The 144,179-nt window shown below is 45.3% G+C and overlaps 3 protein-coding genes across 4 annotated transcripts; all 3 read right to left on the minus strand.

The window, feature by feature from the left end:
- Nucleotides 1–21,159: 21,159 nt before the first annotated feature.
- On the minus strand, nt 21,160–46,050 carry LOC115100312 (protein gar2-like). The gene is made up of 4 exons (XM_029618725.1): nt 45,939–46,050; nt 23,037–23,214; nt 22,628–22,718; nt 21,160–22,422 (listed from the first exon to the last, which is right to left on the minus strand). The coding sequence occupies exons 1-4, from the start codon at nt 45,944–45,946 to the stop codon at nt 21,506–21,508; spliced, it is 1,194 nt and encodes a 397-aa protein (XP_029474585.1). The 5' UTR covers nt 45,947–46,050; the 3' UTR covers nt 21,160–21,505.
- Nucleotides 46,051–57,932: 11,882 nt separating this feature from the next.
- Nucleotides 57,933–117,065, minus strand: RNASEL (ribonuclease L). 2 transcript variants are annotated; one of them, XM_029618587.1, is made up of 7 exons: nt 116,930–117,065; nt 96,961–98,529; nt 95,075–95,172; nt 85,041–85,246; nt 74,450–74,582; nt 71,023–71,168; nt 57,933–58,581 (listed from the first exon to the last, which is right to left on the minus strand). In XM_029618587.1, the coding sequence occupies exons 2-7, from the start codon at nt 98,321–98,323 to the stop codon at nt 58,440–58,442; spliced, it is 2,088 nt and encodes a 695-aa protein (XP_029474447.1). In that variant the 5' UTR covers nt 98,324–98,529; nt 116,930–117,065; the 3' UTR covers nt 57,933–58,439. The 2 variants fall into 2 exon arrangements, with proteins under 2 accessions (XP_029474447.1, XP_029474448.1); XM_029618588.1 differs by lacking the exon at nt 116,930–117,065 and adding an exon at nt 114,296–114,874.
- Nucleotides 117,066–133,307: 16,242 nt separating this feature from the next.
- RGS16 (regulator of G protein signaling 16) lies at nt 133,308–136,916 on the minus strand. The gene is made up of 5 exons (XM_029618693.1): nt 136,778–136,916; nt 135,692–135,793; nt 135,092–135,153; nt 134,080–134,246; nt 133,308–133,666 (listed from the first exon to the last, which is right to left on the minus strand). Exons 1-5 carry the CDS (start codon nt 136,819–136,821, stop codon nt 133,466–133,468), a joined length of 576 nt encoding a protein of 191 aa, XP_029474553.1. The 5' UTR covers nt 136,822–136,916; the 3' UTR covers nt 133,308–133,465.
- Between the last annotated feature and the right edge of the window lie 7,263 nt (nt 136,917–144,179).

A 144,179-nucleotide genomic window follows, 5' to 3' on the forward strand; every position in this document is an offset into this window, starting at 1 on the left:
CACACATTTAAGTTCCCAATCTAAACCCACCCACACACATTTTCAAGGTCAAAATCTAAACCCTCCCACACACACCCACACTCAAGCTCCCAATCTAAACCCACCCACACACAAACATTCAAGCTACCATTCTAAAAGCACATACACACATTCAAGCTCCCATTCTAAACGCACATACACACATTCAAGCTCCCATTCTAAACCTTCCCACACACATTCAAGCTCCCATTCTAAACCCAACCACATATACACTCAAGCTCCCATTCTAAATCCACACACACACACACACACACATTCAAGCTCCCATTCTAAACCCACACACACACACATTCAAGCTCCCATTCTAAACCCACCCACATACACACATTCGAGCTCCCATTCTAAACCCCACACACACACACATTCAAGCTCCCATTCTAAATCCACACACACACACACACATTCAAGCTCCCATTCTAAATCCACACACACACACACACACACACACACACACACATTCAAGTTCCCATTCTAAACACACACTCACATTCAAGCTCCCATTCTAAACCCCTCCACCCACACACACACACATTCAAGCCCCCATTCTAAACACACCCACACACACACACATTCAAGCTCCCGATTCTAAACCCACCCATCCACACACATTCAAGCTCCCATTCTAAACCCACCCACGCACACACACACATTCAAGCTCCCATTCTTAATCCACCCACAAACACACACGCATATTCAAGCTCCCATTCTAAACCCACACACCCACACACACATTCAAGCTCCCAATCTAAACCCACCCACACATTCAAGCTCCCATTCTAAACTCACATACACACTTTCAAGCTCCCATTCTATACCCACACACACATTCAAACTCCCATTCTATACCCACACACACATTCAAGCTCCCATTCTAAACCCACACACCCACACACACATTCAAGCTCCCAATCTGCACCCACCCACACATTCAAGCTCCCATTCTAAACTCACATACACACTTTCAAGCTCCCACTCTATACCCACACACACATTCAAGCTCCCATTCTAAAACCCCCCCCGCACACCCATTCAAGCTCCCATTCCAAACCCCCCCCCGCACACACATTCAAGCTCCCATTCTAAACCCACCCGCACACACCCACATTCAAGCTCCCAATCTAAACCCACCCACACACACAAATTCAAGCTCCCAATCTAAACCCACCCACTCACACCCATATTCAAGCTCCCAATCTAAACCCACCCACACACATTCAAGTTCCCATTCTAAACCCACCCACACAAACACATTCAAGCTCCCATTCTAAACCCACCCACACACACACATTCAAGCTCCCATTCTAAACCCACCCACACACACACATTCAAGCTCCCAATCTAAACACACACACACACACACATTCAAGCTCCCAATCTAAACACACACACACACACACATTCAAGCTCCCAATCTAAACACACACACACACACACACATTCAAGCTCCCAATCTAAACACACACACACCCACACATTCAAGCTCCCATTCTAAACCCACACACATACAAACACACATTCAAGCTCCCATTCTAAACCCACACACACACACACACACATTCAAGCTGCCTTTCTAAACCCACACACACACACACACACATTCAAGCTGCCTTTCTAAACCCACACACACACATTCAAGCTGCCATTGTAAACCCACCCACACATTCAAGCTCCCAATCTAAACCCGCCCACCCACACACATTCAAGCTCCCAATCAAAACCCACCCCCACACACATTCAAGCTCCCATTCTAAACCCACCCACACACACATTCAAGCTCCCATTCTAAACCCACCCACACACACACATTCAAGCTCCCATTCTACACCCACCCACACATTGAAGCTCCCATTCTACACCCACCCACACATTCAAGCTCCTATTCTAAACCCCCCCACACACACATTCAAGCTCCCATTCTAAACCCACACACACACACATTCAAGCTCCCATTCTAAACCCACACACCCACACACACATTCAAGCTCCCATTCTTAATCCACCCACAAACACACACACACATTCAAGCTCCCATTCTAAACCCACCCACACACACACATTCAAGCTCCCATTCTAAACCCACATACAAACTTTCAAGCTCCCATTCTATACCACACACACACACACACATTCAAGCTCCCATTCTAAACCCACCCACACACAAACATTCAAGTTGCCTTTCTAAACCCCCACACACACATTCAAGCTCCCATTGTAAACCCACATACAAACTTTCAAGCTCCCATTCTAAACCCACCCACACACACACATTCAAGCTCCCATTCTAAACACACACACACACGTTCAAGCTGCCATTCTAAACCCACACACACACACATTCAAGCTGCCTTTCTAAACCCACACACACACACGTTCAAGCTCCTATTCTAAACCCACCCACACAAACACACATTCAAGCTCATATTCTAAACCCACCCACACATTCAAGCTCCTATTCTAAACCCACCCACACATTCAAGTTCCTATTCTCAACCCACACACACACTCAAGCTCCTATTCTAAACCCACACACACACACATTCAAGCTCCCATTCTAAACACACACACACACACACACACACACATTCAAGCTCCCAATCAAAACCCACCCACACACACATTCAAGCTCCCATTCTAAACCCACCCACACACACACATTCAAGCTCCCATTGTAAACCCACACACACACATTCAAGCTCCCATTCTACACCCACACACATACATACACACATTTAAGCTCCCATTCTAAACCCACCCACCTACACACATTCAAGCTCCTATTCTAAACCCACCCACACATTCAAGCTCCTATTCTAAACCCACACACATTCAAGCTCCCATTCTAAACCCACCCACCCACACATTCAAGTTCCCATTCTAAACCCACCCAGCCACACACACACACATTCAAGCTCCTATTCTAAACCCACCCACCCACACAGATTCAAGCTCCCATTCTAAACCCACACACACACATTCAAGCTCCCATTCTAAACCCACCCACACACATTCAAGCTCCCATTCTAAACCCACCCACACACATTCAAGCTCCCATTCTAAACCCACACACACACATTCAAGCTCCCATTCTAAACCCACCCACACACATTCAAGCTCCCAATCTAAACCCACCCACAGATTCAAGCTCCCAATCTAAACCCACTCAAACATTCAAGCTCCTATTCTAAACCCACTCACACATTCAAGCTCCTATTCTAAACCCACACACACATTCAAGCTCCTAATCTAAACCCACCCACACACACACATACAAGCTCCCAATCTAAACCCACCCACACATTCAAGCTCCGATTCTAAACCCACATACACACTTTCAAGCTCCCATTCTATACCCACACACACATTCAAACTCCCATTCTAAACCCACACACATTCAAGCTCCCATTCTAAACCCACCCACACACGCACATTCAAGCTCCCATTCTAAACCCACACACATTCAAGCTCCCATTCTAAACCCACACACATTCAAGCTCCCACTCTAAATCCACCCACACACACACACATTCAAGCTGCCTTGATAAACCCACACACATTCAAGCTGCCATTCTAAACCCACCCACATAAACACACACACATTCAAGCTCCCAATCTAAACCCACTCACACATTCAAGCTCCCATTCTAAACCCACACACACACATTCAAGCTCCCATTCTAAGCCCACCTACACACACACATTCAAGCTGCCTTTCTAAACCCACACACACACACACACACACATTCAAGCTCCCATTCTAAACCCACACACACACATTCAAGCTCCCATTCTAAACCCACACACATAGACACACACATTCAAGCTCCCATTCTAAACCCCCCCCACACACACACATTCAAACTCCCATTCTAAACCCACACACATACACATTCAAGCTCTCATTCTAAACCCACACACACACACACACATTCAAGCTCCCATTCTAAACCCACCCACACACACACATTCAAGCTGCCTTTCGAAACCCACACACACACATTCAAGCTGCCATTCTAAACCCACACACACACACACACACATTCAAGCTGCCATTCTAAACCCACACACACACATTCAAGCTCCCATTCTAAACCCACACACACATTCAAGCTCCCATTCTAAACCCGCCCACACACGCACATTCAAGCTCCCATTCTAAACCCACCCACACACACACATTCAAGCTGCCTTTCTAAACCCACAAACACACACACACATTCAAGCTGTCTTTCTAAACCCACACACACATTCAAGCTCCCATTCTAAACCCACACACATATACACATTCAAGCTCCCATTCTAACCCCCGCCCACACACACACACATTCAAGCTCCCATTCTAAACCCACCCACACACATTCCAGCTGCCTTTCGAAACCCACACAGACACACACACACACACATTCAAGCTGCCATTCTAAACCCACACACACATTCAAGCTCCCATTCTAAACCCACACACACACATTCAGGCTCCCATTCTAAACCCACCCACACACACACATTCAAGCTCCCATTCTAAACCCCCCCGCACACACACACACATTCAAGCTCCCAATCTAAACCCACACACACACACACATTCAAGCTCCCATTCTAAACCCACACACACATTCAAGCTCCCATTCTAAACAGACACACATTCAAGCTCCCATTCTAAACCCACACACACACATTCAAGCTCCCATTCTAAACCCACCCACACACATTCAAGCTCCCAATCTAAACCCACCCACAGATTCAAGCTCCCAATCTAAACCCACTCAAACATTCAAGCTCCTATTCTAAACCCACTCACACATTCAAGCTCCTATTCTAAACCCACACACACATTCAAGCTCCTAATCTAAACCCACCCACACACACACATACAAGCTCCCAATCTAAACCCACCCACACATTCAAGCTCCGATTCTAAACCCACATACACACTTTCAAGCTCCCATTCTATACCCACACACACATTCAAACTCCCATTCTAAACCCACACACATTCAAGCTCCCATTCTAAACCCACCCACACACGCACATTCAAGCTCCCATTCTAAACCCACACACATTCAAGCTCCCATTCTAAACCCACACACATTCAAGCTCCCACTCTAAATCCACCCACACACACACATTCAAGCTGCCTTGATAAACCCACACACATTCAAGCTGCCATTCTAAACCCACCCACATAAACACACACACATTCAAGCTCCCAATCTAAACCCACTCACACATTCAAGCTCCCATTCTAAACCCACACACACACATTCAAGCTCCCATTCTAAACCCACACACATAGACACACACATTCAAGCTCCCATTCTAAGCCCACCTACACACACACATTCAAGCTGCCTTTCTAAACCCCCCACACACACACACACACACATTCAAGCTCCCATTCTAAACCCACACACACACATTCAAGCTCCCATTCTAAACCCACACACATAGACACACACATTCAAGCTCCCATTCTAAACCCCCCCACACACACACATTCAAACTCCCATTCTAAACCCACACACATACACATTCAAGCTCTCATTCTAAACCCACACACACACACACATTCAAGCTCCCATTCTAAACCCACCCACACACACACATTCAAGCTGCCTTTCGAAACCCACACACACACATTCAAGCTGCCATTCTAAACCCACACACACACACACATTCAAGCTGCCATTCTAAACCCACACACACACACACATTCAAGCTGCCATTCTAAACCCACACACACACACACATTCAAGCTGCCATTCTAAACCCACACACACACATTCAAGCTCCCATTCTCAACCCACACACACATTCAAGCTCCCATTCTAAAACCCGCCCACACACGCACATTCAAGCTCCCATTCTAAACCCACCCACACACACACATTCAAGCTGCCTTTCTAAACCCACAAACACACACACACACACATTCAAGCTGTCTTTCTAAACCCACACACACATTCAAGCTCCCATTCTAAACCCACACACATATACACATTCAAGCTCCCATTCTAAACCCCCGCCCACACACACACACACACACATTCAAGCTCCCATTCTAAACCCACCCACACACATTCCAGCTGCCTTTCGAAACCCACACAGACACACACACACACATTCAAGCTGCCATTCTAAACCCACACACACACATTCAGGCTCGCATTCTAAACCCACCCACACACACACATTCAAGCTCCCATTCTAAACCCCCCCCGCACACACACACACATTCAAGCTCCCAATCTAAACCCACACACATTCAAGCTCCCATTCTAAACCCACACACACACACACATTCAAGCTCCCATTCTAAACCCACACACACACACACATTCAAGCTCCCATTCTAAACCCACACACACACACACATTCAAGCTGCCTTTCGAAACCCACACACACACATTCAAGCTGCCATTCGAAACCCACACACACACACACACACATTCAAGCTGCCATTCTAAACCCACACACACACACACATTCAAGCTGCCTTTCTAAACCAACACACACACACACACACAAGCTGCCTTTCTAACCCCCCCACACACATTCAAGCTCCCATTCTAAACCCACACACACATTCAAGCTCCCATTCTAAACCCCCGCCCACACACACACACATTCAAGCTCCCATTCTAAACCCACACACACACACACATTCAAGCTCCCATTCTAAACCCACACACACACACACATTCAAGCTCCCATTCTAAACCCACACACACACACACATTCAAGCTGCCTTTCGAAACCCACACACACACATTCAAGCTGCTATTCGAAACCCACACACACACACACACACATTCAAGCTGCCATTCTAAACCCACACACACACACACATTCAAGCTGCCTTTCTAAACCAACAAACACACACACACACACAAGCTGCCTTTCTAACCCCCCCACACACATTCAAGCTCCCATTCTAAACCCACACACACATTCAAGCTCCCATTCTAAACCCCCGCCCACACACACACACATTCAAGCTCCCATTCTAAACCCACACACACACACACATTCAAGCTCCCATTCTAAACCCACACACACACACACATTCAAGCTCCCATTCTAAACCCACACACACACACATTCAAGCTCCCATTCTAAACCCACACACACACACATTCAAGCTCCCATTCTAAACCCACACACACACATTCAAGCTCCCATTCTAAACCCACACACACATTCAAGCTGCCTTTCTAAACCCCCCCCCACACATTCAAGCTCCCATTCTAACCCCCCCCACACACAGACAAACACACACACATTCAAGCTCCCATTCTAAACCCCCCCTCGCACACACATTCAAGCTCCCATTCTAAACCCACCCACACCCACACATTCAAGCTCCAAATCTAAACCCACCCACACACATTCAAGCTCCCATTGTAAACACACACACACACATTCAAGCTCCCATTGTAAACCCACACACACACACATTCAAGCTCCCAATCTAAACCCACCCACACCCACACATTCAAGCTCCAAATCTAAACCCACCCACACACATTCAAGCTCCCATTGTAAACACACACACACACACATTCAAGCTCCCATTGTAAACCCACACACACACACACACTCAAGCTCCCATTCTAAACACACCCACCCACACACACACTCAAGCTCCCATTCTAAACACACACACACACACTTCAAGCTCCCATTCTAAACACACCCACCCACACACACACTCAAGCTCCCATTCTAAACACACACACACACATTCAAGCTCCCGTTCTAAACCCACACACACACATTCAAGCTCCCATTCTAAACCCAATCATGCACGCTCCCATTCTAAACCCACACGCACACGCTCCCATTCTAAACCCACACACACACTTTCAAGCTCCCATTCCAAACCCACCCACACACAGGCATTCAAGCTTCCATTCTAAACCCCCCCGCACCCGCACACACATTTAAGCTCCCAATCTAAACCCCCCCGCACACACACACACATTCAAGCTCCCAATCTAAAACCCCCCGCACACATACATTCAAGCTCCCATTCTAAACCCACCCGCACACACACCCACATTCAAGCTGCCATTCTAAACCCACACACACACACATTCAAGCTCCCATTCTAAACCCACACACACACACACATTCAAGCTCCCATTCTAAACCCACACACACACACACATTCAAGCTCCCATTCTAAACCCACACACACACACATTCAAGCTCCCAATCTAAACCCACCCACACACATTCAAGCTCCCAATCTAAACCCACCCACACACATTCAAGCTCCCATTCTAAACCCCCCCTGCACACACACACACACACACATTCAAGCTTCCATTCTAAACCCCCCCGCACACACACACACACATTCAAGCTCCCATTCTAGACCCACCCACACATTCAAGCTCCTATTCTAAACCCACCCACATATTGATGCTCCTATTCTAAACCCACACACACACATTCAAGCTCCCAATCTAAACCCACCCACACACAAACATTCAAGCTCCCAATCTAAACCCACACATTCACGCTCCCATTCTAAACCCACACATTCAAGCTCCCATTCTAAACCCACACACACACACACATTCAAGCCCCCATTCTAAACCCACCCACACACATACATACATTCCTGCACAGGAGGGTGGTGAATAAAATCAGAAGCTTAGGAGTGAGTGCCGAGGTGGTGGCCTGGATTGCAATCTGATTGACGGACAGACGACAATGTGTGATGGTAAATGGAACTTACTCTGAAGAGAGAGCGGTGTTAAGCGGAGAGCCGCAAGGATCTGTGTTGGGATTGTCCTGTTCAATACCTATTTGAGCAACATAGCGGACAAGATAGACGGTAAGGTTTGTCTGTTTGCGGATGACACTAAGATCTGCAATAGAGTGGACACACCGGAAGGAGTGGAGAGAATGAGACGGGATTTAAAGAGCTGGAAGAGTGGTTGAAGATATGGCAGCTGAGATTCAATGCCAAGAAGTTCAGAGTCATGCATATGGGGTGTGGAAATTCGAAAGAACTGTATTTGATGGGGGGTGAAGGGCTGATGGGCACAGAGCAGGAGAGAGACCTTGGGGGGATAGTGTCTAACAATCTGAAGTAGACTAAACAATGTGACAAGGCGATAGCTAAAGCCAGAAGAATGCTGGGCTGCATAGAGAGAGGAATATCGAGTAAGAAAAGGGAAGTGATGATCCCCCAGTACTCCTTGGTGAGGCCTCACCTGGAGTACTGTGCTCAGTTTTGGAGGCCGTATCTCCGAAGAGACAGAGACAGGATGGAGGCGGACCAGAGAAGGGCGACCAAAAAGGTGGATGGTCTTTATCGAATGACTTATGAGAGATTGAAGAATCTAAATATGTACGCCCTGGAGGAAAGGAGGAGCAAAAGTGATATGATACAGACCTTTAGAGAGGCTCTGAAGTTGCTGGCAAAAGAAAGAGAGGGGCTCTGCCTTTAGTGTGTGCATGTGGGGTGTATGTGTATGAATGCATGGGTGCCTGCCTGAGGGTGTGTCTGTTTATGAGAATGAATGGGTGTCTTCCTTGGGGTGTATGTGTGAGAATAGGTGCCTGCCTGTGTGTGGTGTATGTGTGTGTGAGAATGAACTGGTGCCTTCCTGGGGGGGTCTGTGTGTGTGAGAATGAATGTGTGCATGCCTGGGGTAGGTGAGGGAGTGGTGTGAGAATGATTGGGAGCTTGTCTGGGTGGGTGTGTTTGTGTGTATGTGAGGGAGCCAGAGAGAGTGAGAGCATGAGTGTGTAAAATCCAGGGGAGTAAGAGTTTGTGTGTGTGTGGGGGGGGGGGGGGGTGGAGGGGGAGAGAATGTCTTAGAGCCTGAGAGTGTGTCAGTGTCTGTGAGAGCGAAAGGTTATGGTGGGTATAAGAGCATGAATGTGTATGTATGTGACAGTGTATGTGTGAGAGAGAATGGACATGTGAGTATGTGTGAGAGAGAGGATAACCTCCTAATCCTCGACAATATCAGGGTGACTGGAAATTAACAGCCCCCACGTATGGATAGCAGGGGCTTTTTAAAATCCTTATTAGTTTTAATTATTGGGTGTTATTTGATATATGTGCTGTTTTGAAATATTTTATTGGTGTTTGGGGAATTGTAAAAAATGTATATGATTTTAATTAATAGAAATTCTATTTATCAGTAGTTTTAAAATATTCTTTTATTAGTATGGTTTTACTATTATAACTGATGCTTTATGTTTCTTGATTTTATTTGTTTTATGAGGAATAGTGGTTCTGTTTTTCCATTGTTAATACACAGAGTCTGGCTTCTTTGGGTTTCCAGTTCAGTTTTTGTCTAATTTGTGCTCCTTTATTTTGTAATCTGTATTTGGTGAGGGTCTGTCTCTGCTCTGAGTGTGTGACCATGATGAGAGATTCTACTAGCATAGGGATCTATAGCAATCGGGTTTGTTTTGTTTCCACAGTAGGTGGTGTATTTGTATTTTAGGACCAAGTGTCATATTTACCCTTGCTTTTTCACAGGTAGGGTTTATTGTTATTTGAGTCCTTGGTATTATTACTGTTATGTTACAATGGGATTGCAGTATAGATTTTGAGTGTCTTTTTTGAGGGATTTTGTGTTAGTTCACAATGTGTCTGGCAGTGGAAGGTGTTTGTGCTGCTGTTACTGTGAGGTGACACCAGAATTTGAAAATATCTTTTAGTATGATGAGCTGTAAGGAAAACATCCAAGCTGCATTGTTTGGGGGAATTTCAGTGGATGCACAGAGTTACAGAACTGGAGGTGCAGGATTTATATTGACATTCTGTCCCTTCCTATATATTCCAGTCTTCACTCTCATAGCCATATAGAATTAGTTGAATGAGGCTATCAATTTTATAGTGTGAAACTGGCCATCTTTTTAAAATTACACAGAAGACCCTTTGGACTTTTTTATTAACACCAAATATTCAAAAGCTGTGTTCATCCCATCAAGCTCATACATCTCATTAAAGAGGTAAATTGAATAACACATTAACTTTGTTTTATTATTGTTACTCATAAATTATAACATTAATCTTGGAATATTATATATTTTTAATAAAAATGAAAGGGTTTCACAAGATAGGTTGTGTCGTGAAACATTTTATTAATGTATATATTTAAGGAAACATACATAAATTGTCAAAATACATTTTATTTGTTTAACCTTTAACCTCTGGTTTGCTAGTAGACTGAATTACTGTGTCACAAAATTATGTTTGTCTAAAAAGTGTGTTACCAACATGAAAAGTTTGGAAAGCTCTGGTCTAGAGGATGTGAACGAAGAGTGGATGGTTCACGGGAACAGCAGCTACTACCTGGAGATAATACAAAAAAGTGGGGAGTAGTTTGCTTGTTACGGCAGTTACTACCCCAAACCAAATAAGCCTGATATGTCATTTTCAATGCATATCTTGCATAGCTCTCTGCTTCAACGGCAGGGGGAATGTAGAAAGGTGGATCTATATACAGGCAACAACCAACAAGGCCTGAATTACATAGTCTGGGTAAACAAATAAGCATGGGTGTAGCTTGCTTATTGAGGTGGTTAATACCCCTAACTAATTAAGCTATTTCACTTAGATGCAGTTCCAACACTGCTCTCTACATTAATGTAATGTAAACATCATCAACCATCATCAACCACTGCTCTCTACATTAATGTAATGTAAACATCATCAACCAATCCATCGCTCTTGGCAGCATACCCAAAAGCCCCAAACATGCCATTATTAAACCTATCTTAAAAAAACCCTCCCTTGACCCAGCTGATCTCACCAATTTCCGCCCTATCTCAAACTTGCCACTGCTTACAAAGGTCCTAGAGAAAGTAATCAACAAACAACTTTCAGAGTACATGGACGAGCACAACATACTCACTTCCTCTCAATACGGCTTCCGCAAACACCATAGTACTGAGACCTTGATGTTATCCCTCTCCGACTGTATCCTTAAAAGCCTGGATAGAGGCCTCTCGCACATCCTAATTCTCCTTGATATATCCGCTGCGTTTGACACTGTCAACCATCACATACTTTTTCAGCGACTCACTGACATTGGCATCTCTGACTCTGCCCTGCAATGGTTCCAATCATACCTCACTGACAGGCAATTTAGCGTGCAAATAGGGAACGCCATCTCTAAACCCTATGACCTTGCACAAGGAGTACCTCAAGGCTCATCTTTATCCTCCACACTCTTTAATATTTACCTCCTACCCCTCTGCTACTTACTATCCAAACTAGGCTTTCAACACTTTATCTATGCTGATGATGTGCAGATACTGATTCCAGTTTCTGACACAATAAACAAAGCCTTGCAAACCTGGAACACTGCACTCTCCTCCATCAGCACCTTACTAGCCAACAATTTTCTCGCTCTCAACACTGCTAAAACTGAACTCATCCTCCTCTCTCCCCCCAGCATCACCCATCCCCTAGCACTGTCCACCCCTACCAATATATCCTTCCCTCCACATATACGCAGCCTTGGTGTTACACTTGACAACCAGTTCAACTTCAAAAAATTCATCAACACCATCATCAAAGACTGCTATTTCAAACTACACACACTCAAAAAACTCAAACCCCTGTTGCATCTCAACGACTTTCGCACTATACTCCAAGCCCTCATCCTATCTAAGATTGATTACTGCAATTCCTTGCTCCTGGGTCTACCTAAAAACACCCTTCAACCACTGCAACTCCTACAAAATGCGGCGGCCCGCATCCTCACCAACACACACAGAAACGACCACATAACTCCAGTTCTCAAACATCTGCACTGGCTGCCTGTATCAGCTCGTATCACCTACAAAACGCTCACCCTTATACACAAATCCCTACACAACCAAAACTACATTGGTTCAAAGAAGTCTTCACCTTTCATAACAGCAACAGACCCACCAGAAAACAATATTTCGCCACTCTTCACATCCCATCTCCCAAACTCACTAAACTGCGCTCCACCAAGGAAAGAGCCTTATCCCTTGCTGGCCCCTCCCTCTGGAACAAGCTACCCACCTCACTCCGCCAAGAAACCTGCCCCAAAATTTTTAAACAGAACTTGAAGACCTGGCTCTTCACCCACTCCTACACCTACCCCCCCTCCTCCCCTTTCCACCCCCCCCCCTTTTTTGTAAATATCTACAATTATCTATACTAGCTACCTATGATGTAAGCGCCACTGCCATTTTTGTAAATATGTAAAATTGTCGAGTTTATTTAGTTTGCCTTCCCCCCTACCCTCCTCAGTTCCTTTGTTATCTACCTCCTCCCTCCCTCGCTTCCCTTGTTCTATTGGTTACTTGTTACATGTAAAGCCTGTTGCTTGTTGCGTTCTCTGTAAACCGACGAGATGTTCCCAACGTACGTCGGTATATAAATGCCTTTAAATAAATAAAAATAAATAAATAAATAATGGTGGGGTGGAAGGGAAACAGAACCAAATAGGTTACTAAGAGCCAAGAGTAACAGATAAGTATGAGAGAAAAAAAAAAAAGGAAAGTGTATAAGCTTGCTGGGCAAACTAGATGGGCCATTTGGTCTTCTTCTGCCGTCATTTCTATGGATGTTTTCCTTTCAGTGGGCCAAAAAGTCATTAAAATATTTGGGAATTCATCTCAATGCAAATCTGGAGGACCTTTATAACCTTAATTATATTCCCCTCTCGAGATCCATAGATAAAGATCTAGATAAGTGGCAGAAAGGCCCATTTATGTGGATGGGGTAGGTTGCGATCATCATAATGAAAGTCCTACCCCAGTATCTATACCTATTTACTACACTTCCCATATTCTTGTCGTCAGCCCTTCTCCGTAAAACGCAAAGGAAATTTTTTTTACTTTATCTGGCGCAGCAGGCCTCCAAGAGTGGCCAGACGCACCTTACATCAGGCTAAGATATGCAGAGGTTTGGGAGTGCCAGATTTCCAAGCGTACAAAGCAGCCGCACAAATGAAAGCAGTAATAAATATGGCAAGGGTACATGCTCCCAAACAATGGGTCACTGCTGATCCATTTATGCTCGGTGCGATGCCTATCGGAGCACTTCCATGGCAGCCATGACAAACATGGAAACACATACATTGCTTACCCTGGTCTTTAAGGAGCACATTACAGGTTTGGGAGAAATGGAAAGGCAAAGTAGCTGGGAATCACACCTTTTACTATAAAACATTTGTATAATAACAAAGAGTTTGCTATTGACTATCAGAGGCATTTCAAGATTGGCAACTGGCGGGCATCACCACTACAGGCCACTTGCGTCAGGGAGGCGAATTACTGACAATGGCGCAATTAATGGAAAAATACGCATTAACATCGGCCAACTTTCTAATCTTTGCTCAAGACAGACATTTTATTAACGATATATGTAAAATGCAGAAACTTAGGAGAATCGCAATCCCTTTTTGAGAATATGTGCTTTGCAGCCGACACGCTAAACAAAATAGATGGTATGTTGAATACAACCAGAACTCCCACTCAATCATATTGCCAAATGGGAAGTAGATCTAGGGGAGACTATTCCTGCCAAGTTGTGGGACGCTATCTTTCAGAGAGCCAGTAAATGTTCCGTATTGGCACATATACAGGACAATAGCAATAAAATGCTTTATAGATGGCACCTAGACCCTGAAAAACTACACAGGATATTCCCTGAGATCTCTAAGTGTTGGTGGGAATGCGGCGCCATGGGATCCTTCTTTCATATATGGTGGGAGTGTATAAAGATAGTCCCCTTCTGGCAATCCATTAAGCAGTGGCTCCCCTATCTGCTTTATTAAATGCTCCCATGGGTTGGATAAGCATCAGCAAAGGTTATGCATGTATAGCAAGTGTTCCTTACTTGTAACAGGTGTTCTCACAGGACAGCTGGATGTTAGTCCTCACATATGGGTGACATCATCAGGATGGAGCCCAATCACGGAAAACTTCTGTCAAAGTTTCCAGAACTTTGACTGGCTGCTACTAGGCATGCCCAGCATGGCACTAACCCTGCAGCCAGCAGGGGTCCCCCCTCAGTCTTATTTGAAAGCTACAGTTAGTGCCGAATAATAAAACAACAAAACGATACGAACCCAACACCGCGGGGCGGGTTTCGTGAGGATTAACATCCTGCTGTCCTGTGAGAACACCTTTTACAGGTAAGCAACACTTGCTTTCTCACAGGACAAGCAGGTTGGTAGTCCTCACATATGGGTAGTACAGAGCTGAGGATGTCCGAACATGCACCAAATGTACCCAACGGCGTGCAACAGGCACAACAACTGGGGTGCAATTTGGTAGAGGGCATCCTGAACCCCACTGGGCATGCGGAAGGGTGTTGGTACGTCACGTTGGAAATAGGTTACGCAGGACAGACTGGCCGAAGATGGTATCTTGTCTTCCGGCTTTGTCCATGCATTAGTGGGCTGCGAAGGTATGGAGAGAGCTCCAGGTGGCAGCCCTGCAAATGTCAGGAAGGGGCACCGATCTTAGGTGTGCTACTGAAGTCGCCATGGTCCTCACAGAGTGTGCTTTAACACAGTCTTGAAAAGGAATGCCTGCTTGCTGGTAGCAAAAGGATATGCAGTCTGCCAACCAGGAGGAGTCTGCTTACCCACAGGTTGCCCTAATTTGTTGGGATGGAAAGAGAGGAATAACTGAGTGCTCTTCTTGTGGGCAAGTGTACGGTCTAGGTAGAAAGCTAGAGCCCGTTTACAGTCAAGGGTATGCAGAGCCTGTTCCCCTGGATTGTAATGGGGCCTGGGAAAAAAGGTAGGTAGTATGATGGATTGATTAATGTGAAACTCCGAAACTACCTTGGGTAAAAACTTAGGGTGAGTGCGGAGTACCGCCCTGTCCTGCAGGAGTTTAGTGTAAGGTGGATAGGTAACTAGGGCCTGTAACTCACTAACCCTGCGAGCTGAAGTGATAGCTAAAAGGAAAATCACTTTCCATGTGAGATATTTTAGGTCACAGGAGTGAAGAGGCTCCAATGGAGTTTTCATGAGCCGACCGAGAACCAGATTAAGGTCCCAAGAAAGAGCCGGAGGTCGTAAAGGTGGCTTGATATGAAGCAAGCCCTTTAAAAATCGTGTTATGAGGGGTTGTACTGATATAGGGACATCCCCGACACCTTTATGGAAGGCGGCTACCGCACTGACATGCATTCTGATGGAAGAGGTTTTTAGACCTGACTCCGACAAATGCCAGAGATAATCCAAAAACCTTGGGATTGGACAGGAAAAGAGATCAAGGGACTGCGAAGTGCACCATGATGTGTACCTTTTCCATTTATAGGAATAAGATTTTCTTGTGGAAGGCTTGCGTGAAGCAATCAGGACACGAGAAACCGAATCTGAAAGGTTAAGTGGTTGAAGGATTAACCTTTCAAAACCATGCCGTCAGGGACAAGGCCTGAAGATTGGGATGGCGTAGGCATCTGTCATTTTGAGTGATCAGATGCGGGTCCGTTCCCAAGGGAATGTGCCTGCGGATGGAGAGATCCTGGAGTATGGGAAACCACACTTGGCGTGGCTAGTGAGGTGCTATCAGGATCATGGTTCCCTTGTCCTGACGTAACTTCACGAGAGTCTTCGAAAGAAGAGGAAGCGGAGGGAATGCATAAAACAGACCGGTTGTCCAAAAGAGGGAGAATGCATCTCTGGGCTGAGAGTGTTTGCTGCGAATGAGGGAGCAGTAATTGTCCACTTTGTGGTTCTGAGGGGAAGCAAAGAGGTCTGTCTGGGAGTATTCCCATTGGCGAAAGATTGAGGTCACTACAGAGGGGTTGAGAGACCACTCGTGTGGCTGGAAAACGCGACTCAGTTTGTCTGCTAAGACACTGTCTACTCCCGGCAAGTAGGTGGCCCTGAGGTACATCGAGTGGGAGAGCGCTTCCGCCCAAATCTGCGCAGCTTCCTGACACAGGAGGAAGGAGCCTGTGCCTCCCTGCTTGTTGATGTACCACATGGCTACCTGGTTGTCCATCTGACTCAGGATGACGTGATTTGATAGGCATTCCTGAAAAGCCCTGAGAGTATATCGCATTGCTCGAAGTGCTAGGAAGTTTATTTGATGTTTGGCTTCCTCTGGAGACCAAGATCCTTGTGTTTGTAGATTGTTCACGTGGGCTCCCCACCCAAGGTTGGAAGCGTTGGTGGTGAGAATGAGTTGAGGATCTGGCACTTGAAAAGGCAGTCCCTGGAGGAGATTGGTCTGATCCTTCCACCAGGCGAGAGACAGATGGAGTGAGTTGGTGATGTGGACAATGGTCGACAGAGGCTGAACAGCTTGAATCCATTGTGACCTCAGAGTCCAATGCATGAGTTCATGGCCAGGCGGGCCATTGGTGTAACACGGACGGAGGACGCCATGTGTCCCAGCAGGACGAGGAATTGGCGAGCTGTTGCTGTATGTTGAGACTGGTGAGCGAGGGTCACGAGTGTTAGCACTCGTTATCGAGGTAGAAAGGCTTTTGCCTGTAAAGTGTCCAAGTCTGCCCCAATTAACGACAAGTTTTGAGATGGGATTAAATAGGATTTCTCGTAATTGACAAGAAATCCTAGACAAATTAGAGTGTGTAGGGTGAAATAGAGGGACGACCGAGCGGCTTGCTGGGTTGGAGCCATGATTAACCAGTCATCCAGATAGGGTTAGACGTGCACACCTTCTTTCCTGAGGAATGCTGCTACAACTACGAGACATTTGGCGAAGATTCGTGGTGCAGACGCTAGGCCGAAGGGAAGCACTCGATATTGATAGTGCTTTGGGCCTTCTAAAAACCTGAGGTACTTGTGATGAGTTGGAGTGATCGCAATGTGTGTGTATGCATCCTGGAGGTCCAGAGAGCAGAGCCAGTCTCCTCTTTGTAGAAGAGGTAGAAGCGAGCCCAAGGTTACCATCTTGAACTTTTCCCGCTGGAGGTACTTGTTGAGAGCATGTAGGTCCAGAATTGGACGAAGTCCCCCCAGATTTTTGGGGGATCAAAAAGTACCGGGAATAGAACCCTAGGCTTTGCTGCAAGAGTGGGACGGGTTCTATTGCTCTTAACTGGAGAAGAGGGGAAACCTCCAGCTCCAGAAGGACCGATTGATCGGATACTCTGCAGTGCACGCCTGCAGAGGTGGTGAGTCTGGTGGAAGAGCGAGAAAGTTTAGGTGGTAACCCTGAGCAATGACTGCTAGCACCCATTGGTCAGTTGTGATTGATTGCCACATGTTGTGAAAGTGGCACAATCGACCTCCCACTGGTATGCTTGGCAGAGGAATCAGGCTGCTGCTCTCCAAGTGAAAATCAAAAACCTGAAGCAGGCCCCAGCTGGGGAGCTGCTTGAGGCTTCTGCTTTCGGGCCTGGCGAGGCTGAGGCTTTTGATAAGGCCTCGTAGTTCGGGACCTTGCTGGTGGAGGATAGTACTTCCTTGGACGGAAGAATGACTTCTTCGAGTCTTTTCTGAAGGGCTGTCTTAAGGGGAAGTCGGGAGGTAACGATAAGAGCTGTTTAAGGGTCTCATGATGGTCCTTTAATTCAGCCACCATTTGCTGGATCTGCTCACCGAACAGATTGTCTCCTACACATGGTAGGTCAGATAGCCTGTCTTGTACTTCTGGGCGAAGGTCAGAAGATTTGAGCCAGGCCCATCGTCTTGCCGAAATGGCAGCTGCAGACACTCTAGTAGAGGTGTCGAAGATATCGTAAGCTGTTCTTATCGCATGCTTTCCTGCCTCAAACCCCTTGTTGACAAGGATTTGAAGCTGGTCTTGGAATTGTTCAGGCAGGGTTTCAGAGAAGTCCTGTATCTGTTTGAAGATGACCCTATTGTATTGGGTCATATACAGCTGGTAAGCAGCAATTCTGGAGATGAGCATGGCCCCTTGGAACACTTGTCGACCAATACTGTCTAGGAACTTGTGTTCCTTAACAGGAGGGGTAGATGAGTGAGGCGTCGTTCTTTTTGCTTTCTTTTGAGCAGATTCTACCACAACTGAGTGGTGGTCGAGCTGAGATTTTTGAAAGCCGGGGGCTGACTGCACTAAATGGGTAGTGTCAGCTTTTCTATGGACTGGGGCAAAGGAACCAGGGTTTTCCCAGTTCTTTTTGAGGAGGTCAAGAAGAACTTGATGAATGGGAATAGAAGTGATCACTTTAGGGGCATCCAGGAACTGGAGCAACTCCATCGTCTGGTGCCTATCATCCTGCTCTGTCTGAAGCTGAAAAGGGACCAGCTCAGACATTTCCTTCACAAAAGCAATGAAAGAAAGGTCCTCTGGAGGAAAACGCTTTCTACTTTCAGTAGGAGAAGGAGGTGAAGGTAAGTCATCGGTGTCTGAAGATGTATCATCATCCCAGGTGTCATAAGGATCAGCAGACTGACCTGTAGGATGAGAAGGGGGTTGGATACCCGAAGGTCCCGGCCGAGGCTCCGAGAAAATCGAAGGAATCGCCGAGGGCACCGTGGACGGCCTGGAAGGTATCTGCGTCGGTATCGATGGCACCGATGTCCGTATCGCCCCCGATGAATGAATCGGTGGCGAGGGACAAATTGGCATCGATGGCAGAGGCAAAACTCCCGAAGGAGGAATGCGGAACGGTGTTTCTCCTCCCGATGAAGCAGTCAACGGGCAGCACACCGGAGCCATCGGAGACCCGGGAACCACCGGTGGAAGGGCAGTTAGGAGTGCCTCCATCCGGGATAGCAGCGGTGCCAGCGCTGCTGGAATCGGGTCGATGACCCGTTCCACAATCAGTGCCAGTGTCGGTGCCAAAGGGACCTGGAGTTGTTGCATCACCTTGTCGATGGCCTCCTGGACCAGCCGGTCCAGTTCTTCCCGGAGACCTGGAGCAAGCAGCCACGGCTCCGTATCAGAAGAGGGAGGCAGAGGCACAGTCGGAGGGACCACCTTTACAGGCGGAATCGCGACTCCCAAATCCCGATCGGGTGAGGGTGGCCTCTCTGACCTGGTCGCAGGAATGGGCGATGCCTTTCCTGGACGGGGCTTCTTTGACGGTGACTCGGACGGTGGCGAGGTCGATGATTTCGCTCCCTTGACGGTCCGAGTCTTGCGATGCCGATAGCGATGTTTCTCCCTGCGATCTCTTCGATCTTGAGGGGGAGTCGCGGGTGTCGATGGCCGTGAAGACGTCGATGGCGGTCGGTCACCAGTCGATGGACGATGCTGGCGTGACGTCTATGGGACCGATTCCGATGACGTCGATGTGATGGACGGAGTCGGGGTCTGAGAGCGGAAGAGAAGTTCCATATTCTCCATTCTGGCCTTGCGACCTTTCGGTGTCATAAGGGCACATTTGGTGCAAGTCAGGACATCATGCTCCCGGCCTAAACACATTACACAGACGCCATGAGGGTCTGTGATAGACATGGTGCGAATACAGTCTGGGCACCGGCGGAACCCCGACGCCATGGCCATAGCAAAAAATTGAGCCGCAGGACGGATGACGGCCAGTAGGCCGAAAGGGCCAAACTCGACGGTAATCGATGGAAAAACTGTCAAAAAACTTACCGAAGTACTATGGCTAGAGAGAAGTTAGAGGAGGGACCCCTGTGGGGCAATTTAACGTTAGTTAATTCCGTGAGGAAAATTCCTGTCAGGAATCTCCACAGAGCTCCTAAAATGTGAGGCTACTGCAGCGCGGAAAAAAGACGACTGAGGGGGGACCCCTGCTGGCTGCAGGATTAGTGCCATGCTGGGCATGCCCAGTAGGGGACAGTCAAAATTCTGGAAACTTTGACAGAAGTTTTCCGTGATTGGGCTCCATCCTGATGATGTCACCCATAAGCGAGGACTACCATCCTGCTTGTCCTGTGAGAAATAATGATTGCATCACGTATAGCTATTGCCCGGCATTGGAAATCCACAGATGTACCGACTCTGCAGGAGGTGGAGATCAAACTACAGATCCACCGGCGCTTGGACTTCTTGACAGCAGTGAAACATGATAGAATGGCCCCCCCATTTTCAGGTATGGCAACTGCTTAGTACATGACCAACAGAGCAATAAGAACTACAAACTAACCACCTTCTGCAATGTGTTTTGCCCAAAACTACCTGGGAGAGCAGGAATGTTCAGGCCTTCACATTATCAGATGAGGAAGAAAAGATCAATTCTGAAACTCAGGATGCAATAATGTTTACTGTCTTGAAATAATATGCATTGACCTATTTATATTTATATTGATGAATACAGTTGTGACAGAAGCTCAGCACCTCTATGACCGCGAACAACCCTGTCAACGGGTGATATCTCTGGCCTGCGAAGATAGACTTTGGAGAACGTACCATGGGATGAAAAACAATAGGGTATACTTGGGGGAGGGGGGGAATTAACACTACAGAATGTTGTTCATGCTGAGTAAGAGTCAATACTCCTGAAACTGTTCTATTCTCTATTTTACATTATTGTATCCTACGCAACAGTTTGGATATTGTATTAAATAAAAAAATATATATATTTATATATTTATTTTTTTTTACAGATGTACAGGTAGGTGATGGGGGATGGAGGGCAGGGATTGGATATATTTCCCGGGGTGACGAGGAGAAGAGTCACTGGGGGGGGTGGCGGGGGCCCACGTGGCGGGGGCCGGGACAGGACCAGCGGCGATCCAGCTCCTGCCATTGCTGACAGAAGCTGAATGATCTGCTGCTGGCCCTGCACCAGCTCTGCCAAATGGGCCCCTAGGAGCCCCTCCAGTGCCTCCATCCTGCGGTCCAGCCGACCAATCAGTGCCAAGGCAGCATCCAGGCGTGCCTCGATTGAGGAAGGCCTGGATGCTGCCTCTTGCTCCTGGAACACGGATGGAACATCACTGGAGGGCTCCTCATCACTCCGGGAAACGGGGCAGGAAATGGGCAGGGAATGGGGCTGTGGTGGTGGGCCTTCTGGCTCCTCCGCAGCCTCCGAGGCCACGGCCTCCTCCTCCTCAGCCTCCGTGGCCACGGCCTCCTCCTCCCCAGCCTCCGTGGCCACGGCCTCCTCCTCCCCAGCCTCCGTGGCCACGGCCTCCTCCTCCCCAGCCTCCGTGGCCACGGCCTCCTCCTCCCCAGCCTCCGTGGCCACGGCCTCCTCCTCCCCAGCCTCCGTGGCCACAGCTTCCTCCTCCCCAGCCTCCGTGGCCACGGCCTCCTCCTCCCCAGTCTCCATGGCCACGGCTTCCTCCTCCTCAGTCTCCGTGGCCACGGCTTCCTCCTCCTCAGTCTCCGTGGCCACGGCTTCCTCCTCCTCCTCAGTCTCCGTGGCCACGGCTTCCTCCTCCTCAGTCTCCTCCTCAGTCTCCGTGAACAAGGATTCCTCCTCCTCAGTCTCCGTAAACACAGATTCCTCCTCCTCAGTCTCCGTGAACACGGCTTCCTCCTCAGAGGTGGAATTGGAGTTGTCTGAAATCGGTAATAGCAAAAGATGTTGGGGGAAACAGAAAGCTGGAAGGAAAGATGTTTGGATAATACCCAACAGATATAAATAAACCTTATCTTCACTCACAACAATTGTAATGATGAGAAGCCAAGCAAATGAACAAGCGCGTGCATGAACATTATCGATTTAGGTGGTATAATAATCGACTGTAATTCCTAATATACTCACCATCCGGCTGCCCAAGTCCGGTGCGGAGGGCCAGGAGCCACTCCCTCTCCTGGCGCCGCAGGCGCCTGGCCCTCTTTTTCAACGCCTCCACCTGGCGACAGAAATAAAAAATGCAAACATTACCTTATGCACTACAGTATTTAATGCTGGGCCTGCCCCTCCCACCCATCCTACAATTCAAGATTCCAAGGGAGGCCTCCCCCATACGCAGGGAGGGTAGGAATAAAGAGAAAAATAATACTAAATACACTACAGTATTTAATGCTGGGCCTGCCCCTCCACCCATCCTACAATTCAAGCTACCAAGAGAGGCCTCCCCCATACGCAGGGAGAAGAGAAATAAAAAATGCAAACATTTATTTAATGCTGGGCCACCCATCGTACCATTCAAGGCCTCAGCCATACTCACCTCCCTGGGATAACTTGCTTGGGCGTTGAATCTTGCCCTGAGCGACTGCCAGGCAGCATCTGACGCAATCTGATTGCGCAGGCGCCCAGGGCGAAAAAAGAGGTGCCTCTCATCCTCTATTATTAGCATTGCCAGGAGCCGCACATCTTCAAGCGAAAAATTTGGGTTGCGTCCTGACCTATAAAAAGGCAACACTGCAAATATTACACAGGCCCTAAAACACCAATACACCTATTAGGAAAACAGAACAAGCCAGGCTGCTGTGGATCCCTGCATCCTCGCTAGCAGACTAACTCACCTCAGTCACACAGACAGAGCCTCAAGAAATATAGAATAAAGAGACTAGAAAGCAGAACTAGAAATGTGCATACAAAAAGTGAACTGGAAACCAGAAGTCAGAGCGTATGCACTGCAACAATGGAAAATCAAACACTACATTCCCTCATAAAACTTTAAGCAATAAAACCAAGAAATAAACACATCAAAATAGTAGAACCATATTAATAAAATGAATAAATGTTTTAAAATAGCTGATGAATAGAATATTCAGTAATGAAAAGCTCATATAATTTGCCAAAAATCAGTAAAATATTCCAAACATGCAATCATTAAAACCAATAAGAATTTTAAAAATCCTCCGAGAAACACCTGGGAATTTTCATTTCCAGTCACCTTGAAACTCTCATTGATTAGTGTGGTGAGACTGAGGATGCATAAACTTTCTCTTCTCTCTCACACACTCATCCACTCCTCTCCACACACACACACGCTCCTTTTTTCCCCTCACACAAGCTCATTCATGCACACACTCCCTCTCACTTACACAAGCTCACATACGCACATGCTCCCTCTTACTCACACATGTTCCTTCTCACTCACATTGACACATGACACTGCTCTCTCAAATACAGACACACATGCTCACACACACTGGGCCTCTCTCCTGTCCACCAGCAATCCCAGGCCCTCCTCTTCATTCCAGCTGCCCTATGGGTTGGAACTGCCAGGCTGAATTGGCCTCCTCTCCGTCTGGGCAGCCAGTGGGGTGGGAACTGCCAGACTGCCATAGCATCTTCTGAACTCTAGCAGCTGAGTTTGGATCCACCTGGGCCCCACAGCCGCCAGTGGATTGGGGTCCACTTGGTGGCATGTGGCATCTTTACCTTGGCTGCCCATGGTCTGGGGATCCATTGGCTAGCCCATGGCATCTTCTGCACCTTGGATGCCCGTGAGTTGGGGGATCTGCTGGGCACTCCGGGGCCTCCTCCTAACTTTGGTTGCAGGTGGCCCCTAAACCGCTGCCCCCATCTCCAAAGCCACTTTCATCCTGGTTTTACTTGTCGGTGCAAATGCATGGCTTGCACAGTGGGTTGCAACGACCCTGCATGGAGGAAGGAGTAGAAGAATATGAGAAAACATTTAATGGTGGACGATGCATGGAATACTCTACCAAGGGAGGCACAGACAAGTAAAACCAGGATGAAAGTTAAAAATGAGATCGGTGCTAAAGGACCAGTGGGAAGCTGTGAAAGGAAGGGACATACTCGAAGAAGCTCTAGAGGGCAGTAGTGGGAGAAGGGTTTAGAACTGATGTTGGTTTCGGCAATGGGAATTTACAAGTGGTAGAAAACAAGAGATAACCTCAGTCTGCTCTTTATCTGTTTAAGCTTCACTTCCTTAGCCATGAAAACTGTGGAATCCCTGTGTGACCTCCGACCGTCCTAAACTCAAACTAAGTGCACGTTCTGCACAAAGAGGGCCGGCCTGTTTATTCTCCCTTCCGTTGTGCGATGGTAGATGCTTGGGCCACTCCGCAAGTCCTGTACTGCTCTCCTGCTGCTGCTCCTCACCTGTGCTATATTCCCCACACAATGGAAATGAGCCAGCCATGCAGAAAAGCAGCAAACTCAAGGGGCTACAATACAATTTGGGATCTCGGGGAGAAATTTTAGTTGAGCTGAGGGGAAAACACTTGCATTTGTGGTCTTACTTCCTGCTTGTCCCTGCTCTACTCTTGCAGAGACAAATATCAGAGACCGGAAAGGCGACCAATCTGCAAGGCTATCGACTTTCTGGGGCAAGAGCACGTTCCAAAAACAGAGGAAGAGTCCTAAAGCTCCCATTCATTCCGCCACGAACTGGAAATCAGTACAAGGAATGTTACAAAGTTGGAGAAGAACCTGCTCCCTGGGCCGGATGGGCTTGGAGAAGTGGCGAATCCATGTTTTGTCAGGTTCTGAAGAGCGCCTGTCACTGCAACAACTGGGGAGAGTAAGAAGGGGGCTAACCCTGGGTAATGCTGAATGAAGACTCAAGCTGCAAGCCTAAAGGGAGCAAGAAGAAACTGCCAGACCACAAAGAAAGAAATAAAAGGCTGGCGGATACAGTCAGTTTGTCAGAAAAAGCTGAAAGCTTCTTTATTTTTTGGGGGGTGAGGGAGGGGGGAGCAGCAGATTCCACTTGCTCCTTTACACTTCCAGCTTGATTGGAACCAGGGCTGGGATCTGGGGGCAACAACCCTGTTTTATAACCCCTCTCAACTCACCTAACCCAGTCAAGTCCTCAGCCAAGAGCCTGGCATCAGGATTCTTGCCAGAGCCCCGGAGTCATTAGCTCTAAACCCACCACTAGGTGTCGCCATTACACTCCATCCCCCAGGGCTGTGAACACAGCCTCTGCAACGTGTCTGGCCCATGGAGCAGAATCGAACCCAGGCTCTCCGACAGGCCAGACCCATCAGACGGCTTACTGGACCTGCTGACATCGCCCACTACCTCAGCCAGCTGCAACTTAAATAGAGCACTCATTCAAGAATCCCAATGTAGAGCGCAGAGGAGTGTGTCTCTGATTCTTCCACAGTAAAAGACCAGATAAACAATCATATCTGGTCAGGCAGCACTGACGGAGGCACCGCCACCTGTTCTGTTGAAGGAATGGTCTTTGCAACTTTAGCTTCTGCATGGCAAACACCAACTGGTCCACTGGAAACTGGTTGGAGTCCAGTAGTATCCATTAGAGCTTACACTGGGAATAGTGCCATACAAATAATCTTTCTAATGCAAATGGAGAGCCCAGACCCTTCTGGGGAGCATAGGAAAGAAAAAGCCACCTATTTACAATAATGCACTCGCGGGAGCACCGAGCCTCAACGTAAAAAGACGTGAGTAAAATCTCACACACGCATTAGAGAACAGAGCCTCCGATGTAAGAAGATGCGAGTAAAAAAAAAAAATGTGCAAGCACCTTCAGCTTTATTCAAGCACTAGAAATGTTAACTCTGGATGCAGTAAATTAAGGCAGGCTAATGCATCAGGAGTGAAAAACAAAAAAAAAAGCAGGCTAAGCCAAAATGTGCATGCAAAAAAGCATGTTTTATGGACATATTTAAAGTTTTTCTATACCGTCATTAAGTTATTTACCATCATAACGGTTTAAAATAGGGCACAAATAGAAGAAAAAATAGTAAGAAAAAACTATACAATGAATGTGCCATTAATAATCGCTAACAACTGAATCGCTAGAAACTATTTGATTTCTGACGTAAGATGTCTACTGGTACCTGTCTCGTGGGTGGGTACCTACTGTTTTTTGTTTAATTTTTTATTTATCAATTTTAAATAATATTACAAGATATACTTACAAAGAATCTCATAAGCAAATTACATCAGTCAGTAATCATAACAAACAAAAATCAGAACAGAGATTCACTATAAGTCAATATTCCTAATTGATATGAGGAAAGATAAAAGGGATACCAATAAATCTGGAGCAACTTAAATGACCCAGACCTCTTGTAGACTAATAAGGAGAAAAAATAGCAGCCTATATATCACTTATCCAGCTCCTGTGGGCTTAGGAAGCTTGGCTTCAATTTTACAATTAGACAGAAAACCCCATCCAATTCAGATGGTTCATAGAAAATATAAGTATTTTCCTTATACTGTGCAACACATTTACAGGGGTATCTTACATTTGTACGGACACCAAAAGATCTTGCCTCCTGACACAAGCTTACAAAAACTTTTCTACGATTTTGGGTTTCCTTCATGATGTCAGGGTAAATCCATACCTTTTGTCCACAATATAATTTATTCCGATTACGTAGGAACAATCTTAATACCAGATCTCTATCAACTGGGTTAACAAATGCTACTAGTAAAGTTCCCCTATATTCAATTTGCTCTGCAATCGATGTTTCCAAAAAGGCTGTGAGATCTGTTTCCAGATTCACATTTAAATCCTTTTTTATTGATTCAGAGGCATTTTTTAATACTGAAGCATAATATATTTTAGATGTTATGGGGATTTTTTCAGCTGATATTAATAACACGTCCATTAAATATTTTTTAAGTTGTTCTTTAGGAGATATCACTTTTACACAAGGAAAATTTAATATTCTTAAATTTAAATAACATGTCCTATTTTCAATAATTTCAATTTTTCTTCTCATTAGCTTATCCGAACAAATCAAGTTGGTTTGTACTTCGGAAACAGAATTTAACTGATCTGATACTTCTTTTATTTTACTTTCACATTTATCAACTCTTGATTGAGTTTCTGAAACTAAATTTTGTGAGTTATTTACCACATTTGTCAACCGTAGTATAGAACCCCCCAAAACCACTATAGCATTCCATATTGCATCTAGAGTTATTACTTCAGGTTTAACTAATTTTTCCATCATGAAGCCAATACTCTTCCCCCCCCTCCCTGCAGACTTCAGAGATCTTGGAGATCTCAGCTACTGGGTCTCCTTCCCTCGTATGATCTTCTCCATTAAGTTTACCTGCAATAGGCAACTTATCATTTCTTACTTCCACTCCAAGTCCCTCCTCTGAGTCCGGTCTAACTCCAACCTGTGGTAGGGTATCCCGGGCAGAGTCCTGAAGATTAGTAAGATATGGAGGAGAAGGAGTTTCAGGGGCTCCCGGGCTCAATGAAAGATGGTCTTCCAAAAGAGGCAGGTTTTGCTCCTTACCTGCACTCTCAGCGGATTTATTTCCCAGGGATGAGGCTGCAACAGGTGTAAAGTAGCCTTGAATTAAAGGTTGCAAGGGGGCAGCTATCGCTGGGACAGAGGATTCCAAGCGAAGTCTCCCCTTTCGCTTAGTATGAGGCATTACCAAATAGTTAAGAAATATGGCTTAGCTGGCTACTTTACAAACTTCTCCTTATAATATTCAAGGTATACCTTTTAAACGGAGGCCTCTGAGAAAGGAACAATCTCTTGTTAACCTAGTTCAATGTGAAGATCAAAACGAAGATCGAAGCGAAGTCGAAGCTAAGGCACGCGCGGCTTCAGCAACGCGCTGGCGGAGACACACCTTTAAGGACCCCAACGGTCCGCCAATTATGACGTCAGACGGGGAGGCACCAGGGACGCCGTTGGGGCCGGGAAGCCAGTCCTCACCCCCGGAATGCTTTCCTCTCCCTTGTTCCTTCTCCTTGGCCTCGTTCTGTTTCTTTTCTCTCCATCTTCTTCCCTCAAACACACAGTCAGGTTCTCATTCTCACATGCATTTCTCTCTTTCACACATACACAGGCTCTCACTGTCACATGCTCTCTCTCATATAAAATCATTCATACATACAGTCTCTCACTGGCAAATGCTGTCTGACTCTCACATACACAGGCTCTCTCTCGCTCCCACATGCTGTCTTGCTCAAGCACATGCAGTCTCTGCAAACATTCAGGTCCTCACTCTCAAACACAATCTCTCAACTCATCTCATACACACACACACACACACTCTACAGACCCTCAGCCTCTCTCACCTCTGGGCCTCCTCTTCGCGTGTCGCCACAGGATGGGCTCTGCAGCGGCCCTGATCTTCTCGGGCCGTAGCGGCCCTGCTACCGGGCTTCTTCCTCTTCTCGGCCCGTAAGCGCTACTCCTCTTCTGCACGCGCTGATGCTCCTCCTCCTTACTGCCCACGCGGCTCCGGCAACGTTTACTTCCGGGGCCGCATAGGCAGGAAGGAGGAGGAGCATCAGAGCGTTTAAACGCGATCTTTTTCTTCGGGCCGTGGTGACGTGAGCCTCACCACGGCCCTGCCCAACTGCCTATCGCTGCGCCGCATGAGCCTCCCTGCGCCCGGGGGCATTGGCTCCCCTCGGGAGACCACTGCTCGTGGCGCCCTAGGCCCAGGCCTAGTGCTTCCACCAGCCCTGCCCGCAGGTTTCTCTTCAGGCTGCAGCACCACCAGACCCTCTTCTTGTCTTTGGCTGGGAAGTTTAAAAAAAAAAAAAAAAAGTCACGTGATGGGAGCGACCAGCCCACTGGGGGAAGCCTGATCCCCCAATAGGCCAATCTGCCCCTGCACACGCACACACACACACATTCAAGCTCCCATTCTAAACCCACCCACACACACACATTCAAGCTCCCATTCTAAACCCACCCACACACACACATTCAAGCTCCCATTCTAAACCCACCCACGCAGACATTCAAGCTCCCATTCTAAACCCACACACACACACATTCAAGCTCCCATTCTAAACCCACACACACATTCAAGCTCCCATTCTAAACCCACACATACACACAAAATCAAGCTCCCATTCTAAAACCACACACACACAATCAAGCTCCCATTCTAAAACCACACACACACAATCAAGCTCCCATTCTAAAACCACACACACACACACAATCAAGCTCCCATTCTAAAACCACACACACACACACAATCAAGCTCCCATTCTAAAACCACACACACACACACACAATCAAGCTCCCATTCTAAACCCCCCCACACACACACACATTCAAGCTCCCATTCTAAATCCACACACACACACATTCAAGCTCCCATTCTAAACCCACACACACACACATTCAAGCTCCCATTCTAAACCCACACACTGAAGGACCAACAAGCGCCTGTGGGGAGGGCCCTCTTAACAGGGCGCTTGCCAGCGGGACGACCCCCCTTCCCCTCCCCAGGGTCGGCTTACCTCAGCGATCATGCTAGGGCGGCCCGGGTGGGGGGGGGGATAGGGCGCCCCAGCAAGGCGGGGCGTCGTTTTCGGGGACAGTGCATTGAGGCGCGATGACGTCGTCGCGCAGGCACGCATCGACGTGAGACCTCGGGCCTTAAATGCGGGGCGAGCGCCGGGCCAGGCCTCTTTTCGCTGGCCGGTGCTCACGTTTTAGTGGGCATCGCAGGACCATGCAGCATCGCGGGTCTTCGAGGATCGGGAGCTGGGTGGAAGGAGTCGGGGGTCGGTAAATAACTCAGGCGTTGTGGCAGACACCCGAAAGGGTCCTCCAGGCGGCGCGAAATTTAAAGGTACAGACGACCTCCGAAAGAGCTTCTGTTGCCTGGGCTTCCTGCACCCGTCAGCCACGTGTTAGGGCTGCAGGGGGGAGAAGGTAAAGGCCCCGATAATCGAGGAGAGCAGAAAAGGGAGTTTCGGTGGCCCAGGCTTTCAGCACCCGGCGGCCACGCATTAGAACTGCGGGGGGGTGAATTTGAAAATCCTGATAAGCAAAGAGAGCAACCAGGAGACCCCAAATCAGCACTACTGCGGCGGGTAAGGGACAATAGTGCTGATTCCTGCGCCTGCAAGCAGCAGGTTTGACTCCTGCTTTGCAGACAGCCACATTTGCCGCCGGCGGGCAGCGCAGCGGATATCAAGATCCTGAGTGCAGATGGGATTCTAGAGGGCCCAGCAGCTGGTGTGAGCTACCGCATCCGAACTGTGAGTACGAAACTTTGATTTTCTCCTCCGATCGTGGTCTGGCTTGCCCTTCATGGGCCAGGGAAGCTGCGGGAGTATACAGAACTGGAGTTGTTTACAGCCTTGGGGAGCTGAGAGAGACCTTTACCCCGCGTTGTTACGAAGATGGCTGGTAAAAGAACAAATGCAGGCTCGAAACCGAGGCAGACAAGGGGGCGGAGCCGGCAACCAAAGGCCGGCTGAGCCACGGCCAGAGATGGCAAAGAGACCCGATCGTGTGGGAGAGGGAGGCAAAGACCATAACAAACGCCCCAGGACGGACAGAGTTAAGGCACGAGGAAGAGGGCAAACACAGACTGGCAAGGGAGACAAGAAGCAGACGGGGAGGAACACGAATGGACGGACACCTGCGGTGGACACGGAAGGCGATACGGCGACCGGTAATGGCAGAGAATTGACCGGAATGCAGCCAGAGCCAGGGCGATATAGTGTGCCACCGTGGGGCTGGCCCATGTGGCCCCCGATGGGGCCATCCGGAGCGGAGGCGTCATCGTCAGCACAGCGAGTACAGGAGGGAAACCCCTACATTCACAACGCATGGCAAGTGCCAATGTACCCCCCATGGTGGCAGGTCCCGCCGCTATGGTACACAACACCAACAAGCAGCGCAGGCGGACAGACATCGGACGTAGGGATAAGAGGGGAGACGGCGAAAGACCCCGAGGAGAGGATAAACACAAGCGCGACATCGGAGGGGAGTCGCCCCGCGGAGAGGTCACCAACGCTACCGGTCAAACAGCTGGGGCGCCACGGGAAGCGGAGGACACCCGGGAAGTGCGCACCGAGGAGGCCGGAAACCGGGAAGGAAGAACGGTATCGGCCGGAGATCCAAAAGGCAAGAGGGCTAAAAGAAAGAGACATGACAGTGATTCCATGGGGGGATCCTCGGAGGAGGAATCGGAGAGGAGTGAGGCTTCGGCGGGCTCTTCGGGCTCTGCAGCATGGGACATAGTGGCCGCCAACGCGGCCGCGGTAGCTCTTCCGAACCTAGCCGAGTTGTGGGAGAGCGTGCCAAAGGCACTACGGAGCAAGATTAGAAAACGTGAATATATTGATATATTCACAATATTAGAGGGAAGGAAAGGGGCAGCGTAAAAAAGGAAAGGAAAGAAAAAGGAGGAGCAGAAAGGGGCAGAGGTAAAGGTGACCAGGAACATTACCAATTGGACAAGGGCATTTCTGAGAATGATCAGTGTCATTGGGAGGGAGGACCCTTCGCAATATGCCCCCATGCTGAGTTATGCTGACTCTATATTGGAGGCGTACAAGGAATATCAAGGGTGGTGTTGGTTGAATTATGACGAGAAGTTCAGGGATAGGATGGAGGATAATAGGAACCTGTCCTGGGCAGCTCAGGACGTGGGATTGTGGTTGCGGCAGATGACTAGCAAGGTCATGGAGTCAGGTACAGCGCACAAACCTATGAGGTCATCTGGCGGACAGGCCGGTACGGGTAGTTCTCAGTGGGGGGATAATGGTAACAACAGGTTATGCTGGCGTTTTAACAAGGCAGGATGTACGTTCCAGGATTGTCAGTTCAAGCACATATGCAGGGGTCTTTAGCCGGGAGTAATGGAAAAGGAAAACAGTAAAGCGGGGGGCAAGGCACCGACCCCAGTGCGGCTATCGGCCATGGGGGAATGGCTGGATATATACCCAAGGCGAAGGGAGGCCAAACAGTTGAGGGACGGTTTCGAGCATGGTTTTAGGATACCTTTCCAGGGCAAGATCACGGACACGGGTTACACGAATTCATCTTCAGTAGTTAGACACGCAGACATAGTGCAGAAAAAGGTAGATAGGGAGAATGAATTGGGCAGGATGGCGGGACCCTTTGCGGACCCTCCATTTAATAACATGATGTTGTCACCTCTGGCAGTAGTACCAAAAAAGGAACGGGGCGAGTTCAGGTTAATACAAAACCTGTCTTATCCACCGGGGCGTTCAGTGAATGATGGTCTGCCGGAGGAGGCGTGTACGATGCAATATGCCTCATTTGACCAGGCCGTAACATTGGTGAGGCGTTGCAGGGAAGGTGCGCCGATGGCAAAAGCAGACATCAAATCGGCGTTTAGATTGCTCCCAGTACACCCTAACAATTTTCCCATTCTAGGCTTTCACTTTCGGGGGTCATACTACTTTGACAAATGTATGCCGATGGGGTGCTCCATTTCTTGTGCATACTTTGAAATGTTTAGTACGTTTTTGCATTGGGCTTTACAACAGAGGGCGGGGAATACGAATGTGGCGCATTACCTCGATGATTTTTTATTCATGGGGCCAGCCCATGCGGACACCTGTGCTAAATCTTCCAGGGAGGAAGATTCAGAACCAATGTCAGGAAGTATTTCTTCACGGAGAGGGTGGTGGATGCCTGGAATGCCCTTCCGGAGGATGTGGTGAAGACCAGAACTGTGAAGGACTTCAAAGGGGCGTGGGATAAACACTGTGGATCCATAAAGTCAAGAGGCTGCCAATGAAGAGTGGGTGACTCGCCAGAATGACGGCTACTGCCTGGAGTCAATACCCTTATTAAATAAACATACACAGGCTTACGGTGACTCCAACATCGCTCTAAGCTTCAACAGCAAGAGGAAATGTGGAAAAAAAGGATTCACACTCACAAAGAGGGGAGTAGCTGGCTTGTTACGGCGGTTACTACCCCAAACCAAATGTGCCTGATACTTCACTTTCGATGCACATCCAGCATGGCTCTCTGCTTCAACGGCATGGGAGAAGACTTATACGTCACGCATATCCAGCATAGCTCCCTGCTTCAACGGCAGGGGAGAAGAAAAACAACCAATAAGGGCTAATAACATAGTCTGGGTAAAACAAATAAGCATGGGTGCAGGTTGCTTATTGCGGCGGCTACTACCCCTAACGAATCAAGCTAGATATTTCACTTGGATGCAGCTCCATCACTGCTCTCTACATTAAAGGTGGGGGTGGAAGGGAAATAGAACCAAGAGCTAAGAGAAACAGATAAGTATGAGAGAAAATATGTGTGAAGCTTGCTGGGCAGACTAGATGGGCCATTTGGTCTTCTTCTGCCGTCATTTCTATGTTTCTATGTTTCTAAAACTTTGTCTGCATTTCAGGAGATGGCTGAAGAATTCGGGGTTCCGTTGGCCAGTGAGAAAACGGAAGGCCCAGTGACCACATTATCGTTTTTAGGGATCGAGCTGGACACGCAGGCCATGACATCATGGCTGCCACTCGAAAAGTTGCACAAGTTACGGAGCATGCTTAGGCGGGCATTGTCATACAATAAACTAACGTTGGTGGCCATTCAGTCCATAATAGGAAGTTTGAATTTTGCATGCCGGGTGATTCCAATGGGGAGGGCATTCCTGAGGCGTCTGGCTGACGTGACCAGGGGGGTGAAAAACCCACGGCACCACATTAGAATCACATGCCCAATAAAGAAGGATATGGTAATGTGGTTGGAATTCCTGGATAGCTTTAATGGGGTTTCAATGTGGCAGGACAATCTGGTGTAGAATCGGGATCTGGACATACATACAGATGCATTGGGAGGATGGGACTTCGGGGCTTACTGCCAGGGTGCATGGTGCGCGGCACCATGGCCGGCTGAATGGATAAAGAACGGGTTGGTAAAGAACATCACATTCCTTGAGCTCTTCCCGATATTGGTGGCCATTACAGTTTGGGCGCATAAGTTGCGCAACAAAAAGATAGTATTCTGGTCAGATAATTTGGCGGTCATGACAGTCATTAACAGGCTAGCGGCACGCTGCTCCAAAGTGGCAGAATTGCTAAGGGAGGTGGTATTGCAGGGTTTGCGACTCAACACGACAATACGAGCCAAACATGTGCCAGGCATGCATAATCAGGTGGCGGACGTGCTATCCCGGGCTAAGTGGGATCTCTTTCATCAACAGGTACCAGAGGCAGATGAGGAAGGAGCCCCCATACCGAACCGACTATGGCGGATTGGAATGTAACAGAATGGGGGCTGCTGAAGGCATCTGTTGCTCCGGCGACATGGAAAGCCTACTGCAAGGGGTTTACCAGAGTACAGGCATTCTTACGGGAGCAGGGATGGCAAGGGGGAAGGATAGAGGGTAGGCACATAGAACGATTCGTGGAATGGGCAAAGGAGGAGGGCTTATCCAGGGGATCGACAGTAAACCAACTGGCGAGTTTCACTTTCTTCGCGAAAGCGCAAGGCTTAGGCGACCCCCTAGATAATTTTATGGTCAAGAAGTTGCTAGCAGGCTGGGCCAGGACTGTAGCTTGGAAGGGGGACAAGAGGCGGCCAATAACCCTCGAGATATTGGTACGTTTATGGTACGCGGCCGCGCAGGTTTGTTCAGATAGATTTGATGTTATATTGTTCAGGGCCGCTTTCTGCATGGCATTTTTCGCGGCGTTAAGAGTTAGCGAATTGGTGGCAGCATCCAAAAAGGATGAGGGAAATGACGGCATACTATTGCACAACGTATTCGTGCAAGAACAGGCAATCAGGATAAGGGTACACAAGTCGAAAACTGATCAGAGGGCAAAGGGAGTGGAAATAAGGTTGGTGCAGGTGACGTCAAAAGTGACATGCCCGGTGAAGAATGTGGTAAATTTCTTGCAAAATTATTTATTTATAATTTTTATATACCGACATTCTTACATTAAAATGCAAATCATACCAAATTAGACCAAAAGGGGGCGCCCATTTATTAATTCATGAGGACGGGGTACCACTGACCAAATTTCAATTTGCGGCAGTGCTACGCAAGGGATTGGCCAGCATAGGGCTAAACCCGGGAGAGTATGGTACCCATTCGTTTAGGATTGGGGCTGCAACGAGCGCAGGGCAGGCGGGCTTATCCATGGAGGTTATACAAAAGATTGGCAGGTGGCAATCGACGGCGGCCAATAGGTACGTAAGGCCGGGGGCTGTACAAATAGGTCATTAACCATGCAATTCATATTTCACCCGCAGGTCCGTGCCTATGAAGGAAGATAGTATGGGTGTTGGGACATTCCTTCGTACATTGGGCAGCCAGGAGGGCTCGGGAGAGAACATATGGAGCGCACTTGGGTTTGGCACCACGGGGAATCTCCTTGGCATGAATAGGAATCCGTGGAATGAGATGGGAACAACTGATCCCGGAGGTACAAAACAGTCTGCATACCAGCCAGAAGCCGGATGTCATAGTCATACATTTAGGGGGCAACGACCTGGGAGGGAAGACAGCTAAGCAGCTAATAGACAGTATAAAAAGGGATCTGGAGGAGATCAAGGAATTGACACAGGGCGCAACCATATGATGGTCAAAAATCATACCCAGGCTGAAATGGCAGGGTGACAAATTAGGGTCAAGGGGGCGGAAGGTGAACAGGTAGATAGAGGTATGGGCTAGGACAATGGCCATAGTTACCATACAGCATGAGTGGGCAGATGAGCCCTGCTTAGGTCTCTATAGGCTGGACCTGATACACTTATCAGATGTTGGGTACGACCTATTTAATAACGCAATACAAGAGGCGCTGGAGCGCGCGTTGACCGAGGTTGGGCCGCAGTAGAGGTGTTGGGGGGCCTGGGACAAGTGTAACACTATCCCGGTCTGGTGGCAGGGGTACCCGAGTCAGTGGGCCAGGAGGGGCCTGGTGGACAAACCGGAGTCCTAGGTGAAGGAGAAGTGCATAGAGGTGGGCATGGGTTGCCCGGGGGATGGCCCCATGGCTTGGACACGGCGGGGGGCCGGTAAGATCGTGTGGCAGAATGGCTAAAATGGCAGACGCTGGTACGAAGCCCGGTATGGTAATATTTGATTGACGCACTAATACTCGGGTACCAAAAAGTTTGGTTTTATGTTAATTAATGAAAGCTGCGCCCTGTTTTCACCAATCCTGGTATATGTGTGATTAATGTAGAGATTACTTACCTGATAATCTCCTTTTCCTTAGTGTATGCAGATGGACTCAAAACAAATGGGTATAGTGTGCTCGTGCTAGCAGTTGGAGACAGATCTGACGTCAGCACGGGTACATATACCCCTGCAGGAAGTGCAGCAATTCAGTAATCTTCCTTGCAAAAGCTTTATGGATATATGTGTGACTGACCCATCGATTAATCAATAGGATTACCCTGACCAATTGATGGTAGCTGGAGACCGCCAGTGTACTCAGCCGGAAGGCGTCGACACCTGGCAGGGTGGATGCCCTATATAAGAAAACATGGCTTACCGTGAGTCGGTGAATCCCCATGTATACCGGCAGCCGGGCGGGATGCTGAGTCCATCTGCATACACTAAGGAAAAGGAGATTATCAGGTAAGTAATCTCAACATTTCCTAGCGTGTAGCAGATGGACTCAAAACAAATGGGATGTACAAAAGCTACTCACGGACTGGGCGGGAGGCTGCCCAAGGGCCGTTTAGGATTGCCCTCGCAAATGCCGTGTCCTCCCGGGCCTGGACGTCCAGACGGTAGAATCTGGAGAAGGTATGGAGGGAGGACCACGTCGCCACTGTACATATCTCTGCAGGCGACAGCAGCTTAGCTTCTGCCCAAGAGGCCGATTGTGCTCTGGTAGAATGAGCCTTGACCTGTAGAGGCGGTGGTTTTCCCGCCTCTATGTAGGCTGCCTTGATAACTTCTTTAATCCAGCGGGCGATGGTTGGCCGTGAGGCCGCTTCCCCTTGCTTCTTCCCGCTGTGCAGGACGAACAGGTGGTCCGTCTTTCGTACTGCTTCTGACATTTCCAGGTATCTGGACAGCAGTCTGCCGATGTCAAGATGGCGTAGCATTCGACCTTCCTCCGACTTCTGCAAACCTTCCGTGGTAGGCAAGGATATGGTTTGGTTGAGGTGAAAGTGTGAGACCACTTTGGGTAAAAAGGATGGAACTGTGCGAAGATGGATAGCCTCTGGAGTGATTCTGAGAAATGGATCACGACAGGATAGTGCTTGTAGCTCTGAGATGCGGCGTGCTGAACACACAGCCAGCAAGAACACCATCTTCAAGGTTAACAAACGGAGGGACAGGCCTCGAAGGGGCTGAAGGCTGATCCCGCCAAAAATTCCAATACTAGGTTGAGATTCCACAAGGGCACTGGCCACTTCAGTGGCGGGCGAATGTGTTTGACTCCTTTCAGGAAACGTGAAACGTCTGGGTGTTTGGCAATGGTGGTGCCTTCACTCCTGGGACCGTAGCAAGACAGCGCTGATACCTGAACCTTGATGGAGCTGAGGGACAGACCCTTCTGAAGTCCATCTTGTAGGAAGTCCAAAATGATAGGAATCTTAGCGGCATGTGAATTGGTGCTGTGAGAGTTGCACCAGGCTTCAAAAACCCTCCAGATCCTGATATATATCAGTGATGTGGAGAACTTGCGTGCTCGGAGGAGTGTATCTATTACCGGCTCCAAGTATCCCCTTTTCCTCAATCTAGCCTTCTCAATGGCCAGACCGTAAGAGAGAATTGAGCTGGATCCTCGTGGAGGATGGGACCTTGCTGCAGCAGGTCCCTGTGTGGAGGCAGGCGTAGAGGATTCCCTGCCAGTAGTCTTCTCATGTCTGCGTACCAAGGTCTTCTTGGCCAGTCCGGGGCCACTAGAAGAACTAGGCCTCTGTGTCACTGAATTTTGCGTATAATGGCGCCCAGCAGGGGCCACGGAGGAAAGGCATATAGCAGGAATCCCTGAGGCCACGGCTGTACCAAGGCATCTATCCCCTGGGATAGCGGATTCCGCCTGCGGCTGAAATATCTGGGTACTTGAGCGTTGGACCTGTCTGCTAATAGGTCCATGCCCGGCGTCCCCCACTGATCCACAATCATCCGGAAAGCTGTGGGCGACAGCTGCCACTCCCCCGGGTTTAGGCTTTCTCTGCTGAGGAAGTCTGCCGTCGTGTTGTCCTTCCCAGCAATGTGGACGGCGGAGATGTCCTGAAGATTTGCTTCTGCCCAAATCATCAGGGGCGTTATTTCTAGGGACACTTGTTGGCTTCTGGTTCCGCCCTGTCGATTGATGTATGCCACCGTGGTGGCGTTGTCGGACATCTGACCGCTCTGTTGCGAAGTCTGTGGGCAAATCGCAGGCACGCTAGCCTGACTGCCCGTGCCTCTAGTCGGTTGATGTTCCACCTTGACTCTTCTCTGGTCCACCGCCCTTGGGCAGTGAGTTCCTCTCAGTGTGCTCCCCATCCGTTCAGGCTGGCATCTGTAGTGAGCAGGATCCAGGTTGGGGAGGACATTCTTGACCCCCAGCTCACGTGGCCGGGCTGCAACCACCACCGTAGCTGATACCGCACTCTGGCCGGTAGAGACAGGTGCACGGTGTAGTTCTGTGATCGTGGGCTCCATCGAGATAAAAGGGCGCGTTGCAGTGGTCTCATATGAGCCCGCGCCCATGGTACCACCTCCAGAGTGGATGCCATGAGGCCGAGGACCTGTAGGTAATCCCGAGCTGTGGGCCGGCTGGCGCTCAGCAGGACCTGCAGATGACTCTGGAGTTTTGCCTTTCTCTTGGAGGTTAGGCTGACTTTGTCTTCTTAGGTGTCGAATTGGACCCCTAGGTATTCCAGCGACTGGGACGGCTGTAGGGAGCTCTTGTTTACGTTGACAACCCATCCGAGGCTTTCCAGTAGAGCTATAACTCTGTTGGTTGCCCGGTGGCTCTCCTCTGGTGACTTCGCCCTGATTAGCCAATCGTCCAGGTAGGGGTGGACGAGAATTCCTTCCTTCCTGAGTGCCGCCGCCACTACTACTATGACCTTGGTAAAGATCCGTGGCACGGTGGCTAACCCGAAGGGTAAAGCCCGGAACTGGAAGTGTTGATTTAGGACTTTGAAGCCTAAATAGCGCTGGTGATCCCGATGGATTGGGATATGCAAATAGGCTTCCGACAGATCTAGGGAGGTGAGAAACTCCCCTGGCTGTACTGAATTCTTGACAGACCGCAGAGTTTCCATGCGAAAGCTGGGGACCCGTAGGTGTCGGTTGACTTACTTGAGGTCCAGGACGGGCCTGAAAGTGCCCTCCTTCTTGGGTACTATGAAATAAATGGAATAATGCCCAGAATTTCTCTCTCCTGCAGGTACTGGGATTATGGCTTTTAGGGCCAGGAGCCTCTGTAAGGTCACTTCTAGTGCCGCTGCCTTGAGCGGTGAACAAGGAGATTCCACAAACTTGCTCGGCGGAAGCCGAAGGAAATCCAGGTAATATCCTTCTTGGATGATGGCGAGGACCCACTGGTCCGAAGTGATCTCGACCCACCTGCGGTAGAAAAGGGTTAGCCTGCCCCCTATGGCTGCTACCCCCGGATGGGTTGGCTGATTGTCATTGTGGGTTGCGGCCGGGGCCGGAACACGAGCCGGTTCTCTTCTTGTTGTGCTTAGTCCGAAAGGACTGGTTCCTGGCCTGGGAACGAGGCGCTCGATAGCGAGTCCTATAAGGGTTGAAGTGCTGAGAATTTCTACGTCTAGATGGTCTAGAAAAAGAACGCTGGCTCCTCCTCGCCCTGTCTTCTGGTAGACGGGGTAATGGAGAGGCACCCCATTTAGTAGCCCAGTTCTCGAGATCGCTGCCGAACAGTAAGGAACCCTTAAAGGGCATTCTTGTGAGACGTGTTTTGGAGGACGAGTCGGCTGCCCAATTGCGTAGCCAAAGCTGTCTCCTGGCTGCCACTGAGGAGGACACCCCCTTGGCTGCCGTACGGACGAGGTCGGAGGCTGCGTCAGTGAGAAATGCGAGAGCTGATTCCATGTCTGCTCCCTGGGTGTTGTTTCTCGCCTGTGATAAACAGGAACGCGTCACCACGGTGCAGCAGGTCGCGATTCGTAGGGACATGGCTGCTACCTCAAAAGCTTGTTTCAGAATGGTGTCCATGCGTCAGTCATGCAAATCCTTGAGGGCCGCTCCCCCCTCAACCGGAATGGTGGTGTGCTTCACTATTGCGTTAACTATGGCGTCTACCCTGGGGCACGCCAGCAGCTCCTTGGACACCGGATCCAGAGGGTACATGCCTGCCAAGGCCCGACCCCCTTTGAATGAGGCCTCTGGTGCCTTCCATTCCAGATCGATTAGCTGCTTTGCTGCTTGTAGGAGGGGAAAATGGTGAGCCGGTTGGCGCAGGCCCTCTAACAGGGGGTTCATTTTAGGGTCCCCTGGGGACTCCTGGCCCGGAATGGCCAGTTCAGATAGGCATTGTGAGACCAGGCCTGAAAGATCCTCTTTCCGAAAGAAGCGCCTCATAGTCCGATATGGCTCTATCTCCGAGGGAAGTTCACCCTCCTCGGGGGGCTCCTCACTATCCTGGGAGCAATCTGAATCCCCATAATCGGGGCTGTCGGGAGGTGAGTGGCCGCGCCTAGGTCTCGAGGGGCCAGGTACCGGATCCACCGGGACGGAAAGACCCATTCGAGGAGCAGACTGCATCTGGACAAAGGCTTGAATCCCCTTGAATAATTCCACCCAGGAAAGCGAAGCCGGATCTGGCCGTAGGGGCACCAGGTCTCTCGGGTTCCCTGGTTGCTCGCCGCGGCCCGCTAAGTCCGGTGTGCTCCCTGAGGAACCGCTGGGCTGGGGCCGGTCCTGTCCTGGAACTCCCATGGCCTTCTCACATTGGGCACATAGTGAGTCTGCTCCCTCGCTCTGTGTGGCTCTGAGGTTGCATGCTGAGCAGAGGCTTAGAGCTTTCATGCCAGATTCTGGAGGTGCCGGCCCTGCGGCCACATGGGTCTCTTATGCTCCATTCGCCTGAAATTCAGTGTCGCCCAATAAAGTGCGCCTAACAAGAGCGCTTAACAGCATGCGCCTAGGAACAGCGTCTTAGAAACGTGCGCCTATACACGGGCGTCTTATAAATGTGCGCCTATACACGAGCGTCCTATAAATGTGCGCCTATACACGGGCGGCCTACAAACTTGCGCCTATACACGGGCGGCTTACAATGTGCGAACGTACGCCTATCGCGTGCGCTAACAACGTGCGCCTATCGCGTGCGCATAGCAACGTGCGCCTATCGCGTGCGCTTAGCTGGCGAAGGTGAGTAGGCAGGCAAAAAATGGCGACCTCCTTGGCGTGCTGCCTCATAGGCAGGCCCAGCGAATCCACACTTCCTCGGAGACCAAGTAAAGATATACGCCTTACCTTGTCTTCGGAGCTTCCCGGCTGCGACCCGGGCGGTCTCCGGCTGCGGGGGGAGAGTACCTTCAACCGCCGCGCATAAGGAAGTGCGTCCGCTGCCTCTAGGCCGCTCCCGAACCCGTCTCGCTCGGGGGCCAAGTCCACGCCGGGACCGAGGCTGCCTCTAGGCCGCGCCCGAACTCGTCTCGCTCGGGGGCCAAGCCGCTCCCGAGCCCTTCTCACTCGGGGGCTAGGTCCCTGCCGCGAACCGGCCACCGGACCGAGGCTCTCGCTTCCGAGGGACCACGGAAGTCAGCTCGGGAAACTCAACTGGGTGAGTGACCGCTTGGTATCACCACAGGAGTGCGGGGCTTGTCTTCAATAGGTTTCTTCTAGGAATTTAGTCGTTAGAATTTGGAAACACGCTCAGCGAGCGTGAGGTAGCTCCAAACTGCTTTGGAGACGGAAATTACTGAATTGCTGCTCTTCCTGCAGGGGTATATGTACCCGTGCTGACGTCAGATCCGTCTCCAACTGCTAGCACGAGCACACTATACCCATTTGTTTTGAGTCCATCTGCTACACGCTAGGAAATGTATGGTTGTCCGGTAAAAGGAAGGGGGGAGAGGACACGGGGGTGCAAGCTGCCAATGTTATGAAGGACCGACAAGCGCCTACGGGGAGGGCCCCCTTAACAGGGCGCTTGCCGGCGAGACGACCCCCCTTCCCCTCCCCAGGGTCGGCTTACCTCGGCGATCGTGCTGGGGCGGCCCGGGTGGGGGGCGATAGGTCACCCCGGCAAGGCGGGGCATCGTTTTCGGGGATGGCGCATTGAGGTGCGATGATGTCGTCTCGCCGGCGCACATCGACGCAAGACCTCGGGCCTTAAATGCGGGGCGAGCCCCGGGCCAGGCCGGCTCTTGGCCTGGCCCGGTGGAAAACGCTGGCCGGCACTCGCATTTTCCACCAACCCACCCAACAAAGAACATGAGGGAGGGAAGGGAAGGCACAGTAATTAGGAACAATAGGGACGGATAGTCAGAAATCAATGTTAGCAAGAAAATTGCCAAATGTACAATTTGTCGCAGCAATTGGGGTTGGCGGGGGTACCCGAGTCAATGGGCCAGGAGGGGCCTGGAGGACACGGTGGACAAACCGGGGTCCTAGGTGAAGGAGAAGTGCATAAGTTCTTGGAGGAGAAGTCCATGAATGGCTATTAATCAAGTTTACTTAGGGAATAGCCACTGCTATTAATTGCATCAGTAGCATGGGATCTTCTTGGTGTTTGGGTAATTGCCAGGTTCTTGTAGCCTGGTTTGGCCTCTGTTGGAAACAGGATGCTGGGCTTGATGGACCCTTGGTCTGACTCAGCATGGCAATCTCTTATGTTCTAAAAGGACCTCGACGCTCAGACTGTAAGCTCCCTGGGGATAGGACTTATTGCACCTGAATTCTAATAAAGCTACAAACTGCCTTGGGCATAATTTGGTGGGTAGGTGAAAAGGAAAAAAACAAAACAAAACACTAAAGGAAGTCAGTGTTGGGGGTATTTAACTCCTATTCCTGCAGAACTCCGGGGTTTTTAGTAAATGACAAGAAATGCAGAACTGCAAATCCCAACGTACTTTGGAAAAGGGATTTAATAGGACTGCGGGCAAAGTGGCCCAGTGTTGTAAACTTAGGACTAGCAGAAAAAAACCCGGATCTTCACGACAGATTCTCCTCAGCCCCTCCATCTGCTGCACCTGGTCTCGACCCCCACCCCCTGTCTCCATTCGCCTGTGCGTCCTGGTTGCTAAATGGGCTGATTAGCTTTAACTTACTACCGACGGCGCAAAGCGGCGATCACATAAGGCAGAAAGTAAAGCCGGAGAGCAAGAGAAAGCAGCATTCTGGAGAGTTGTGGAGAGGATACCTGAACGCACCGCAACCCGGGATAGAAGAGCCAGGCTGCAAGCAACTGGTGGCAGGAAAGGAAAGGTCAGGAGCACAGCAGGACAGGGCAACAATATGGATTAGACACCAAAGTAGTCCAACAGTAACCTTTTATTTGAGTGGAGACACATATTCAACCTGAGCGGAGACTATGCGTGACAGAGATTCCATTTGAATGTTTAATATATGAAGTTTTTTCCATAAAGAGAACTGTCAAAAATTACCAAAAGAATCTCTTCATACAGCCCCTGAGGCGGCGAAACTCGGCCAGAGTCGGGCATTTGGTTGAATATGTGTCTCCACTCAAATAAAAGGTTACTGTTGGACTACTTTGGTGTCTAATCCATATTGTTGCCCAGACGGCGTTCTTAGACAACCTACCCTCTTGTTTCATCAGCAGAGCAGGACAGGGCAGAGCAAAGGCACAAAGTGCAGGAGTCAGCGGCCACGCTCTCTGCAGCCATCCGAGTCATAGCCGTCGGCATCCGCCTTCTCCTCGCACATGGCCGCAGCGGCTCCGTACATCCCAAACAGTTTGGCCACGTCCTCTTCCTACTCCTCCCGGGCAGGATCAGAGGGGCTGATTGAGGGCTGGCTCACGTTGGAGCACAGCGAGGCGAGGGACAGCCCAAACGGGAAGTAGAGATCTGCTTGATGAGGCCCAGGCACACAGCGATGGCCATGTGCTCCTGGATGCTGAAGCATGCGGCTCTGTGCTGCATCCCACCCCAGGGAATTGAGGCAGAGCCCTTGCAGGCTGCAGCGGCTCAGGTGGTGGTTACCCTGCCAGCTGCTGCCGCCACTGCTGCCGAGCCCGGGAAGACACATGAGTCCACGGTGGTGGGACCCCAGTGACATCAGTCGGGCTGGGCACGGGGGGGGAGGGCGCAGCTCTCTGTTCAGGCCACTGGGAATCTGAGAGGACCGAGTAGCCTGCTTGCGGCATTTTAACTGGAGCTTTGTTGGCCTCCCGTACTGAGCTGCCTCTTGCCCCCGTAAACCCTCGGTGCTTCTTTATCATAGCTCCCCTGCCTTTTTCTCTTTTTTTTTCTAGGCTGCTTAGCTTTTTCTTACTTTTGTACTTCTCCCACACTATCAATTGCAGCACTCGCTCTCTCTGCCTTCATCTCCCTCTAATTCACCAACAAGTGTACTTGCAGGGCCAGAAAGTTTCCTAATTAGTTTGAGCTGAAAGTAAAACTCATCCCCCATCTAAGTTACTTTCCCTTCCTCTTGAGGTCTGATTCCTTTACACTCCTCCCTTGTTGCACACACACACTTCTGCAGTTTCCTACGTTTTCCTGCCAACCCTAGTAGGGAGACAGCAGCTCGAGGCCCGCTGCATAAACTTACAGAAAAGGCCCCAAAACACAACCCCTGAAATGTGAGGAACGCTACACCAACCACAGCTGCTTCTCAGGATTACTCCCCCTGCTCCCTGAGAAGCTAAGTACCAAACAGATTATGAGGTTTTACCAGCGGGAAAGAGGAGATTCAGGGACAGAAATATCAGCAACACCAGAGTACCAAAGAGTGAGGCTAGGCAGCATGAGCTCACCCTAAGAGAATGATCTTCTATGGTTCCCACCACCTCCTCCCCAACTCCCATCCAGGATGCCACCGCTCTCCCTTCTGGCCCAGTCCCGTCCCCCGGGTTGTAATTTGGCCTCCCCCCACCCAAAATCAAGAGGTAGGCACAAATGACCCCCCAGGCATCCACCATCAACCAAAGAAGTGACCCTCATTGTGGAGGCCAAGGGAGAGTTGGGACACCCCCTAGCACCCAGCGGTCCATGTGACAGGGTGCCGGGTCTAGGACTAGGTGGAAAGGGAGGAGAAAGCAAGGGCCCAGAGCGGCCTGCTCAGACTACCGCGGTGCACGAGATGTTTGCCGCCGGTGCATGCAGGAAGCTTGAGGCAGCAGGACCACAGGGGTCGGCGTCTGCTAATCATTACCATACTGGGAGGTGAAGAATTTCAGTCATTTTGGATTCCATAAATAATTTCAGGGTGAGCGAAGGGACAGATAGATCAGATCCCAATTAACATAAGGAGTAACGGGAGGCAGGGGAGTGAGGTAGGCTGAGGAGAGGGCCCGCGGACAACACAGAGACTCTCGGTCCCAGATATTTACCGCAGCATTTCTTAATCTCTGTTGAACAAGATGAGTTTCTAAACATCAACTGGCCCATCGCGGCTCGTCCTCTCCCACAATCCCAGTTATACTTCCGTTTACTTTCTTCCTGCCTTGTGGGCCAATCGGAAACCTCCTCCCTTCTTCCTGCCCCCTAGGGCCAATGGGAAGCCTCCTCCCTTCTTCCTACCTGTGGGAGGAGAAAGCCTCTGATTGGCCGGTGGGGCAGGAAGAAGAGGGGCATCTCATAGCCGTGGGGTGCTGGCAGTGTCCAGGCTCGTGGCCGCACGGGCTGGAAGTGCTGAAATTAGACACAGGGGCCAGCCACAAATAAAAGAGGCCAGCCCCTGGGAACCGCGATAGAGTAGGGATTCCCCAAAGCAGCAGTGAATCGCAAGAACGAAGAGTCCGATTGCTCCGGATTCTACCCCCCCCCCCCCCCGCATGCAACAATGAGCGCGGCAGAACCGCGTTTAAAGTAAAAGTGGCACTCAGCCACGCTGATTAACGATGGGCAACTAGAGCTCCCAGTGACCGTAAAAGCAGGCAGATGGGGGTCAGCGGGAGCCTAGGGATATCCCAACAGCCGAGGCTTGAGTGCTGTGGCATATTTTTCTAAAATAAATGTTTGCTGATTCAGTGCGGCTGAGAAGGCAGCCGCAGCACTAGGAAATCTGCCACTGCGAAATTAAAGAGGAACACAGCTTTGGGGCTGTACGCAAAATGTGTGTGAGAGACAGAGACTGGGCAGGTAGGTGACTGGGGTGAGTGTGTGAGAGACAGAGACTGGGCAGGGAGGTGAGTTTGTGAGAGGTTCAGCAGGTCTGGATACGCATCCCAAAGCAGATCCCACCCCAATCGCTTCCTCGTACCCTTAGGGAGGACTCGGAGGGGCAATTACATTCCAGGGGGAGTGTACTCAGGAAGTGTGTACTCAGCGGCTGTGATGAAAGGGGGGGAAGTGTGTACTCAGCGGCTGTGATGAAAGGGGGCTCCAGGACAGGTATCAACGAGAGGTCTATCTAGTTGCCATGTGGGAGACTGAGCAGGTCCAGATAGGGGTCCCAAAGCAGATCCCACATCCCACCCAAAATCTCAAAGCCCTCCTGGGAGAGTTGGACATGCTCAACTTGGAAGTCCGGAAGTCGGGATGTCCAACATTGGGGACGTCCAGACTCAGGACGTCCGGAAGTAGGGACGTCTAGAGGGGACATCCATCATTGGGGATGTCCAACCTAGGGACATCCAGAGTCGGGATGTCCGGAAGTGGGGGATGTCCAACATTGGGGACGTCCAGAGTCGGACGTCCAACCTGGGGTCGTCCAACATTGGGGACATCCAGATTTGGATGCCCAACCTGGGGACGTCCAGAGTCGGATGTCCAACCTAGGGACATCCAGAGTCGGGATGTCCGGAAGTGGGGATGTCCAACATTGGGGACGTCCAGAGTCGGATGTCCAACCTGGGGTCGTCCAACATTGGGGACATCCAGATTTGGATGTCCAACCTGGGGACGTCCAGAGTTGGATGTCCAACCTGGCGACGTCCAGAGTCGGGACATCCAAGTTGTTCTCGCCCAGCAGGGTAGCTTTGAGCCTGTTTGAAATTTGGGGTGGGATGTGGAATCTGCTTTGGTGGCTACAAAGATCTCTTGCGCCTTCCTGTCCTGGGCTCCCTTCCAACACAGCCGCTGCCTTCCTGAGTACAATGCCCCTAGAATTTAATTGTTCCTCTGAGTCCTCCTAAGGGTATGAGGAAGCGATTTTTTTTTTTTGATTTTTTTTTTATTGAATTTTAATTTTACACAATTTATACATTGTGACAATAGATAAGTGGTATCCAGTTGTAAATAACATAAGCAATATTTCAATTTACATTTTTCCATAATATTTTCTTTTTTTTTTTATTATCTCTTTATTACTTTTTAATGAATTACAAATAAGGATTACATACCTTACAATTCAGGTACAGCACATTACAGAACTGCAATATAACAACTTTAATTTTCCATAAAGCAGTTAAAAAAGGAAAAAAGAAAATACACCTAATAGCACATTGCAGTAAGTTTGTGTATTTCACCTTCAATATACTATGAAATTAGAAAGAGCCTAATTATGGAAAAACATGGGAGCATTATTAATAATGTGTTCCTTATAATATAAGTATACAATCCCGAAAAGAGTGCAAGAAGCAATATAGGTCCAATACTTTCTAATCCAAAATGTATTTATTTTAATTTTTAAAAGTTCAAGGAGGCCACTCCAATTATCAAAACATATACAAGTGACTGCTTCAGGGTCCCCCGACACGGACCCCGTGTTTCGCCCGAAGGCTGCGTCGGGAGGGACAGTCTGTGAAGTTAACGAAAGCTACAAAAGACAACAATACGTCAGTATTAAGAAAGGACCAAGTTAAGGGTACAGAGTATATCTAAAAGCGCCGAAACACATACCTTAAAGACAGCTGAGGAATTCATACAGCTTAAACGGCAGGGAGGGCGGGCGGTCAGACTAAACACAGCGTTTTTAAAAAGGAGGTTTTGGCGCGGTTTTGAACCGCCAATCACAACGCAAGGCAGCTAACCAATCAAACAGGAGCAACTCCGCATTAACGAAATGGATACAGAATTATGTCACACTGGTTACAAAAAGTACTGCCACTCAATTTCGTTGTTCAATCCTGCTGGATGCAGGCTATTAAGTGTAATTTTCCTTTACGTTTCTCTTTCTGTCGGGGGAAAAATTTAAGAAACATGCTTGTCCACTCACATTTCCAATCTACTCTCCCTCAGAATTCAGGAACCTTTTCTGGCCATCAACCCTGTGGACAATGCTCAGTGTGTCCCTTTGTTATCTCTACTAATAGCTTCGAACATCCCATTACACATAAAAAATTTACTCTAAAATTTTCTACCACCTGTCATTCACGAGGAGTAATCTATGTGATCTTGTGTCCTTGTCCAAAACTGTACGTGGGTAAAACTACTAGACAGATACGTACTCGTATCATTGAACATCGGTCGAATATCCGTACTGGCCGAGACACTGCCCCTGTAGTTTCTCATTGGCAACAAGCAGGACACACTGAGGATGACTTAAAGTTCCTTGTAATTGATTTACTTCTCCCACCAAGCCGGGGCGGGAACTTTTCAGAAATCCTTACCCGTAGAGAGCAGAAATGGATATTTACACTTAATAGCCTGCATCCAGCAGGATTGAACAACGAAATTGAGTGGCAGTACTTTTTGTAACCAGTGTGACATAATTCTGTATCCATTTCGTTAATGCGGAGTTGCTCCTGTTTGATTGGTTAGCTGCCTTGCGTTGTGATTGGCGGTTCAAAACCGCGCCAAAACCTCCTTTTTAAAAACGCTGTATTTAGTCTGACCGCCCGCCCTCCCTGCCGTTTAAGCTGTATGAATTCCTCAGCTGTCTTTAAGGTATGTGTTTCGGCGCTTTTAGATATACTCTGTACCCTTAAATTGGTCCTTTCTTAATACTGACGTATTGTTGTCTTTTGTAGCTTTCGTTAACTTCACAGACTGTCCCTCCCGACGCAGCCTTCGGGCGAAACACGGGGTCCGTGTCGGGGGACCCTGAAGCAGTCTATCACTTGTATATGTTTTGATATTTGGAGTGGCCTCCTTGAACTTTTAAAAATTAAAATAAATACATTTTGGATTAGAAAGTATTGGACCTATATTGCTTCTTGCACTCTTTTCGGGATTGTATACTATTTGCTGAGTGCAGTTTGCTCCCTTCTTATAATTGGATATCTCCTTATAATATAAGTGAAATATAAGGGTGGTTGGGTTATTTCAATTTAATTACCAGAAGTCTCAGGTTGTTTGGGTTATTTCCTTTTTTGAATCTAGAAATATCTCCTACTGATCTGGCTCCAAAAAAATATACCTTGTATTATTTAACGTTAAAACACACTTACAGGGAAATTTTATTAATATTTGTGCACCTAAGGAGCGGGCTCTAGGACATAAATTCAGAAATTTCTTCCTACGTATCTGAGTTGATCTAATAATATCCGGGTACATCCATATCTTTTCTCCCAAGTACATTTTGTCTCTATTTTTATAGAAGCTTTTTAATACATTATCTCTTTCAACCAATGTACTAAATGTTACTAATAATATTCCCCTCCTCTCAATCTGTTCCTCCTGAGAGGTTTCTAAAAAAGCAGATAGATCTTCTAATGGGGACAGTGTCTCTAAATTTTGTCTAACCAATTCTCCATCTGTTTTCCTATCTCCTCTCTTATTTACTTCTGGTAGAAAAAATATTTTTGAAATTGAGGGTAGATTAATAGAGGAAAAAGATAAAACCTGTTTTAAATATTTATTAAATTGCTCCTTGGGTGAAATTATTTTGCACTTAGGAAAATTCATCAATCTTAGATTATTTTATCTAAGATTGTTTTTCAGATTTTCAATTGTTTTATCTGTCCTTAGTTCCCCCTGAATTAGGCCATCCTGTACCCCTTTCATCTGCAAAACCTTACTATCCAATTCCTGTAACTTATTAAAGTTTGCTAAAACCACCGGATTTACAACAATGGATTGATCCTGGAAGCTTTGAAACGCTTGTGTCAGTGATACTATAGCTTTCTCAATCACAGATACAGCATTCCATAAAACATCCAAAGTCACTGTATCTGGTTTATTTAGCAATGTAATCTGTGGTATATTTGCTGGTAACCTCTGAAAACTATTTTCTGAAATGCCCAAATCAGTCTGTTCTCTTCCTTCCGTGGACAGTTGAGGAGAACAACGTGTTCCCTTCGCAATCCCGATGTTTATTTCCTTCAAGGCATGCAGTACACTGTCACCTTGAATTTGCCCAGACATTTTAACAGAAAGTCCTCCTTCGACCGTTTCCTCCCTCTGGGACAACATCGGACCCAGGGAGTCCACAGAACCTGCTGTTCTGTCATGAGCTGGTGGGGAGGGAGTCTCTGGTGCTCCAGGGCTCAGAGATGTCTCATCGAGGGGGTTCAGGTAACTGCTCCTGTTCCATCTTCCCAACCGACTCTCCTGGAGAAGCCCCTACCGCGGGGTAGAACTCTCTAAGCGTCGCCTGCCCTTGGGTCGGCACACGTGGAGTCGAGGATCCCTTGCGTACTTTCCCCTTTCTTTTAGAATGCGGCATTAATAATTTCAAGAAAAACTTATTGCAAACAAAACTTAAAGGGTTCTACTCACCCTACCCTTTAAAATAGAACAATAGGCTCTTTCTCTGAGGGACTGAGCTTCGTGAGGATTCAGATGATAGAAGTTATAGCGATTTCCTTCTCGGTCACTTTTCTCAAACAAAGCCACGCGCCGGTGTCAACTGCGCTCCGCTGTAAGCCAGATTTTATAGGCAGTGTCCCGATGCAGAGTGGATATGACGTCACGCCCCTCCTCCACAGCTCCGGGATCAAGTGAGTCAGATTTTCTTGACTTTTACCGGAAAAGGATAGCCGGGTTGGAAATCCTTCCTTGCCTCCTCACGAGCAGGTCAGTCCCTCCATAATATTTTCTATAATACCACTGTGCAAAAGGAAATTAAGTGGGGGTTGTGTGCTTAAAGAACTATAAAGTGAATGTTATCTCTAAACAATAATAGGAATTCCAGGCGACCGGATGAAACCCTTACTCATTGCCATTCTGTACCGTATGGATTGGTTCAGGGTGAGAACTAAGAAAAAAACGGAGCTGTGATGGCTCAAAGAACACATAGGAAAAACTTTGATATTTAATAATACATTTACAGGGATATCTTAAAGTGAACTTTGAACTTTTTTTTTTTTTTAATTCTTTATTTATGTTATTTTCATTTCACATATACAGGAAAACATAAACAATTCAGATCATAACAAATCCATCGATAATTCTCAAAAGTAATTTCAATTAAGAAATCCATCTTAAATTGTGCATCTGAACTCCTAAAACAAAATATCAACTTTCATTAGGACAAAAAAAAAGAGGCTGATTTAGGAACTAAAGTAAGATATGGAGATATTTATCTGAGAATATAATAATAAGTAAACCATAACCTAGTCAATTGGACTACTTACATACATATGGCCCTGTTAAGTTACTCACTATTTGGTATTACATTTGAAGGAGATGACTCTGCTATAGGTACTACTGCTGAAACCATAGATTGTTGGGCCTCTATGAATTGTTGAATCTGATCTATCTGAAAAAATATTATGCATGTTCTCCCTTCTTTACTTCACACCTACAAGGATACCGTAAAAAGAATGTAAATCCCAGTGAAATCATCTGTTGCCGTAAGGCTAGAAATTCTCTTCGCCTGATTCTAGTGATTGGCGCTAGATCCGGATACAATTTTACTACTTGGCCATGAAAGCTTGTAGGAAATTTCTTAAAATATGTTTTCATTATACTGTTTATATCTTTAGTTGTTATAAATGATACAATCAGTGTATTCCTATGCAGGACATCTAAATTTGAATCTTCTTTGAATACATTTACAGGGATATCTTAAAGTGAACTTTGAACATTTTAACACAGCTTCCTCTCTCATCTCCAGGAATTTCTTTTCTCCTCTCTTGGGTAGGCCTCGTGATATCAGGAAACATCCATATCTTTTGTCCCCGAAACAGTTCTTGGCTATTGCGAAAAAACAATCTCATAATATTATTTTTCTCTGAAGTAAATGCAGATGTTACTAATAATATTCCTCTCGTAGTAATTTCTTCATTACTACTTAACTCTAGTAATGCTGAAACATTCAATTGCTGTTGTCGCTGCTGTTCTCTATTTCTCTGTGGTAAGAAATATGCTCTAGTTATCAGAGGGGCTGCTTCTTGCGGAATCTTTAAAATCTTATTCAAATATTCTTTAAATAGATCCAAAGGTGCAACATGATCTATTCGTGGAAAATTCGTTACTCTTACATTTAAACTCCTCAAGGAGTTTTCAATGTTTTCTAGTCTCTTATCTTGTATTATTTCCTTCTGAGACATCCTCTGATGATGATTTTCTATAGTTTTAATCTTTTCTTCCACAGTTCCAATCTTTCTTTCTTGAACTTGCAATTTTCCTTCATTCTCAACTGAGTTTTTCGCAACCACAGATAGTGTTTTAGAAAAATTTACAATAGCACTCTCAATTGCTGCTAGTGCTTCCCATATTTGCTTCATTTGTAATTGCTTCTGGTCTAACCAAAAAGGGAGTTAAAGGTTGAGGTAACTCACCCCTATCCACGGTCCCGGTTACAGAGTCCCTTCCATGTTCCCGCAACATGTTTATTGGAGGGCGTGTTCAAGATGGTGACTGCATGAGATGCTGTTGAAGGAGCTGCGAGTCATCCTCTAGAAATTTTGCCTATATTGCCTAAAGAATGCCTCATACCAAATGCAAGGCTCGTCTTCGAGAGAGCCTAGCGAATTCAGATTCAGAAGATTTGAAACAAACAACTATTTCTACCTTCTACGCGTCAACCCCGAAAGAGCTGGGAGCGAGAGCCGCGGGAGGCCTGGGTGGAGAGCGAACGCCCATGCCTCAGGCTAAAGAGATTTTGCTTAGTCCCGGCGAGCCAGAGACGCCGTCCCATCCTCAGCGTCAGAGGTCAGTGGTAAGAGGCGGAGTTGAAAGAGCTGCTGCAAGATTTTGGAGAGAAAAGATCTTGCCGGGAAGGAATAGTTGCAGCAGAAACTGGTGAAAGCCCAACACTGGGAACACACATACCTGCCGCTTTGGAGGCCGATGAGCTTGCGGAATTGCGATTTTTTTTTTTAATGGAAAAGAACGATTCAGAAATTTTAAAAAAATAAATTAAAGACATTCGCGACTTTCAATATTTTTTCAAAAGTTGGCCATCTTTTCAAATCTGTACCCATGGGGAAGTGTTGGACATTTCCTGTCTGTTCTCTCTGCTTGGAATCTGCAGTTCTCACCCAGGTCCAGTTAATGCGGGCGCTTTCAGCCTGGGGTTTGAGATTTGGGGGTGGGATCTACTATGGGACCCCTCACCAGACGTGCTGAATCTCCCACATGGAGGCTACAAAGACCTTTAGCTGCTACCTGTCCTGGGCCTCCTTCCATCACAGCCGCTGCCCTCCTGAATACACTGCCCCTAGAATGTAATTGCACCTCCCTAAGGGAAAGAGGAAGCGATTTAGTTTTTTTTTTAATCGAAAAGACCGATAGCAGCGAGAGGCATATCTAGCCGACATGTGGGAGGTTCAGCAGGTCTGGATAGGCATCCCAAAACAGATCCCACACCCCACCCCAATCGCTTCCTTGTACCCTTAGGGAGAACTCAGAGGGGCAATTACATTCCAGGGGGAGTGTACTCAGGAAGTGTGTACTCAGCGGCTGTGATGGAAGGGGGCCCAGGACAGGTATCAGAGCGAGGTCTATCTAGCCGCCATGTGGGAGGTTGAGCAGGTCCAGATAGGGGTCCCAAATCAGATCCCACATCCCACCCCAAATCTCAAACCCCTCCTGGGAGAGTTGGACGTGCTCAACTTGGACATCTGGAAGTCAGGACGTCCAACATTGGGGACGACCAGAGTCGGACGTCCAACCTGGGGACGTCCAGAAGTCGGGACGTCCAACTTGGGGACTTCCAACATTGTGGACGTCCAACATTGGGGATGTCCAGAGTTGAACGTCCAACCTGGGGTCATCCAGAGTCGGACATCTAACATTGGGGACATCCAACATTGGGGTCGTCCAGAGTCGGACGTCCAACCTGGGGTCATCTAGAGTCGGACGTCCGGAAGTGGGGATGTCCAGATTCAGGACATCCGGAAGTGGGGACATCCAACATTGGGAACGTCCAAAGAAGGGACGCCCAACCTGGGGAAGTCTAACATTGGGGACATCCAGAGTTGGACGTCCAACCTGGGGATGTCCAACCTGGGGATGTCCAGAGTCGGGACGTCCAAGTTGTTCTCGCCCAGCAGGGCAGCTTTGAGCCTGTTTCAAATTTGGGGTGGGATGTGGAATCTGCTTTGGCGGCTACAAAGACCTCTTACGCCTTCCTGTCCTGGGCTCCCTTCCAACACAGCCGCTGCCTTTCTGAGTACACTTCCCCTAAAATGTAATTGCTCCTCCAAGTCCTCCTAAGGGTATGAGGAAGCGATTTTTTTTTTAATGGAAAAGAACGATTCAGAAATTTTTAAAAAATAAATTAAAAACATCTGCAACTTTCAATATTTTTTCAAAAGCTGGCCATCTTTTCAAAACTGTACCCATGGGAAAGTGTTGGACATTTCCTGTCTGTTCGCTCTGTTGGGAATCTGCAGTTCTTACCCAGGGCCAGTTAATGCAGGCACTTTCAGCCTGGGGTTTGAGATTTGGGGGTGGGATCTGCTTTGGGACCCCTATCCATGAAGGAGAAGATTTAGAGTTTGACATCATCAGCAATGACAATGACACCTTTACAGTGAAATACACACCACAGCAACGTCTAACCCCAGGACTCCATGTACCAGAATAACCTGCTTCACAAAGGGTCTGCTGCCTGCACTAAAGCTTATGAATAGGATAGAGAAACTGCACACTGTTCTTATTGTCTTTTAGTAATGCTGATAGATTTCACTTATGCTTGCCAAACTAGTGACCTTGTTGAGTATATAGAACTAACCAGAACAAAGGACGCTTTGGGGCGGATTTTAAAAGCCCTGCTCGCGTTAATCCGCCCGGATTTACGCGAGCAGGGCCTTGCGCGCCGGCGCGCCTATTTTCCATAGGCCTGCCGGCGCGCGCAGAGCCCCAGGACTCGCGTAAGTCCCGGGGTTTTTTGTTGGGGGCATGTCAGGGGGCGGGGCCGATCGACGCGGCGTTTTGGGGGCGGGATGCGGCGTTTCGGGGGCGGGCCCGGGGGCGTGGTTTCGGCCCAGGAACAGATGGACAAATTCAGAGAAGAATTGAAACAATTCAAACTCACCAAGTTCACACGGGATGAAGGTGACTATAAGAAGGGGAACGTATATCTCTGGATGTCAAGCCAGAGATATCGGAAACCCAAAGTGACCTTTGCAGGTTCCTCCGATGATTCGTCAGAGGAAGATCAGAGAACAAGGAAACGCACCACTGATAGACCCGGAGAAGATCAAGGTGCAGAAACAGATACTCATTTTTTAGGGCAAGCCACAGGCCGCAAAGACGACAAACGAATAAAGGACAATCAAAGCAACACAAGACGGCTATATGGCCGCACCAGACAAACCAGGAACAAACAACAGGAGCCCTGGTAGAAGGGGTCATCAATATATCCTCCACACCACTGACAGCAGCACAGGAGTCAGTATTAAACAAGGGCTTGTCATTTGCCCCAGTGAATCAATATACAGCTTTTGAGGGTGAAAAATTTCTGCACAGATTTATCAGACAACTTCAACTGAAACTGTTTTTGCACACACTGACAGGCACATCCAACAAGGGGAGGAACTGACCCCGCGATCAACATGGGTACCACCGGGACCCATAGACCCAGTGATTTACACATTTGCAGAGGTGGTAAGACAAGACAGTTTCAATAAAGTAGTCCATCACCCACCGCGACAACATAATTTAACAATAGCTAGGTTGAGAGAACGTTGCCCAAATCTTTTCTTGGAGTGAGTGTCCTCACTCCGACGGCCAGCAAATCTTCACTAGAGACCACTGTTCTTTCCGTAGGTCTCATGTTGAATGTGAAAGTGGCCCACAACCCCCTACGCTCATACCTAATCCCCACCTCGAGTTACTAGGTGGCCCTCCCATAGGGATACAAATACCTGTCTAGGGCATAGGCATTATAGGACGGCTCGCTCTCTCTCTCTCTCTCATATATATACTGAAACGGGCTGTCTGGGAATATCGTGAACCGCGATACTCCTTTACCGGCCTGTATCGCGAATGAAAGGGTTGTAGCTATTGGCCGCGTTAGGAGCCGCGCTACCACTGCGGCCGTTTCGCCGCACACGATAACTTTACATAAACTCCACCCCCCTGAATACTAAATTAAGAATTTGCATTCGCAAATCACGTTAACGGCTGTTAGCGCGAATTTATCTCCTGCGGTAACTCCTTAGAAAATGACCCCCTTAGTTGGCTAACTCAACTCCTCCCAGTTATGTCCCTAGAGCACCCCTAACTTATTAGCTGGCTAGAATGTAATCAAATACAGTACTGTGTGTGCCAAAATATTAATTTTGCCACCTAATTTCTGAATTAGCTGGCTAGATGCTTTTGAATATGGACCTCAAAAAGAACATTTCAAAGAAGAACAAGGGTATTCAGTAAACATAAGAACATGCCATACTGGGTCAGACCAAGGGTCCATCAAGCCCAGCATCCTGTTTCCAACAGTGGGCAATCCAGGCCATAAGAATCTGGCAACTGCCCAAAAATTAAGTCTATTCCATGTTACCGTTGCTAGTAAAAGCAGTGGCTATTTTCTAAGTCAACTTAATTAATAGCAGGTAATGGACTTCTCCTCCAAGAACTTATCCAATCCTTTTTTAAACACAGCTACACTAACTGCACTAACCACATCCTCTGGCAACAAATTCCAGAGTTTAAATGTGCATTGAGTAAAAAAGAACTTTCTCCGATTAGTTTTAAATGTGCCACATGCTAACTTCATGGAGGGCCACCTAGTCTTTCTAATATCCGAAAGAGTAAATAACCGATTCACATCTACCCGTTCTAGACCTCTCATGATTTTAAACACCTCTATCATGTCCCCCCTCAGCCGTCTCTTCTCCAAGCTGAAAAGTCCTAACCTCTTTAGTCTTTCCTCATAGGGGAGCTGTTCCATTCCCCTTATCATTTTGGTAGCCCTTCTCTGTACCTTCTCCATTGCAATTATATCTTTTTTGAGATGCGGCGACCAGAATTGTACACAGTATTCAAGGTGTGGTCTCACCATGGAGCGATATAGAGGCATTATGGCATGTTCCGTTTTATTCATCATTCCCTTTCTAATAATTCCCAACATACTGTTTGCTTTTATGACTGCCGCAGCACACTGAACCAACGATTTCAATGTGTTATCCACTATGACGCCTGGATCTCTTTCTTGGGTTGTAGCACCTAATATGGAACCCAACATTGTGTAATTATAGCATGGGTTATTTTTCTCTATACCTTCATTAGATTACCCCATAGACTGTAATAAGATAGTAAAAAGAGAATCCTAAGCATGCACAAGGAGGAGAGATGTTTGGCTGTGACTTAATAACCGCTGCAGCACAATATTTTTAAATAGTGTGTTAAAGAATCGTTTAATAATAGAATTTTTAAAATGAACGAATGGCCTTAAGAGGTGCTACTATAGAACAGTTAGTGGAAGATTACAAAATAATTTGCAATCAACAAACTTTTCTCACAATAAAACATCAACCAGAGTTCACTAAATAGTGCCCTGGGTGCTAATGCGATCTAGCAATAGTCTGGAACATTGCACTCCCCTTCCCCATAGTCCTTTGTTAACCTTTTCAGGTGGTTAGGCCTCTTTGAATCATAAACTGGAGTGTATGTAATTACATCTTCAAGGGAGAACTTGATGGTTTTGGAAAATGCTTATCATATTTCATTTGTCGCAGAGTTTCATAGACGTAAACTGTGAGATCTGGAAACGTCTTGAGAAAATATTGACAGGGGTCACCAATGATCTTCTTTATTCTGGAAGAAAAGAACAACAATTTAGTATATATGGTTGCTTTTCCCCACATAGAAAATTTAATTTGCATCTGTTTGGATGCCGAGGAAAACAACAAATACTAAACATTAGTCGCATAATCACAATCAAAATTTCTTATATAAGATAAGATAGGATATATTTATTTATTTATTTATTTGTTTGCTTTTATATACCGACATTCGTTGGGGTACATCACATCGGTTCACATTATAACTGGAAAGAGGCAAGACGGGAGTCGTACCATTTTACATTGTAACATTAGAACATGTGTAGGAACAGTTTAACAATGAAACACAAGCTAACAGTTTAACAGAGAAACGTATATAAGCTTACCACTATCAACATTAAACTCACTTCAGGTGGCACAAAATGCAGTAGCACGTGTGTAGGTCCCTATAAGATGCAGTGACCACGTTTCCCATCTTGCAAGCACTACACTGGCTACACGTTCAAAGATGTGCTTAGTTCAAGTTTATGATATTGATTCACAAGGCATTAAATGCCTTAGTACTAGCCAGCATTGGAGAAATGTTAAAGACCTATGTTCCGTCGCATCCACAGATCAGGACAAAATTAGTTAGATATCCCATCATTTATGTGAAACACACTAGTGAACATTCTCAGTAGCAGATCCCACAATCTGAGACACACTCCCCGATAAATTATGGACAGACAGCTGTCATAGGACATTCAGGAGGAAGTTAAAGATCTTAAAGCTGAATTTTAAAAAGCCAGGCACATGCCAAAATGGCATCGGGGAAAAAAAGGTGCAGAATGTGTGAGGGGCATGGGCATTCCGGGGCAGGGGCAGCAGATGCGTACTCAAGTACCTACGTGCCTGAATGCGTGCTCCGGTCTAGTGCTGCGTAAATTTACTTCTGCTATGGATGAGGTGTAAGTTTGAATTATTAAATGTACAGGTATCTAGGAAGTGTTTGAGGGGTCTAGGTTAACTTGGGGGACTTTACACTGCTGGGCATGCAGAAGCTTAAAATCAGACAAACATATATGCGTGCCTAGGCTATTTTATAATTTGTGCACGCATGTTATAAAATTGCCACTTCTCTGGGTGCGAAGCTGATGCATCAGTTTGAAAGTTACCATCCTTGTGTTTAAGCAGGTGTAACCCCCTACCACAGTACAAAAAATGATTGGAGGTTTTCCCCTTTTTGGAAAGGGTCCATCTCCCAAATGTGTTTACTGGGTTCCAACCGAGGAGTTATGCAGATGGTGAAGTGGCCCCTTATGGATTCAGCAGGAGCAGATTTCCATTCTCTAGACTGGTTATGGAGAATCACCATCATCCTCCCCTCCATGAACCTTGGCCGTACCTCCATTCTGTAGAGCTGGCAGCTTCAAAACATTAAGTAGAGTCTTACCACTTTTAGATGAAACACAAAGCATTAATTTTATTTCTGGTGTTAATCCAGCCACTATACACAGATAGGCTGAGGCAGTGTCCTGCTTCTAGAGTGTATGTATATGTTTCTTTATTATGCTGCCACCCAATGTCATTTTGTGATATTACACAGCTTAGACTTTTCTACAGGGTTTTAAATTCCCTGCCCTGATTGGTTAATGTTTGAATGTTACTGAAATTCCTATTGGGTCAGTTCCTGTTTGCTCTATCGCCCCTCTATGCCTTTTTCTTCTTCCTATTGGTCTCTTGACCCAAGAAAGGCCTGAGACAGTTTATTTCCTAAGAGTCTTTCAGTTGAAAGAAGGCTCTTGGCAGGCTAACAGCTTGTTCTCATCCTCTTTCAGGCTCTGAGAAGCATCATCCTTTAACCTCTTATGTACTATTAACCCTCAGCTACTGTCAGCTTTCAGAGAAACCTATTACAGCTGTATCAGTCTCATCAACCTGTTTGGCTATTCTTGGGACCTTCTCATCTACTGTGAGTGTTGAAATAAACATTCAAATACATGTTTTTGGTAACCAAGTTTATCTGATATCTGCAGTCGGGGTAGAGGTTTAACTGGCTGTCTAGGGGTTCAAGCTAGGCATCAAATGCCAAGGGCAGTACAGGTAAAAAATATAAATACTGCATACACAGAATCCATGGGAATAACCTCTGTCAGAGTAAATCTTCACAAGTACAACGGGTATTCCAAAAGTATTAGCATACCAGATTCTCAGCCTTCATGTTTACATTCTTTTGAAGGTGCAGTCTCCACAGTATTCCAAGTGAGGTCTCACCAGGGACCTATACAGGGGCAATATCACCTCCCTTTTTCTGCTGACCGTCCTTCTCCCTATGTAGCCAAGCGTCTTTCTGGCTTTTACCATCACTTTATCCACTTATTTGGCCACTTTAAGATCATCAGGTACAATTATCCCAAGATCCCACTCTTTCTTGTGCTTAGAATAATTTTACCTCCAATACTGTATCTTTCCCTTGGGTTCTGCTGTAGCTGTGATTCCAGGACTTGGACTCACTCAGCTGAGGATAGCATAAGGGTGTACAAGTCAGGGTTCTGAGACCAGGGGCGGATTGTGGGAAAAGAGTGGCCCGGGGGATTTTTCTCCATACTGGCCCATGGGTACCCAATTACACATACAATTTGGTGAGTCTCGAAATACAGAATAAAGGGACCATAAAATATACTCAGAAATGCACAAACAAACTGAACTGGAAATCACAAGTTAGACTGTATGTAATGCAGCAATGGAAAAACCAGAAAATACCATCATTCCTCATAAAACATCAAAAATAAAATCAAGAACTATAAAACATCACAATAGGAAAATCATACTAAAAATATATATTTCAAAACTGCTGATGAATAGAACCTCCAGTAATTTATCTCAGGGAAATTTTCAAAAATTTGCATATAACACCAATAAATTATTTCAAAAAGAGCAGACATCAAATAATATTCAATAATTAAAACTAATAAGGATTTTAAAAAGCCCCTGCTGTCCCCTTCTGTGGGAGCTCTTAATTTCCAGTCACCCTGATATCGTCGAGGATTAGGAGGTTATCCTCTCTCTCTCACACATACTCACATGTCCATTCTCTCTCACACATACACTGTCATATACATACACATTCATGCTCTTATATCCACCATAACCTCTCGCTGACACTGACACACCCTCAGGCTCTAAGACACTCTCTCCCCCTCCACACACAAACTCTTACTCCCTTGGATTTTCTCATACACACTCATGCTCTCACACTCACTGGCTCCCTCACATACACACAAACACACACACCCAGGCAAGCTCCCAGTCATTCTCACACACACACACACACACACACTGACCCCCCAGCAGGCTCCCATTAATTTTCCCACCACTCCCTTCCCATCCCCCAGGCATGCACACATTCATTCTCACACACACACAGACCCCCAGGCAGGCATCCATGTATTCACACACATACACCCCCAGGCAGACTTCCATTCATACACATGCACACACTAAAGCCAGACCCCCTCTCTTTTGCCAGCAACCTCGGAACCTCTCTCATTCCTCTGCTGCCATTGTCACTGATGCCGCATGGCTATTGGGGAGGTGCAGATTGCTGCTACTGACACTGAAGCCCATTCTGCTGCCTCCTCTGTGCAGGTCCCGTGGGTTTCCACTTCCTTCATGCTGATCTCGTACATTGTGCGATCCGCATAGAGAAAGTGCTATTCTTGCACATTCCCAAAGATTACATGTGCCAATCACTAAAAAGTAATTTATTTTTTTTTTACCTTTGCTGTCTGATCTTCCTTTTCTAATTGGTTGGTCACAGACATTTTTTTTCACCTTCCCTTTCGTATTTTTTTTGCCAATTCCTTTTATATTGTCTTTTTTTCTGTTTCTTTTCTCTCCATCTTCTTCCCTCAAACACACAGTCAGGTTCTCATTCTCACATGCATTTCTCTCTTTCACACATACACAGGCTCTCACTCACATGCTCTCTCTCATATAAAATCATTCATACATACAGTCTCTCACTGGCAAATGCTGTCTGACTCTCACATACACAGGCTCTCTCTCACTCCCACATGCTGTCTTGCTCAAGCACATGCTGTCTCTGCAAACATTCAGGTCCTCACTCTCACACACAATCTCTCAACTCATCTCATACACGCACACACACACACTCTACAGACCCTCAGCCTCTCTCACCTCTGGGCCTCCTCTTCGCGTGTCGCCACAGGATGGGCTCTGCAGCGGCCCTGATCTTCTCGGGTCGCGGCGGCCCTGCTACCGGGCCTCTTCCTCTTCTCGGCCTGTAAGCGCTACTCCTCTTCTGCACGTGCTGATGCTCCTCCTCCTCCTGCCCACGCGGCTCTGGCAACGTTTACTTCCGGGGCCGCACAGGCAGGAAGGAGGAGGAGCATCAGCGCGTTTAAACACGATCTTTTTCTTCGGGCCGTGATGACGTGAGCCTCACCATGGCCCTGCCCATCTGCCTGTCGCTGTGCCGAATGAGCCTCCCTGCGCCCGGGGGCATTGGCTCCCCTCGGGATACCACTGCTCGCAGCGCCCCAGGCCTAGGCCTAGTGCTTCCACCGGCCCTGCCGGCAGGTTTCTCTTCGGGCCGCAGCGCCAGCAGACCCTCTTCTTGTCTTTGGCCGGGAAGTTTAAAAAAAAAATAAAATCACGTGATGGGAGCGACCGGTCCACCGGGAGAAGCCTGATCCCCCGATAGGCCAATCCACCCCTGTCTGAGACTCACTGGAGTCGGGGGGGGGGGGGGGGGAAGAGTGTCAGAGCCAGAGGCAGGCGCAAAGGTAAGACAAGAGTCGGGGGGGGGGGTTAGAGTAGGGCTGGGGGGGAAGATTAGGGGAAGGGATGGGAAGGTTAGGATAGGGGGAAGGGAACGGAGGAAGGCAGTGCGGCTCGGCACGCGCAAGGTGCACAATTGTGCACCCCTTGCATGCGCCGACCCCGGATTTTATAACATGCGCGCCTGTGCACGCATGTTATAAAATTGGGTGTGCGTGTGCGCGTGCCGGGTAGTGCGCGCACCTTTTTAAAATCTACCCCAAACTTTAAAAAAAATTTCCCAAGTACCAATAACATATTTCAAAACAGTAGACACATCAAATAACACCCAATAATTAAAACAAATAAATCCCCTGCTCTCCATATCTGAAAACCTTTATGTTTTATTCACTCTGATATTGTTGTGGATTAGTGAGTGAGGTTGGAGGGATGCACAAACTTTCTTTGCTTTCATATACACACACACTAACATGCACATGTTCATTCTCTCACACATGATCACTCACACACTCACTCCCTCTCTCTTACACAACTCATGCACACATACACACACATGCTCCCTCACTTTCACACATTCACTCTCTCACACATGCTCTGTCTCTCTCACTCACATATTGATTCACTCACTCACATTAGGAAATCTCTCCTTGATGTCTTCAGCTGCTGGTGGGATGGGTTCTGCCTGGCGGCCACACCTGGATCTCTCTCTCCTTCATCAGCTGCCAATAGGATGGGCTCCACTACTGGACCCTCTGGGGGTCTCTCTCTTGCCTTCCTTTGTTCAGCTGCTAGAAGAATAAACTCTGTCAGCAGCCCCACTGAGGCCTGTCTCCTTCCTTTCTTCGGCTATGGTGGCCCTGCCAGGCCTTTCCCTCTCTTCTGCTGCTGTTGCACCACTGGGTATTTATGGCACTCTGAATGTTGACCGACCTTCTTATATCACTCCCTTCTTTAACCAAACCTCCTGGTTATGATTTCTAATCTATGGAATGGCATAGGCTGCTGTCACTCAAAGCTGAAACGTAGGTGATGTTTGAAAGCTCTTAGTCCTGTTGCATGTAAAGTTGACTTTTACTTTATTATAGTCTGTGATGTGTTTGAACCTCTTGGTGGAAAACTATCCAAGTCATGATTACCTTCCTTTTATTTAACTCTCCTTCTTATATGTAACTTTTTGCCTCTTGTTAAATGGTTTATTCAGTTAGGCCCTATGTTTAAGAACATAAGAAATTGCCATGCTGGGTCAGACCAAGGGTCCATCAAGCCCAGCATCCTGTTTCCAACAGAGGCCAAAACCAGGCCACAAGAACCTGGCATTTACCCAAACACTAAAAAGAACCCATGCTACTGATGCAATTAATAGCAGTGGCTATTCCCTAAGTATAACTGATTAATAGCCATTAATGGACTTCTCCTCCAAGAACTTATCCAAACCTTTTTTGAACCCAGCTACATTAACTGCTCTATCCGCATCCTCTGGCAACAAATTCCAGAGCTTTATTGTGCGCTGAATGAAAAAGAATTTTCTCTGATTAGTCTTAAATGTGCTACTTGCTAACTTCATGGAATGTCCCCTAGTCCTTCTATTATTCGAAAGTGTAAATAACCGAGTCACATCTACTCGTTCAAGACCTCTCATGATCTTAAAGACCTCAATCATATCCCCCCTCAGCTGTCTCTTCTCTAAGCTGAACAGCCCTAACCTCTTCAGCCTTTCCTCATAGGGGAGCTGTTCCATCCCCTTTATCATTTTGGTTGCCCTTCTCTGTACCATCTCCATCGCAACTATATATTTTTTGAGATGCGGCGACCAGAATTGTACACAGTATTCAAGGTGCGTTCTCACCATGGAGCGATACAGAGGAATTATGACATTTTCCGTTCTATTAACCATTCCCTTCCTAATAATTCCTAACATTCTATTTGCTTTTTTGACTGCTGCAGCACACTGAGCCGACGATTTTAATGTATTATCCACTATGATGCCTAGATCTTTTTCCTGGGTGGTAGCTCCTAATATGGAACCTAACATCATGTAACTACAGCAAGGGTTATTTTTCTCTATATGCAACACCTTGCACTTGTCCACATTAAATTTCATCTGCCATTTGGATACCCAATCTTCCAGTTTTGCAAGGTCCTCCTGTAATGTATCACAGTCTACTTGTGATTTAACTACTCTGAATAATTTTGTATCATTCGCAAATTTGATAACCTCACTCGTATTCCTTTCCAGATCATTTATATATATATTGAAAAGCACCGGTCCAAATACAGATCCCTGAGGCACTCCACTGTTTACCCTTTTCCACTGAGAAAATTGACCATTTAATCCTACTCTCTGTTTCCTGTCTTTTAACCAGTTTGTAATCCACGAAAGGACATCACCTCCTATCCCATGACTTTTTAGTTTTCTTAGAAGCCTCTCTTGAGGGACTTTGTCAAACGCCTTCTGAAAATCCAAATACACTACATCTACCAGTTCACCTTTATCCACATGTTTATTAACCCCTTCAAAAAATGAAGCAGATTTGTTAGGCAAGAATTCCCTTGGGTAAATCCATGTTGACTGTGTCCCATTAAATCATGTCTTTCTATATGCTCTACGATTTTGATCTTGAGAATAGTTTCCACTATTTTTCCCGGCACTGAAGTCAGGCTCATTGGTCTATAGTTACCCGGATCGCCCCTGGAGCCTTTTTTAAATATTGAGGTTACATTGGCCACCCTCCAGTCTTCAGGTACAATGGTTGATTTTAATGATAGGTTACAAATTTTAACTAATAGATTTTCTTCGGATGGATCCTTCTTCCAATTTTTGAAGGATGTTTTTTTGGCTAAAATAGCCTCTTTCACCTCACTTTTTAACCATGATGGTAATCGTTTTGCCTTCCTTCCACCTTTCTTAATGCGCCTCTAGGATTGTATTTTTAAACAATGTCCAAGCCTGTTTAAAACTTTTAACCTTTGCAGCTGCACCATTCAGTTTTTTTCTAACTATTTTACTCATTTTATCAAAGTTTCCCTTTTTAAAATTTAGTGTTAGAGCTGCAGATTTACTTATTGTCCCCCTTCCAGTTATTAGTTTAAATTTGATCATGTTATGATCACTGTTGCCAAGTGGCCCCACCACCGTTACTTCTCTCACCAAATCTTGCGTTTCACTAAGAATTAAATCTAAAATAGCTCCCTCTCTTGTTGGTTCCTGAACCAATTGCTCCATGAAGCAATCATTTATTACATCTAGGAACTTTATGTCTCTAGCAAGTCCTGATGTTACATTTACCCAGTCTATATTGGGGTAATTGAAATCTCCCATTATTATTGCACTGCCAAATGGGTTTGCTTCCCTGATTTCTCTTAGCATTTCATCATCTGTCTGACCATTTTGTCCAGGTGGACGGTAGTATACTCCTATCACTATACTCTTACCCAACACACATGGGATTTCTACCGATATAGATTCTACTGAGTATTTACTCTCTTGTATGATCTTTATCCTGTTGGACTCTATACCCTCCCGGACATAAAGTGCCACACCCCCACTAAGTTGATCCTCCCTATCATTGCAATATAATTTGTACCCTGATATAGCACTGTCCCATTGGTTATCCTCCTTCCACCAAGTCTCTGTGATGCCAATTATGTCAATCTCATCATTTGCTGCTATACACTCTAACTCTCCCATCTTACTTCTTAGACTTCTGGCATTGGCATACAGACATTTCAAAGTGTGTTTTTTGCTTGTTTTAACAACCTGCTTTTCAGTTGTTAGGGATAATTTGGAAATCATTAGCTTTGATGATATTTTTACATAGAGGCACATGAACTATGTTTCCTTTTATGGGAACCTCTCTGTTGGGATACCCTAACTCTCCTGTTTCATTAGTATCCTTCAAGGATACATTTCTCTGAACCATACACTTCTGAGTGACTATCAGCTTTCCCCCTTGTTCTAGTTTAAAAGCTGCTCTATCTCCTTTTGAAAGTTAGTGCCAGCAGCTTGGTTCCACTCTGGTTAAGGTGGAGCCCATCCTTTCGGAAAAGTCTCCCCTTTCCCCAAAAGTTTCCCCAGTTCCTTACAAAGCTGAATCCCTCTTCCCTGCACCATCGTCTCATCCACGCATTGAAACTCTGGAGCTCTGCCTCCCTCTGGGGACCTGAAGTGGAACAGGAAGCATTTCAGAGAATGCCACCCTGGAGGTTCTGGATTTCAGCTTCCTACCTAAAATCCTAAATTTGGCTTCCAGAACCTCTCTCCCACATTTTCCTATGTCGTTGGTGCCCACATGTACCACGACAGCCGGCTCCTCCCGAGCACTGTCTATAATCCTATCTAGGTGACGCGTGAGGTCTGCCACCTTTGCACCAGGCAGGCAAGTTACCAGGCGGTCCTCACGTCCACCAGCCACCCTGCTATCTACATTTCTAATAATCGAATCACCAACTATGATGGCCAGCTTAACCCTTCCCTCCTAGGCAGTAGCCCTGGGAGACTTGTCCTCAGTGCGAGAGGACAATACATCACCTGGAGAACAGGTCCTTGCTACAGGATCACTTCCTGCTACACCAGGGTGATGTTCTCCTACTGGGAGACCTTTCTGATCCAAGGCAGCACTGGGGCTGCCAGAATGGATTTGGGACTTAGCTACTATGTCCCTGAAGGTCTCGTCAATGTACGTCTCTGTCTCCCTCAGCTCCTCCATGTAAACCGATTTGATATGAATCTATTCATGAAGGTTGGTATATAAAAGTGTTAAATAAATAAAATAAATAAATAAATAAATTTAAGCGATGACCTCTGCTAATGAACTGAGTTATGCCTTTCGAGGGCACATAATGGACATCAATAGCAAATATGAGATTGGTAGATCCCAAAACAAAAGAGAACTTTTGTTTTAACATAATTTTTTAAAATTGTATTTATACCCTGTTTCCCCGAAAATAAGACATCCCCCAAAAATAAGACCTAGTAGAGGTTTTGCTGAATTGCTAAATATAAGACCTCCCCCGAAAGTAAGACCTAGCAAAGTTTTTATTTGGGAGCATGCCCGTCGCACAGAACACCAGAGCATGCAGCTGTGATTTTTTTACCCTGCAGGATTCACAGTTAGTTGTCATCACAAACCAGCATAACCAGACAACTATTCAGAATATCATAAATGTTCATTTTTTTGTTCAACAATATATGTGAATTCTTCTTCATGGAAAAATAAGACATCCCCTGAAAATAAGGCCTAGTGCATCTTTGGTAGCAAAAATTAATATAAGACACTGTCTTATTTTCGGGGAAACACGGTAACACTGTTCAAGTCTACTGTATTTCCATGGTGTGCAACTCAAAGAATACACTCTTGTGAAAGTAACTGGCAAGGCTCTCCGACATTCAGTAGGATTGCCACAGTGTACATTCACCATGAAATACAGAAAGTCATCAACTGCTTCCTGACTGGCCCCTACAGTTGCTAATTATTCTAATATCTGCATATTACTGCATGAAAGGGAAGAGCAATGGTATCAACCCCTAAAAGGAAGAACTGTGATCATTATATCTTTACTCATTGTAAACAGCATGAGCTATTCAAAATTGTCCCTGTATGCATAGGACTCCACTGATGGGAAGGAGATCAGGTCACCATGCAATGACCACGATTTTTCTTTTCATCTCATTAGTGAGAGCCGACATGTTTGGAATTATTACATTCCACTTAGAAAAAAAAATCCATGTCAAAGAGGTTTCACTCATTTTTTACCCATACACTTCACTGGAGATTCACTCATTTGAACTATTATTATTATTATTTTTATATATCGACATTCATCTCAACTGAGATATCACACCGGTTTACATTCAGGTACTGTAGGTATTTCTCTATCCCCAGAGGGCTTACAATCTAAGTTTTTTGTACTAAATAAGTTTGCCAGAATTTTATTGCTTTGTATAAATTCCCTTCCCACCCCAGCCTTCATTTTGAACTGTAGACTAGAAGTAAATTCTTTCAGGTGCACAGAGCTTCCTGACTGTCAGCTCGATACTGTAAGGCCGCGGTAGAAACAGTGCGGCAGTGTCAGGCGCACCCTTCCTCCCCGCACGCACAGTTCTCTTCACTTAGCGCCCGATACTCTCTTCAAATTGCATGCAAATGCATGCCGCGGCTGCGAAGCCTTAGGCAAGCGTTAGGACCGCGCAACCCATTTTACTGTATAGAGCGCCTATACAGTATCCTGGGTTCGCGGGCCTAACGCTTCACGGCCGCGCTGGTATCTGTTATTTCAAATGTCATTTCAAATGACATTTGAAATGACAGGTACCAGATGTTCCCCGATGCTCAGCAAACTTTCCCCCAGCCCCCGCTTACCTGCCCTGGCCCCGTCCGGTCTCCGGTCCAGCCCGTCCGGTCGCCGGTGCAGCCCGTCCGGTCTCCTGCAGCCCCATCCGGTCCCCTCCTCCCGAAGCAAAAAAAAAAACAAAAAACCGAAAAAGTAGCAAGGCTCGGGCCTGCTACGGTAGTCCCTTCTCCTCTCCGTGCGATTCTCCTCCGTGCGATCCTCCCCTCCCCTCCTCTCCGTGCGATTCTCCTCTCCGTGCGATCCTCCCCTCCCCTCCTCTCCGTGCGATTCTCCTCTCCCCTCCTCTCCCCTCCTCTCCGTGCGATCCTCCCCTCCCCTCCTCTCCGTGCGATTCTTCTTTCCGTGCGATTCTCCCCTCCGTGCGATTTCAGTGCTCAAGGCAGTCACATGCCGTGACTGCCTTGAGCGCTGAAATCGCACGGCCATTCATCCAGGCAGAGGGAGCCGGCCTGCCTGGATGAATGCACGGCAGTGAAGGAATGGCCGTGCGATTTCAGCGCTCAAGGCAGTGAGCGCTGAAATCGCACGGCCATTCATCCAGGCAGAGGGAGCCTCTGCCTGGTTGAATGCACGGCCCCCGCCTGGATGAATGGCCGTGCGATTTCAGCGCTCAAGGCAGTCACATGCTGTGACTGCCTTGAGCGCTGCCGTGCATTGAGCGCTGCCGTGCATTCATCCAGGCAGAGGGAGCAGGAGGCCGTTTTCGCCGCTGGCTCCCTCTGCCCGGATCCTGCCGCCCGTCTGAGACTATCGCGCGTCCACCCGCCCCTGCCGCCGCTTGGAACAGGCGCCCACCCGCCCACGGCCTAGATTTTACACGCGACCACTCGCTCCATGGCTCCCGCCGCCGCCCGCCTGGACCCACGCGGCCCTCCGACAGGTATTTAAAAAAAATATTTTTTTTTTCTGACAGGTTTTTATGTGTCCCACAGCATTACATTTTCTCGATCATCTCTGTATCGCTTTTTTTTTTATTGTGTTTTATTGTGTTTCAGTATTTTAAGTGGTGTCGATGGGTTTGCTACAAGACTCACAGTCCTAACACCTACTAGGGGGAGGCGGTAAACTAACACGTTAAGGCCGCGGCAAAACAGCGGGTTACTAAGGAGATAATATCAGCGCCCGTTACAGTATCGGAGGGGAATAGCTAATTCCTTCATTATACAGCTAATTCGTTCATTTACACATCATCTACATGCTGGGTGCGGAAAGGGTTATGTGTCTATTTTAGGAAGCGCTAAGGACGCGTGAAACTGGAGACTGTATCGCTGGATGGCCTTACTCGTCTGTATTGTGCGCTCCCAGCACGTTACAGACGGGAAATCCTGTAGTTATTACTTACTTTTCTGGTTTCTCGTCAAAGTGAGCTCCCATGTTTCTAATGAACTTCAGCAGGTCAGTGACTGTGTCCTGATAGTACTTCTTATTCTTATTCTTCGCACGCTTTGTATAGAAGCCGTTCATGTCATCCAGAATCTCCTGATCAACCTAAGATATATTAAACAAGAAATCAAGTTTCAGGATCAGCAGGCATTAGGATGTGCGGGAAAAATGTTTTGTTTCATTTTTTTTTTTTGGGTGTTTCTCTATTTATTTTTTGGTTTATTTAATGTTTATTTCAGTTTGTTTTATTTAATGAGCCAAAATAAAGATTACATTAAAAAAAAAAAATAAACTGCACCCCCACTTCTTCCAGTGCCAAAACAGCAAAATTAACCTCCCCATCTTGGGCCTCTCTCTTAAGCCACACCTAAGAAGTCTTTTACCCCTTCCTGCAAAACAGAGAGGCAGGAATAATCTCCAATTGTCCCTGTCCTGCTGGATCCCAGTTTGAGAATGGAACCAGCTGACTCCAAGGCCAGTGCCATTTTGTTGTATAGACCTCAGGGAGAGGATTTCATTTTGCTGTCCTGGCAGCTCTCAATTTTTCTTTGACTTTCCAGCCTTCTCCTGCCAACAGTCCCACCCTTTTCACCCACCTAAAACCCTTTACCCCTGGCTCTGCTGCCTTGACCCATCCCCATAAGCCCTCAAGGACAAGCCAGGAGCCAATAGTCTTATCATGCTCCCCACCATTTCCAGCATTGCTCTAACAGCAAAGTTGTCAGCGTATATTCCTAGAGTTGCTGTTAGAGCAATGCTGGAAGCGGCCGAGAGTACGGTAAAAACTGGCTCATCTCTGGGGTTTTGGGGGGTTTTCAGGTAGGGAAGACCAGAGCCCAGATTTCCCTAAAAATGTTTGTGTGTGTCTGGGAAGGGGGCCTCTGGACACTCTGGCCTGTATCATTTATTTGAGTGGGATGGGGGAATAAATATTTTGGGGTTTGGGGATGGGGGATAGGGCCTACTGGCCCAGAAGGGTTTTTTTTTTTTAAGTTATCTTGTTAAAGCTATCTGGGCACACATACCTGGATAACTTTAGGTGTGCATTGAACATGACTAGAGCTAGCCGGCTATATTTAGCTGGACAGTGCTGATACTTAGTGCTACCCAGCTAAATTTAAGTCCCGCTCCAGAAACATCTTTTTTTTTTTTATTCTGGTAGGTTTTTACCGGGTAAATAATTACCTGGCTAAAAGTTATCCAGTATGCAGGGAAACGTATTTAAAATACCAGGATTTTCTTGCTAAGTCCCAAACTTAAGCTGGACAAAGCATTTTGAATATTCCAATCTAGTCTAATCTAAATGAGTATTTATGTTCCTCTTTTACTTTAATATCAGGCCGATACAGTACCCTTGATTGGACGCGCGTTTTCCCTTACCCCTTATTCAGTAAGGGGCGGAAACCGCGCGTCCAACCCACGGAACCTAATAGCGCCCTCAACATGCAAATGCATGTTGATGGCCATATTAGGTATTCACGCGCGATTCATTAAGTAAAATGTGCAGCCAAGCCGCACATTTTACTTTCAGAAATTAGCGCCTACCCAAAGGTAGGCGCTAATTTCTTCGGGCACCGGGAAAGTGCACAGAAAAGCAGTAAAAACTGCTTTTCTGTGCACCCTCCGACTTAATATCATGGTGATATTAAGTCGGAGGCTAAAAAATGTAAAAAAATAAAATTAAAAAAAAATTGAAATTGGCTGGTGGCTATTAGGTCGAAAACCGGACGCTCAATTTTGCCGGCGTCTGGTTTTCCGAGCCCATGGCTGTCAGCGGGCTGTAGAACCGATGCCGGCAAAATTCAGCGTCGGCTGTCAAACCCGCTGAGAGCCGCCGCTCCTGTCAAAAAGGAGGCGCTAGGGACGCGCTAGTGTCCCTTGCGCCTCCTTTTGTTCGTTTCTACCGCCGGGCCTAATTTAAATACTGTATCGCACGCACAGGCGAGTAGCCTGTGCGCGCGCCGGGAGAGCGGGCGTTTGCCCGCTCTCCCACGGACTTTACTGAATCGGCCCGTATGTAAGTTCAAGGCGGATTACAACAAAAAATAACATCAATGCAATAAAACAAGATAAGCCAAAGAGAATATCACATCAATAAATTAATCTTAATACAATTTAAAACATACTTATCCAAACGTAATAAAATAAATTATTGACCTCACTGTTTTGCCAAAATAAGACAGTATCTTTAAAACAGCTGTTCAGGCGTACATGAATGCGCATATTTATTTATTTATCTTATAAAATCGGCTGGACGCGCATAAACGTGCACACCATTTTATATGGATGCGCGCACGTGCTGCTTCTACCGCGTAAGTGGGAGGATTTTAATATACACGTGCGTGACGCACTTATCAGTTAAAGAAGTTCGTTCCCACTTTGCCCAATTACAGGATAGGACTTCCTAACCCCCTAACTAACCTTTCTTTTACCCTATCTGCCCAGTTTTTCTTTTTTTTTTTTTTTATAACTTTCATGCCATCTTCAGCAGAAGTAAAGTTAGGCGGTAGGGGACCCAGGAGCACACTGGTCTCCATTCAAATTCCTGGAACGCCCATGCCCGCGCCCCGCCCCTTTTTTGGAATTTTTCTTTTGTGCGCATAGCGGGAGATACGCGTGTCCATGGACGCTTCTTAAAACACGCCCGCCACACTGGCCCAAGAGACATGCATTTCTCCCTGATTTGGTACGCGTAGGGCTTTTAAAATCTACCCCTACGTGAGCATAATTTGAAAAGAAACATATTAATGTCACTTAACTATTTTTAATTGAAATGTTATATTTCAAGTTGTACAGACGCTGGAATCCGTAAGCTCCTTGGGTTTCTGCTTCATGCACCGTGATATATTTTAGACCTGTTATAACGAGGGTAACTTTCAAAGGGACTTCTGCATACAAAGGAGCGCTTTACCCGCAGGAATGGTTCTCTAAATAATTGCGTGACTGATTACGCGTGTAAACTTCTGCACAGGCACACGTTCACATGTATTTTCACACGCACAGGAGAGAGGTGTTCCAGGGGGTGGAGTCTGGGCAGAGTTGGGAATTATGCTGCACATGCTTTTTTTATCTTAAAGAGCATGCACATAAATTTTCTCCAGAAAACCTAAGTGCACCAAATAGCAGGTGTAATGGTGTGTGCATAGTTTTTCTGGTTTAATTTTCAGGGCAGTCTTACGCGTGTAAGTCCGCTTTATAAATTGGTGCAAAGTATGGGCATATTTGCCGGCTAACTTATTCACAATGTTACAAAAATGACCCCCAATATATTTTCCTTGGCCCCTCTCACTGTGAAAGCCCCATACACAGATTCCCCTTCAGCTAAGCAAATGCTCCCATTTCACAGGTGTCCCCAGCAAGACATGCCTATGATAAGAAAGGCTCACCCCACTCATCCATGGATCAAAGGTTTTCGTCTTCGTGACTTCTGAATTTTTCAAGGATTTGAAAAGCTGACTATCCTCTACGCGTGATTTAAGATCACTTTCATTTCCGACATCTTGAAGAAATCTGTACCTACTGTAAAGCAAAGGTTACAATGATTTACACTCAGAATCCAATGAGGGTGGACTAAAATAGAATTTTCTGGAGACCTGCATATTAGAAATGCTCCTTGTATACAAGTTTATTCTAGGATTCTGTCTCCATTGTGTGTTTGTCCAAACTGCTTAAAGTGCACAGCCAACTGCATAAAAGATCAGTCTGTTTGACTGAAGGTATTTTATTGAGTTCACCCGTCTTCCAGCTAACTGTATTTGGAAACTTAGAATGATACAAAATTTAAAATGACAAGGTTTAACTTTGGTTCTGATAATGACTGTAAGCAAGCTTAGGGGTGCAGGGATCTGTCTGCTACAAGACATTAACGGTATAAAATACAATGAAGGAATAATATAAAATGTCTCACATACAACTGCCACAAATTCAAGAAGAGAGAAAAAATAACTATATAAATGCCTAAACACAAAATGTAATTCAATTATTCAAGAATGTGGAGTTATGAATGTTTTATAGGGTTGGTATGAATGTTGGTACATATGAAGTAAGTTTTTAATGCTATAGGTATCATGATATAAGATTTGTATACACTTGAATAATTTAATTAAATTTTGTGTTTAGGCATTTATATACAGGTCAATACAGTAAAGTGGGGCCGCAGTTACCCCGCTCCTAACCCGCTTTCTACTCACTTTCCGGCCGCGTTAGCCCTTACTGCGATACACAATCCCCTTTAACCGATTCTTACCGCCTCTTTAAATCCCCGGGTAACCCCTTCCGCACGCGGCATGTATATTAAATGTAAACGATCGAATTAGCTATTCCCTCCCATACAGTAACGCGCGCCCCGACTATCGCTATTTTACCCTGCCGTTTTGCCGCGCGTTTAACCTGCTAACTTACCACCTACCCTTACCCCTGCGTTAGAGGCAGGGGTAAGGGTAGACGGCAAACTTTCCCCCAAAAGGAAACCTCTAAAAACCTAAAATCCTCTCCTCCCCTCCTCCCGAAGCGACTCGACATTACTTTTTGTTGCTTTCTTACTTTTTGTCGCTTTTCAGCCCCTTCCCTTCTCTGCTGCCCTCCGGAGGGGGCAGCCGGCGGCGAAAGCGGCTTGCAGTGTTCCCACACCCCCCCCCCCGCGCAGGTCCTGGTTCTCCTGGCTCGGCCCTCATCAAATTGTGAAGTCAGGTGAGAGCCCACTGTTCTGTGCTTTTCAGCCCCTTCCCTTCTCTGCCGCCCTCCGGAGGGGGGGAGCCGGCGGCGAAAGCGGCTTGCAGCGTTCCCCCCCGCGCAGGTCCCGGTTCTCCTGGCTCGGCCCTCATCAAATTGTGAAGTCAGGTGAGAGCCGACTGTTCTGTGCCCTCTCTAGTCACAGCGCGAGCGGAGCGTACTTTCATTGGCCTGAGCGCCCGTTAATTTGGGCGCTCTGGCCAATGAAAGCACATAGACGGGCATGCATGACGCACGCCGTGACGTCACGCGCGCCCGTCCATGTGCGCCCAAATTGACGGGCGCTCAGCCAATGAAAGCACGTAGACGGGCGTGCGTGACGCACGCCGTGATGTCACGCGCACCCGTCCATGTGTGCCCAAATTGACGGGCGCTGAGCCAATGAAAGCACGCCCGTCTATGTGCTTTCATTGGCTGGAGCACCCGTCAATTTGGGCGCTCCAGCCAATGAAAGCACATAGACGGGCGTGATGCAAGCCGTGACGTCACGCACACCCGTCTATGTGCTTTCATTGGCTGGAGCGCCCAAATTGATGGGCACTCAGGCCAATGAAAGTACGCTTCGCTCCGCTCGCGCCGTGACTGGAGAAGGCACAGAACAGTCGGCACTCACCTGACTTCACAATTTGATGAGGGCCGAGCCAGGAGAACCGGGACCTGCGCGGGGGGGAACGCTGCAAGCCGCTTTCGCCACCGGCTGCCCCCTCCGGAGGGCGGCAGAGAAGGGAAGGGGCTGAAAAGCAACAAAAGGTAAGTTGGCACATGTCGAGCCGCTTCGGGAGGAGGGGATTTTAGGTTTTCATGGGTTAAAGTTGGGATCCACTTCCTGGTGCCTGTCATTTCAAATGTCATTTGAAATGACAGGTACCAGCGCACCCAGGATACTGTAGAGGCGCTGTATTAAGCGCCTATACAGTAAAATGGGTTGCGCGGGCCTAACGCTTCACCTAACGCTTCGCAGACGCGGCTTGCATTTGCAAGCAATTTAAATAGAGTATCGAGCGGTATGTGATCAGAACTGTGCGTGTGGCAAACGAGGGTGCGCCCAGCACTGCTGCACTCTTTCTAACGCGGCCTTACTGTATCGACCTGATAGTTATTTTTCTCTCTTCTTGTATTTGTTGCTACAAGACATTGCCAGCTGCCCTCCCACCTTATTTGTGATCCTTAGTCAGGAAAAGACAAAGTGTATTGTCCTTAGAAACAGACAATCATCGGATACAACTGTATATGAAGCAAGAATCAAGATATAATACTTGATTCTAGATTGATTTCAAAAGCCCATGTTAATAAGCTGGACAAACAGCCATGTTCATTAAAAATTGTTTCCCTCAGAATCATTTAGATCAGTTCTCTAAATACTGTTGCCTGGCTATGTAGACTATTGCAATAGTCTGATAGTGGGTCTTCCAAAAATCTAATTAGTCTCACAGCTAATACAGAATGCGGCAGTTCCATTGCTGACAGGCCAGCTGGTAATTAATCATGTTTACTCCGATATTATTAAATCTTCATTGGCTTCCAATACAGTGGAGAGAACAATTTAAGCTAGTGGCTGTAATTTTAAATTATTGCATGGTGAGCAAACTAGCTCATTAAAAGGGAAACTACTAACATATGTGCCTGGGTGATCACTAAGGGGCAGATTTTAAAAGCCCTACATGCGTAAGTCCAGAAGGCGCAACTTATAAAATAAAGGTATGGGGGGATTTTTAGGTAGGGCTGGGGGGCAGGTGGGGGGGCGGAAGGAAGGAAAGTTCCCTCCAAGGCCGCTCAGATTTCGGAGCGGCCTTGGAGGGAACGGGGAAAGCCAGCAGGGCTCCCCAAGGGATCGGCGCTCGCAAGGTGCACTATTGTGCACCCAACCAAGTTACAATGTAAACCGATGTGATATTCCAGATCGAACACCGGTATATAAAAACAAATAAATAAATAAATCTAACTGTTTCAGTACATATTTTTCTAGTACCTTGGCTAAAGTTGGCAATGTAGAAATTTATAACGCACACGTTATAAAATCGGGCATACACTTGTGTGCCCTCGCGTAGGTATTAAAATCCGGCCCTAAGATCCCAGGGCACAAATTTTAGAATGAAGCTCACAGTTTTGTACTTTGCTGAGGCATTTGCTTGATGTATCAATAATATTGTATTTTATTTTCAGGACCAGTGCTAGTTTTTTTGCTGCCTGTGCGAACAATGACTGTACTGCCCCCCCCCCCCCCCCCCCCCCCCCCCGTTCATTCATTGTCTCTCCCAGTCTCACCCAAAAATATACCAGTTCCCTCCAGTGATACAAAATTTAAAAACTGACACCACCATTCTTCTCCCCCAACAAACCTTATAGCCTTGCACAACGCCCCCCCCCGACTCCAAGCTCTCCCCTCGGCCCACTTCACAGTTAAAAGTTATGGGGTATATTTTTAAAAACTGTGCGATCGCGTACTTTTGTTTGCGCAGCAGGAGCAAACAAAAGTACGCTGGATCGGCGCGCGCAAGGCTGCCGATTTTGGGCAGCCGGCGCGCGCCAAGCCGCGCAGCCTGCCTCCGTTCCCTCCGAGGCCACTCCGAAATCGGAGCGGCCTCGGAGGGAACTCTCTTTCGCCCTCCCCTCACCTTCCCCTCCCTTCCCCTCCCTTCCTCTACCTAACCCACCCCCCCGGCCCTATCTAAACCCCCCCCTACCTTTATCCATGGATTTTCGCCTCCCGGAGGGAGACGTAAATCCACGTGCGCCAGCGGGCTGCTGGCGCGCCGAGACCCGACCCGGGGGCGGTTCCGGAGGGCACGGCCACGCCCCCGGAACGCCCCCGGGCAGGCGCCACGCTCCGGGCCCGCCCCCCAAACGCCGTGCCACGCCCCCCAAATGCGGCGTCACTTGGCGACGCCCCCGACACGCCCCTATTCAGAAACCCCGGGACTTACGCGAGTCCTGGGGTTCTGCGCGCACCGGCGGCCTATGGAAAATAGGCGCGCCGGCGCGCAAGGCCCTGCTCGCATAAATCCGGGCAGATTTACGCGAGCAGGGCTTTTAAAATCCGCCCGTATGCATTTATAACAACATTTTACATGAAAAATATCAAAGTACCATATTCTGAGGTAAAAATATCACTTAAATTATATTTACATGCACTGCTGTGATGCCAACCTGAAACCCCTGCAAAAACACACTTGGAACCCATATGGTATTAGGCCTATTGTAACGTGTGTTTTGTGGGCTTGACCCTCTGAAAGCCCTAAAACACCAATACCCTTCCTGTTAGGAGAATACCTCACCTCAGTCACACATGCAGAACATAAACAGACCCTCACCAAATACAGAATAGAGCAACCATAAAGCAGAAATATAAAAGTGAAAAAACCTGACCTGGACACTACAAGAAGCCACACTCTCTATGCAGTCAACAATAAAAAAACAGAACCATCACCATTCCTCAAACATTTAACAATAAAATCAAGAAATAAATACATCATCATTATAGTAAAAACATACTAATAATAACATTCCAAAAATAGATGACAAATAAAAGATCGAATAATTAAAAATTCACATACAATTTTTTTTTAAATGTCCCAAACACCAATAAAATATTTCAAAACATCAGCCACATTAAATAACACCTGAAAAATAAAACTAAAACAGATTGTAAAAATTCACGCTCTCCATACCTGAGAACCTTTGATTTCCAGCCATCCTGAGATTGTTGTGGATTAGTGGGAATGGGATACACAAAGGAAAATTAGTTTCTTACCTGATAATTTTCGTTCCTGTAGTACCACGGATCAGTCCAGACTGCTGGGTTTTACCTCCCCTCTAGCAGATGGAGACAGAGATGTTTTTAAAACAAAGCCCCGCCTTATATAGGACAGTGCCACCTACAGTCCGGCAGTATTATGTAATGTCAGAGCATGATGGCTCCCTTAAGATACCATAACTATGTACACTAACTCTTAAACTAGAAAAATGACAACCGGGTCACTGAACCAGTCTAAGATCTGAACCTATAGAACCACTCAAGGATAATCAAACCAATTCTCTGCAGAAAAAACACAAGTGGACTCTCCTCCATGATTATGACTCTGCTTGGGCGGGATTCTGGACTGATCCGTGGAACTACAGGAACAAATGTTATCAGGTAAGAAACTAATTTTCCTTTCCCTGTACGTAGCCGCCCTACAGATCTCCTTTGGGGAAACCAAGTGACACTCCGCCCAGGAGGCCGCTTGAGACCTAGTAGAGTAGGCACGGAGCCCAACTGGAAGAGGTCTACCTCGTAGCAAATATGCCGAACCGATAGCCTCCTTCAGCCAACGAGCAATGGCAGCTTTGAAAGCCATATGACCTCGTCGAGGACCATTCTATAGCACAAAAAGATGATCCGACATACAAAAATTGTTAGTAACCTCCAAATACCGGAGTAATGCCCTGTGAACATCCAGCTTACATAACTCCCCGGCCAAAGGATCTGAACAGTCCAGGTCCCCAAAGGCTGGAAGCTCCACCAATTGATTGACATGAAAGGAAGACACCACCTTCGGCAGAAAGGAAGAAACTGTCCGCAAAGACACCCCCGAACCGGAGATCCGCAAAAAGGGTTCCCTACAGGAAAGAGCTTGGACACTCTCCGCGCCGAGGTAATGGCTACCAGAAAAATCACCTTCAAGGTAAGATCCTTCAGGGTGGCCCTCTTTAAAGGCTCAAAAGGCCCAGCACACTAGGCCTTAAGCACCAAATTCAAATTCCAAGATGGACAAGGCTGTTTGACCGGAGGACGCAAGTGTGCTACTCCTCTAAGGAAACGAGCTATATCCGGATGCGTCGCCAACGGCCCACCTTGTACCGAACCACGCAAACAACCAAGAGCTGCTACCTGGACTCGCAACGAACTGCACAACAAGCCCTTTGACAAACCATCTTGCAGAAAACACAGAATGTCTGACACTGAAGCTCGAATTGGCGAAACATCTCGTTCTAGAAAACAGCATTCAAAACTTTCCACATTCTGACATATGCTAGATTAGTGGATGTCTTACGTGAGCAGAGGAGAGTGGACACTACCGCTGGAGAATAACCTTTGCGAATTAGGCAGCGCCTCTCAAAAGCCATGCCACTAGACAGAAGCGATCGATTTCTTCCAAACAAACGGGTCCCTGGTGAAGTAGGTCTGGGATCTCTGGGAATCGTAGTGGACCCGCCACAGCTAGATTGAGGAGGTCCGCGAACCACGCTCTCCTCGGCCATTTTGGGGCTACCAGAATGACTCGGGCCGGGTGACGCTCTATCCGTCGGAGCACCCTGCTGATCAGTGGCCAAGGTGGAAATATGTATAGTAGCATGCCCGTAGGCCATGGTAATACCAGGGCATCTACCCCTTCTGCTCCCGTTTCCCAGCAATGAGCGTAGAACCTCGGAGCCTTGGCGTTTTGAAACGTTGCCATGAGATCCATGCTGGGTCTGCCCCATGCAACACAAATGCGCTGAAAAGCGTCGTCCGCCAACTCCCATTCACCGGGGTGGAGATGGTGCCGGCTGAGGAAGTCCGCTTGCACATTGTCCACTCCTGCGATGTGAGACGCCGCAATGCTGACTAAGTGTTGTTCCCCCAGTTGATCAATCAACGAGCTTCTACTGCCACCGGATGGCTTCTGGGTCCCCCTTGGCAGTTGATGTACGGCACCGTGGTCGCATTGTTTGTCAAGACCCGGACTGCTCTTCCTTGCAGAAGAGGACCGAATGCTTGTAAAGCTAACCGCACTGCTCGCGTCTCCAGCCGATTGATCGACCACTGAGATTCCTCGGGGGGCCACTATCATATCCCCCCTCAGCCGTCTCTTCTCCAAGCTGAACAGCCCTAACCTCTTCAGCCTTTCCTCATAGGGGAGCTGTTCCATCCCCCTTTATCATTTTGGTTGCCCTTCTCTGTACCTTCTCCATTGCAACTATATATTTTTTGAGATGCGGCGACCAGAATTGTACACAGTATTCAAGGTGCGGTCTCACCATGGAGCGATACAGAGGCATTATGACGTTTTCCGTTCTATTAACCATTCCCTTCCTAATAATTCTTATTTGCCTTTTTAACTGCTGCAGCACACTGAGCCGACAATTTTAAAGTATTATCCACTATGATGCCTAGATCTTTTTCCTGGGTGGTAGCTCCTAATATGGAACCTAACATCGTGTAACTACAGCAAGGGTTATTTTTCCCTATATGCAACACCTTGTATCATCATATTTTGGACATTTAAATCCTGCAATCAGTGACGTAGAACAAGGACATTGTCTGATAGCACAATGTGAGATATCTGTCTGGAACTGAACACCATGAACAGATAAGTTGGCTACGTTTTCCCTGATGTAGTGTTTGATACCAAATATCAGCTGATGTCAGTTTTCAGAGTGGGTGCATACATTTATAACTGCTATATTTGGATTTAAGAAGATATATTTTATCTGTATAAAAAAACATTAAAACATCTTTTGGGGTAAATGATAGAGAAGACTGGCTCGGAGTATTGAAGGTCTGAGGTGTTTTACTGGCTTGCTGTCATCCCTACATATTAGACACCAAAATAGTCCAAGTGTAAGCTTTATTTGGATGGAGACGTTGAATTTAAACAAGTGCCCGACTCAGGCCGAGTTTCGCCCCAGTTGGGGCTGCCTCAGGGGCTAGGAACAATAAATACATAATATCAATAAAAATAAAAGCAAAGTAGGACATACATAAATAAATTATAAACATTTTAAAACAAATTAAAAACTTAACAAAGTTTAAATACAAAAGGTACCACTGATAAAAGCACAGATAAAACAGCACAAATAAAAGAACATAAATATGACTTAAAGGAAACAGATCAGGGTAGAATGAAAATATGGTGTCAGACCTATGTTTGTTTTTAAAGGGCTTCTCAGAAGATTTACCAAGTTACACAGTGGCGATATGGTATCAGAAGGTTTTATTGATTGACAAGTGTGTACTATACGTAACCAAATATTGTTTATAACATTTCAAAATAATTTTATTTTTTATAACTGAAATAAGCTACTTTTATAAGTCATTTTTGATAACGGCTATGTTTTGACCAAGGTTTTACATGTAAATTAGTTCAGTATTTGCTTACAAACTTAAGAAGGTCTTATTTATAATGAATATCTAAGTAGGACACAATATGTCTATTATTAGGTAGGTAACCTTCATATTTTAGCATAAAGTGTGTCTTTTTGGTTTTAATATTTAATTGTGTTTAATAGATGCAATTCAAATTGTTTGCATATTGTTTTAGATCAATTCGATTTACCACCCGCGTCTAATTTAACATACGGGCATTTTTCTAGCCACTCCCAATGGTCATGATTGACAGGTTTTTTGGCACGATTCTTAACTCTATTTAAATGAATACACCGTCTTAGCAGCACTTTTTAAATGTCCATGCTGTATCGGAAGGGAGACTATTCGCCACTAAATCAACAATAAAGTAAGTTATATTAGACTTAAGACTCTTACGCAATTTTTTTAGTAATTTTTTTTTGGTCGGGTTCACTAGCATGTAGTTATGAGACGCTCACAAAATTGGCAGTCAAACTTTTAAAGTTATGCACGGAAGTTTATTTTAACCTTGGTAGTATTTAATCATGAGCGGTTGTATTATGCACTTTACCCCGTTTTTTTAGCTTTGAAATGAATGGCATAGTTTTTACTTTTCATTTTTTGACTATTCAGCAACCATTCGTGAGCATTTAGTTGTTTAGATATCGACAATATCAGGCACTGTAGTGTGTATATATAAGTTGTCCCTTACTAAAAACAAGATAAGAGATGAATCTCTATCAGTATTTTTTTTTGATAAATCGCCCATTCTACAGATTTTAAATGAATATACTGCCCCAGTAGCACTTTATGAGCGGCTGTATCATCTACTTTACCTGGTCCATAGCCTTGGATTGAACGGCATAAGTTTTTACTTTCTGTTTTTAGAGTATTCAGCAACTATCCGTGGATATTTAGTTGTTGAGATATCGACAATATCAGGCACTGCACTGTATATATAAGTTGTCCCTCATAAAAAATAAGATGAGAGATTAGCCTCTATCAGCATTTTTAATGAACAAATTGCTTATTCTACAGATTTTAAATAATATATTGCCCTAGTAGTACTTTATGAGTGGCTGTATCACCTATTTTACCTGGTTCATAGCCCTGTATTGAACGGCATGTTTTCACTTTTCGTTATATTTGGGAATTAAGCAACCATCCGTTTGCATTTGGTTGTACGGATATCTATAAAACTATGCACTGCACAGCACACATAAGCTATCCCTCACAAAAGATAAGATAAGAGATGAACCTTTTTTTGGAATCTTTTAATGGACAAATGGCCCATATAACAGATCTTTAGTTTTTTCACTGTATGTTATGTCCAGAGTTACTATTTTTTTGCTTCTTGATTCACAGATCACCAGATGATTAAAGTAATTGGTGTATTTATTCCAAGACTGTTTTCAGATATATATATAAAGTGATCAACTTCACACAGGTACAAACATAGGTCTGACACCATATTTTCATTCTACCCTGATCTGTTTCCTTTAAGTCATATTTATGTTCTTTTATTTGTGCTGTTTTATCTGTGGTTTTATCAGTGGTACCTTTTGTATTTAAACTTTGTTAAGTTTTTAATTTGTTTTAAAATGTTTATAATTTATTTATGTATGTCCTACTTTGCTTTTATTTTTATTGATATTATGTATTTATTGTTCCTAGCCCCTGAGGCAGCCCCAACTGGGGTGAAACTTGGCCTGAGTCGGGCACTTGTTTAAATTCAACGTCTCCATCCAAATAAAGCTTACACTTGGACTATTTTGGTGTCTAATCTGCTTTGTTGCCCAAACGGCTTTTTTAGACAACCTACCCTCCTGTTTTATCAATCCCTACATATTATACTTTGTATATATGAATGTTGGTATGTTGATTTTGGATTATCACGTTGACTCTCTTTTTGATTGATGGGCACTGATGAGCAAAGTAGGCACTTTTTAGTTTGAATAGAATAAGATTAATATTTATTTTTGAATGATGATCCTTTTTCCATAACTGGCTTGCCTATATGGAAGGGGATTACATCTAGAACATGGTTGTATTCTGAAGAATGGGCATTCTTCAATGTACTCTCTAGTGGTATGGAAGTGAGGGCAGAGGAGAAGTTGTAAACGTTCTGATATGTGCTTTTAAAAATGCAAACTTCTCACCTGTTATGACTCCAAAAAAAGGGATGTTTGCAGAAATCAGTCACAGACGAATACTCATTTGGAGAAATTAGTTTGTTTATGAGATCCCTTGCTTCTTCAAAATCCTCCACTGTATCTGGACATGCTGCCTTTATATCCATTTCATCATCTGGTTGGAAGGAAGCCTCTCCTCTTGTTACCACATACAAGACAAGGTTTGCCAAGGCCTGGGAGGGATAACAAAATATTTTATACTTGTGGGATATCCATCTTTCCAGCATAAGAAGCCATCCCCAATAGCTGTCCATGGTGTTGTGTTATATTATAAAGAAGCAGAATGTGTAAAGAACCTGGAAAGAAGTTTACTTGTCAACATTCATTGCTTAATACTGTGCTTAATGTAGCACACCAAAAGAAAACAAACCTCCAAAGTCCACCCCACTCAAAATCTTAGTGGACCAATTTGGTGCCAAGAGTGATTATAAATTATTGGTGGAAGGTGGTAGTTTCATATATGGCTCCAACAAGATACCATCCAGGTTACCGTGGCCCAACTTATGATCATAAACTAACACCAACCAACCTAGTCTCTTAATAGTCTATTGTCCCCAGGTGCAGAATGCTACTCGATAGCGCCATAATAATATTTATTTTACTCTTCAGGGCTGGAACCGTTCCAGGCTAGCTTGAACACTGACTCTTATTTCCAGGGCCTGGGGAGGGGGGAGATTACTCCCAAGGTCCCAAGTGATAAAGGCGACATCTCATGTTCCTGTTCTTGTCCCTGTGGAAGGGTAATCATATGTCCCAGTGTGTGCTAGGTGTGCCCAATAAAACAACTGGAGCCACTGTGTTAGTGTCCAAGTTAAAGTCTTTACTGTTGAAAATGTATGAAAATAGCACACACGTTAATCCACAGCATCACAGTATATGTTTCTTTTACAATCTCCTCCTCAATCTGTGCAAGAATGTCTGATGCCAAGATAGGGGAACTTCTACCCTCCAGGACTTGTAAAAAAAAAATTGAGTCCTCGGGTGGGCAGGGTGTCCTTTGGATGGGCAGATCACCTCTTTCAACTGGCAAAAATACAAAGTTGCTGTTCCTGCACAGAGAGATAAATACTCTCTCTCCCCAGGGGTTTAAAAGCATCAGACGAGTGTCTTCAAGGTTGTTAGGCTTTACCATTACTAAGAGTCAGTTGATTCCCCGGTCTTCTTTCTTTATTTCTGACATAGTTCTTTTTATCTTCTGTTTTGATCCCTGATAGGAGGAATCCCCTGAAGCAGGACTCTCTGTGCTTCCATCAGGGCAGAAAGGGCAGCCAGAACTTCCTCCTGGATCCTGAAACCAAATCATTCCAAAAACTGAGAATAACACCGAAGTATATCCTTGCTACAGGTCACCACCATTTCAGGGGCAGTGTTAGGAGGGCAGTCCTTGCTGGTGTCGGTGGGTAGCCCTCTGGCCACTCCACAAGCCCTTTCAGACTACAGGCAGTGATGTGGATCCCTGTGTGGTGAGACAGCAAGAAGCACCACCGCTGAGCCTGACCACAAGCGGAAGTGCCAAAGAGGAACCTGGGGAGGCTTCACCTATACTAACTGTCGTTCCCTCAGGTTGATCCCTTTATGCAGATGGCCAGCAAGACGTAGGCGGATTCCAAGACACAATCAGGCCCAGGCAGAAGCCAGGAGGCAGTCCTGGGTCAAGGCAGACAGCAGGCAAGCAGAATCCAGTCACCAGTCTGGGGTCGAGGCAGGCAGCAAGCAGGCAGAATCCAGAACAGTCCAAGGTCAAGACAGGCAGCAAGCAGGCAGAATCCAGAACAGTCCAAGGTCAAGACAGGCAGCAAGCAGGCAGAAAGGTCCAAGGTCAACATAGGCTGCAAGCAGGTAGGAGCAGCGTCAGAACCAGGCACACAGAAAGCGAGGCAGGAACCAGGAACAAGCAAAGGAACCTGTTGCCAAGGCAAAGAGTCCACGTACTGGCAGGCTAAGTAATCTTGAGCGTGTGACATCATCATCAAGGCAACAACCCAACTCTCTCGCCAGAATGCGCAGAATCATGTGCACAGATGCACACGCCCTATACATCTCTTTGCTGCATCCTAATAATATACACGTCAGAGCATGCAATGGTGGCTCCCTGCTGCACAGAGAGTGTCCGAAGCTGAGGAGTCTGGGAAGATGGCTGAATTCTAACAATACCCCCTCTCCAAAGTCTTCCCAATTTCCTGGGCTTGGGTTTCATTGGGTATCAGAGTCAAATTTGCAGAGCAATTGGGGGGGGGGGGGGTCTGTAGATTAGAAGCCGGCTCCCATGAATTTTCCACAGGGCCATAACCCTTCCAAGCTACAAGATATTGTAACCTATTGCTGAGTCCAAGATCTCCACAACTTTGTACTGTGTCTCTTCTTCCAGTGGGATCTCTTGCAGCTGGGGTGGCAGTCTGGATGGCCACAAAATTAATGCAGGTTTCAGCAAAGATACATGAAACACACTGTGAATATGTAGCGAAGGTGGTAATTTAAGCTTATAGGCTACCTGGCCTATAGGATGGATCACCGGGAAGGATCTGATGAAGCGAGGAGCTAACTTGAGGGATGGCATATGAAGCCTCAAGCTGCGAGTGCTCAGCCAAAGGCCCAGATTTTTAAAAGATTACAAGCGTGACTAGCCTTATGCGCACCAGGCCTATTTTAAAAGGCCCGGTCACGCATGTATGTCCCAGGGCATTGGGGAGTGGGTGTGCAGTGGGCAGAAAGTGGGCAGGGCAGTCTGGGGGCAGGGCGGGGCTAAAGGCCCTTGGCACAATGGCCATTTGCCGCTGTGCCAGGGGATCGCATGCAGGCAGGCGCAACAGGTAAATTAAAAATTTGGGAGGGGACTAGGTTAGGATTAGGGGGCGAGAAGGCTAGGGGAAGGGGTAGGAAAGTCAGGCTAGGGGGTAGGGAACGGGGGAAGGCTGCAGGCGTCGGCACGTGCAAGTTGACAATTGTGCACCCACTTGTGTGTGTCAACCCCCGATTTTATAACATGCGCACATGTTATAAAATTGCGCGTTCATGTGTGTGCACTGGGTAGCACGCGCAACTTTATAAAATATACCCCTAAGTCCCCATGTTGAAACTGAGGGGTTGTCCAATGTCTCTTATCTGTCTGTATTTTGGAATGGATTGCACCTGTTTCAGGAGCTGATGGGTTGAGTGCCAGAAACCTAGTAATTCCTGCGCCTTGATCTCGGCAGCTGGGTATTCCACAGTGGTGATCAGTGGTATTGGAATCTGGGTAATGCGTCCATATACTAGGAAGAAGGGGGATGAGCCGGTAGATTTATTGATTTGGTTATTATGGCAGGCCGCCGCCCAGGGAAGGAGGGTGGACCAGTTATCCTCTCTTTGGTTGATGTAGAACCATTTATTTGAACAGTTTTATATACCGACAACCGTTTGCACATCGTGTCGGTTTACATGTAACTTACTAACCACGGTTATATAGGCATTGCCTTCACATAATAACAGGTAACAATATGATGCAATAACAAAGAAACTAGCTACATTAGTGGGAGGGATTCAAACTGGGAGAAACATGAGGGAACTAGGGGGGGGAGAACCATAAAAAGACTTTGAGAGATCGATTAGTCCTTTCAATTTGTCCATTTGTCTGTAGATGATACACCGAAGAAAAGGTCAAGATGATCCCAAATTTTCTGCACAGGGCCTGCCAATAATGAGCAGTGAACTGCACCCCATGATCAGACAGGATATGGGTAGGTAGGTCGTTTAACCGAAAGATGTGCTGAATAAACAGACAAACTAGTTCAGGAGCAGATGTCAGCGCTGAAAGGGGAATGAAGAGAGCCATTTTTGAAAACCAGTCCACAATCACCCAGATGGTAGTGTTGCCATCTGAAAGCCAGAGATCGGTGATGAAATCCGTGGCAAGATGGGTCCATGGGAGTAGGCAACGGTTGGAGTAGATCCCAGGGTCAGGCAATGGTTGTAGTAAACCCCAGGGTCGGGTGCTGGGCGTCTTATTCGCGGCACAGATTGGACAAGATTCCAAATAGCACTTAAGATCTTGTCGCAATTGAGGCCACCAATAATAGCAGGAGAGAAATTCAAAAGTCCTGGTAAGGCTGGGATATCCGGTTATCCGAGAATCATGGACCCATTTCAGTACCCGTTCTCTGAGGTGTCATGGTACCACCATTTTCCCTGGGGTATGGTCAAGACAGTGGTCTGGCAGATCTTTGCAGGATCAATAATAGATCTTGAGGGTTCTCGAAGATTATCATCTTGGAAAGAACGGGATAGGGTATCAGCACATAGATTCTTTCCTGCTGGGTGATACCGTAACTCAAAATCAAATCAATTAAAAAATAGAGACCAGTGAGCTTTCAATACTGGGCTTGAACCAAATATTCAAGATTTCTGTGGTCAATGTAGATCGTTATCCAGAATTAGGTGCCCTCCAACAAATGAAGCCATTCTTCAAGAGCCAATTTAACTGTTAAGAGTTCCCAGTCACCAATGGTGTAACTTCTCTCCAATGGGGAGAACTTCCTTGAGAAAAAGGCACAAGTAACAAGAACACCATGAGGGTCATGTTGAAGCAGAATGGCTCCTACCCCCAGCGTGGAGGCGTCAACCTCTACAATAAATGTTTGGGTGGGGTCAGGATGGTGAAGGCATGGATCGTGAGTATCTTCCTGTTTCTGATGGTCAAAGGCTTGAATGGCTTCTTCACTCCAAACCCAGGGATCCGTTCCCTTCTTGGAAAGAGCGGTGAGAGGTGCCACTAGGAAAGAGTAGTCTTGGACAAACTGTCGGTAGTAGTTCAAAAACCCTAAGAAGGGCTGGAGAGCCTTAAGCCCAGTTGGACGGGGCCAATGAAGAATGGCAGCTAACTTTTCTGGATCCATACGGAAGCCTGGAAAGGAGATAATGTACCCCAAAAAGGGAAGTTCCTTTTGCCAAATGAGAATTTTTACCAGTTTAGCATAGAGCTGATGCTGTCTAAGGCATTGTAGCACTTGCCTAACATGAGAGCGATGCTGTTTCAAAGTCTTCAAATAGATGAGGATGTCATCTAAATAAATGATGACAAGAGAATGGAGCAGATCTCAAAAAATGTCATTTACCATTATCTGGAAGACCCGTAGGTACATTACATAAGCCGAATGGCATGACCAAATATTCATAGTGTCCTTCTCGGGTGTTGAAGGCGGTCTTCCATTCATCGCCTTCTCTGATGCAAATAAAATTTTACGCACCTCACAATTCTAATTTAGTAAAGACTTGGGCCTCTCTCAGCAAATTGAACAGTTGAGAGATAAGTAGTAAGAGGCACCGGTTCTTCTTGGTAATCTTGTTTAGGCCCCAATAGTCAACACACAGTCAAAGATACCCATCCTTTTTTCCCCACGAAGAAGAATCCGGAGACAGGGGAAATGATGATGGTCTGATGAAACCCTTAGCCAGATTACCCTAAATGTATTGCTACTTGGCTGTGATCTCTGGTTCAGATAGTGGGTATACTCTCCCCCGGGAGTGCATTTTCCCCGGCTGAAATTCAATCGGACAATCGTAAATTCTATGAGGGGGTAGCACTTCTGCATTTTTAGGGCAGAAAACATTGGAGAATTCCATATATTGTGGCGGCAACCCGGGCACTGAGAGGCACGCATGGTCCATGCATAAAGCAGGAGGCCGGATGGGGGTTAAACATTGCTGGTGACAGGTAGGACCCCAGCTCGCCAACTGCAGGGAGACCCAGTCAATGTGAGTTTGATGAATAACTAACCAGGGAAGACCAAGTATCATATAATTTATCAACCTGGGCAGCACACAGAACTGAATGTTCTCTTGGTAGAGGAGGCCCGTTCGCACACAGAGTGGAATCGTGGTGCAAACTATTCTGGCATGCAAAGGCTCCCCAGAAACTGATCACACCAAGAGGGTGGTAATCATGGGTTCAGTGGGAATCTGGTAATGCCAGATGCCTGATTCATCGATGAAGCTCTCAGCTGCTCCGGTGTCCAAGAATGCCTGGCGTGCAATCTCAGATTTCCCCAGGACGATGCTTACCAGAAAAAGGAGTTGGGGGGAGGTACCTTGTCAACCTAGGATGGTCTCTCCTACTATCCCTAGGCCCAGGAGTTTTCCCACTTTAACAGGGCATTGGCTGGCGTAGTGTCCTGAACTAACGTAATAAAGACAGAGGTTGAGGTGCTTTTTGTGTAGGCGTTACTTCGGTGACAATCGAAGCCAATCCACTTGCATATGTTCCTTCAGGGTTTTGGCCAATGGAGGAGCCCTGGGAGGATTCACTGGCAGCTGAAACTGGGGGGCTAGACGGATGGGTTGTTGGACTTGGCTCCATTGTCTAGCTCTTTCCCGTAGGTGAAGGTCAAGGCAAATAGTTAACCTAATAAACACTTCCAGATCCTCAGGTGGGTCCGGTCTGGCCAGCTCTTCCTTCAAGGGTTCAGACAGGCCCTGATGAAAGATGGCTAACAGCCCATCATCCCACCACTGTAGTTCTGAGGCCAGAGTCTGGAATTGGACCATGTATTCGCCGACAGTCCGAAAACCCTGGTGAATCTGTAACTGCTCAAATGCAGCTGACGACACTTGTCTGGGCTCATCAAACATGAGCCAGAAGTCACAAAGGAAGCAGTTGAGGTTCTCCAAGATCTTATCCTCATGCTCAGATATTGGGGAAGCCTAGACCAGAGCTGATCCCTCCAGTTGAGACAGAATAAAAGTGATCTTAGTTCTGTCTGTTGGAAAGAGAGTCGCCTGCAGAATGTAGTACATTTGGCACTCATTAATAAAGCTCTGATACTTCCGAGGGTCGCCACTCTATCTAGGTGGTGGAGGGAGACATGGCAGTGGCATGGCCACAGGAGCTGGAGCCATAGGTGAATCCACTTCGATGGGTGCTGGTTGTGTGGAGACGGCATCCATTCACATTGCAAGTCTTTCCAGGACCCCTGTTGCCTGATCCAAAACATTCTGTTGTTGTATACATTGTTAATCTATATCCCTCTCCGCTTGTGGTGAGAAATCCAAATATAAATGTATTCCCAAAATCCCTTAGTCTCATCCACAGAAAAAGTTCTGAATGAACTATCCTATTTTTATTTTCAATCAATTTTAAAAAATTATATTGAAGAAAGAGGTAAGTTTCATATTACTGGTGCATGCCTCCACGGCCTTGCTTCCTTCTTGTAGTATAATCATTAACTTGCCTCCTTCCTCCTTTAGTCCTTTTTATTTATTTTTTAAATAATTTTAATGTGATGTCTGTATCAAAAAATTTTTTTAAAAAAACTTTTAATCCCCACTTTGCATAGACAAAATAATGCAACTTGTATTTTTCTTTCAATATCGTTTTAACTTGCATTAAATAACTAAATTCTTTTATCCCTAGTTATTTAATGCAAGTTAAAACGATATTGAAAGAAAAATACAAGTTGCATTATTTTGTCTATGCAAAGTGGGGATTAAAAGTTTTTAAAAAAATTTTTTTTGATACAGACATCACATTAAAATTATTTAAAAAATAAATAAAAAGGACTAAAGGAGGAAGGAGGCAAGTTAATGATTATACTACAAGAAGGAAGCAAGGCCGTGGAGGCATGCACCAGTTGTATACATTGTGCCATACCTTGAATGGTATGGAGCGCAGCAATTTCTGCAGGGTCCATGGCCTTGGCAAACTGTTAGGAGGGCAGCCTTTGCTGGTGTCAGTGGGGTAGCCCTCCAGCCACTCCTTAAGCCCTTTTGGTCCCTTGTGTGGTAAAACTGTAAGAAGCACCACCGATGAGCCTGACCTCAGATGGACGTGCCAAAGAGGAACCTGGGGAGGCTTCACCTATACTAACTATCATTTGCTTAGGTTGAACCCTTGGTGCGGACAGCCAGAGGACTTAGGAGAACCCAAGACACAAACAGAAGCTAGGAGGCAGTCTGGGGTTGAGGCAGACAGTGAGCAAGCAGAATCCAGTAACGGGTCCGGGATCAAGGCAGGCAGTGGGTAAGCAGAATCCAGAATGGCCCAAAGCCAAGAGAGGCAACAAGACAGGCAGCAAGTAGGTTGGAGCAGCATCTGGAACTAGGCATACAGCAAGTGAGGGCAAAGAACCTGTTACCAAGGGCAGAGTCCTGGTCCAGGCAGGCTAAGTAGTCTTGAATGTGTGACATCATCATCAGGGTGACTACCTGACTCTCTTGCCAGAGTGGGCAGAATCACGTGCACAGATATGCATGCACGGCTTATGCTTCTCTTCGCTGGGTCCTAGCAATACGCACATCAGAACATGCAATGGCGGCTCCCTGCTGCACAGTGAGTGTCTGAAGCCGAGAAGTCTGGGAAGGCGGCTGAATTCTAACAGGCAGGTCTTCCCTAACCTGCACAGCCCCAGACGCAGGTTTTCCCATTCCCTGGGCCCAGGTAGTGTACAAGCTCTAACAAGGCTCCTACCTCTTAGAAGAGTAAATCCAAAATATGTACCCAGAGGGAAAATCCAAACCAGTCATTAAGTAGGCTAGAAAGGAAAGCCCCTCCTGACCCTGGTCAGGACCACCAAGCAGGGTTTGCCTGGCTCCTTTGACTGGACCTGAAAAAAACCCCACAAAAACTAAGCTCCTAACTACCTCTTAACTTGATGCAAACCAAAAAGGTCTGCCTCCCAAGCTCTAACCAGAGCACTGCTATATATGCTCACCAGGGGGGCGGCCATTCCAAACCCCTCAAAGGGAGGGGCTGCATTTGAATTGAACCTACCACATCAACCATCCTGCACTAAGCTGACATCTAAGACATCTAAGAACCTAGGGCTCACTGATGTGAGGTGGGTGGCATCTTATAGACTAACCAATTTATTGAGGCATGAGTTTTCAAGGACAGAGTTCACTTCATCAGATATCCTTGAAAGCTCATGCCTCAATAAACTGGTTAGTCTATAAGGTACCACCCACCTCATATCATTTTTGCTATACCAGACTAATATGAGTTTCCCTCTGAATTGCTAAGATTCGCAGCCCACAAGGAGGCCCCACAAGCTGTGACACCTCCAATGCCTGCCAGTCTCAGCGTGGGTGGGAGCTGCCAGAGTCAGCCTCCCACACTGCCTTGTCTCTCCTGTCAGCCCTGACATGGTCTGGCCTCAGTGCAGCAGAAACACCGCTGGACCCAGCATCCCATGCTGCCATGCCTCTGCGATCTAGCCTTCTCATAAGTATGTGTGCATAATATACACGCAATGGTGGGAACCCCTGAGCGACACCTCTAGAAGACATCAATCTCTTGGACTATTTAAGCTAAGGCCCTGCAGCAGTTTCTCACCTCAGCAACAGGTCTTCTGCTTTGCAGTGCATGTTGCCAGCACTCCCGAGTTCCTGCGTCTTCAGTTTGCCTTCCCCTGCCTTGCTTTGTGTTTTCCAGCCTTGCTTTGCCTAGCCCAGGCTTGCCTTCCCTCTTCCAGCCTCGTCCTTGCCTTGTTCTGCTCTCCTTGTCTTCTCCTGCTTTCTTTGAGCAGCCTGCCTCATCCAACTTTGTCTTGCTCATCTCATCCAGTATTTTCAATGTGTCTTCGTCCTCCCTTGGCTTGACTTTCCAGATCTTGACCTTCTGTCCGGACCTGACTACATTTTGCCTGCCACCTGGACCTGACCACATCTGTATACAGCCTGCCCTGACCTCAGCCTGTCTCTGACTCCATCTATCCGTTGCATGTCCTGACCCCGATATGCTATTGGACTCTTGCTTTTGCCTCCACCCTAGGGACCTGTCTAAGACTTGCTGGCCGCCAGAAACCAAAGGCTCAACCTGCAGGGGAGGTGACTGATATAGATGACGCTCCAGTCTGTCTTGCTACACAGCATATTCGCCAGTTGCCGAAGTAGGCCTAGTAGGTTCGCCTATGAGGCTGCAATTACGCTGAAGAGCCAAAAGCTCACGCCAACCTTTGTATGAATATTAGGCAAATATTGTTATGATAATCAAAAGAGAGCCAATAGAAGCAGTTAGGCATATTCGGATATACCTTCATGTCACTCTTGATCTGTTCCTGCTTGGCTTCAAAAGAATCCTCTAACTTCAGACTCTCACTGAAATCAGCCAGGTAAGTTTTACCCTGCAGATCTGGGGGGGAAAATATGAATGTGAGCAGATGAATGACTTACTTCTGTAAATAGTTTAGATTCTGGAAATTAAGACACAGGCAATCCTGGTAGGAGAATTACTATACAAGTCAGGTTACAAGCACTCCTTATGTGAGCATGTCCTCCTGTACATCGTGATACAAGCGCACTGTGTATGAGCAGGTACTATACATTATAGTACGAGGACAGGTGACTTTTGAAATTTTAAAGACACATTAGTTAATCAAGTACTCTTATTTATTTATTTATTTTATTATTTTCTATACCGGCTTTCACGCCCAAAGGACGCATCAAGTCGGTTTACATTGAACATTTTGTGCATTGAACAGAGAACTCAAGTTACTAACTGGTGCAGAAATAGTAGTTACAATGAACAAGGAAGTTTACAACTGGGAGAGGAGGAAGAAGAAAGAGATAGGGGCAAGAATATTTACACAATCAAACGTATTTATAGAGAAAATTATACTCTTATTCTATTGCCTTTCTTTTATATGAATGCAATCTCACACTTTGTAATTACTGACTGTCTGTGTGTTTGCAGGAGGAGGTGAAAGAACTTTTGAAGACCATGGGCCCAATTGCTGCTGTGTTAATTAAATTGGAACCCCCTACAGATTATCACATGGCTATATCAATAAAGCATAATTATACCTTGAACATCTAAAGGATGGCCTGGCTGGTGAGTGAGGAGGTAGCGCCAGAGGGGCTGTTCTGTATTCTTGCAGGGGGAGGATTCAGGAAGGGGATGAACTGCAGTGGGATCAGCACTTTGAGACACGCAGGGTCTGCATGATTTTTTGGGGGTGGGAGGTTGGGGAAATGAAATCCTCCCTGCTACCTGTCCCTTTCAGTTTGGGCTGGTTAGCAATGAGAGATCTTGCAACAGCTAATATGGACTTGACACGTTTTTGTGTTAACATCACTGCTAATACCATGGCCACACTTTCAAGGATTAGTTTAATTTGACCTTGGTAAACATTTATTGCATTTATTAATGTGTATGTAAAATGTTTAGTGAGCCACAAGCTAAAACATTTTTAGCATGAGGTTTTTTTTTTTATTGCATAGGCTCTGAAATCTTTGAAAAGTTACCCTTAAACATACACAGTAATGCTTGAACTATTTTGTAAATAAATTGTGGGATTTGGGATAACCCAGGTATATTTTGGTATACCAAATTTAGTTCAAAATTTGCAACTGACTAGGTTGTGGTTGAAAATCTGGCTAAAGTGCAATGGCACACTGGTTAGGAAACACTAATTTAACATGGTATCATTTTCAAAATTAATATGCATTTGAAATTTCTAGAAAAAAAACTAAACAAACCACAAGTCTGTTTGTATGTGCAATTTTGAAATAGTGCATCTTATACCATCAGCTCAAACTTCCAGCAAGGGAGAAAATTGTGAAAGAAACAAATTGTACTGTGGGACTTTTACCCAGGGTTTAAATCTGAATGATCATTGATTACCATGCAATTTATTTCTACTACAGCCCTAGTGGTATGACAGTGCTCTGAGCTCACAACCAGGATTTCAGGTGCCCTTAACTTTATTCAACATGTCTGATTTTAGAAGAACAAACAGGGAAATGATACTTGTAAGATTACTTTCTTCTATTACCTCGATGTTGTTGCACTATAGCCAAACGGAAAGGAAGGATTCACTACTGTTATGCAAATTGAAATATTGTTGTCTATTTTAATATATTTAAGTCCTCTTGAGCAAGTAGGATGTAATGCTGAATGATTCCATAAATAAGTACTTACCTATCAAAATGTTGGATGGATGAAGGTCCCGATGACAAAATCCTATCTCATGCAGTTCATGCAAGCCCAGGAATATTGACTTAAGTATATCTTGGATCTCAGTTATATCTTTAATATTACTAATGTGCTCTTCAAGGTTTCCCTCATACAGGAAGAGACAGAGATATAAGCATGCGATTTCTTCTTCAGCTGCATAAAACCGCACTAAATGATTATTCTTCTGGAACTGCTGCAGACAGAGCAGCTCCTTCTTATCACATGTTGGAATCCTTTTTACAGCTACTTCTTGCCCATTGTAGAGGCCCAAATAGATGCCACCTTTGGAAGTTTCGTGAATCTTATATTCCTCGTTAATGAAAATTTTTAGTTTCCCAATCAAAGGTCGGTCAATTTCATTCAGTCTTATTAGCTTCCCCCCCCAGCGCTTGCTACGGGGCTTCCAGTTTTCAGGAACTCTATTTCCAGTTGTTGAACCACCATATTGACAAAGCAGTTCCACTAAGTCCATGCTATATTTTCTTTCGGCTTTCTGGATATGTTCATGTTCTGGCCTTGCTCCTTTTTCCAACAACAATTTGGCTATTTCATAACTATCATTTTCCACAGCTTCTGACAATGCAGTTGTTCCAGCATTGTCTATGGTGTTGATTTCAATTCCATTCTGGTCTAGCAAGCTCTTCACAAGATCTAATCGATCCATTTTAGCTGCATGGATGAGGGGAGTTTTCCCATCCAAATCTTTCACATTCGCCTCAGCACCAGATTCCAGCAAAATACAGATAACAGAATTCTTTGTTTGCTTGGGCTTAGAAAATGCATGAAGTAAAGGACTTCTACCTTGGTGGTCACAAGCATTCACATTAGCTTTGTAACTGAGGAGTAGTATTATAATATTCTCATGGCCAAATTTAGCAGCATCCATGAGGGCTGTTTCACCCCCTTTACACAGTGACTTTTGTTCTTTTGTAACTGCTCTCCCCAGATTTACATCAGCTCCTTTGTCTAACAGGTAGATTGCAGCCTTCTCATGACCTTTCACAGCAGCTTCCATTAAGGCTGTGAAGCCATTGCTATCCTTGTCATTTATGTCTGATCCTTTTTCAAGGAACAGTTCCAACATATCCACATTTCCAGTAATTGCAGCTAGGATGAAGGGAGAGCAGCCATTGTCTTTTCTGAGGCATGGGTCAGCTCCTTTCTCCAGCAGAAGATGAACAATGTCTACCCGGTTCCGCTGTACAGCTGTAAGCAGTGGGGTCCAACCAAACTCTTCCTTTTCGTTGACATTAGTGCCTTGTTCCAGCAGGAAGCAAACTCTCTTGGCATCGCCATTTTTGACAGCATCGTTTATTTTGTCACTCATTTTCTCTCCGTTATTGGGGAAATGATGTTTTCTTTTGGCTCTTGACAATGGTCGGCAAACAAATTTTGAAGGAGTGACTACTCTCTACTCCTCTTTCTTTCTCTTTATTCAGCTTGTGGTTCATACGTCAAAAATAGTCTACAGAGCAGTTGTGAGTGCACCTATTTCTAGAATTCTTTGTGAGTCCTGGACAGAGACAGATCATGCTGGAGAGGAGAAAGAAGATTTGAAGTTTAACTTAATTATATCTCTTTTAATTTCAACACCTACTTTTGAAACTAAGTCCCAGAGGTTTTCAGGATTTCCTACTTCTTCACTGGCAGGAAGACTCCTTTTTATTTGACTAAATTAGTAAACATTTCCCTATCACAAAAATCCCCTTACTCTGGTGCATTTTAAAATGACCTTGCAACTCCATTCTCCCTCGAGTCTCCCTCATAACAGCATATATGACTTTGTTAATAGACCAAAAACGTCTAGTAATGTATGTGCTAGTTTGCAGGACACCACAGAGTTTCCCTCTACCTGTTTATGAAACCGCACAAGTTTCACCTCCCCAGAGATTTAGTATAATGCACGGGGAAGGGGGGCAATTTTTTATAGCTTGCATCAATTCTCAAAGAGAAACAATCCATGTTGTTTCCCTTTAGTTTATTATGTTTTTGCTTTTAAGACTATGTCCATTACACTGTGTTCCACATAGGCTGGATAAAAATGTTTTACACAAAGAAACGTAACCCTACCCCAGGGAGCTTACTGCACTCTGGTGAGGCCGTAAAAGATTTAACACTCTCTCTTTGGGCTGGAACCATCCTAGAAACATGATGGCAGAAAAAGACCATATGGCTCAACCACTCTGCCCATCCGTCCAATTAATTAGAACATAAGAACATGCCATGCTGGGTCAGACCAAGGTCCATCAAGCCCAGCATCCTGTTTCCAACAGTGGCCAATCCAGGCCATAAGAACCTGGCAAGTACCCAAAAACTAAGTCTATTCCATGTTACCATTGCTAGTAATAGCAGTGGCTATTCTCTAAGTCAACTTAATTAATAGCAGGTAATGGACTTCTCCTCCAAGAACTGATCCAATCTTTTTTTAAACACCACTATACTAACTGCACTAACCACATCCCCTGGCAACAAATTCCAGAGTTTAATTGTGCGTTGAGTGAAAAAGAGCTTTCTCTGATTAGTTTTAAATGTGCCACATGCTAACTTCATGGAGTGAAACTTAGAGATCCTCTGGATTTATCCCATACTTTCAGATGCTGTTTTTGTCTGCACCACCTCCAGTGGGGGGACTGTTCTATGCATCCATTACCCTCTCTGTAAAGAAATATTTCCTAAGATTATTCCTGAATCTACCCTTTTTCTCCTTCATCTCATGATCCCCCATTCTAGAGCCTTCTTTCCATTGAAAATGGCTCACCTCCTGTGCATGGAAACCTTTGAGATATCTGAATGTTTCTATCATATCTCCCCTATCTCGCCTTTCCTCTAGGGTATACTTGTTTAGATGTTTAAGTCTATCCCCATATACTTTAGAATGATGACCACTGACCATTTTAGTAGCCACCCTCTGGGACAACTCCATCCTGTTTATATCCTTTTGAAGGTGCGTTCTCCAGAATTGTACACGGTATTTCAAGTGAGGTCTCCCCAGAGACCTATACAGGGGCAATATCACCTCCCTTTTTCTGCTGACCATTCCTCTCCCTATGCAGCCAAGCATCTTACTGCTTTTACTGTCACTTTATCCACCTGTCTGGCCATCTTAAGAACATTAGATACAATTACCCCCAGATCCTGCTCTTCCTTTGTGCTTAGAAGAATTTCACCTCCAATACTATACCTTTCCCTTTGGTTTTTGCATCCTAAATGCATTACTCTGCATTTTTCAGCATTAAATTTTCCTGGCTAGCTTTACTATTAGTGTCTTTCCCCCAGAGGGAAAAATATGCTTTCAAGGTATCATTCTGGTCCCTGGGAGAGGGGCATTTTTCCTCACTGTGGATGCTTTAGGTGGCAATAATCATATTGGAGTCACTTGGTTAGTGTCCAAAATTAAAAGTCTTTACTGTTGTAAAATGTCAGATGAGAATGGCACAATTTAACTCAATCCACACCACCACAGGGTGTCTTTATCTGTTACACTCTCTTTCCTCAATCTGTGTAGGAATGTCTAAGCCAGGGCAAACGAGACCTCCATCCTCCAGGGCTTGGCTAAGTGGAGCTCCCAGGTGGGCAGGGTATCCTTTAGTTGGACGGAAACTGGTAAAAAATGGAATACTGTCTCTGCACAGAGTGTCCCAACCTCTCTCTCCCTAGGGTGAAGGCTGCAGATGGGTGTCCTCAGTGTTCTCAATTATTTCTTTACTCGCAGCTAGCTAAGTTTCAGTATTCTCTTGGTTTAGACACATTTCTGATGGGAGGGATCCAGGCTGGACCAAACCTTCCTCCAGATCTTATTACAAAAAAATGTACTTTCCGCACAACTGAGTTAAAACCCGGAAGGTCCTGGCGTTGGGTCACCACCTCCTGTGTCCTCGTTGAGGGTATAGAGGGGGCGGGTCTTCCCTAACCTGGGCAGCCCCAGGAGGTGCACTGGGCTTCACCAGGCTTCCTACAACTACAAAGTCTCTTAAAAGCCCAGAAAAGCAACCCAAGATCAGTTCTTACCAGGGAGTGGATAGTCAGGACAAATCCCTGACCCACCTCACAGACTTCCAGCAGGGTTTGCTGGAGTCCTAAGAGCAGCCCAAAATCCAGCTTAATTTCTAAAGCAAGCTGTCCGGCCCCCGGAGCAGGGCTATGAATACTGCACAAGCTGTTTGCGGGTTAATGTATGAACGTTGTTTAATAATATTCATATTTTTGCCTATGGATTCTGGAGGTGTTCCCATGGGTGGAGAGAACTAAATAGGGAGCCTTGATCATTCAGAGCTAACTGCATAGTTTCTGCCAGAAAAATTGCACGCAGAGAAAGCAGGCCCAGACTTTGCAAGTAATTTTTCTGGGGGCAATAGTCAAAGGACTTTTGCTTTGATTATACCCCATGGGTAAAAGTACCCCTGGAGTTTACACCAATGTGATTATTGCCCTCTGAGACATCTTCCTTCTCTGTTCGACATGTCTCCTAGCAAATTAAAACTAGCAGGCAGACTTAAGTTTCTATACATATGTTTTACACAAAAGATATCCAATTTATCACCTAAATATTTCTACAATATATAAATATAAAATATAGTCCATGTAATAGTAGTACAATTGCTAAGCATACAGGAATTTATGGTAACTTTGAGAGTATCCTCATTGAGACAATGGCTCTTTATTGATTGGAGACTGCTGGGTCTTTCCCTCCCAAATAGTATCTGGACCTTGCATTTCTGCATCCCAAATGATTTTGCATTGTTTTTGTATTAAAGCTAAGTTTCCAAACCCCTGACCATGCTCCCAATTTTCATCTAACCCCTCTAGTAGTATCTATTCTGTTGCAAAATTTTATATTATCTGCAGAGCGGCGCACATTTCCTTCTAGCAATTCCACCATGTCACTTATTAAGACATTAGTGAAGAGGACTGGGCCTATTGTTGATCCGGCTGCTACACTGGTCACTTCTCCTTCCCCAGCGTGGATCCCACTCATTCCCAGTCTTTCAGTCCTCTCGATCAATCAGTTCCTCACCCACATTTTTAAATTTTTCTTCAAACTCCCAGCCTGTTCATCAGGTTTTCTTTGTGGAACTGTGGTCGCCAGACTTACTGAAATCCACCTGATCTATTAAGGAACATATACAAGAAAGAGGAAGAAAATACAAAACAAGTTTGTTATTAGTGTTACATACCATTTTAACAAGATATAATATTGGTGTGTGAGTGATAGTCTTATAGTTATTATTTGTGGTTTCATTGTTAAAACGGAATTATGGATTATTTTGCTAAGTGTATTGTCCCTATACATTTATTATATCTTGTGAAAATAGTATGTAACCCTAATAAAAAAAACTTGTATTGTATTTTGTCCATCTTTCTTATATATTTTTACATTTTATCTTCTTAAAAGGAATTTCTTATTATACCTTCTATTCATTTACCTAACAGTCACCTCTTCAAGGAATCAGCCAAATCTTTTGGTAAGACAGAAACAACATATGTAGGGCCCCATTTGGACCCCAATAAAATGTGGCTTTTTAGAAAGGCTGTGCGTTTAGAGGAGAGAGGCATGGCCTGGAAGAGCTGCTGCTTTAATAGTGATGTGGCAGATGGGTCGGGGGGGGGGGGGGGGGGGGAAAGAGTGTCACATGGGGCATTGTTCCACGGGTCACCGGGGCTTTTTCTGTGGGGAGGATGGTGGCATTCACTAGTACTTTTCAGCACCTTTATTTTATTTATTTATTTGTGTGTTTTATATACCGGCATTCCAGAATAAGATCACAACGGTTTACAAAATCAGCATTCACAATTACATTGTGTCAGCCTTCGTAATTTAGGTCAACATCAAGGCAGTCATATATTCTTGTTCATATTCATACATATTCTTGGTTGCCTTGACAAATAGATTTATAGACTTCATATTCGTATATTTTCAAAGTCGGCATTACAGTAAATGCGGATTCCAATTCTACTACCTATACACTTTACATCATTTATTGCTCACTTTGCTACCATTGTCTCTTGTGTAGACACTGATGTTTTCAGTATATTGGTATTTTATGTTAAATCGTAAGCTTTTCTAAAGAACCATGTTTTCAGTTCACGATTAAAATTCTTTCTATCTGTCATCTGGGATAATGACTCTGGAAGGGAGCTCCACAACTTGGGACCTGCTATGGAAAACATTTGGTCCCTTATTTGTGTTAGATGTGTGTTCCATTTGTAAGGCACCATTAGAAGCCTTTTGTTTTGTGATCTCAGGGTTCTCTGTGGGTGAGTAGTGTTGAAGTGTCACTCCTAATAAGCATGGGTCAGTATTGTTGACGATTTTGAAAATTAGGGTTAATACTTTATAATGAATTCTGGATTGTACAGGAAGCCAGTTCAGTGACATCAGCGAGAAGGTGAAAAGGTCAAATTTCCTTGTCCCTAGTAATAGTCTAGCAGAGGCATTTTGAAGTAATTGTAGTGGTTTTAATAAGTTTGAAGATAGGCCTAGTAATAGGGAGTTGCAGTAGTTATTGATAGTAGAGGTTTCAGCCGGTGTAGTATTCTCAACTTGGTGTATATTGTTTTTAATTTGTTTATATGCTTTTTCATAGAGAAATTCTTATCAATTTGTATTCCTAGGTCCCGTACTTGATCAAAGGGAGCGATATTAATAACTCCTAGGTCTGGTGTTGATGGTTTGATTATTGTTGAATCTTTCCTTAACCACACAATTTCAGGATTTTTTTGGATTTAGAGTTAGTTTCAGTTGTGATAGTTTTTGTTGTATTTCCTTCATGTATGTTGATAGAGATGCAGTTTTTTCAAATGTTTTGTCGAAAGGGATATAGAATTGAATGTCATCTGCATATAGGAAGAATTTGATTCCTAGGTTTGCCAGAAATGCGTATATTGATAGCAAGTAGATATTGAATAGAGTGGCCGAGAGAGACCTTGAGGGACACCTGTATCGATGGGGAAGGTGTCAGATTATTTGACTGTCCAGTTTCACTTGAAATGTCCTATCTTTTAGGAAGGAGGAGAACCAATTGTTAATATTTCCATCTATTTCCAGTTTCTCTCAATTGGTGGCATAGCAGGGTGTGGTCCTACTGTGTCGAATGCTGCTGTAAGATCAATTAGTATGAGGATATATGATTCATTGTTGTCAAATACCTATAATACAGGTCGGATAAGGAAATGAGTAGAGTTTCAGTTGAGTGATTTTTTCTGATCGAATTGGGTCAGGTATAGTATATTATTGTCTTCTAGGTGATTCTCTAATTGTATAAACACTGCTTTTTTCTAGCACTTTAGCGATGAGCGGCAGGTTGGATATTGGTCGGTAATTGTCCCAATCATCTCTTCTGCTGCTGTTCCTTTCGTTTTTTTAGTATTGGTTTGATTACAGCTTGTTTGATTTATCGGGGACCCATCCTTCTGCTAGCAAATTATTGATTATGGTTGCGAATATCGGAGTTATTTCACTGTTTACTGTTTTCAGGACACTTGCAGGGAAAGCGTCCAATGGGTGGGTAGCAGGCTTCAATTTAGTGATGATTTGGTTTATTTCAAATTTTGTTACTGGGTCAAATGAGTTCCATTTCACTTGACTGGATTTTTCTTCAGGTTGTATTGTTGTTTACCTTGGGGAGAATTGCAATTTTAGATTGTTAATTTTGTCTAGCAGTGATTTGACATATTCATTGCATGAGTTCTTTGAAAACTCATAGTTATTAGCTACGGAGGAGGATGGATCCTTGATTAGGTTTGTAACTGTTTCAAAGAGCAATTTGGAATTAAATATTACTCCATGAATTTGTTTTATGTAGTATTCTTTTTTTGCTTTATTGATTTGTTCACGGTATTTTGTTAATAGGGATTTGTATTTTTCTAGTGAAACTGTAGATTGGCATTTCCGCCATTGTTTTTCAGATTTTCTCAGGGTTTATTATGTCTTAGCTCTTCGTTGTACCAAGGTTTCTTTTGTTTAGTTATGTTGCCTTCATTTTGGAACGTTTTTTTCTGGATTGGGCATAGGGTATCCACTATTTCATTAATGATTTTATCCCAGGATGAGGAAGCATTATTGTGATTGAATTCATTTATTTTATTTGTAATTGTTTCTTCAAGTATTTCCAGATCCATCTTTTTTCTGTATGTGAAGGATTGACTATTATTTGTGTTTTTTGTGGTGAAGAGAGTTACTTCTGCTTTTATTAGATGGTGATCAGTCCAGGGTAATATCTTGTGAGAAGAACTAATTATGCAGTTATTGTGATTGGTGAAAATTAAGACAAGAATGTGTCCTGCTTTATGAGTGGTTTTAGTAATAAATTGGGTCCAGCCCATGGCTTCCATAGTATCTAGAAAGATTTCACATGCTGTTGATTTCAGTATGCAGTCTACATGTAGATTAAAGTCTCCTACAATTTGAGTGGATTCAGGAGCAGGAACTGTTTTAGTGAAGATTTTGATTAGGGGTGAGCAGTCTTTCTGGAATGTTCCAAGTGGGCAATAGATCAGTCTGATATTTAGATGTGATGATTTTAGTATAGCAACCTCATACGGAGGGTTTCTCTCGACCTTGTAGGGTTTACGTTTGAGTTCTTTTTTACAGACTATAATAGACACACCCACCACCACCACCTTTTCATTTTATTCTGGGGAAGTGAAAGATATCATAGTTGGGGTGATCGATTTGGTTTAGAAGGACATTATCACTGTCTTTCAGCCATGTTTCAGTGATGCAGAGGATAGAGAGATTTTGTTCCTCTAGTAGATCATTATTAGTGAATTTTTTTTATACTGATTGTGCATTTAGTAATAGGAAGGAGAAGTTGCTGAGGCGTAGTTATTTAGCTTGGGATAGATCAGGGTTTCACTCTCTCTTTGCTTGTGTTTTGAAGTTCTCTGGTGCATTCCATGTTTTTCACATCCTGTGATGATTTCAATGAAGTGGACCGGCTCCATTGTATGATATGTGTGATTAGAGCCGAGATAAAAATTTATTTCAGGTACAAGCTAGCCAGGTAGTAAAGCCAGCCAGGTAGGAAGACTGGTTAGGTAGTGAAGACACCTAGGTAGTCAAGCTAGACAGGAATTATAGCTAGCTAGGGAGGGTAGTCAGCTAGTTAGTGAACTTATGAAGTTAGTTATATAGTAGGAGCACTGAGAGGAGAGGATCACCTTGCTGGTGGCTGAAAGGAATCAGTAAGTTTTTGCTTGGGACACTGTCTTTTAAAAAAAGTACTGGGGTGAAGTTAACTATTTGGGAATATTATTTAGAGTGTTTGTGCTTTTAATAGTCAGTAAGGCAGCGAATAAACAGAAGTTAGACTGTTTGTATTTTTAAATAGTCAGTCAGTAAGGCAGATAGTAAGCAGTAGTTAGTGTTTTTATTTGTAATAGTCTGTAAGGCAGATAGTAAGCAGAAGTTAGAGTGTTTGTATATTAAAAACAAAACAAAAAAAAAGTAGCCAGAAGCTAGAAATAAGCTAGGAGCAGTTTATACCTAAGTAAAAAGGTTGAAAAGTTCAGTTCAGTTACTCGCCTTGGAAAGGTGTTAAGGTAGTGTGATTTGGTTTGATTAGGTACCAATATTTGTTAATCAAGAGAGCAGTGAGTCACTCTGACTGACTAACTGAAGTTAGTCTGTTTGCTTTTTCCCAATCCTCCCACTCCACACCCACCCACCCCTAGCTCATCCTTTAAAAAACAAAAAAAAAAAAAAAAACCCCCACCTTATTGAGAGCTTGATCATTTCCCTGTAGACCACTACTAGACATATAGTGAATTCACAAATACATTTAAAGGACATTAATTAGACACATTCCTGCTCCCATAGCAACCTAAAACTTAAGTAGGAACTGAACAAATTTGAGATGAAGGCAGCAGTCCAGCAGCAAGAGGGGGGCTTCCCAGTCTTTTCCATCGAGTGTCACATGTATGATTTTTTACCCACCGGAGAGAAATTGTACATGCGCATGCGATGCAAAGAGCTCCTGGCTCTTAGAGAATGAGTCTGATCTCTGGAGGCTAGAGTGGCAGACCTAGAGGAACTGAAGCAGACAGAGAGGTCTATAGATGAGACCTTCAGGGACATAGTAGCCAAGTCCCAACTTCAAACTGACAGCCCTGGTGCTGCCTTGGAGGAAGAAGGTCTCATGATCGGAGAGCATCAACCAGGTGCAGCAGGAAAGGATCCTGTAGCAAGGACCTGCTCTCCAGGTGTGCATTGTCCTTTCGCACCGAGGATTCTCCCAAAGGCCTATGCCCCAGAAGGGAAGGGTTAGGTCGGCCATCATAGTTGGTGATTCAATTATTAGGAATGTAGACAGCTGGGTGGCTGGTGGGCGTGAGGATCGCCTGGTAACATGCCTACCTGGCGGACCTCACGCTTCACCTAGATAGATTTTAGACAGTGCTGAGGGAGCCGGCTGTCGTGGTACATGTGGCACCAACGACATAGGAAATGTGGGAGGGAAGTTCTGGAAGCCAAATTTAGGCTCTTAAATGAAAGCTGGAATCCAGAACCTCCAGGGTAGCATTCTCTGAAATGCTCCCTGTTCCACGCGCAGGTCACCAGAGGCAGGCAGAGCTCCGGAGTCTCAATGCGTGGATGAGGCGATGGTACAAGGAAGAGGGATTCAGTTTTTGTAAGGAAATGGGGAACCTTTTGGGGAAGGGGGAATCTCTTCCGAAGGGATGGGCTCCACCTTAACCAGGGTGGAACCAGAATGCTGGCGCTAACCTTTAAAAGGAGATAGAGCAGCTTTTAAACTAGAACAATGGGATAGCCGACAGTCGCTCACAGCGCATGGTTCGGAGAGAGGATATTCAAAGGATACTAATGATGCATTAGAATTAGGGAATCCCGACAGTGAGGTTCCAATAATAAGAAAAGTAGTCCAAGTGCCTATAACTAAAAACTCACCTGAGCTAAAAAATTCTAACTTATCCCTATCAAAAAAGCAGAATGAAAATTCAAACAAAAAAGAAACTTTGAAATGTTTGTATACTAATGCCAGAAGTATAAGAAGTAAAATGGGAGAATTAGAATGTATAGCAGTGAATGATGACATAGACTTAATTGGCATCTCAGAGACATGGTGGCAGGAGGACAACCAATGGGACAGTGCTATACCGGGGTACAAATTATATCGCAATGGCAGAGAGGAGCACCCGGGAGGGGGTGTGGTGCTTTATGTCCGGGATGGCATAGAGTCCAACAGGATAAACATCCTGCATGAGACTAAATGCACAATTGAATCTTTATGGGTAGAAATCCCTTGTGTATCGGGGAAGATTATAGTGATAGGAGTATATTACCGTCCACCTGGTCAAGATGGTGAGATGGACAATGAAATGCTAAGAGAAATTAGGGAAGCTAACCAAATTGGTAGTGCGGTAATAATGGGAGATTTCAATTACCCCAATATTGATTGGGTAAATGCCTCTTCGATACATGCTAGAGATAAAGTTCCTGGATGGAATAAATGACATTTTATGAGCAACTAGCGGTACCCGGCCATGCGTTGCAGAGTCAGGTTCTTTACCCCCCTCCCCCTTGCTCATTTACCTCAGTCACTCATCCTCCTCCCCCTTGGTCACTCCCCCCCCCTTCCCCCCCCCCCACTCCAACTCTCTCCCCTCACACCTCTCCCCTCATTCTCCCTCCCTGACACTCACCTCCCCCCTCATTCTCCCTCCCCTCACTGTCACCTCCCCCGCTACTGCCTACCCTTCAGATCAGAAAACCTTTGTCTTTCTATTTCTGTGGGAACCCCCCCCACCCCAAAAAAACCCAACCCCAATCCCAACCCTTTAAATCAAATAATAACCCCCCACCCTCCTGCCCCCTCCCAAGACCTGGGAAATTAAAATTGTTGGTGCTACATGTGGTCTGTCCCTGGGCATCTGTGCGCGTTATGTAGCCAAATAGGGGAGTGCCTAACCAAATTTGCACTTCCAAATTTGTTTTGTGGTCTGGGGAGGGCTATTTTGGTGCGTTCCCGAGATCGTGCAAGTTTAGTGTATGTATTTGTGTGTGAACCTCCCCCTTCCCCCAAAAAACAACCCTATGAGAAAAGTTCTCTTAAACTAACCACCCCACACTCTCCAGCCCCCCCTCCCCCAGCCCTGCGAAAAACAGTAGCCCACCCCCTGCCCCCCCAGAGTTGCTGAATGAATGAAACCTGCCCCCCCTCATGACCCCTCCCCAAGATGTTCGCAATAAATTGATTACCACCCCCCACCCTCCAGACCCCCCCGAGACCTGATAAAAATGTCAGTCGGTGGAGCGGGCATTCAGGAGCGGTCCGGGAGCGATGTATTTGCGTTGGTCCGTCGGCTGCGAGCACTGAAACGGGTTCCGACGACCCTTTGCCCTTACTATGTCAGTGGGGTGGAGCAATGGCAGCGGTAGGTCCTCTGACATAGTAAGGGCAAAGGTCCGCCGGCTGCCAGTCCTGAAAATGGCGCCGAGGGGCCCTCACCCTTACTATGTCACATGGGCTACTGCCGCCATTGGTGTCCCCGAGTGGCATAGTAAGGGAAAGGGCCATCGGCACCATGTTGATTGCTGGCAGCCGATGGCCGTAGTGCAGGAGATGTGTCCCGGATCGGTCCTGGCCCCTCGCTGGAGCCTCCCGGACTTCTGTCAGGTTTTGTGTGTGTTAGGAGGGCCTGGGAAGTAAATAAATTTGGCATGTGTGTGGGGGGTGTGAGGAGGGTGGTTTTGTGTGTGTTGGGAGGCTGTGGGAAGTAAATCAATTTGGCATGTGTGTGGGGGGTGTGAGGAGGGTGGTGGGTGTATTTTATCTGTAAAGGAAATAGTTATCTTCCGGCGAAAAAAGTGTGCGAGTGTGTTAAAATGGAAGTGAAACGTGGACCTGGACTGGCGAAATAATTAGTGTAGCGTGTGTTAGCGCCATCTGTTACACCTTACACTTACGTCCAGCAGATGTCGCTGTTGTCTGGAAAAAAATTTTAAACCTATTTTACCTGTCACAGGAGTGACATATCTGTAATGTAAGTACAGAAGAACCTTCCTGTATGCGAAATGAAGTTGTGTCCAAATTTGTAAGCAATCGGTTCAGTGGTTTCTGAGATTAGCGATTTTGTCCAAACTATTTAACATTTTTATTTATATAGACTGGTTCAGGAACCGACAAGATAGGGAGCAATTTTAGATCTAATTCTCAATGGAGCATAGGATTTGGTGAGAGAGGTAACGGTGGTGGGGCCGCTTGAGGGGGACAGTAAGCAAATCCATGGCTCTCGTGCTAAACTTTCAAAAGGGAAACTTTGATAAAATGAGAAAATTAGTTAGAAAAAAACTGAAAGGAACAGCTACAAAGGTAAAAAGTGTGCAAGAGGCCTGGTCATTGTTAAAAAACACCATCCTAGAAGCACAGTCCAGATGTATTCCACACATTAAGAAAGGTGGTAAGAAGGCAAACGATCACCGGCATGGTTAAAAGGGGAGGTGAAAGAAGCTATTTTAGCCAAAAGATCTCATTCAAAAATTGGAAGAAAGATCCAACAGAAGAAAATAGGATAATGCATAAGTGTTGGCAAGTTAAATGTAAGACACTGATAAGACAGGCTAAGGGAGAATTTGAAAAGAAGTTGGCCGTAGAGGCAAGAACTCACAATAAAAACCTTTTTAAATATATCCGAAGCAGAAAGCCTATGAGGGAGTCAATTGGACCGTTAGATGATCGAGGGGTTAAAGAGGCACTTAGAGAAGATAAGGACATCGTGGAAAGATTAAATGATTTCTTTGCTTTGGGGTTTACTGAAGAGTATGTTGGGGAGGTACCCGTACCGCAGAAGGTTTTCATGGGTAATGATTCAGATGGACTGAACCAAAACAGGGTGAACCTAGAAGATGTGGTAGGCCTGACTGTCAAACTGAAGAGTAGTAAATCACCTGGACCGGATGGTATACACCCCAGGGTTCTGAAGGAACTCAAAAAGGAAATTTCAGACCTATTAGTAAAAATTTGTAATTTATCATTAAAATCATCCATTGTACCTTAAGACTGGAGGATAGCTAATGTAACCCCAATATTTAAAAAGGGCTCCAGGGGTGATCCGGGAAACTACAGACTGGTTAGCCTGACTTCAGTGCCAGGAAAAATAGTGGAAAGTATTCTAAATATCAAAATCACAGAACTTATGGTTTAATGGAACAAAGTCAGCATGGCTTTACCCAGGGCAAGTCTTGCCTCTCAAATCTGCTTCACTTTTTTGAAGGCATTAATAAACATGTGGATAAAGGTGAACCAGTAGATGTAGTATATTTGGATTTTCAGAAGGCGTTTGACAAAGTTCCTCATGAGAGGCTTCTAGGAAAAGTAAAAAGTCATGGGATAGGTGGCGATGTCCTTTCGTGGATTGCAAACTGGCTAAAAGATAGGAAACAGAGAGTAGGATTAAATGGACAATTTTCTCAGTGGAAGGAGTGGGCAGTGGAGTGCCTCGGGGATCTGTACTGGGACCCTTACTTTTCAATCAATCTAGATAAATGAGGCTTGACCGACGTGGCGCAAATGCGCAGTAGAGAGCAGCTCTACTGTGCATGTGTGGCACAGAGCTCTGAGCAATGGCTAACGTTACGCCCCAAAGCAAAGAGATCGGAACAGGGTGTCACCGAGGGGAGGAGGAAAGGACAGACGAGCCCTCGCTCCAAGAAACAGCTCCTCCGTCATGTTAACAACCTGAGACCATCCCTCCGCCACCGGGGAAGAAGGGGGGGGAGTAGGGACGGTGACAGAGGGACGGGCTCAGGCTGTTAACATGCTGCAGTTTTGTCAGCAAATGCCTCCTCCTTTAGCTTTCCTGGCTGGCACTGAGGACGAGGAAAGGGCAGAAGAGTTGCCGAACCGTCCGTCTGCCGCCGGGGAAGGGAGTTGGCAAGGCTGGAGCGGAGCTAAATCTCGCCTGTTTTAACAGGCACGCAAAGGGACAACAGCCGGCCCTGTAAAAGAGAAAAAGAGGGAGTGGAGGAGGGCTGAGGGAGAGGGAAGGGATTGTGGATGAGGTGAGAGGGGAAGGAAAAGGGAAGAGGATATGACTAAGTGGGAAGGGTAAGAAGTTGTGCAGAAGACAGGAGAAGAGAGCAGCTCTGACCGACGGATTCTCGCCCGTTTGAACGGGCCTAACAGCTTGTATATTTATAAATGATCTGGAAAGAAATACGAAGAGTGAGGTGATCAAATTTGCAGATGACACAAAATTGTTCAGAGTAGTTAAATCACAAGCAGATTGTGATAAATTGCAGGAAGACCTTGTGAGACCGGAAAATTAGGCATCGAAATTGCAGATGAAATTTAATGTGGATAAGTGCAAGGTGATGCATATAGGGAAAAATAACCCATGCTATAATTACACAATGTTGGGTTCCATATTAGGTGCTACCACGCAAGAAAGAGATCTAGGCGTCATAGTGGATAACACATTGAAATTGTTGGTTCAGTGTGCTGCAGCAGTCAAAAAAGCAAACAGAATGTTGGGAATTATTAGAAAGGGAATGGTGAATAAAACGGAAAATGTCATAATGCCTCTGTATCGCTCCAAGGTGAGACCGCACCTTGAATACTGTGTACAATTCTGGTCGCTGCATCTCAAAAAAGATATAATTGCGATGGAGAAGGTACAGAGAAGGACGACCAAAATGATAAGGGGAATGGAACAGCTCTCCTATGAGGAAAGACTAAAGAGGTTAGGACTTTTCAGCTTGGAGAAGAGACGGCTGAGGGGGTTATGATAGAGGTGTTTAAAATCATGAGAGGTCTAGAACAGGTAGATGTGAATCGGTTATTTACTCTTTCGGATAATAGAAAGACTAAGGGGCACTCCATGAAGTTAGCATGTGGCACATTTAAAACTAATCAGAGAAAGTTCTTTTTCACTCAACGCACAATTAAACTCTGGAATTTGTTGTCAGAGGATGTGGTTAGTGCAGTTAGTGTAGCTGTGTTTAAAAAAGGATTGGATAAGTTCTTGGAGGAGATGTCCATTACCTGCTATTAAGTTCACTTAGAGAATAGCCACTGCCATTAGCAATGGTAACATGGAATAGACTTAGCTCTTGGGTACTTGCCAGGTTCTTATGGCCTGGATTGGCCACTGTTGGAAACAGGATGTTGGGCTTGATGGACCCTTGGTCTGACCCAGTATGGCATGTTCTGATGTTGTTAGGCTAGTCATGTAGTAGAGGCAGCTAGGAGCTAGTGCGATAAGCCCTTTGGACTTGCACTTCAGGCACGCACGAAGGGGTGCACAAAGGTGCAAGCACCACCGGTTGGCTGCCGGGCTCTTGCTTCGTCAGCAGCAGTGGTGGGCGGGCCGAGGGGGCAGTCTGGGGGGTGGGTGTTGGCCTGCTGGCGCCGGTGTCATCTTCCCTCCCTCACCTGCAGGGGGAGGGGCCGCCTCTACCCATTGCTTCCGCCGCCTTACCACGCTACTGGGACCGGGGCTCAGTTGCAGGAGCTCTGGCCACTTTCTGATGGCAGCTCCAGAAAGAGGGGGGCTGCCATCGCCACAGCAGGGAATGTGCTAGGCCCTTCATATGACCCTTTGGAAATAGCACATGCAAAAACTACACAAACAAAACCCAATGAGATTTCATTTGTTTTTGTGTCATCTTGTTTTAAAAACAACATTTCATTGGTATTTCTTATGTCACTTGAAACAACAGCACATTCTTATAGTCTTTTCTTGTAGCCTCTTCATAGTAATGTGGGGAGATAATTTGATATAGGTGTTAAAGAAGGTAGGTCGTAGATTGCATCCCTGCCAGACCATCTAGTTTCACATTCGTTTCTCACTTTCAGGATTTACATTAAGCAGAATCTGTAAACGAAACTGCAGAATATCCCTGTCTCGGCTTAGAGGTTAAGCAGCAAGAAAATGAATACAGGATGAAACAGTACTTTCTGAGACATCTTTTTACTATTCAGGAGTGCTGAAATCCAGAAAAATGTAGTGCACAATAATGCTGCAAGCGACAGCCTTGACAGTAATGACGACAGATGTCTCTTCCAAAATCAGAGCCCCCATCAACTTATACCATCCTTCTTAATAAAAGAAGTACACGCTGGTCCCTCTGTAAGCACATATTACCCTGGATCTAGAATAACTGAGCTGTAACTTTCTTCCTTCGCTGATCCTGCATGAAATGCCATTTACATTACATTTCCCTGCCTCCTGTCAGAGCAAGTAAGAAAGAAAATGACTCTCGTTCAACCTCTACTAAAAGAGATCTCCAGTAGAGAGAGGGGAGAGTGTTTTCTTATTCATATCTTTGAGAGCTACTTACAGCTGGTGTCTGACTTTGCTGCACTCCGGATTTCTTCAAGTGTAAGCTGCGCTTCCTCTACCCTTCTGCAACTAAAGGAGTTGTATCCTGGAAGGGGGTGGAGCAAGGAGGGCAGGGGAGCGTCAAAAGAGGGAGGGGGTGGCACAGACAGGGTGACCGACCCCAGGGCTGGAAGTGGAAGCAGGCATTATGTTATAGAGTTAGTCAAGTATTATGGGGGTTAAGTTTCAAAAAGCACGGTTGGGCTTTATCCTCCTTACTTTGGGACTTAACGTGAGTTCAGCTGCCTGACTAAACATGTTCCCCCTCTCTCCCCTCCCCCGCTCACAAACATTTCACTTCAAGCAGACTTTTTGCTGCATTAAAAAATAGCCTTTCCCAGGGGGGCGCATTTATGATGGGCTGAAAACTGTGAGGCAAAACATCAGTGACGGTCACCGCGTACAAGTCTCCTGCCCTGCTGCATATACGGGCCTATACAGTGAAGAGTGCACTGTTAACCCGCATTTGGATAAGTGTTTTCAATGCGCAAGCTTTACCCCTTATTAAGGGGTAGTAGGGCGTCGAAACCGCACGGCCAACACCCCGAAATTAATAGCGCCCGCAACATGCAAATGCATGTTGATGGGCCTATTAGTTATTCCCGCGCGATTCAGTAAGTAAAATGTGCAGCCAAGCCGCACTTTTACTTTCAGAAATTAGTGCCTACCCAAAGGCAGGCGTTAATTTCTGCCGGCACCGGGAAAGTGTACAGAAAAGCAGTAAAAACTGCTTTTCTGTACACCCTCCGACTTAATATCATGGTGATATGAAGTCGGAGGTCCCAAAAGTAAAAAATAATTAAAAATTAAAAAAAAAATTTTAAATCGGCTTGCGGGTTAAAAACCGGACGCTCAGTTTTGCCGGTGTCCGGTTTCTGAACCCGTGGCTGTCAGCGGGTTTGAGAACAGGCGCCGGCAAAATTGAGCATCGGCTGTCAAACTCGCTGACAGCCACCGCTCCTGTCAAAAAAGAGGAGCTAGGGACGCGCTAGCGTCCTAGCGCCTTCTTTACCGTGACCCTCATTTGAATTCTAAATTGCACGCACAGGAGAGCGGGCACTCCCGCGATTTTTACTGTATCGGCCCGTATGTCAGATAAAGTCGGAACAGTAATTTTTCCAACCAGACCTTGTGCCTATAGCTTTATCTGGACAGTGCTGAATATGCAGGCTCACCAGGTAAAGTTAAGCCCTGCCCCATAATATCTCCATTAATGCCATTTTGTGCACACAGTTTTTGTAAAAAAAAAAAAAAATGCCTAAAAAATGTAGGCAGTTGGCAGGGGATAGTATTCAAAGTTTGTGTTTTATATTATGTAGCTCAAAGTTACGTACGGTAAAGGCTAGATTTTAAAAGGCTCATGCGCATAAATCCTGGGGTTTATGCGCGTGGCTGGGCCTTGCGCGTGCCGGGCAAATTTTCAAAGGAGCCCAGATCTCTTCGAAGGGATGGGCCGGGGTGGGGAGGGGCTGGCCAGGACAGCGCCCTTTATCACTGTCTCGAAGAAAAAGACAAAGAAAAAAAAAAAAGGTAGGATTTAGGGGGTGGGGAGGAGAGGGGAAGAGGGAGGGAATTTAGGTTAGGGGAGGTAGGGAAGTTCCCTCCCAGTCCGCTCCCATCTCTCACATGCATACTACACACACGCCCTTCTATCTCTCACACACACATATGCTAACACACACCCACACGCGCTTTCCTCTCTTTCACACAAATACACTACCACACTCACATGCTTCCCACTCTCACACACACGCACAAGTGTGCATCCATCTCTCACACACACATACACTAACACACCCACGTGTCCCTTTCTCTCACACACATACACTAACACACACATGCTTCCCTCTCTCTCTCACAGATACACTAATACACACACGTGCTTCCCTTTCTCTCATACACATACACTAACTCATCTCACACACGCACATTAACTCACACACATGCTTCTCTCTCTCACACACATGCTTCTCTCTCTCATACACATTCACTAACTCACACACATGCTTCTCTCTCTCATACACATTCACTAACTCACACACATACTTCTCTCTCACATACACTAACACACACATACAAGTGTTTCCCTCTCTCACATACATACGCTAACAAAAACACACACCTTCCTTCTATCTCACACATCTACACAGACATTTATTTCCCTTTCTCACACACATACTTTAAATAACATACATACACAGACTCCCTTTCTCTCACTCATACATGCTCTAGCCTCTCACTTATGCTGGGCTTCTCACATTTGCTGACTGCTGGCTGAATAGATTTCTTCTCCCTATCCAGGTTCAAATCCTTCAGTTCACTCTCTTATTCCTCACTCTTACTTCCCCATCTCAGATACAACACCCCTTCCCACCCAGTTTGCTCTCTTCTCCCTCCAGAAGCTTGAAACTCTTCCATTCCCCCAGCTCATCTCCTTGATCCTCCCCCTCAGGGTGGTGTCAAGCCCGAGTGGGGATGAAAGAGAGAGAGAGAACTAGTCTTCCATCCCCACTGAGGCTTGACACTGCTCCCTCCGTCCTGACCTGCACAGGGAAAGAAAATAGCAAGTAGCAGCTGTCTTTCTGCTATTAACCTGCACAACGGAGCTTCCGGCTCCGTACACGCCAATCCTCTCTCGTCCTCTGAAAGCGACTGTTGCCTCCTCCTTCCTCTGCTTCCGGTCCCGTGCAGGTCAACATTCTTCTAACCCAAGTCTCCTTCTGCCTCCCACTCTCTACTCTTCCAGCCAAAACTCGCCCCCGGCCCCCCTCCTCTGGCTCGCCGCTGCTCACGGATCACGTGATCCTGCTCATTGCCCGCCCCTACCGCTTTCAGCCTTCCTATTGGCTTTGCGGCCGCGCCAAACCAGGAAGCAAAAAATGCCTGTAGAGCCGTGTTCACTCTGCTTGCTGGGGAGGCTTTAAATTGTTTGCTACTGCTGCCCAGACTCGGGGAATAGGCCCGTGTGTTCGGTCCTAATGATGCCTTTGGTTCCAATGGAGATTTTCAGAGCGTGGTGTTTGGTGAATTTCTAGGTTTGCCAAGTAAAGGATTTTTGAATAGGTTCTAAGGAGTTTGGAGACTGATGAATTGTTGAGAAGTGAGGAGTATTGTTATTTGAATCATTTTGACCAGCTTCTCATAGAAGGGCGATATTCCTTACCCCTTACACCACCACCAACCCCACCCCCGTATCGAGAAGGACTGGGTTCCTGTTTTGTTTTTTTCACTTCTGTGCTCAGTTAACAATAAGGGGAAAATAATTGGATTTTTTTGTAAAGAAGTTGTGGAATCATTTATTTTATCATCCATTTTGAAACAAGGGTTTTTTTTTTTTTTTTTTTTTTCATTCCATCCTTGGCTTATGCTGGCTGAAAGTTATTCCACCAAGAGGGGTCTTGGACACTGGTTTAGCTCCAGCAAAAAGAATGATCAGAGGTTATACTATGGATAAAAAAAAAACACCCACTGCCTTTGTTATCATGATTTTATTTTGCTGTACATGAGTTTTGCGACCCTAGCTTGGATCTTGATTTTTAAGTTAAAGTAAATTTTCAGTTGAACACCTTTGACTCCATGCTTTATTCAAAAGTGCCTTTCCGCCAAGCCAACTCCTCTATTGTGAATAGTGCATCTCAAACACAAATACAATCACATGTTCACCTGTCCCTTGGTCGGACCATCAAATCATCAACACGACCTTCAAGCTTTCACAACATCCTCCACTTTCGTTCCCAAAAAACACTATTCAATTCAGGAAACCTTGTTCTACAGACCTTCTCATCAATCAGTTCACTAATGAATTATTACATCTCGATCTCTCCAACGCATCTACAGCCACCACCTCATGGTGCAACATCACCAAAAAGATCGCAGACATTACCTGCCCTTCCATCACAAAAGTAGTACAACCTTCGCCAGACAACAGGAAACCCTGGTTCACCCCAGAACTGAAGCTGCTTAAACAAGAGCTAAGAAATAAAGAACACACTTGGAGGAGAAACCCATCCCCCTCAACATTAGCTATTTATAAAACCTCCCTCAATGCTTATAGGATCACCATACTGAGAACAAAGAGAGATTTTTTCTAAAAAAAAATACATCATTTCATATTTGATTCAAAAGCACTTTTCTCCTACGTTTCAGCTCTCACTAAACCATCACCTCCTACCATTCCTGATGATCAAGCACTCAACAAAGCATCAGAACTAGCAGAATACTTTAAGGATAAAATTGACAAACTGACTATCTCTTTCTCATCATCTTTTTCATATCCCCCTTTCCCTCACATTACCTCACCTCAACTAAATACAACGCTGGAAACTTTCGAGACCACTTCAGCACTTGAGATAGAAAACATACTTAAAAAAATGAAACCGTCATCTCATCCCTTAGACACAATTCCTACTAACCTTCTCATCGCAATAAGAAACTCCATATCAAAACCAATTGCAGACATCATTAACTGCTCTCTCTCCCAGGGTCTAGTTCCTGACCAACTTAAATTAGCCATTCTCAAACCTCTACTTAAAAAACCTAACCTTCCAACCACAGATCCAGCTAACTTTCGCCCAATAGCTAATCTGCCATTGATCGCCAAAATTATGGAAAAGATAGTCAATAAACAACTATCTGAATATTTGGAAGAAAACAACATTCTTGTATCTTCCCAGTATGGCTTTCGGAAATCGTTAAGCACTGAATCTCTCCTTATCTCTCTTACCGATTCTATTCTATCTAATATGGACAAAAAACAACCACATCTTTTGATACTACTAGATCTCTCTGCAGCCTTTGACACTGTCAACCATTCATCTCTATTAAAATGTCTGGCAGATATAGGCATTAAAGGAACAGTCTTCAGCTGGTTCAAATCCTTCCTAGCAAATAGACAATTCAAAGTAAAGATTAACAACAAAGAATCACAACCGATCCCTTCCAACTGGGGGGTCCCTCAGGGTTCCTCCCTTTCCCCTACCCTCTTCAACATTTACCTCTTACCTCTATGTCATCTACTTACTAAACTAAACCTAACTCACTATCTCTACGCGGATGACATCCAGATACTCATCCCAATCTCAGAATCCTTACAAAAAACCTTGGCTCACTGGAACAATTGTTTGCAACAGATCAATCATCTTCTCTCCAGCCTTTGCCTCATTCTTAACAACAACAAAACTGAGATCCTAATCATCAATCAAGACATCAACATCAAACTTCTAAACCCAGCTGACCTACTCAACTCATCCACTCCCATATTAAATCACTCACCACATGTTCGAGATCTAGGTATCATGCTAGACAATCAGCTCAATTTTAAAAAATTCATAAGCACAACCACCAAAGACTGTTTTTATAAGTTACAAGTCTTAAAAAAATTGAAGCCTCTTCTTTATTCAAAACGATTTTCGGATGGTCTACGAAGCCATTATTCTATCAAAAGTCCGACTATTGCAATTCGCTTCTCTTTGGCCTTCAATATTCATCCAATCAAACCCCTCCAAATGCTACAGAACATCTGCAGCCAGAATCCTTACCAATACGAATAAAAGAGATACACATCACCCCCATTCTCAAGCTCCTCCACTGGCTGCCTATAAAGCAAAGGATCCTATATAAAGTACTCACCGTAATTCATAAATCCATTCACAATATCTCTCCTCTTCAATTATGTAACCAACTACGCCCTCACTCCTCCTCTAGACCCATCAGAGGAGCATATAAAGGCACACTCTATGTACCTTCAACAAAATCCTCGCATCATAACGTGCCATATCTACAGCAGGCCCCATTCAATGGAATGCGCTCCCACCAGACATTCGGCTTGAGTTTCTGCCACTCTTCATTCAAAAAAAAACTTAAAACCTGGCTCTTTAGCCAAGCTTTTCCAGGACCATGATCATCATTTTTTCCCCTCCAACCAGCAAGAACATATCTTCTTCACAAAACCCCCATTTTCCATACCACTACCTACTTTGGTATCTAATCTCTTGCTGCAGGACACTTGAGACGTTCTCACTTATACGTTATAATTTTTATGCTCAATAAGAACCTGTCAACTTAATTGTTTAAGTCTTTTTTTTTTTTTCTCCTTTATCTTTTGGTCTATCAATGTTACAACGTTATCATTAAATTTTGAACTTATGTACTCTGTTCCAAGTTTCATAACCCTTGTTCTATGTAATGCCTTTTGGCAATTTTTCATGTTCTGTTTCAATGTAAACCGATGTGATCTTTATTTCATATAGGAACACCGGTATATAAAAATCTAAAAATAAATAAATAAATAAATTTGCCAACCAGTGAAAGAGAGAGAGGGAGAGTTGAGGTATGAGAGTTGAGGTATGAGTGCATGACTAAGATTGTGTTACCCACTCCTGCACCAGGGCCCTAGAAGGATGAGCCCTGACATTCCCAGAAGCTGGCAGCAACAATGTGTGAGAGGAAGAGAGGACCATGATGTTGAGCATCTGCTGTGGGAACTGTGACCCCCCTTAATCTAGTGCACCCCACAATGGAGGTGGTGTTACATATATAAATGCATTGTGTGGCTAGCTTGGTGGCAGTGCTGCACATTGCTATGCGGAAGGTTCTTGGTTCAATCCCTGAATTGGGTCTTTTTCTCCCCAGGTTGGCTGGGGCTGCCTTAGAAGCAGTATTCACATGCCGTGGGGAGGAACCATGATCATCACGTAAGGGTGACTACAAATGGTCGGACTCAGGGCCTATGTCTGCAAGGTTCCAGATAGTATACATCCCAGAATGCTGAAAGAACTAAGAAATGAAACTGCAGATCTGCTATTAGTAATTTGTAAAATCATCTGTGGTACCTGAAGACTGGAGGGTTGCCAACATAACACCAATTTTTAAAAAGGGATCAAGCGGTGATCCAAAAATCTACAGGCCAGTAAGTCTGATGTCTTTGCCATGCAAAATGGTAGAAACTATCATAAAGACCTTGGGGTCTTCCTTGACCGTGAACTAACCTGTAAAACCTGGATAAACAACCTAATTAAAGTTGGCTATTTTAAGTTACATGTTTTAAAAAAAATTAAAACCTCTGCTCCACAGTCAGGATTGTAGAACAGTTCTTCAAGCTCTCCTTTTTTCAAAGATAGATTATTGGAATGCTTTACTTCTAGGGCTTCCTGCTTCCACCACTAGACCCCTTCAACTGCTCCAAAACTCGGCCGCCAGAATTCTAACAAACACCAAACAATCCGAACACATATAACCCCAATTCTAAAAGACTTACACTGGCTTCCAGTCACATATCGTTCTCAGTATAAAACACTTGCATTAATCCATAAAACACTATATAACGATAAAATGGAATGGCTTACTGCAGCACTGCATTTTCATATCTCTTAGAGAATTACTCGTTCCGCGAATAATGGGACATTACCCATTCCTTCTCCCAAAACAGCACATCTAAATGTAGTAAGACAAAGAGCCATATCAATTGCAGGCCCTCAACTATGGAACTCACTGCCTCAAGAATTAAGACTGGAATCTAACAGCAGAATGTTTAAAAAGGCCATTAAAACCTGGCTCTTCCAACAAGCTTTCTCATAATACTGGAAACATATACGGTAATCTTTACTCATTTTATTCATAAACACAGCTATTTATTTTTTATTTTTTTTACCAGATCATCTAGAAACTTATACAGCACTTAATTGTTTTTTAGGATATTTTATTTGTATTCTTATAACTTGAATTTTATTGTATTTTATGATATTTAATGGTATTTTTATTATTTGATGTTTCTTATATTGTGACCTCATGTTATTGAATTTTATTTATTGTAAACCAATGTGATGTACCAGATGAACATCGGTATGTAAAAACAAATAAATAAATAAACATATAGATAGGCATAGTTTAATAGGACAAAGCCAACATGGATTTACCTCACCAATCTGCTACATTTTTTTGAGGGCGTAAATAAATGTGGATAAAGATGAATCCATTGATTATAGTATATCTGAATTTCCAGAAAGTATTTGACAAAGTCCTTCATGAGAGACTTTTTAGCAAATTTAAAAAATCATAGGATAAGGAGCAGCATCATATTATGGATAATGAAATAGTTAAAAGATAGAAAGCAGAGAATAGGATTGAATGCTAAATTTTCCCGATGGAGAAAGGTAAATAGTGGAGTGCACCAGAGATCTGTTCTAGGACCACTGCTTTTTAATATATTTATAAACAACCTGGAAATGGAAATGAGTGAGGTGATCAAATTTACCTATGACACAAAATTATTCAAAGTTGTTAAATCACAAGAGGATTGTGAGAAATTGCAAGAGGACCTTGCAAAACTGTGAGACTGGGCATGCAAATGGCAAATGAGATTTAATGTGGACAATTGCAAAGTGATGCACTTAGGGAAGAGTAACTAAAAATATAGCTACATAATGCAAGGTTCCATATTAGGAGTCACCATTGAGAAAAAGGTTCTAGGCGTCATTGTTTGATAATTTATTTATTTATTTAAATTTCTTATATACCGGCATTCGCGATGGGAGTCGCATCATGCCGGTTTACAAATAACAAGGTGTGACAACAGAATAAATACTTAATAACTTAAAAACATTAACATGTGATAGAAGAATAAGGTAGCAGTTACAATAAAACAGGGATAAAATGCAACTTGGAATGTAGAGGAGGCAAAAGAGAGATTAACAATGAGATAACAAAAGAATGACCAAGGTAAATAAAACCTGCCAAATTAAAAAAGAAAGAACATTATTGAGTTGTCAAAGGTTGTTGATTACCCTGACGGGAGTTCTTAGTTGCTTGAGTTGAGAGTGGGTTCAGTTGGTATCAGGAAAGGCTTTCAAGAATAGCCAGGTTTTAAGTCTTTTTCTGAAAGTGGGGAGGCAAGGTTCCTGTCTCAGTTCTGGTGGGATGGAATTCCACATTCAAACCTATACATTCAAATATACAAATATAAAAATACATTCAAATATACAAATATACAAATATACAAATATACAAATACATTCAAATATTCAAATATTCCACATTCAAACCTATACATTCAAATATAATACATTCAAACCTTCTGCTCAGTATGCAGTAGCAGCCAAGAAAGGAAATAGAATGCTGGGAATTATTAGGAAAGGAATGGAGAATAAAACAGAGAATATCAGAATGCCTCTGTATCATTCCATTGTGTGTAGTTCTGGTCACTGCATCTCAAAAAAAAAGATACAGCAGAATTAGAAAAGGTACAGAAAAGAGTGACCAAAATGATAAAGGGATGGAACAATTCCCCTGTGAAGAAAGGCTAAAGAGGATAGGACGCTTCAGCTTGGAGAAGCGACAACTACGGGAGAGATAATAGAGGTCTGTAAAATAATGAGTGGAGTGAAACAGGAAAATGCAAATTGGTTGTTTACTCTTTCAAACAGTACATAGATCAGGGGACACACAATAACATTACTAGGTGATACATTTAAAACCAATAAGAGAAATTTTTTTTTTTTTAAATCAACACATAATTAAGCTCTGGAATTCGTTGCCAGAGGATGTTTTTCACGAAAGCTGTTAGTGTAGCTTCTTTTAAAAAAGGTTTGGACAAGTTCCTGAAGGAAAACTCCATAAACCATTATTAAGGTGGAGTTGCAGAAATCTACTTCTTATTTCTGGGATAAGCAGCCAATCCAGTACCTTGGGATCCTACCAGGTACTGGATTGGCCACTGTTGGAAAACAGAATACTGGACTTGATGAACTTTTGCTCTGACCCAGTGTGGCAAATCTTATGTACTTAAGTAAGAAAGCTACAGACCGCCTGTCCTCAAGCTCAGCTATCTCTCTGCTCCTGTTCCAGCCCCTCCACTGGAAAACAGCCTGCAGGGTGTTGCGTTCGTGCCTGTTCTCGCCCTCGCTCCACCCTCTCTACCTTTGTGGCAACTGCCTTCGGGTCTGACGGATAGATGCTGCCACGGCTTCTCCTTGCTGTACTTCCTGGAATCCCCGGGCTGGCCTGACGCTGCGGATCCGCCATGTTCCTGATGACGTAAGGGTGCGCGCTCCAGAGTCTGTACAGGCAAGGGCGCAAATCTCAGGGCGTCCCCCCGTAGTGACATCATCCACTTCCACTTTAAAAGGTCTTTGCTTGCTACTTCGAATCGAGTTAGCAAGGGGAATTCTTTCTCTGCTGCTCTACCTCCACCACCTTACCCAGGGGTACCTGCTCCTCGGGGGCCCCGCTCTCTCTCTCTTCTTGATTGCAGATTGCTAAGACGGGATCCGGTACTCGCTCCACGAGGGCCTACGACCCTGAATGCTCTGAAGACTCCTTACTATCTGGAAGCGATCGCAAACGTGAACACCGTGAGTTCTATTACAGATAGGAAGCGGTACTCGCTCCACGAGGGTCTATGTTCCTAAAACCCTCCAAAGACTCTCTTCTATTCTACAAGCCATCTCGTACACAGATATTGTGAGTTCTCATTTCAGACTGCATAGGGGAACCAGCACTCGCCTACGGCTCCTGTTCCTGAATATATTGAAGACTCTGTTGCATAGAAGCCATTACAGATATCTACAATTGTGAGTGTATCATCTTCTACTGGTTATGTATCCAGCATACCCTGTCTACTCACTACTTATAGTCTCTCTCTACAGCTCTGCAACCCAGAGACCGCAATTCCAGTATCTGAGGGACTTCAGCCCTGCCGGGCACATCAGCTCACTACTGCCACCTCTGGTGGTTTTACTTCCTGTCTAATAAAGAACTATCTGTGTTTGTCTCCATACTCCAGCCTAGCCGGTGGTCCCTCTCAGGATATCCTCCTGAGGGCGCTGTCATCTGCCATCGGCCCAGGGATTCACAATTCACCTCAGTGTCATCCCTTACACTACTAGAGCGGTATTATACAACTGCCACTCTGTGGGAAGCCAATCCACCACAGATCATTAACTCCGCCTACAGAGTATTACAATTGTTAGCTCTTCCCCTTGGCGGGGTGATCCATAACAGATTGCTAACCCTCTGGCGGACTTATAGTAGATTGCCACTCTTAGTAGCAGGGATTGATAACAGATTGTTAACTCCTCCCTCTCCAGGAGAAGATCCATAACAGACTGCCAACTCCTCCCCCTACTGGAGGAGCTCGATAACAGATTGCTAACTCCGAGCAGCAGAATTATAACAGATTGCCAACTCCTCCCCTCTGGAGGAGCATATCTACATCAGATTGCTAATTCTTCCCCTCTGGGGAGCAGATCTCCCCAGGAGAACAGGAAGAGGGTGAGGAAGAGGGTGAGGCTGAGGCTGGAGCAGATGAAAGAAGAGGCACTCTGCTCCCTAATCCAGTCCCTCTCCTTCTGTTGTCCCCCCTCCCTTCTCCTGAAAAGAAGAGGAGAGGGGCGAGGTTGGAATGTTCAGAAGAAGCAGTCAGAAAGTTTGATCCTCAAATTATCTCTTAAATCAAACCAAAGATGATTTTGATATAATTCCAGGGTGGAGTGATGTCTCTATAGAGTTTCATCTTTATACACCATTTACAAAGACCTGGATGTGGTTTTGGAAGTCTGCAACTGCTGGTGTCTCACAGCTGGCAGAGAAGGCATTCATTTCAGTTCATAGATGTTTTAACGACTGTTACTACTGCTCACAAGTTTCAGATTTGTGCTAATTCAACCTCTTTTATATATCTGTTAAATGAGTCCAATATAGGGCAGATTTTAAAAGACGAGCGTAAATCCAGGTGGATTTACGTGCGTAGGGGGGTTACGCATGCTGGGCCTATTTTCAAAAGGCCCGGTGGTGCACATAAAGCCCTGGGATGCATGTAAGTCCCGGGGCTTGAAAAATTGGGCAGGGGCAGGGGCATGGCCAGAGCCTCTGCAGGGCTGCTGGGTCGGGGGATCGCGTGTCGGCAGTTGGCCGGCGCGTGCAAGTTACGCCTACAGGCGTAATTTCTACATCAAAGGTACGGGGGGGTTTCTTTAGGGCTGGGAAGGGCGGGACATGTGGGGGGAGGGAATGGGGAAAGCCAGCTGGTCTCCCCAAGGGCTCGGCGCGCACCGACCCCTGATTTTATAACATGCGCGCTGCTATGCACGCATGTTATAAAATCACGCTCTCAAATGTAGGCCACGCGCGTAGGTTTTAAAATCTGCCCCTATGTGCGCATATAGGGCCTGATTGTCAAAAGAATTTATATGTTTAAAACTGGGTTTTACATGTGTAAATGCACTTTATTCACACTAATTGACTTTTGTAAATTGCTACAGTATGAGGTAGATCTTAAATAAGTACGCGCAACCGGCGCAAACAAATGTACGCCGGATTTTATAAGATACGCGCGTATCTTATAAAATCTGGGTTCGGCGCGCACAAGGCTGCGCAAAATCGGCAGCCTGCGCGCGCCGAGCCGCGCAGCCTGCCTCCGTTCCATGTCCCCCCACCTTCCCCTCCCTTCCCCTATCTACCCCACCCCCAGCCCTACCTAAATCCCCCCCCCACCTTTGTTGTGCAAGTTACACCTGCTTGAAGCAGGCGTTACTTGCGCACGCCGCCTTGGCATCCCCCGGCACAGGCTGCAGTGCCGGGAGACTCAGGACCGCCCTCCCGGCCCGCCCCCGAACTGTCACCACGCCCCCCCAGACACACCCCCTCCCGCCCCTTTTACGAAGCCCCGGGGCTTTGCGCGCTCCGGCGGCCTATGCAAAAGTGCTGGATTTATGCGCACAGGGCTTTTAAAATCTAGCCCTATATGCTACTGAATTGCATTTAACGAGGGTAAATAGTTTTTGAAAATTGCTACAATGGTATGTTACATTTACATGTGTAATGCCTTTGAAAATTCACTTATTTTTCTATGCAATTAACAGCGTGACAAACTGCTGATGCGGACATTTTTAGCTTACATAAGTTCATATACTCAGAAAGATGACAAAGACTTTCTCAAGAAAATATAAAATGGATGGTTGCACTATTTCAATTCAAAAGTGACATTTCACACTTAGAAGTGTGTAACCTATTTGTCTTAACTTGATAAATTGTTGATTTTTGTGCTTGGTATACTTTTTATTGGTATCTAGTTTAAATATTGTTTCAAACAAATTAAAGTTGTCAATAAAAAAAATTTACTTTGCATAGTCGGCGGTGTGAATTATTATGCAAAATTATGCAAATTTGCCACATAATTCCTGCAGAATTTTCAAAAATCTGCCACAGTTTTTGCAGACTCTTGCTGCAGAATGTTGAAAAAATTGCCATAGGAAACTGGGGGCTCTGAGTATAAAGAAGGAAACAATTTAAAAATGCTTCTGCTGGCTATAGTCAGAGGACTGGCTCCCTTTAAGAATCTGAACCCTTTGCTACAAGCAAAAGGGTTTGGATAATCTGCTCTGCGTTATCAGCAAGAACCTACAGATGAACTGCAAACATATCTGCCCAGCAACAGACTCTAATGATAGAAAATTAGCCAACAGCTTCCAAAGTGCAAACAGGACTGTGACAGAGCGGTAAACTCTTGTAGCAAGAAATCTCAAAAATCAAGACAAGCTTAAGCAAATTAAGCAAACAGTGCCATTTAACAAAGACCTAGATAAGCTTAAGCAAACTAAAGGATCTATATACTAAATCACATTAAAATGAGTATCTAACATACATGTTAACATGACGATTTTAATGTGTGCATTGATTGCCACGTTAACGCAGTATGTAGCAAACTAATTATGGGGGTAACTGCTTGCACTGGTAGGAAGCCTGTGGGTACGTTTTACCTGTGCTCCAGTTTTCAAAGTGAAAATGCATGCATAAGTGCGGGGACTTTTTCTGAGAATAAAATATGTGCATGCTTTTGAAAATTCAGATATGAGTGCATCAGTGCAAGCCCCTCCCCAATTCCATCCTCAGTAATGTGAGTAAACCTAGGCAGAAAAATAGCAATCTGAACGTTACTAAGATAGTTTTGCGCACAGCTTTATCTGGAAATATCCACTGGCAGAGTTCTGCACATAACGCCTGCTGAGTATTCAGGTAAAGTTAGGTGCTTGACTCACTGGCTTACTGAATCTGTGTTTTAAGCTAAGGGATAAATTATTACATTTTTCTGTTTGCTGGTTTGAAAATGTATTTTCTAATATTATTTTGTTAAAATTGCATAGAACTGTAAGTTGGCTTTGAAATGTTGATTTGTCTGACTTATGGGTCTGTTTGCTAACTATGCTCACTGGGGTACATTTTAAAACATAGTGCGTGCGCGTACTTTTGTTCGCGCACCAGGCGCAAACAAAAGTATGCCGGATTTTATAAGATACGCGCGTATCTTATAAAATCTGGGGTCAGCACGCGCAAGGGGGTGCACATTTGTGCAACTTGCGCACGCCAAGCCCTGCGCGCGCTGCCCGTTCCCTCCGCCTCCCCCCACCTTCCCCTCCCTTCCCCTACCTAACCCACCCCCCCTCCCCCGGCCCTATCTAAACCCCCCCCCCCTACCTTTGTCGCATGAGCAGGCGTAACTTTGCCGCGTGCCATGTTCCGGTCCGGGGGCTGGTCCGGAGGCCGCAGCCACGCCCCTGGAACGCCCCCGGGCCAAAACCACGCCCGCGGCACCGCCCCCGGATGACACGCCAACCGCATCACGCCCCCCGACATGCCCCCTGATGACGCGCCGACCACGTCTCTCAGTGAAGAGAAATGGCTTAAAACCTCTTCAAAACCTCTTCTTGAAAACAGGATACATTTCAGCCATCAAAACTCTCACTGAAAAAGATCTGTCAATGGTCTTGCCCACCTAGGAAGTAGAGTGGTGCTCATGGATCTTCAGTACTCTGGCTTGAGAGCCCTTATGTCCCAATCTGAAATCTGGCAAAATACTTAGGGATCCTCTGGCAGGTTGAATACTTAGGGATCCTCTGGCAGGTTGTGCACAGAAGCTAATTCCCTACAGAAAAAAGGGGAGAAACCTGATGAGGCAGGAGGAAAAAATCCTACATCTTGCTTCTCTAGTGACTGCTCTAAAAAGAAACTAGTCACACCTTAAACCACAAAATGGCTGGTTATAAAGGGCCTGAGTAACCAGTTCAGGCTCTCCTCAGTGGGAGGAGGGCGAGAGGGGATGGATAGCTCAAGATTTGTTTAGGCAAAGGAAGTGGATCTAGGGATATTTAGTGGCGGACTGGAGGATCCGGCTACACAATCTGTCAGCGCTGTCGGTAATGTACTTTCGTTACTGGCCACAGTGATGCAGGATTTACTAAGAGCTTTACCTCCTTTTAGTAAATCACACCTTCTCACTGGCCAACGCACATTAGCAAATAGGCCCTCTATAGGTCCACCCACCCCACTAGCTATTTTTAGGGAACTTCTTTTTCAGTTTTTGTTTCATTTTTCCTGGAAATTTCTCAGTGTTTATTATAATGAATAAAAATGGGAGAAAATTACTAGGGAAACAAATAATTCACTTATAAATTCCCAGGCAAAATAAAATGAAACCTGAAAAAGAAGGTCCTTAGCTATTTTGGAGGTCTTCCTAAAAGGCCATGATAGCCGTTGAGCTCAGCTGCTGCCGCCTTTCCACTGCCTCCTGAGTAAGGTTCAGTAGCGTCGTGTGAGTATGAAAATGCAGCTGCCTGCAAGTCCTCATGCAGCCTCCAGGCGGCAAGCCCCTCGTCTTCCTCCATGGGCCATGTCTCCGGATTTCTGCTCCTCATACTGTGTGACTGGAAGCCTCCCACATCTATGCAACCATTAAACGCTCCAGAGCAAAGTAAAGGCATGCAACGTACCTGTGCACACTTTTATAGGCGATATCTGCGGAGGTGTGGTTGCCTGCTTGCTGTTAATATGCCCATGTTAAGCAGAAGAAGTTTACTACACTTCTCGTGTGTGAGTGAGACTGCAACTGTGTTTGAATGAGAAACAAAATCTGTGTGTGTGTCGGATTCAGAGAGAGAATGTGCATCTGTATGTGTGAGAAAGAGGAAAGCTGTGGATCTGTGTGTGAAGTGACAAGAAGAGCACATAAGGGACAGCACCCAGAAGAATAGCCCTGTGAGAGTCTATAGGATGTGGCTTTTAGATTTTTTGACTTTTCGTTCTGTAGGGATGCTATCAGAGCCAAGAAAATGTGGCTACACCGAGTTAACCAGTGAAAAGATTTTTTGTTTTGAGAAGTTTTCTATGCAGTGTTTTGCTTTTTGTTTTTTTGCTGGAAGGCCTAGAAAGACGGACTCTCCCTGTTCAGGAAAAAATACCAGGAGTATAGGTGGCAATTTGACCCCTAGTATTCCCAAATAAGCCCCTGCACTCTCTTAGGATGTAGGATGATTGTTTCTTTAAATCTGGTTTCCTATAGAGAGCTGATAGTTTGGAATTGGCAGGATATAAGTTTCAATAAATAAATAGTTAAAAATGTAATGTTTTCTCTTGCTTGTTATATTTGTTTGCACTGTGTGTTATTGGCTAACAATAAAAATTAAGTGTTAAAAAAAACAAACCAGGGCAGGGTGCCAGCCAGTAATTGTTCACACAGGGCAGCAAAAAATCTAGCGCCGGCCTGAGTGCCTTGAGTCAGGGAGCACACATTTGCATCTCATCAGTGTAGGAATGGAGGTTAATTTAACACAGCTGCATTAATGCTGACACAGTGTGTGTTAAGGCCTGGGGAACTTGCGTGTTGGCACTAACATCTGATAGGTCCTAAAATTTATGGTAAGTTTTGACTACGACATTGGGGCTTACGGGCAGCCTGCTACAAACATGCAACAGGAATGGTAAATCCGGTAACGGTTCTACACTTTTTCCAGTAAGAGTCATCAGTGCCCACTCCTTTTAGAAGGTCACTTCAGTTGTGAAATAATGATCAAGGGCAAAATGCTGTACATCATTTTGTGACTTCTGAATATGCCAAGGGCACTAATACACTTTTACTCGCACGTGGAAACAGCCACCAGTTGTATATTGTGGAAAATATAGGTATGAGTTATCTGCATGTGGCATCATATTTCATTGTTTGCCATAGTGAGGGGGCTTCAGTGATGCAATGATGATGAAAAAGACAGAGAACCAAGGGGCAACACAGTCATAGTTTAAAAAGAGAGAATAAACAAGCACACAGGATCCTAACACAATGCTTTTTTAGATTTTTAATTTATTTACTTTTCAAACAAATTAACATCTTGTTAGGCAGATGAAAATAAATACAATTTATTTTCTAATAAACTTAATGCCCCTTTACTTTGAAAGGAACAGATTCCAGTTGCCAACAAATAAATATTACAACCCCACCCCCCTCCCCCCTTCACATGCATCCCCGTTCGCCCCATTCAGGATACCTCTCAACCCCAGAATCTCTTGGAGAGCCATAGACTCCTATTGTCAGTTCTTTAAGAGACTCTCTAATCTCCTGATCAGAAGAACAAAAATGAGAGAACAGGGGGAAAAAAATGAAGTCCAGAGCAACATCGCTGGTCCCCATCTGTCCTCTGTCAATAAATAACTTCTCTTGGTCAGTAGTTAAGGGTAAAGCAGGCACCAAATGTCCAAACTCTTACTATACTAATGCTAAGTTAGGGAAAGGGAACTTGCTCTGCCAACTGGAGAAGCCACTAGACTAGAACTAACGTATATGGGTTTGAGTTTTAGCTAAGCAGAATATTTTGGTGTTTTGAGTGTTACTGAGTTTGATGTTCCTCTGTAGCTAATGTTGACAAAGGCTTAGAGGCCTGTGTAACCTATGCTTCCTTGCACCGTGGCCCCTGCACTCTGACATTGGTGCCAGGCACTGGGAGCCAGGAAATCTACCTTACATGTAACAAGAGATGGGACATTGAATCACAGGCAGAATGGGTCGATTGTCATTTTGTTCATGGTCCAATTGGCATATCATATACAGCAGTTATCTGTAACAACAGATTTTCTGGAAATATTTTCCAATCTCATAAGTTCATGACACACAGTAATTTTTCAAAATATTCAACAGTTTTACAGAACTTAAAAATGTCTGCACTCTGCCTTCCCTTAGTATCAAGTTAAATATAACAAACACAAACAATATAATATATTAATAAATATTTAAAAAAATATAGTGCGGCACTAGCAGCAACTGGTATATCCCATAGCACTAGCTTGTCCAACTAGCTTCAATGGGTGGTCATAAATTAAGCACTATAACTTAAGTGCTCGTCGAGCTACATAAACTGACCCTTTTCGTTAGCATACTGTAGAATACAAAATTATTGTAATTGCATTTTAAGTATATTACACCATTCTGCTTTTCTTAGTAATAGCAAAGTAATGATGGCAGAAAAAGGCTAAATGGTCCATTCAGTCTGCCCAACAAGTGCTGTTACAAAGCTGCATTAGAGGAGACAATAAATATATTTTGAAGTAATATGTTACGATTGGATGCAGGCAGCACAGCCAAATGTGCTAAATGTATTATTACATTCCCATTTTGCATTCTACAGTATTTACTTTTAAAGTGTTGACAACTTAGTGCAAGAATTGGCGATTATGTTTCAATGCAAAAGTCATACTGGTATAGTTAGAACCAGTGCATATGAGACCAATCAGTCTTTTTATTTATTTTCCAGACACAGACCAACTAAAAAGGTGAGAAAACAGGGTGCAGAGAGGTAGCACCAGCCTTGACTCACCCACAGAGAGACATGTACATTTTTTTTTTTAAATACATATTTGTGTTGTCGTACCATCCTCTGGCTCTGTATTGTCTAAGTCGGATTTCTGCGCTCTTCTTCATGTCACCTCTCGCCCCATGCCTATTTCGACAGGCTGCTGTTACTGGAACAGTTACAGTTAGAAATACTGATAGCCTTCTCATCCAGCTGCTGAAAGCTTTCTGCTTTAGTTGCAGCTCTTCTCCGCTCCAGGGGATGAGTTCTTCCCTGTGTTTCATGGCATGCATGGAAGTAGTTGGGATGTCCTCAAGGGTAGTGTCTACCCACTTCCTTCCTTTCTGAGTCCTGGAGCCCAAGCAGAATTTCACTCCTAAGCCTACAGAAAGTGGTGCTTAGTTTGTGAATTTAGTTTATATAAAGTTTGAATCTTTTTTTTTTTTAATTAGTTTTTATAAGCATTTGCTTGGCATATCTCACTCTTCCTCTGCTCTTGCAATGCTCTCCTGAAGTGAATGCATTCATGTGTGGGAGTGCTTGGCAGAGCTGTGACGAGACACCCGTTCCAGTAAATCTCTGTATAGACTTGATTTTAGGAACCTAGGGTAGGAGTCCTTCTCCATCAAGGTGCGTGCTTTTGCCTGGGCAAGATCAAAACAGGAAGGTGCACCATATGGCAGGTGCTGCCGGGTAATTTCCTTGGTTTCATGATCAATATTCACCTGTAAGATAGGACACACTTTATTAGTACATGCATCTTCTACTCTGCTTGCCTCTTCTCAGATGGTCATTTCTATCAAAATAAACTATGGTTTGTTTGGGTTTTTTTTTTTTACAGGAAAGGACTTGAAATGACTACATTTTTAAAGAGCTGACATATATGTAATGGTCTATGGGCTACACTGACATTTGAGCAAATGCACCCCTGAAATTGCTAGCAAAGACCCAACTTGTCCAAATGCCACTCACTTGGGGAAAGGAGTGTCCAACCCAGATTTTAGATAACCAATTTGGGCCCTCTGTTCGCTGACCCGTTTATTGATTTATTTACATGACCATGGAAGGGTGGAGGAGGGGACTGAAGACATAGTATAATTAGTAACTCATTGCTGATAAATGCAGATGCTGCACTCACCTCTTTGGGAGCTTCAGTTTGGATGAACTCCTGGAAGATCCTGTCAGCTTTAGCAAGCAGTTTGGTGGTAGAGTGGGTGGCCTTGTACTCTTCGCAGGCCATCCAGAATTCGATATTCTCCTCACTAAACTCTGTCTTTAAGAAGGCCTGGAATGCAGCCAAGCCATCTGCAAAAGAAAAAAGGAGATATTGAAGAAAAGAGGGAGATACATTCCTACTGTAGGTAAGCAGCATTCCTATCCTATCCACCACATTTCTCATCTCCTACCCATGTTTTCTGTGCATATCCACCTAATTCTCTCAGCTTGCATTAGAAATTCTATAGGATTCTGCATACAGTTGGGGGTAAGGTGAGTAATAAGTGTCTTATAAGCAGAGAAATAATGAAGGAGCTTTCTGGTGATTATGAAGAGCATAAAGTACACACTTACTTCTAAGCCTGCACAAAACATTTCAGATGTAAGACATCCATGTGCATGGGGTTTTGATAATGGGCTTTTAGATGTAGCTAAAATTACACTCATGCCCCCGAATGTTGTAAAATATGCAGATTAGCAGCATGTTCACTGCACGCATACTCATGAAGACTAAAAGGTACATGCATAGTTTTCAGATGCCTGCCCCCCCCCCCCCTCGGCACCCAACCCAACCCAGAAGTCTCCTTATTAGGAAGGCAAAAGGATGTCTGCATTTGCAGGTGGCTAAAAATCCAGTTACCCAGATATGGCAGACTTTGGTGGGTTAACCATTTTCACCCATATAAGATGCACGCAAGCCTTTGAACATTGTCCCCAGAATGCCCAAACCACAAACTTTCTTCTAGATCACAGCTTTCGAGACCTGCCCTGGGAGACCCCCACAGCTTAGTCAGGTTCACAGGATATGCACAATGAATGTGCACAAGGTAAATTTGTACATACTGGGCCGTCAAAGCATGCAAACTTCTCATGCCTATTCATTTTAGACAGCTTGAGATCCAGTGGCAATGGAATATAGATTAAAATATACTTACCCTTACTGTTCAGGAGTTGATCAAAGGACTCCCTCCATCCTAGTACGTCATCCAAGGAATGTCTGCAGACAAAGAAAGGACATTGCATTTCACACCCTCTGAAGAAGATGCACCAAAGCTGAGATATCAGAATACAGGTAATAGGGGGCTGCCAGAGGTGGACCTATGGATCTTCCTAAACACTCTGGAAATGTCAGGCTAAAACCAATGAAGATTAATTGAAGGTTGTAGCACTGAATGTCCAATATCAAATGATCTAGCTGATCTCTCTCTGTAGCCATCCATCTCTATATTTATCTATTTAATTTTGGGACTTTTTGTAATTATTTGACTGAGATATCACTTGCATCTTCCTTGCACTGAAACCTTTTGGCTTTTAGGTTAACAGACTTTACCTACCCTAGATCCCTGTTTTGTTAAGTGTTAGGCACGGTCTAATATGTTTTCCCCCGTGCTTTTCCTCTTCATTTCTTCCTTATAAACTAAACTAATTACAATTCTATCCTTGTTATCCTTTGAATGTTTTAAAAAAAAAATGTGCAGCAGCAGCCAATGTTGGGTCGAGCTGAGGTGAACCAATAGGTGTAGTTGTTAACTTACCCGCATTTGCTTTTCCTTCCTGCCTTGCAGCGGTTTCCAAGTTCGTGCTTCAGATCGGGTTTTTGCAGTAGGAATCCCAGGCGAGTTCGAAATTCTTTAGCTCTGAAAATTTGAGGAAAACTCTGTTAAGTCCCACACAGGGGAAAAGGAGTACTATGAAAGCAAGATTCACAAGCACCGTGGATGAAACTAATAGCTTAGAGGCCAATCTTCATGAAAAGCGGAGCTCCTGCATTTAGGCAGCTAAGTTTTCAGCTGAAAATTCACATAAATTAAGGATCCTAAAATTAGGACTGTATTTCATTTGCCTAGATTTAGGGACCTAAATTATGTTGCCTGGTGCTAAAAATCAGTGCTAAGCTCTAAACCTTCCCCCTCAAATAACTTCACATCCCCTTAGCCACCCACTTTTTAAAGGCTGCATTTAAGATACTAGTGAAATTAGGCTCCTAAATTTAGGAACTCAGTCCAAGAACATTTTAAAAGGAACCTAACTCCTTTAAAAAATTGACCTATTAGCTATTTGCTATCCACTAAGCATCTTCATAATAGTAGGTTCAACACAGAAGATCTGGCCGTGGTCTTTCATCAGCAGCATCAATGCTTCAAACACACAAAAGCCCGAGGCATTCTCATACCAACATAATATCTAGATGAAGTAGCATCTGCAGTGTTATACCAAGCTGTGCTGAGAAACAGAAGCGGCTACCATCCCGTTTGTATTTTGGAATCAGGCCAGAGCTCTGACCTTTTCACAAAGCATCATCGATTTAAATCATTTTAAATCAAGCGCTTATAGCCGCCTTGAAGCCTGATTTTGAATTGCAAGTCCCTATCAGCCACTAGTAGTTCCTATTCCAAAGCGAGACCCTGGAGAGAGTTTTCTCTCTGTCTTGAAGATTACACAGCAGCCAGATGATGCTCCTTTCTCTACCTCCTTTTCCCTTCCCTACCGTATAGTCGCAAATTGATTCCTCAGGCTCCTTTAAGACACCTGACATTTTACAGATAATTCACAGAGGTGTATTCCCAAACAAAATAGTTTTCCAGGGTTCAGATCTCTAAATCACAGCAGCCACGTCTTACCTTTCCAAACAGGCGCTGGGTAATCCAGTCAAACATTTGCACATCTTGATAACACGGGTATCCAGCAGCTGGCCGACCACAGCAGCAGTAGAAGCCCTTCGGTTAATAGCCCTGCACTGCAGACTGGTGGCCGAGCCTGCAAGCCCTGCCTTATATCGCGTTGCAGAGGAGGCGGGGGGCGGGGGTCACTGGGGAAAATCGCAGCCAATCAAAGCGCGGCGTGAAGCTCCGGCATGTGGATGACTCCCTGCCTCTGCAGCACCCTGCGGGCAGCCGGGGGCGACTGGATCGGCGCTGATTTTCCCTACTTTCCTAACAAAGGAGAGAGAGAGAGACGAGGGCAGGGGGGGGGGGGGGGGGGAGAGAGGAGGAAATGGGCCAGCGCTCAGCGTCAATCCCTTCAGGCAGGGCAGACACCGATTGCCTTCCGCTGACGGGCTATTCCACCCTGAAAGAGGCAAATGGGACCCGATATGCCGGCAGTCAGATCCAGCGATTCTGCGCGCGTACTTTCCTGTCATGCACTGCCACAGTGCCCGTGGATAGGCATCAGTCGTCTTGCGAATGAGATCATTTCCCCAGATTTTTTTTTTTGGGGGGGGGGGAGCATTCTTTTAAAAAGTCAATGGTAATAAATTAATAACACGCCTGCTTCGTTTTATTCAGAGTATTCACAACACTGGTTTGCATTATTAGTGGTTGATGATTGCGAAATTCTTGAATGAAAAAAACCAAACCATGAAGTCTGTGGAAAGTGTTTTTTCCCCAAGCTATGCTTCCTGCTGGGAAAAGCACCTGCAACCCCAAAGCCAGGAATATCGGAAATTGTGCGGGCACGCCTCATTCCCTAGGTGTAGCAATATACACCCCCCCTCAAAAAAAAAAAGATTGCTGTTAAAAAAAAAACAAAAAACATCAAAGGTAACCGAAGAAAGGGGTTAGTTAGATCATATTTCTTCACAGAAGAAGGTGATGGGTACTTCCCCAGTGCAGGAAGTGGAAGCAAAAACAATAAGGGAATTCAAGAAAATCTGGGATAAGCAGAGAAGATCCCTAGGTGTGGGGAGGGAGGGTAAATTCAGATACCCAAGCAGAGTCGGTGGGAAAGACTGCAATAGGAAGATGAGATGAATTTTTGTGGTCTTCATCTGCCCTACTGTTTTCTAAGAGAAAACTCGGTTTTCAGAAATAATTTAATTTTCTCCGGATGTATTGCCTAAGTTCAGCAAACACCACAGTTCCTGTAATGTATCACAAGGCAGCGAGTTCCAACATGAATTTAAAAATACGATTTCCCTTCGAAAGCACCTTGCTCCACAGAGGATTAGTATGCAATGCAATGGCAGCGCTTCCCTGCAGGCCCGGAGGTGGAGGATCAGGTCGCCAGCTTCGCAGTCTGATCTGTTTGACAGCTTGTCAAAGGGGGTGGGGGAGGGGAGAGAGGAGAATCATAGTGCAGCTGTTATTTATTTTTTTTTATTATTATTATTAATCACTCCGTTACAGTTGCATAACCTCAAGGCACAAAGAGATAAATAACTTGTCCAATATTATATAGTGTGTAGTGGGAGAACAATTTCATTTTATGAGTTCTGGACGTCTCTTGATTTATGACTTTGTACTCTCCCCTGAGCCATTCCCCCAGCCCGTGCTGCAGACAGACAACCTCTTTCTTTGTATGCCAGGGTTATGAAACTTTCTTATGCAAGACGTGGGCCTACCCAAAGGTCTCCTTGGGTATGAGTGGCACCCGAGAGTATTTCACATTGGAAGGTAAAGCACAAATGTGCCACAAAGAGTAAAGGAACTACACTAACAGCACTGCATGACATTTCAATTGATTATTAGGGGACGTGCACAGAAAATCTGTGTGTTTTGTTTCATTATTTTGGTTCCTTTGTTTTTACTACATTTTTCATTGGGACAGGAGCAATCCCCCAGTGTCCTGCAGGCCGGATTCTCTGTTCTGACCCCTGGACAAGCAGCAGCTTCCTCATAGGGCTCTGGATCAGTCAGAAGAAATACAGAAACTGAAGAAACTCATTAATCTAGAGAAAAGATTTACATTCTAGCAACGCACCATCAACAATGCGTGTGTATCCTGCCCTTTTCATACGGAAAGGCTGAGCATAATAAGACCTGCCTGTCTTATTACCGGAGCTGGCAGGAAGGTTCACCAGGGGGTGCTGGTCCTAGTCTCAGTGCTGGTTCTGGTCCACTGTGTGCAGAAAGGCTGGGGGATAATAGCTGGGAGCGGCAGCTCTGTTGGCCACTGCAGTGGCCAGCTCCCCTTCTCAATCAGGCAGTGAGCCTAGTTCCTTCATTTTCATACTGTATCCAGAATCATTGCTAGGGTAAAGATTGTGAGGCCAGCAACAAGTGTTTCTGTTTACTTGTATATGCAATAAGTAATGTGTTTAGAATGAAGAATTGAAATGCACATATAAAAGCATTTCCAATAAGGACAAATTATTTAGATACTTCTGATCTTCATACTAGGCACTACCAGTGAAACCACTTTCATTTGCCTTATAAATAATGAGAGGTCTGCGACCATCTTAGAAACAAAATGTTTGTGTGGTTTTTTTTCTTTTGCATTTAAAATTCAGAATTTATCTCATCTGTGAATTTCATCTGTGGGGGAAAAAGATGTTGTTCTTCGTGTACCACATTAATCCTTATTCATGCACTGCGTTCATTTGTATGTCCTGACACGGGTCCGTGTTTCGATCAGAGATTTCTGTCAGGAGGACTTTATTCTTTCATCATGCTGTGGTTATCTATACTTCATTGAGTCAGCGTTTCTGATAATCTTTTTCTGATGTTTTACCCAGACCTGTTTTACAAAAGAGGTCCTATTGACTTCGAGCTTTTTGCTTCTACTTTCAAGGATCAATTACTTGCTTTCAACCCCTCATGTGCTGTCTCTGTAGTTGAAGCATGGAATCAAATCATTTGTAAAGTTGCTGATTCTGTGGTCATAGCAGAAAACCCCGGGTGGCTTTCTTCATCCATTAAAGAAGAGGAGGGAGCCTTTTAAGTTAAATAAGTATTTCAAGAATTTATACTGGGCCTCTTATACAAAAAAGAAAAAAGGGGGGGGGGGGGGGGTCCAGGATTTTTATTTAAAAAATAATTTCATTCTCATTTGATAGAATTAAGAGAGATCCTGGAGATTTTGGCTTGTTAAAGGTAAAATTGATAATCGGCCATTGACCTTTGTATCCTTATGTGCCCCTAGTGTGGGACAAAATGACTTTTTGGGAAGGGTAATCACAGACATTGCAAACTTTATGGAGGGGAGTTTGCTTATTGAAGGGGACTTTAATCTCACTATAGAGCTGGATCTTGATAAAACTGGGAGGGTGTGTGAGTCCCTAAGAGGTGAGGGTAATGTATTCAAAGGGCACATGGATGGCTGCGGGGTGCTAGACATCTGGAGGCTTGTCCATCCATCCAAGAGGAATTACACTTTTTATTCTGCAGTTCATACTTCCTAGTCCCATATTGATATGTTTTTGGGGAGTTGTATTTGGATTTCTGGGGTATGTAGAGCAGAAACTGGAGAAATAGATTGGTTTGACCATGGACCTGTTATGATCAATTGTTTGATGAGTTCCATCTAGTGTCGATGGGAAGGGTAGTCCATAGATCCCACCTTGCTTAAGGTGCCTCTGCATGCAGCTGCTATTAAGCAAGACTTGCAGGAATTTTTCACACATAACAAAACCCCAGGGGTGGCAAATCATAATATCTGGGATTCTATGAAGGCAGTGATTAGAGGTAAATGTATTGATCTTCATGTTTCATGTAAAATTTTTAGGATGCGACTAGATGTTATTTTGAGGAGAAACTTGAAAGATTTAGAAACTCAAAATAAGATGTCACTCTCAGCACTAGTTAGGATCAAATTAACCCAAGTCATCATTTAGCTAGGAGAGTGGTTACAATTTGATGAGAACAAGACAGAGAGACTTTGTGAAAGCGAATAGAGTGGACAGATTGCTAGCTTACAGGTTAAAAAAAAGGGAACTAGTGAAATTTCTAAACACAGACTCATTTGGATTAATCTCTGAAGAAGGCATGTATTGGTCTGACTAATCACTTGTTAGTCACAGCCAAGTGCAATGTTGCCTGTCAATGGAGACCAGCGTCTTCTCCCTCTTTGATTGGGTGGTTGTGACTACTTTGGCATGTGGATACAATGCAATTCATTACCTAGCAGCTGTGGGATTTTTACCCTAATGTGCCCAAGATCACAATCCAAGAACACTATTTAGTGGAGTGCAAAAAATGTCAAAAGCTCCTAATTTTTCAGATTCTCCTTATACTACATCTAGGGAGAGTCCTTTTTGAGAGTCGTTTATGAAGTTTTTCACAGGGAAAATGTTGCTACAGATGTGAAGCCTTGGGCTGTGGCATGGTTGATGCAGCAGAGCAGGCAAACTTACTAGGCCCACAACGACTGCGGGTGGACTCACTCTTACTAGGACTGGATCTAGGGCTTCACCTACGCCAGCCCCATTCCCTGCAGGTTGAGCCTTTGGATTCCAGAGGCCAACAGGGCTTAGGTGAGAGTCCTGTAAGGAGCAGTCAGACAAAGTCGAGTAGCAAGCAGAGGTCAAGGCAGGCAGTGAGCAAACGGTGTCCAGGTCCAGCCAAGGTCAGGGCAAGCAGCAGGCAAGTGGTTCAAAACTAACACCCTTTTTGTTAACTGTGGTTTTGGTGTGTTAATGCAAACAGCAACACATCTAATAAATTATTTGCTTTCCCTATTTTAATCTCTAGAGCTCATTTCTGAAATGTACTAAGGATTGCACAAAGTTCTAACTTACTATATGTTGTTCTTCATTTAGGTCAGACGTACATTTTTTGAAATTTGTATTGTTTATCTTGTTTTGGCAGAATTCATCTGACAATGTAATACATTTTAATCAATAAAATAACTTAAAAAAAAAAAAAGACTTTATGCGTACCTTATGTAAGCTTGAAAGAGCTTGGAGACATAAGCGTTCCCATGACTCTCTTGTACTTTACAAAGAATACTTAACAGTATGTCTTTATAAGAATCAAGTAGATGAAGCCAAGAAGGCATATTTCTCTACACTATTAAGTGCTGATCACAATCCAAGAACACTATTTAGTTTAGTGCAAAAATGACAAAAGCTCCTAATTTGTCAGATTCTCCTTATACTACATCTAGGGAGAGTCCTTCTTGTGAGTCGTTTATGAAGTTTTTCACAAGGAAAGTTTTGTCATGGATGTGAGGGGCTGTGGCATGGTTGATGCAGCACAGCAGGCAAACACAATGACAGCAGGTGGACTCACTCTTACTAGGACTGGATCTAGGGCTTCACCTATGCCAGCTCCATTCCCTGCAGATTGAGCCTTTGGATTCCAGGGGCCAACAGGGCTTAGGTGAGAGTCCTGTAAGGAGCAATCAGATGAAGTCAAGTAGCAGGCAGAGGTCAAGGCAGACAGCGAGCAAACGGTGTCTGGGCCCAGGTCAGGGCAAGCAGGAGGCAAGTGGATCAAGGTCTACGCTGGGATCAGGGCAGGTGGAAGTTCAGAAGAGTAGTCAACTTTGTAGCAAGGGTCAGAATCAGGAGTCAAGCAGAGACAGACAAATAATACAAAGACAAGGCTCTGGGGGTCCAAGACACAAGCAGAGTAAGGCAAGGCAACAACAAGGCAGGATGAGGCAGGGCAACAAGGAGGCAAGACAAGACAAAGTAAAGCACAGAGACAGCAAGCAACACGCACTGCAAGGCAGGAGGACCTGTGCTGACTGAGGCCAGGCTTGGAGCGTGGCTGGAGTTTAAATACCCAGGCACATGACATCATCACAGAGCGCTGGTGGTTCTGTTTCCCACCATGGGGCCTTCAAGTGCTGGATGGCCTAGGAAGACCCAGGGGCATGGCAGCGTGGCGTGTTGGCAGTGTTTGGGGGTGTGACCGGTAGTGGGACATCCCGTGGCTGGCCAAAACTTATTTCTTTTCATTTCATTTATTATTTATATACTGCACAGAACATGCTACAAGGCAGTTTACAGCATATAAAATACAACAAATAAAACATCTAAAACAATTACAAGTTTCTTTTTTGATACACTTTATTTAACAGACAATACACACCAGAACAATCAGTATAATTAATGTCAATTAAACAGTCAATAGTTCACATATCAAAACCTCTGGGGCAATCCCAAGCAATCGGTACTTTAAACTGTCCCCGTCACCCTAAGCCTCCCCCACCCACAAATACGGGTTCTTGGCCAAGGGCATAATAGGAGATCTCTTGCACCCACCTTCCTCCACATCTGAATTGTGTGGGCAAATGATGGGCCTGCTACGCAAAACCCGTCTGCCAGCTAATGACGTTATGGTGTTCTTCATTTTGTCCTTTAAATATTTGTGATATTTCTGTTTTTAAGATTCTGAAAAAGCTAATTGCACCCCCTTTAGCTAAAATTTTCAGTTTCTCTCTATTGGAAGGAAGCTGTTGTGATGTCAGATCTTTGTTAAAGAAAATAGGGCTAAATTCATGGGAATTATCCAACCATAGGCCTATTTCCTCCCTCCCTCACCCTGCTAAGGTGCTGGAGCAGATAGCGTTAAAACAATTGACTGACTACCTGAGTATGATATTTCAGAAAAGCTCTCGGTACTGAGATTTTGCTGACCTCAACTATTGATACTCTTCTACCTAGAGGTATGGCTCACTCATAATAAACTGTCCCTATAGCTTCAAAAAATGGAACTTCTTGTTCTTTAGCATTTCATGAGAAATGATTTACCTTCTTCTGTTATAATGGATATTGACCTAAAAATTGCTCTTCATGTCTAGGAGTCTGGCTTGACTCCAAACTGAATTTTACTCAGCAGATGAAATCCATAATTAAATCAGGGATTTCCAAATTTAGGGTTTTACAAGGTTTGAAAATGCTTTTACAGCCAACTAATTTTCCATCCGTAGTCCAAGAGCTTATTATGTCTTGACTTGACTATTGTAACACTATATTTTTAAGTCTTCCATCTTTGTCATTATGAGCCTTCCAAATGCTGTAAAATTCTGCAGCTCGCATAAATATTGAGGGAGCACTTTACTCCAGTTTTATGTGGTCTTCATTAGTTTCCTATTTACTAGTGAATTTAGAATAAAGTGCAGTGATGGTATTTCATTTTTTTAAATTTGATACTTTTCCATGGGCTTCTACTCTTTTATGCATATGTATCTCTACCTGCACACTGTGGTCTGCTGGAAGAGTATTGTTGGAAGTGCCGTCACCTAAAATGGCGCCCTTGGACAAGACATGAGAAAGGGCTTTTTCAGTAGCCACACCTGAGCTTTTGAACCATCTTCTGTTAGAATTATGGACCATGCCTTGTCCAAAACCATTTA

The sequence above is a fragment of the Rhinatrema bivittatum genome, chromosome 10 (assembly GCF_901001135.1).
Source record: "Rhinatrema bivittatum chromosome 10, aRhiBiv1.1, whole genome shotgun sequence".
In the NCBI taxonomy this organism is placed as follows: domain Eukaryota; kingdom Metazoa; phylum Chordata; class Amphibia; order Gymnophiona; family Rhinatrematidae; genus Rhinatrema; species Rhinatrema bivittatum.

Coding starts and splice junctions, on each gene's coding strand:
- LOC115100312 (XM_029618725.1), bottom strand. Junction 22,719..23,036: donor AAGCAAGTTATCCCAGGGAG/GTGAGTATGGCT, acceptor TTCTGTCGCCAG/GTGGAGGCGTTGAAAAAGAG. Junction 22,423..22,627: donor CGGACTTGGGCAGCCGGATG/GTGAGTATATTA, acceptor TACCGATTTCAG/ACAACTCCAATTCCACCTCT.
- RNASEL (XM_029618587.1), bottom strand. CDS start 98,323: ATGAGTGACAAAATAAACGATGCTGTCAAAAATGGCGATGCCAAGAGA. Junction 95,173..96,960: donor TCCATCCAACATTTTGATAG/GTAAGTACTTAT, acceptor TTTCCCCCCCAG/ATCTGCAGGGTAAAACTTAC. Junction 71,169..74,449: donor TTGATCCATGGATGAGTGGG/GTGAGCCTTTCT, acceptor AATATATCTTAG/GTTGATCAGGAGATTCTGGA.
- RGS16 (XM_029618693.1), bottom strand. CDS start 136,821: ATGTGCAAATGTTTGACTGGATTACCCAGCGCCTGTTTGGAAAG. Junction 135,794..136,777: donor CCCAGCGCCTGTTTGGAAAG/GTAAGACGTGGC, acceptor TCAAATTTTCAG/AGCTAAAGAATTTCGAACTC. Junction 133,667..134,079: donor AAACTGAAGCTCCCAAAGAG/GTGAGTGCAGCA, acceptor CCTATCTTACAG/GTGAATATTGATCATGAAAC.